Here is a 144179-nt window from a genome sequence, read left to right as displayed (position 1 = left end):
TGAAAATGGCAAAGGATCATGGTAGTGGATTTGGGCCTTAATGTAGGTGGAGTTGTGGGTGTGTTTTTTTTTTCTTTCTTGATTGATTTGGACATTGCTTGTTTGATTCTTTTTCTCTGGATTTAAACGTGGGTTTTGTTGTGCATGATGGAGACCTTCAGTTGACTGGGAATGGCACGAACAGGGGCAATCGGGAGGTACTCCGAGTCTGTCTCACTCACAATGTGCTGTGTTGCAGTGTTTGCGTACGGGTTGGTCACGACGGGCTGTTTTCAATGGTAGTCACTGTTTCCCGTATGTCTCGTTCTTCCGGATTGTGCTCCGTATGAGTCGTTTTCCTTTTGCACGCATTGCATCGTACTCATACGTTCGTACGGAGTGTATATGTGTTGTTCGGGTCCAGTCCGGGTCTGTGTCGGTCGGTACGTTTCGCGTTCCTTTTACGGGCGGGTCACTGTTTACCCTGCGGATTGCACTACATGAGACTCGTTTGGAAATCACACTCATGGCATAGTACTCGTACGGTCGTACAGAGTGTGTACGTGTGGGTCGGACTCCAGTCCCGGTCCGTGTCAGTCGGTACGTTTTATATCCCGGATCGGAATCGGGCCCATAGCGTTAAAGAGAAACCTTCTTATTGCAATCAGCATATGGACACCTGTTGATTCATTTATAACGTTTACAATATGTAATCTGAAATTGCCAATACCAATCATACTCATTGCAGGATCTGTGTGAGCCATTTGAAAAAAACGGTTCACTGATAGAATATCGATGCCCAAAATATCCCCATACACAAATATCGATGCAAAAATATCGACATCCTACATTTAAAATTGTAAGTACAAAAATATCGAAACAAAAATATCAATGTAAAAAATATAGATGTACAAAATATCGATTTTTTTATTGAAATAAAAATTAGTGTTAAATATATTAAATAATCAAAATTAACTTAAAAAAATATTTATATTTAATATATATTTACAAATATAATAACATAAATGTAATGTTAAAAATATTTAAACATACATATATAAAATGTAATATGTATATATATATATATTTCCTTTAAAACAATTAATAAACTATTAATTTTAATTTATTTTATAAATATATAAAAATTTACAAATAAATATATATATGTTTACATACACTTATAACGTAAAATCTAATTAAAAACATGTTATAAATTAAAACATTACAATATTTAATAGTCTTTAAAATTAAATTTTGAACTCCATTGAGTACAGCAGTAGGGAAAGTGTTGGATAGCGGAGGGGTAACAATTACTATTTCCACACCAGTGGGTGCAACATTAGGGAAAGTGTTGGATAGCGGCGGGGTAAAACTTACTATTCTCACTCCAGTGAGTACAACAGCAGAGAAAGGGTTGGATAGCGGAGGGTTAAACCTTAATATTCCATATAAAGGAAATCAATATTAATAAATACAAAAGATTTATACATTTATTATAATTAAATTACTTCCCACCCTAGTCCCCTATAAACCCACAACCCGCTCCTACAAACATGACACAATTAACATAATTGCCAATTAAAAATAATAATAATTAACAGCCAATTAATTAATAATTGATAATAAATTAATTCCCAATTAACACTGTAAAATCTAAATTAAATAAATACTAATACATAAAAAAATTATAATTAATTTATCATAATTAAATTACTTCCCACCCTATTCCCCTATAAACCCACAACCCGCTCCTAAAAAAAGTCACAATTAACATAATTGCCAATTAATTAATTAAAAATAATTAAAGAACAATAATAATTAATAATAAATTAATTCCCACAATTAACATTATAAAATCTAAATTAAATAAATACTATTACATAAAAAATAATCATTAATGAATTATAATTAAATTACTTCCCACCCTATTCCCCTATAAACCCACATCCTGCTACAGAACTAAAAAACGCAAAATTTAATTAAGATAAAATTTATAACTACTAAAAATGTAACATATTAAAAAATGAAACAAATTCTTATACAAAAAATAGGTCACATACTTTTAAAATACATACTAAAATACATAATACTAATAAAAACATCGATATTTAAAACAACAATATATTTGCAAATGATGTTAACATCTTTGATATTTCCAAAAATGATTTTCTCACCTGCAAGTTAATATTCTTGATATTCTTCCTGTCGATATTTCTGTATCACGATATTTAAAAGTCGATATTGTCTATATCAACATTTTAAACTCGATATTCTGTCTGTGTACTATCCACAACTGGCATTAACTCAGTGCATGATGACAGAATATTCACATACCTTTCAATACAATATTTCACATGTCGCCATATGGATGTAAAATGGTATTAACCTTGTCATTTGCTCTCAGTAAAATGCACGTTCAATTCCCCAATGTAAATGTACCATAATTTGTCATAGGAATGCCATCCTCCACATATAACGGGTTGATTGTACCCAGTATCGACATCTAATAGATTAAAGAACACTCTTAAATCCAAATTCACAAAGACACCACAGTTACCACATGTCAATTGTAAACTATTCCTACTTGTTAATTATGTTTGATTGATATCATATTGATTATTAATATCAAGTGACATGCATCTCTCGTTGCTGTCAGTAAATGCATCTTAATATATAAATGCTAAAATCCATTCTTTCTTCCGCAAAAATCACAAATTGCAGTACAAACTAGTTTTAAGGTAAATTTTGAATCATTAAAACAAAATCACAAAGATATGGCCAGAAAGAACCCAAAACCTAACATGTGGATCACCCACAAATTTCTGAAGTAAAAAGCAGCAATGAAAATGACGCATAGAAATCTACCTTGCATTGCTATCTCATATTATTAAAGCAATATATTAAAAACGAAACCTGAAAGCAGTGGTAACAACCAACAATGGAATAGCAAACCACACTGTAACAACGCGTTCATAGTTGAAGATCATAATAGAGCAATTGACACGGCATGAAAATCTTTCCCAAGGCCTCCAGGACGAAACTGGCAATTAAATAAATTTCACTTGTCTAGTCAGTACTGCAAGCCATAATAAACAACTGTAGAGACACGCCCGACCTGTATTTAAATTAATCTTTCCAAATGCTGTGTATAAGAAATGGAGGTCTCTAGTTGACAGGTTTGTACCCTGTCCAAGTAGGGACCCTTCCTTCTAGTTAGGGTAAGGGGATAAAACTTCTAAAATAACCCCTGCTCACCCCCTTGGTAGCTTGGCAGAAGCAGTCAGGTTTATCTCAGAGGCAATGTGTAAAGCATTTGCACATAACACACAGTAATACAGTGAAAAGACTACAAAGGGACACCACACCAGTTAGTTTTAGAAAAATAGCCAATATTTATGTGTGTAAAAGAAGGTAAAAACAATAAAAATACAACATACATTAATACAGATATGAATATTGCTAGAACGGGTTGGGGCAGTGCATCAAGTAACTTATGAGCAGTGCCCCAGGCCATGTTGCAGCCAGCCAGTGAGTTGGGTTTTATGATCTGCAACTACTGTGCATGCATTCAAAGTGCCGCTGCTGACCACATTCCTCTAAATGCTCCACCGGCCGAAGGACCTGCTCCTCCACTCATCCATCCAGACCACCCGGGAGCTTCATTCCAGCTTCCACTTTCTTCTCCTTCTGCATTTTCTCATCTCTTCCCGCCTGTCGCTTTGTGCCTTTTCTCGCCGTGTCCCCGCAGCTGCCAGTCCCCCGCAGCCTCACCCTCCTCTTGCACAGCTCTCCCCTTTCCCACCTCCCAGTGGTCCAGCCTACCCCCTCATGCCACTCCATGGTCACTTCAGCTTGACCGCATGGTGGACACACACAGTGGGTGCGCCGCAGGTGCGCCAAAGGCACCTGGAGCGCTCCCAGCACCATGGGCCATGGCCCTAGGACCATCCCCCACTACCTGCCAGCACCCTCCATGCCCTCAACATCGGACACCACACCGCCTGCCGCCAGACATCTCCGAAGGACACCTAGGGTCCCTTCTCCTGAGACACTGCTGCTGCACCTTCGCCTGCCACCCCACAATAGCCCCACCTACTGCACAACCAACACATTCCAGACTCGACTCTCTTAGCTGTATCCTGCTCATCACACACTCCCTCCACAAACACACCTTGGAGATCTAGGACCTACTCGACCCTGACATCGCCTTCCTCACGGCAACCTGGATGAATTCCATTTCTGCCCCGTTCATCGTCACGGCCATCCCGGTCGGCTACAAGAGCATTCACAAGGACAGCATCAACAAACTGGGTGGAGGCATTGCCATCGTACACAAAAGCACCCAACATGTAGCACCTTCACTTCCAGGTCCAGACTAACCAGAACACCACCCTCCGTGGGACCCTCATCTACAGACCTCCCAGACCCCGTCCACCCTTCAGCAACTCTATCCTCGACTTCAACGCACCCCACGCTCTCGCCTCCTCTGACTACAGCCTCCTTAGCGATCTCAACTCTCATCTGGACAACCCCAATGACAAGAGCACATCGTCCCTGCTGGATAATCTCACTGCCGTCGGACTCAGACAACAGGTTACCTCTCCAAACCACCCAGTAGCACACACGCTCAACCCAGTGGTCTCCGCCAGCGATAACGTCTCCTTCAGCCACACCTTCGTGCTACCTTGGACCACTCACCACTGCATCCACTTCTCCTTCACCAAACCCACTGTACACCACCACACCCACTGCTACCCTCGCAGAAGCTGTAACAAGGTCACTGAAGAACAGGTCACCGCCTCCCTCAGCAACATCCCACCTCTGACTTCTGCGGAAGCTAATACCTCAGCTCACAAACTCCACCAATGGACCTCCAACTGTGCCAACACACTGGCTCTTTTCAGGAAAGTTCCAGGCAAATCACACTCCAAAAAAGCCAGCTGGTTCTCCCCTGCCCTGCATGAGTCCAGACACTCCTGTAGATGGCTCAAAAATAGATGGAGAAGCAGCAAGACCATGTAAGACTGCTCAGCCTTCAAAACTGATGTCACCTCACATCATCATTTCATCAGAACAACAAAGAAAAAGGGCTTAAAAGGAAGGATCAATGCCAACGCGCACAATAGCAAGGAACTTTTCACTGTAGTCAAAGATTTCGCCAAACCCAGCACAGGGACAGCAGGCATCCGACCCTCCCAAGATCTCTGGAACAACCTACACTCACAATCATCACACCCAACGACACCAGACCCTGATCAGTTGGACTCCCCTGACCACTGACGACACTCTCATGATCATAAAGAGCATCCACTCAGGCTCACCATCGGACCCCTGCCCGCACCACATTTTCAACAGAGCCGGCAACTCCATCACCCCTGAATTCCACCGCACCATCAACTGCTCCATCAACTCCGCCACATTCCCAGAAGACTGGAAACACACAGAGATCAACCCCTTGCTGAAGAAACCCTCTGCTGACCCGAAGGACCTCAAGAACTTCAGACCCATCTCTCTGCTCCCCTTTCCAGCCAAGGGCATCGAGAAGGCAATCAATGCCCAAATTTCCAAGGTCATCGAGGGGAACCACATCCTGGACCACCCGCAATCCGGCTTCCGAAGCAATCACAGGAGACCGCCCTAATCGCTGCCACAGATGACGTCTGCATTCTCCTCTAACGAGGCGAAACTGCAGCCCTCATCCTCCTGGACCTCTCGGTCGCCTTTGATACCATCTCCCACCGCACCCTATGCATAAGACTCCACGATGCCGGCATCTGTGAAAATGCCCTGGAATGGATCCGTTCCTTCTACACCGGCCGCACACAGATAGTCAGGCTACCACCGTTCCTCTCTGAACCCACAGAAATCAGCTGCGGAGTGTCTCAGGGCCCCTTCCTGTGCCCCACTCTCTTCAACATCTGTATGACCCCCCTTGCAGCCATTGTCAGGAAGCACAGACTCAACATTGTCTCCTATGTCTACGACACCCAGCTGATCCTCTTCCTCACCAATGAACCCAAAGTCGCCGAGAGAAACTTCCACAATGTGATGAAGGCTGTCACCACCTGGATGAAGGACAGCTGCCTCAAGCTAAACTGAGAGAAGGTCGAAGTACTCATCTTGGGCTCCACCCCCTACACTTGGGAGAACTCCTGGTGGGCTGCAGATCTTTGATCTCCGCCCACACCCACAGACCACGCAAGAAGCTCAGCATCAATTTGGACTTCTCACTCCCCATGAACCACCAGATCAATACTGTCTCATCATATTGCTTCCACATGCTATGCGTTAAAGATCTTTAAGTGGATCCCCAGCTAGTCCAGAAAGTCAGTCACCCACGCAGTCATCAGCAGCAGACTCGACTATGGCATCACCCAAAAACTCCTCAAGAAACTGCAAAGCATCCAGAACACCGCCGCCAGACTCATTCGCAACATCGCCCGCTGCAGCCACATCACCATCCACCTGAGGAACCTCCACTGGCTCCCAGTCAACAAAAGGATCACCTTCAAGCTCCTCATGCACGCCTACAAAGCCCCAAATGACATGGGACCTGCATATCTCAACCACCGCCTCTCATTCCACGCACCCACCAGAGACCTCTGCTCCACTTAACTGGCCCTAACTGCCATCCCAAGTGTCTGCAAGACCACAGCCGGGGAAAGATCCTTCTCCTATCTCGCAGCATAGACCTGAAACACCCTGCTTCTCCCCATAAGGCAATCACCATCACTGCCTCAATTCAGGAAGGACCTCAAGACCTGGCTCTTCAGCTGAACCACAGTGCCTCGTGACAGATATGCAGCCATCCACCTCCCCTACCCCCCCAGTGCCTTGAAACCCTAATGTGTGAGTATTTCTACTTTACAAGCCAATTGATTGATTGGAGCGGTCTTGTCGGGGATACCAAGGGAACGATGTGAAGGGATGCAGTGCGAAGTGCGCTGCTGTCAGTTCACGGTGCAAGCAGCTACTCATTGGCAGCCTCAGGTGGTATTGTCGGTAAGACCAGGGTGGTGGTGCAAAGCGTGGTGATGATCTCTGTGGTGCCATCAGGTCACCGTTGACGTCGTCATAGTGGTTTTTCTTCTGTTGCAGCACAAAACACACAATTCCCAGTACTGGTAGTGGATGATCTTGACGTCTTTGCTGGTCCTGAGACTTCTTGAACAGGTGGCAAGCTCTAATTCAAGCCCTTAAAGAAACTCAGGATAAGTTGTAGAAAGTATAGTCCAGTCCTTTCACTACCCAAGACAGAAACAGCAACTGTAGGCCAACCTAACAAAGCAACACACAGCAAAGGTAAAGTGCTACTCCTGTCAGCAATTCCAGCTCTTCTTCTTGGCAGGTTCCCTAGTCCAAAAGAATTCTAAAGTTCTGGGGAGAGGGCCCCAATATTTGTAATACGTTTTGCTTTGAAGTCATTGGCAGAAAGTCCCTCTTGCTCAGGAAAAGCCAGTTCTGTCCTCCCAGGTCCAGCTACGCTACACAGGGTGGAGACAGCATTATGGAGAGCAGCCAAAGCCTATTCTGTCAGTGACAACTCCTCCCACCACTGTAGCTCAGGATGGACTATCAGCACAGGCAGGGCACACCTCAGATCCCTTTGTGTGAGTGTCTGGAGTGAATGCAAAAAACAGTCCCTGTCAAACTAAAACCAGATGTTGATTTCACTGGCAGGCAGAGGCACAGGATGGCTAGCAACAAAATGCCTACTTTCAGTGGCATTTTCAAACTCACAATTTAAAAGCCACCTTTACTAAAAGATGTTATTAAATTCTGAGCTCATGGAACCTAAACTTCAAATCTCTAGCTGTTTTCAATTGAAAGTTACACCTGTAAAATGTTACAAGGCAGCTCCAATGATAGTCTATTAGAGAGCTAGTCCTTGCAATAGGGAAAACTGAAATACACAGTATCTCACTATTAGGATATGTAAAACACACCAATACATGGCCTACCTTTAACATACACTGCACCCTGCCCATGGGGGTAACTTGGGCCAACCTTAGGGGTGACTTACATGTAAGAAAAGGGAAGGTTAGGGCCAAGCATGTAGGTGCACTTGCCAGGTCGACATGGTAGTTAAAATCTGCGTCAGCAGACACTGCAGTGGCAGGCCAGAGACACTTTTGAAAGGCTACTTGTGTGGGTGGCACAATCAGTGCTGCAGACCCACTAGTAGTATTTGATTTACCAGCCCTGGGCATATGCAGTGCCCTTACTAGGGACTTACCAGTAAATCAAATATGTCAATAATGAAGAACCAATCAAAACACAATTTACAGTAGGAGCATTTGCATGTTATCACTGAATAGCAGTGAAAAAGTGCGCAGAGACACTAACCCAGCAAAAATGAAGTCCAGCATACCATCAAAAACAGGAGGTCTAAAAGCAAAAAGACAGGAGAAACATGGCAAAGGATGCCATGTCTAACACCGTGTCTCGCATCATAAAGTGTTTCTCACCCCGAGCAGTATGGTAAGGGAAAACCATCATTTTGTAACAACTTAACATACTAAGTTGCCACCGCAATGTTTGAGAATTGAAATCCTCCCCTAGACAACCCAAACATAACCAGCAACGGTACCGCTTGTCATGTTGGTACTGCAAGTCACAATATCCCCCACTGTAAATGCACAGAACTCCATTTTAAAAGATTTTACTAAAATCCATGTCTCACAACCATAACAGGTGTTTCATATCCCAACCGGCAAAGAAAATCCACCAGTGCTTAGTATCCACTTTCTATACTAATCTGAGGTTCTGCTAAATAAAAGCACATGTGTGCACGTAATCATATAGAATAATGAGGTTTGCGGCTCCATTGCAGTAGCCATCTTGGAATAATGGTTGTACCAAGAAAGTGAAAATACAAGACCTGTAAAGGTTTCAGAACACAAGCCTGCACTTTGATAGCAATCGTAAAACTCTAAAAACGTCTCAGTATACATCCCAAGTATTCACAAGTTAAATTCAATTCAAAATCCTAACCACACAAGCAGGCATGAGAACAGGAGATAAAACCATCCAAACTCCTCACACAAAGTGTAACGACTAGAATGCAGTGGTTATTTTAAAGTTGTCATGTACCATCAATGAAAATGCAATGTGGATCTGAAAATAATAATAATTTAAATACGATCAAATTTTTTTCACAAATTGCAAAAAACTGGGCACCAAACTCTACTATATTAAAAAATATTTTTTAAAAATCCCTATCTAAATATATCAAAAACCGATAACATCCCGGAACACCATATCACAGGCATGGCTGCCTACGAACAACATTGTAAGCAAAATACAACTACCAATGGCAATGAAAGGCACAATAGTACCTCAAAGTCCAAACGGTCCATGCTGTGAGGGGATCACAAGTCAAACTGAAACTGCTGGGTAATTATCTCCGGTCACCATGAAAAAGCCGAAAATTATACCTATAGTTATTGCAAAGCACAAAATACAGTTATAAACCACTCATTACTGATATCATATATTTCTAGTACAATGTGTTTCATAACCAAACATTTGCAGAGCAAGATCAATTCACAACGCTAATACATAAAGCAAAATCATCTAAAAAGAGAAAATTGGAGTGGGTGCGAGAGACAGCTATTATCACCACAACTACATGAATAAGTACATCGAAATCATCAGAGTAGGGGCCCCGTTAGCATCTTCTTATATTTTATGTTTTGTGTCACTACTAATAACCAATAGCACCTTATCCAAAGATTTATATGCTATCCTCTAAGATTCTTAAAATATTCAGGAAGTTTGTGATTTGGAAGTGACAACAAAGCGTGCAACTTGGATCCAACTGAAAATGCATCTTGATGGATAAAAAAAAAGGAAAAGAAACAAAAAAATATTTTAGCACAAGAAAGGATGGAACTCATAATCGTGTTATGCTCCAATTCTTCAGCTCATAGCCAGCAAATCCATTTTGCCTCTGCCTGTCTGAGAACCAATTCTCTATCACTACCCTGAATATTGGCTGGTTTGTGATCAATCCCATGGAACCATAGCTTCAATTTAATTGGATGTTTAACTTTATAGTGTTCAGACATGGGGGTACCTATTGTCACCATTTTACAGTGCCTTGGAGTGTTCCTGAATGCGAGTCGTGAGAGTTCGGAGCTTGCTCCCCACATATATTACATTGCACTCACAGCCAATGACATTGCTGGAGCAGAGTTTTCTTTTAGAAAATTCATGGGCTTTTGAAGCTCTGGCATGTCTATGCGTTTTATTAATTTATTAATAATTAACAATTAACTATTTGTCTTGTGCAAGTGTGATTCTATTAATCAATTCGTTTGTTCTAACATAAGGGAGAGTTATACGAGGGTTAGCTTATTTGTGCTGTTCCTGTTTAATAATAACGTGCAGGTTTTCATGTTTAAACGTTGCTGTGTGCTATTTATTTTGAGCACAAAACGCTGTCTGAATTAATGCTTTTTATGTTGCAAAGCTAGATAAATACATACACATAAGGGTATTAGTGGGGTTAACACTGTTTAATCATTATGCTGTAGTAACGTTTATTTTGTCTCTTTAATTAAGATGGTCTATTGTGGCCTATGAAGGCCTTAGCTGAGCTGACAGTATTTCGAAGCCTGGCTGTGGCATATTCTGTGATGTGGCAAGAGAGACCCCTGCTGGAAAAAGGTCGAAGACAACTGACCGTGGTCCTTGTTGTATTTTTCCATGAGGACATCAGCAGTTTGGAGGATCTCCAAAAGAAATGGAACGTCCTTGGCAAACAAAGGAGCTTCAGAAATGAACAATGAACTGTGGCCTGGCTGCCGAGGGAAGTTGTACAAGTTGGATACTTTGATAGTTTCTTGGTTCCTGTTCCGTAGTTCACGTCTTGTGACTTTTCCTGAAGCGAAGATTTTCAGATGTAGCAATGTTACATCCCTTCCTTCTCGCTCTGCTCAGTGATACAGTTTATTTTGCCAACTTTATGTGTGTTTCCATTGTATTTTTCATTATAAGAATTGTTAGCTTAGGGAGGGTTTTGCCACTTGCCATTTTACCTTTGCTGCGTGAACTTGCGTTGCTGAGGATCGATGCTGAGGGACTTCGTCCTGAGAGACTTTACCGAGAGACTTGTCCTGACCCGTTCTGACACTTAGTTAGAATAGGTAACTATGAGAAATGATTTATTCTGATTGATTTACTTTGACTAATTTTAGATAAAGCAATATAACTTTTAAACATGGTGTTGAATATTCTTTCTTGTCAATTATTGTGTATATTTTGATCATTATTGTATAGATTGTATGCAGTATGTTTAAGGACAACCACTATAATCAGGTCCTATCGTCCTAGATATAGATGCAGGGTGTTTAGGTGTTTTCTTTCCACAGGTTTATTGCTGGTAGAGTATTTGAGCGTATGTTAGTGAAATGGGCCCTAGCGTATGATGAATGTATGTGCGTGTAACTGTGTGATTACTCTATCCGTGGTAGTGGGCATATTTTAGATACCCTGATCTCTATCAATTTCTCTGGTAGCAGAGGATGGTTATAGATGGTTGTCTTGATCTTGATAAGATAAGATTGCTTGTATATTAGCTTATTGATTATTGATTTATTTTTGATGATATTGGTATATGTACTAATACTATATGTTGGAGTCGTCATGTTGAGTTATATGTAGTGCTTCTGGAATTTGGAAGCTGTTGTAGCAGTTCTGTAGTAGGGCAGAGGGAAGTATATGCTGCTCTCGGGAAAGACGGGATTGTAAGGAATTACGTGTGACAATTGAAGTTGCGCGTTCACATTGTCTGGGTTCGGAATCAGTGACATCGTCGTATGTTACTATTAGAATATATTTCTGGTATATAAGGAGTGTGTATCATAGTGAAGGTTATCTGTGAAACTCTGGTCTTAAGTCCCAGGGATCCGTAAGGATTGCCGTTAAAGCTTATTGCGGGAGGAGTAATAGGTATTCTCTGAGCTTGTTTGAGGAACTGGGCAGAGGTAAGCTGCTTAGTTGTTGTGAGTTATAATTCTGTAATAGGACAGATTGTGCGCTGTTCTCGGGAAGCAGGATTCTGTGTGCATGTACTATATTTTTCTTGTATGAATGTGCGTGAATGCATATACATTTATTAATTGTAAGACTCTTTGGATAAGTCCTAGAGGAAACAGTTATGAGATGTATGTAAGTTTGTTGATTCTTGAGAAATAGACTCTTTTTACTATTCTGTGGTTAGCGAAGCAGACAATGGAGATGTTTTTATGTTGTAACTAATAGATTTTGTAGAAATTTTTTGACACGAAGTCTACTAAGAGTTTTTGTAAAGGAGGGGTAGACGAGTGACAGAGACAGGAGACAGAGACTGCAGCGGCTGTTGACGTCAGAAGGTCCGCGCTCTGATTGGATAGTGGACCAGAATAGGGTTTGCGCTGGGATTGGTGCATTAGTGTGAGTCGCGCAGGGATTGGAAGAGCTGTTTAGTGACGTAGACGCTCCAGGATTGGTGCGTTAGTGTGAGTCGCGCTGCTTTTGATTGAGAAACCTCGTATTGTATATTTATAATACGGAGAGAATAGAGAGTTTAGTAAGCGATAAAATGTATTATCAAGAGGAGAAAAAGAAGAAAACCTTCTTTGGAAAAGTTAAGAAGTGGTTTAGCAAGGATAAAGAGATTAAAACGAGAGAGGGTGAGTTGCTACCTCCAGCGAAAACACCTGCATCCTTCATGGTTGCGAAATATGGATTACATACCTGTATATGGTTGCAGAATTGGGTTAGGTATACAAAAGAAGATGGTGTTCTAGCATTTCCAGAACATGGTTCATTTAATTTGGCCGTGTTGAGAAATTTACGGGAAAAGATGTTATGCTTAGACCCGAAGCCAAGACCTACGCAGTTCGAGGCTTTAGTGGAATGGGAAGAGGAAGTTCATGACCGAGAAAAGCAAAGATCTGGAGGGTATTACAGATACATGTTTGGGAGGAGACATGATCGTGAAACACATCATGATCGGATGAAAAGATGGCGAGATGTTAATATGACGGAGGGATTATATCCAATGAGAACAGTTGAAGTTTCTGCTCCTTCTGTAGAAAGGGTTCCTGAGTCAGATATGAGAAGATATGGAGAGTATGAGGATGAGGTCTTAAATGACATGATTTATAAGAGACCACCTCCATATAGACCAGAACCAGATGAGAGTACACCAGTTGTTTCTCCGATAAGAGATATAGTTGAGAAACAAAAAATGACACCTGAATCAAGAAGTAATAGTTCTTTCGGGGAGAGAGAGAATCGAAGTAGTGAGGAAAATGCCAGAAAATTAGCAAAAACGACAACAGAACTGACTGAGAAAATTAGGGAGTTAACGAAGAATCTGGAAGCTGTTACGGTGCCTGTAACAATAGGTCCAGTTATGCCTGTGTTTGACAAACAGAGAGCAGGTGAGAATGGACTAGTGATTCCATATGTTGGGAATAACCTAACGAATTCAGTTGGTCCTTCAGGAGATTCAAATAAAAGAGCAGAAAGAAGTGACCTGAGACAAACAAGACATGACACATGTAGTGAACTATTGGATGTTAGTGAACCTAGTTGTTCAGGGATGCCAATTTTAGAACCGCAGAAAAAGTGGTTCCAGTGAGAAAAACTGCTGAAATAACAGTTGATGATTTGAATGATTGGATGAAGGTTCTTCAGAAAAAGGATAAGGATTCACAAGTTATTGATGTGGTTAAGTTACGTATAGAATTAGAAGAGCTTGTGACAGGAACAGTTCCAACAGAAATTCTGAAGAGTCATCATTATGGTGAATTAATGTTTATGTGCAAGAGCATAACATGGAGAGCAAGAAATACTCATGATAGACTAAGAGCGATAGCAAATGAGCAAGGAGTTGACATTGATAAAGTAAAGGTTTTGCAGAAAACTTACAGGATGGATTTCACAGAGAAAGACATTGAAAATTTGAATACTTCTGGTAGAACAGGACAGATTAAAGAAATGGTGGCATTATTGCGAAGATGGGGTGATGTAGAAAAGTGGAAGGATAGGTGGTTTAAGAAAAGAGAGGAATCTGAAGATAGAACAACTTATTCAGCATTTCCAGTGAGAGAAAAGGAGAAACCAGTGGAGCATTATCCTATGAGAGAAATACCTGGAGGAGGATATGTACATGTTCCATGGACCAGACAGGATATTTTATCATTTACGAATGACTTCCCTCGATTGAGAGAAAAGCCCGTCGAGTGGTATAGGCAGGTAGATAGGTTTGTGAAATTGTCAAAAGTGCTGTGGGTTGACCTGAATAGTCTGTTTGATATAATTGTTCCAGCAGACTTGTGGACTGAGTGTAAAATAGTTGTGAGTTGGCCTACTGAGGAATATCCAAGAGATCCGAGAACAGGGGCACCAGATCCAGAAGTGATGAGGAAGTATGATCAGGTGATGGTATACCTGAAGAGTAAAGTTCCTCCAAAAGAGACAGACTGGGTTAAGATAGATCGAACACAACAGGAAGCAAAAGAATCAGTTCATGCTTTTTACGAAAGGCTGATACTGGCTTTTAAACAATTCAGTGGAGATGAACACCTGGGTGACAAGGATTTGAGTCATTTTGTATACAGATTTGTATATGGTTTAAGACCTGAAATTGGTGAGAGAATTCGTGAACACAGAGTGGATTGGCAGAGTAAAAAAGTAGATGAGATTCTGAGACATGCAAAATACTTCAGTGATGAAATTGAAGCAAAACAAAGAAAGCTGAAAGAGAAAGCAATGTGGGCACAGGTGAAAGTTGCAGAAAGACAGGAAGCACAGTTAGTGGAACAGGCAAATAATCCAGGAAATAATGCAGGAAATAGACCCAGATATGCAGGAAAAGGGAAAGGAAGTCTTGAGGAAGCGAAAAAAAAGTTCCCTTGTCACAACTGTGGCCAGCTGGGACATTGGAGATCTGAATGTCCTAATCCACCATTAGTGAATAATGAGGGTAAATCCTTAAATCAACAGGTGCAGAACCAGAATGAAGGGAATAATCAACAGCAACAACAGAAAGTTGTGAGACAGCAGAGTCAGGAGCCAAAACCACCCTTGCCGCAGAATAGAGGGGTACAAAAGTACAATCAGGACTCGGGATTCTTCAATGATGAGCAGGTAAACAAACCAAGACGTTCTAACAAAGTACAGCAGTACTTGTTAAAAAGTGAAGGGAGTGAGTCTGAGGGTGATTATTGACGGTGCCGAAGAGAGGAGGAAGAGTGCATACTTGGTGCAACTCTAGAAATAGACCAGGCAGGACCATTTGTAGATGGGAAAATAAATGAGGAGAGTGTTACTTTTTTGGTAGACACAGGTGCGACAAGATCAACTGTCAGGTCAACAGATGTTAAAAATCTTCCTCTCTCGGATGAAGCAATCCAAGTAGTTGGTGTAGCCAATACACAAATCAGAACACGTCTTACTGAACCAGTAAGAGTACAGATAGGGAAATTTTCAGACATGCACAGATTTATTGTCTGTGACACGAGTCCAGTGAACCTGTTAGGTAGGGACTTATTGTGTAAAATGAACTGCACAATTTTTTGTACACCAGATGGAATAGCTTTTGAGACACCAGATGATGATGTTTTGTACCGAATGACTCTAGAAAATAGAGAAAGTGAGTTAATTGGTGCATTTGCTGTGTTTAATCCGGAGGATTTGCCTCAAGAGCTGAGAGACACAGTGAAAAGAGCAGTTTGGGATTTTACAGGAGAGGATGTGGGATTGATGAATAATGTGGATCCAGTAAAAATTGCAGTGAAAGAGGGAATTACATATCCTAACATTCCTCAGTACAAGATGACACCAGAAATAATTGAAGGGATAACTCCTATAATTGAGAAAATGATTCAGCAAGGAGTCCTAAGAGAACTGCTGAGTAGTCCGTGTAATTCACCGATAATGGGACTGAAAAAGCCCAATGGCAAATTTAGGATCGTACAGGATCTGAGAAAAGTTAATCAAATTGTGGTGGCATGTTGTCCTATTGTGCCAAATCCATCAGTGATTCTGTATCAAATTCCACATGATGCTGAGTGATATACAGTGATGGATTTGTGTCATGCGTTCTTTTCAATTCCATTGCATCATGACAGCCAGCCGATTTTTGCATTTAGGTTTGGCCAGCGTATTTTAGCATGGTGTCGAATCCCACAGGGGTATACGGAGAGTCCTTCGATATTCAATCAGTTATTGAAGAAATCGTTGGAAAGTTTGATTATGCCCGAAAACTCAGTGTTAGTGCAGTACATTGATGACCTACTGGTGGCATCAAAGACACGTGAAGCTTGTGAAGTGGATACCATAGCTTTACTGAATCATCTGGCAGATGGAGGGTTAAAGGTATCTCCAGCCAAATTGCAATTTTGCAAGAAAGAGGTTCATTATCTTGGACACAATATTGAAAAAGGTCTGAGAAAAGTGACTACTGACAGGATCAGAATAATCAGAGAAATGAAAGCTCCAAAGACCCAGAGAGAAGTGAGAATGTTCCTGGGTATGGTGGGATATTGTCGTCAGTGGATAATTAATTTTTCCCTGATAGCAAAGCCACTGATTAAGCTGACGAAAAGTGAAATGACAGATCCATTAGATCTGGATGCAGAACAATTGGCAGCATTTGAAGAGCTCAAAAGTAAAATGTGTGAGGCTCCAGCTTTGGGTATGCCTGACTATGAGAAAGAATTTGAGCTGTACTGCAGTGAGAGAAATGGATGTGCACTTTCAGTGTTAATCCAGAAACATGGACAATTGAGAAGGCCTATTGCGTACTTCTCATCAACACTTGACCCTGTAGCTGTGGGTTTACCAGGTTGTCTGAAATCTGTGGCTGCAACATGCAGGAGTCTGGAACAGAGTGAGGGAATTATAATGGGATATCCTGTAAGGGTATTCGTACCTCACAATGTGGCAATTCTTTTGACAAGAAGCAGAACTCAGTACATGTCACATAGTCGGTTGACTAAGTACGAAAAAGTGATACTGGGTGCATCAAATGTGACTCTTGAGAGATGTGTGAATGTGAATCCAGCGACACTCTTGCCGGATATTGAAAATGTGGGTATAAAGATGGAAGATGATCATGATTGTTTGGATGTGCTTGAGTACTGTACAAAACCGAGACCAGACATAAGGGATATTCCCTTACCTGAGAATGACCATGTGTTGTTTGTAGATGGATCATGCTTGAGGAATGATGATGGTGTGTTATGTGCAGCATATGCGGTGTGCAAAGTTTCAGAGGTCATGGAAGCATCACCATTGAAAGGAGTGAAATCTGCGCAAGTTGCTGAATTAATAGCATTGACAAAAGCTTGTGAGATTGGGAAAGATTTGAGGACGACTGTGTTGACTGATAGTCAGTATGGATTTGGAGTGGTACATGATTTTGGCCAACTTTGGCTACAAAGAGGTTTCTTGACATCGAGTGGAACTCCAATAAAGAATGCTGAAATGATTGGAAAATTGCTTGAGGCGATACAGCTGCCTAAGGAGTTGGCAGTTGTAAAATGTGCTGCCCATGGTCCAGGGGAGGATTTTATAATGGTTGGAAACCGTTATGCGAACGATGTTGCGCAGTATTGTGCCAAGACCAATCAGTCTATTAACAGGGAAAGAGAGAGGGAAATGTCTTTTCTTTCTGTGATGTTTACTAATGTCCTAGAGACCTGGGATGAAGTGAAACAGTTACAAGATGAGGCAGGAGATGAAGAGAAACAAGATTGGATTAAGGCAGGATGTGCTCCAAGAGAAACAGACCATGTTTGGGTCTACAGAGATGGCAGACCAGTGATGCCTAACTCTATCTTGTCGTCAATGGCAAGGATGTATCATGGCCAGGGACATTTGGGGAGAGACGCGATGGTTAGGTCGTTTAAACAGACCTGGTACAATGCAAAGTTCAGGACAATTGCAGAGAGCATCTGTCAGAGGTGTTTAATTTGTCAGCAATTTAACACTGGGAAAAAGACAGTGGTGAGTCTGGGAACAATAGGCAGAGAAGGAGGTCCTTTTACAAGAATGCAGATTGATTTCATTGAAATGCCCCAAGTGAACAGACTGAGGTATGTTTTGGTGGTAGTCTGTTTGTTTTCAAGGTGGGTGGAAGCTTACCCGACTAGAAGAAATGATGGATTAACAGTGGCAAAATTACTGTTGAGAGAGTTGATTCCTAGGTACGGATTTCCAGTTACAGTTGAGTCTGACAGAGGTAGACACTTTCAAAATGAACTCATAGGTTTAATTTGTGAAGCATTGAAAATACAGCAGAAGCTACATTGTGCATACCGACCAGAGGCTTCTGGTGTGGTTGAGCAGATCAATGGCACAATCAAGAATAGAATTGGAAAGATGTGTTTAGCCACTGGCATGAAATGGCCAGATGTGTTACCTCTAGTTCTGATGACAATGAGATCTACTCCAGATAGAACTACTGGTTTGAGCCCGCATGAAATAATCATGGGACGTGCTATGCGCCATGCATTCGTGCCTGTGAATAAGTTGGTGTCAATAACTGATGACATGATTTTGGATTACTGTAAAGGCCTGGCTGACGCAGTTCATTCTGTGTTTCACCAGGTTGGAGAAGAAGCTACCACACTTGAGAAGAAGCAAGCCCATGATCTGAGTCCAGGAGATTGGGTGAGGATAAAAGTTCACAGGAGAAGAAATTGCTTGATTCCAAGGTGGGGAAGGCCAAGACAAGTTATTCTGACTACGACGACTGCAGTAAAGTGTGCTGGAGTGAAGCACTGGGTACATGCAAGTCATACTCTGAGAGTTCCAAACCCAAAAGAAGGAACTGGTAAAGAGTATTTTGAAGAGTCAGATTCCAGTGATGATGAAGATACTGAAGATACGGAATCAGTGAGAAAAGAAGCACAGAGAGCTTCAAGAGAATCACTGCGAGTATCAGAGAAAAGATCAGATTCTGTTAAAGAGCCTGAAGTTTCAAGTAGCAGTGGAGGGAAAAGAAAAGAAAAAAGAAATCACACAGAGATTACTCCTGAATCAGAAGAGGAGGAGATTGAAGAACCACTTGAGATTATTCTTGAAGAAACAGGGTCAGAAGAAGATAGAGAGGGACAGATTGCGGAAGACCCCCGAGGAGGTGTAGGGAACATTGATGAGGAGCTAGGTGAAGGGACAAGTAGACAGCAAGAAGATTGCGTGTCGGAGACCCGAGGAGGGACAGAAGTAGGGAAGTCTCAAACAGTGGTGAAAAAATCTGTGGAGAAGAAGAAAACTGCTGGAAAACGGAAACAAGAGGCACTTGAAACAGATGATGAGGATGAACAAACAGAGGGTCGAGTTCTGAGAAAGAGAACCTCGATTGGAGAGAAGAGTGTTAAAGAATTGAGGCCGAAAAAGGTTGTGAAAGGAGATCGTTGGCCTAACAACCGAGTTAAAAGAGTGAGATACAGAGTAATAAGAGCAAATTCATCGAAAGCTGAACAAGTAAATGAGATATCAAGTCAAACTTCAAAGGCTGAAGAAGAAGAATCAAAGAAATCAAAAGAACCAGTAGAAATAAGAAGAGTTAAAAGACCCAACCAAAAGTACAGATCACCGGAATGGTCTTATGTGACACTGTCTGAAGAAGGAAAAGAAGAAACAGTGACTCGAGATAATCCGGAAGTGGTCTTGAGAAAAGTGGTTGAGGAAGATACTGGTGAAATTCTGAAAGTACTCTTGACTGACATTGGAGAAGAGTCAAGTACTGAAGATTCCGACGTTGGAGATCTGATACAATTTGATGTTGAAGAAATTGAAGTGAAAAATGACAAGTATCCAAACTGAGTGAAAGAAGGATTCACTTGGATTAAGTGAACGAGGAGATCATTTGGATAAATTAAAAGCTGAAGAATTGTTGGAGAATTGAAGAAGTTCAAACAGTAGTGGAGTAGTAGAGGCTAAACTAAAATGGCTAACATAGAGGATAATAGAAATAGATGTGCCTTCTTTAAGAGGTGGTGTAGAATGTGCTGCTGTTGTACTGGATTATTAATGCTTCTATGGGGTGTTTTAGTTTTATTAGTTACTTTTAGAGTAGAATTTGGAATGAATATAGAGAATGTGACAAATGTAGAGAAGAATTCACAAAAAGAAATTCCAATTAGAAGTAGTAGTTACATACACAAAGATAGGTCAATTAATAATTTTTCTAGTAATGTTTTTTCTAAACTGTTATATGAATATGTGAAGACAATGGAAGTAAGGGATTGCTATGTCTGAATGCAATTACCTGCATCTGTCTCAGAGGGTGTTACTTATCACCATTTACCAGCTACATATGGTATTTCCTGTAGTATTTTAAGTAGTGTTTTTTATTTGTTAGGGAAAGTAGATTATAAGATGTCTAACAGAGATAGTATTTTTGGGCACTTGCCAATGAACAAAGAGCTGAATCCAGCTAAAGAAGCTAACACTTTTGGTGAGATTTTTATTGAAGAAAAAGGATTAACATTAGATTACATTTTTAAGAATAATTTAACTTGCAGTTTGAAAGAAGAGGAGAGAGCTTTCCTGGATATGGTAGAAGAAAGGAGAGTGAACATGCATGAGAAAGGGGGAAAATATGAAGTGAGTGAGACAATTTGGGACATTGAGATGGGAAAAGAGTTGAAGAATGGGGCTAGTCCAACTTTAGCTCTAGATGCGCCGCAGAAGGGTAAACTTTGCATTACCAGAAGGAAATCCCAATATGATACATATTTTGTGGGAACTAGTGAGTGCCATGATACATACTTCATTGCGACAGGTTGGGGTTTCAGAGGTGGAGAAGATACGATTTTTCCAGGAGTGTACTATGTTTGTGGGAACAAGGCTTATTACAAGTTGCCTGACCATTGGTATGGCACGTGTTATGTGGGCCTGGTTTTTCCTAAGATTTTTCATACAGATAAAATAAGAGATGTAGAAGATATTAACTTATTAACACGTTTTAAGAGAGAAACTTGGTCTGAAATTGTGGGTGATATTTTTGGGGTTTTGATTCCAGCAGTGGGAATTTCTTTAAATGCTTATGGAATTCGGAAACTGTCCACAGTGGTTGATCGCTTATCGACAAATACCGCAGGAGGGTTTCTTTTGGTAAATACGGAATTAAGTGCCGTACGTGCCATGTCTATGCAAAATCGACTTGCCCTTGATATTCTATTGGCCAAGGAGGGTGGAGTTTGTGGAATTTTGAAAGTTCAACATTGTTGCACTTACATTCCTGACGAAAGTAAAGACCTGAAGGTCTATATCAAAAATATTACTGATTTACATGAAGAATTAGTACCACTTGAAGCTGGGAGTTTGTGGACTAAAATAGCTAATAAAATGATAGCTGTTAAAGATTTTATTGCAAAAATAGGTAGTACTATTATAGGTAGAATATTGTTTCCCTTGTCTTGTATAATTGTGGCTTTGTTAATAATAAGATTGGTGTGTGTGTGTTGTAAAAACAGGGGAGGGAGAAAGAAATTGATTAAGGAAAAGAAAAATAAGAAGTTGAAAAGAGAACCTCAAGAAATTGAACTAGAAGAATTGAGGGAGAGTGTTTACTTAGAGACAAAGAGAGATGATGAAAGAGTGACTAGTGTTTAATGTTGTGTAAGGGGAAAAGACATTTCTGATTTTCCTAAAATGGGACTAAATTTTCACTAATTTTTTTTTTGGGTTTATTTGGTGATAAAATCACCAAAGGGGGGATTGCTGGAGCAGAGTTTTCTTTTAGAAAATTCATGGGCTTTTGAAGCTCTGGCATGTCTATGCGTTTTATTAATTTATTAATAATTAACAATTAACTATTTGTCTTGTGCAAGTGTGATTCTATTAATCAATTCGTTTGTTCTAACATAAGGGAGAGTTATACGAGGGTTAGCTTATTTGTGCTGTTCCTGTTTAATAATAACGTGCAGGTTTTCATGTTTAAACGTTGCTGTGTGCTATTTATTTTGAGCACAAAACGCTGTCTGAATTAATGCTTTTTATGTTGCAAAGCTAGATAAATACATACACATAAGGGTATTAGTGGGGTTAACACTGTTTAATCATTATGCTGTAGTAACGTTTATTTTGTCTCTTTAATTAAGATGGTCTATTGTGGCCTATGAAGGCCTTAGCCGAGCTGACAGTATTTCGAAGCCTGGCTGTGGCATATTCTGTGATGTGGCAAGAGAGACCCCTGCTAGAAAAAGGTCGAAGACAACTGACCGTGGTCCTTGTTGTATTTTTCCACGAGGACATCAGCAGTTTGGAGGATCTCCAAAAGAAATGGAACGTCCTTGGCAAACAAAGGAGCTTCAGAAATGAACAATGAACTGTGGCCTGGCTGCCGAGGGAAGTTGTACAAGTTGGATACTTTGATAGTTTCTTGGTTCCTGTTCCGTAGTTCACGTCTTGTGACTTTTCCTGAAGCGAAGATTTTCAGATGTAGCAATGTTACATCCCTTCCTTCTCGCTCTGCTCAGTGATACAGTTTATTTTGCCAACTTTATGTGTGTTTCCATTGTATTTTTCATTATAAGAATTGTTAGCTTAGGGAGGGTTTTGCCACTTGCCATTTTACCTTTGCTGCGTGAACTTGCGTTGCTGAGGATCGATGCTGAGGGACTTCGTCCTGAGAGACTTTACCGAGAGACTTGTCCTGACCCGTTCTGACACTTAGTTAGAATAGGTAACTATGAGAAATGATTTATTCTGATTGATTTACTTTGACTAATTTTAGATAAAGCAATATAACTTTTAAACATGGTGTTGAATATTCTTTCTTGTCAATTATTGTGTATATTTTTATCATTATTGTATAGATTGTATGGAGCATGTTTAAGGACAACCACTATAATCAGGTCCTATCGTCCTAGATATAGATGCAGGGTGTTTAGGTGTTTTCTTTCCACAGGTTTATTGCTGGTAGAGTATTTGAGCGTATGTTAGTGAAATGGGCCCTAGCGTATGATGAATGTATGTGCGTGTAACTGTGTGATTACTCTATCCGTGGTAGTGGGCATATTTTAGATACCCTGATCTCTATCAACATATTTTACAAACTATGTGTTGCAATCAATAAAAAGTGTTACGCCATATTCATGGGGAGTATTGTAGCTAAAACATTTCATCTTGTTCCTACCAAACTCAAATATCTTGCATCTATTACAAGTAAAGAAAGAGTTTTAAAGACAACCATGTATTTTCTAATTGAACAAGCAACAGATAACTAGGGCACAGTAATTCCTTCAAACCTCTCCCCTTCCTGAAAACAACTCTAGGGTTCTTAAAAATATCATTTTTCAGACCCGGGATATCCAATAGAAGATGCCAATGTTTCCTAAGAATCTTATACATTTTGTCATTGTGCATCGTATATTTGGTAATGAATGCTGCACCCCCTTGTATAGAGTTTGCACTGGCTTCCTTCTTTCTTAGAGTATCCTGTCTAGTGGTCCTCTGTATTCTCATCTCAGCTTCTTTCCAGGTCCAACCATCATAACCTCTATCTAGAAATCTATTCTTGGCATCTTCCATAGTTGCCTCAAGCCTGCTCTTCTGGTTACTATTCCGTCTAATGCAGACCATTTCCCCAATGGAATATTTTTAATGATGGATTTATTATGAGCGCTGGAAGCATGCAGAAGGCTATTGCGCGCAGTCTTTTTCCAGAACATCTTTATCTGTATGACCCCATAATTCACATAAAATTGCAAATCCCAAAAATAATTTTTCTCTTTGTTGTAATGCATTGTTAATTGGATATTAAAAGGATTATCATTTAGATATCTATGATATTCATGCAGTTATTCCTCTGAACCAGTCCATAGGCAAATTATACTGTGAATGTATCGCCCCAGAAGACATTATGTTCTGTCCATGGGAGATTCATCGACCCCAGGCCTGCTACCACTCATACCAGTTCATGAATAGGTCAATATCAGAGGGAGCAAACCTGGTGCCCATTTGCTGTTCCCTGCAGTTGGTGATATCAAAGGCCGTCATACATGAAATAGTTTTTGGGCAATATTATGCCTGTCATCTCTAATATCATCTGTTTTTGTTCATAGTGGTTAGCTTTCATGGCGTCCAAAAATGTTTTGACACCAATGTGACCAAAGTCCTCGCGAATACATGTATAAAAATATGTTTTATCAAAGGTTACTAACTTAGCTCGTCTGACCAAGGCATATTGTGGAACTTGTTCAAGATGTCCTTATCATCCTGAATATAGGAAAGGAGATTGCTGACAAAATTCCGAAGCTGCATATCTACATATTCAAAAAGCCCTCCTGTAGGGGACCCCACTCCTAATATAATAGGTCTCCCAGATGGGAACACCGGTTTTTATGAACCCTAGGCAATATGTATATGCAGGGTAATCTCGCATATTTCACTTGTAGATATTTTAACTCATCTTCAGATAACATACATCTACCTTTCCAATCATTCAATTTCCTGTTAATGAATCCAGTTAAGTCTTTCAAAGGACTAAATTCCACTCTTTCATAACATTACCAATCAGTTCAGTTCAGTTCAGTTCATAAAGCTTTATTCGGAGCTTAAAAACAAAGTCCATAAAAGCACAAGCATACATAAAAAACTACATCAATATAGCAATCAGATATATAAATACATTAAAAACAATTTAAAATGACAGATTAGGCCTCGCTTTGATAGCCCGCAAAAGGAAAGTGGCAGTAAAAAAACATACATCAGGTGGCATGTTAAATAGCAGATTCATAGTATCTTTTACAGTCCTGACTCCGTGTTTCTTAAAAATAGGTTTTAAAAAAGCTGACCGGAGGTTTCCATAAAATGAGCAGAACAATAAGAAGTGTACAGTACTTTGTGCGGTAATATTGTCACATGGGCAAGGACCTGTTGGGTGTTTCTTAATGCTTGGAAAGGCGACCAGATGATGAACAATACCAAAACGGAGCCTTGTCAAAACAAATCGATGGGAGGATCTAGAAACAAAACTCAAATATGGTTGAAACCCTATCGTTTCACTAAAACTTCCATAAAAACGACAGGTTGTTAAGTTATCACTGGTCCTCCCACGCTGCTCATTTCTGTGATTCATAAAAGTAGATTTCAGCTCATTTTTGGTGAAACAAGAGGCCGCAAGATGATCCTCTAATATATTTAGATCAAATATTTTTGAAAAACTTTCAGAAACAAATTTTACCCATGGGATCGATAGATGCTTATCGGTGGAGAGACAATCTTCAATAATGGCTCTGTTTAGAGATGTCTCTTCCTTTATCCATATTGCACGCCAAAGCATAAGCGGTCTAAGGGCTACATGATCTGAGAGGTGTTGGATCCCAAACTCCCTATGCACCAGATCGGTGGAAGCCGAAGTAGGTAGGCTTAAAAGTCTTTTGAGAAAGGTGTTTTCTTCCACTTGAAGACTGCTACACGGTGCATGCCCCCAGATACCGGCACCATAGAGAGTAATAGAAAGACACCTCATTTGATAGATCTTTAACATGTCCAAGAGCCGTTTATCCCCTAGTTTAGAAGCGAACTGAAATACCCCATGGGCACTTTTCGCCATTCTACCCTTTACATAATTAATTTCGTTGGACCAACTACCGGATTTAGTAAAGGTGATACCTAGGTAGTTGAAGGTGTCCACTGTTAAAACCTTTTGTCCTTCAATGAAAAAGGAATGTGGCTTTTTACAACTGTTGCCGCACTCCATGACAAAGGTTTTTGTTTTGTTAATCTTCAGCTTCCTGTCCTTAATGAACAGAGAGAATCTGTCCATTAGACGTTGTAAACCGATGGGAGTCCTAGATAAAATAACGGCATCGTCTGCATAAAGTAGAACAGGGATATGAAAATCAGGGGTTTTAGGGGTATCGGCCGCTACGGTCTTTAAGACCGAATCGACCTCATTAATAAAAAGTGTAAAAAGCAAGGGAGCGAGTACACATCCCTGCCTGATACCACGTCTAATGGGGAACTTAGGGGTACATTCCCCAGCAGAGCCGTAACGTACGCTCGATCTGAGGTTGGCATAAAGCCGGGCCAAGAAGTGAACAATGCCCTCTGGTGCACCCATTTCCAGGAGTTTCTCCCATAAGATCTTATGGTTCACCATATCGAAGGCACTGCTCAGATCTGCAAAGCAGAGATAAAGAGATCCCTTCTTTGCCCTCGTGTATTTCCCTATTAGAAGTTCAAGATTGAGACACTGTTCTATCGTTCCCCGTCCCTTCCTAAAACCATATTGAGAATTGGCCAGGATATTATTAGAATCAGCCCATTCTTCAAGTCTAACCAAGAGCACCCTACTCATGATTTTTACTGAGGAATCAAGAAGGGAGATAGGGCGGTAGTTCTTAGCATCACTTCTATCCCCCTTCTTATATATTGGGACTATGAGAGATTCCTCCCATGAGGGTGGGACACCGAGACAGACTGCTGCATTAAACACAGTCGTTAGTAACGGGCCCCAGATCTCAGGTTCTTTTTTATAGACATCAATGGGCACCCCGTCCGGCCCCTGGGCCTTGCCTCCCTTACTGGCAGAGATACTGTTCTCAACCTCGATAATGGAAATATCTAAGGGAATGGCAGACCAGTCGTCTCGGACTACATCCAAGTTTATGTTAGACTCAAAAATCATTGAAAAATGGGAGACCCAACTTCCCATGCTGACGTTAGCAGTCAACTCTGGCATTTCCTCGTTTTTAAGAAATGGACTGTTAACAGTAGCCCAAAATAGGGAAGAGTCTGAGGTTTCAGCAGCTTGTTCTAACTTATCCCATGCCTCTAGCCTTAATTCGGCCTTCCTATTATTAATTGCAGACCGATAGCTGGCTCTAAATTCCCTTACCAAATTTATGTCTCTAGGTTTAGCAGCAAGCGCCTCCTTAAGACCCTTAAGTGCATTGGTACTAGCATGATCGAACCATCCTCTAGACCTGCATGATTTTTCCTTTAAATACGCTGTAAATTTGGCATCGATGGCAGTGTTAATATTGGTAAACTTGGGGATAATAACATCCGATACTTCATTGTTCTCTAGAATAACAATAATAGCTAACATTACCAATCATTTAGTTGTTGTTTTATTTCATGAGAATAATCCTGTTTATTCATAATAATTACATTTCCGCCTTTGTCGGCTGTCCGAAGCACTATGCTATTATCTTTTTGCAACCTCCAAATGGCCTGTTTCTTGTCCAAAGACAGATTATACCCATGTTGCATGTGTGATTTCGTGAGCAAATGTAACTGATATAATTCTTGAATGACCATTTCATTAAAGATGTCTATGTTATGATGAAACAATGCAGGAGGAACAAACTTGGATCGTGGCTTAAGGCCACTCTCAATGTTGACATTCTCCACAATATCCAATTCATACAGCAGCATCTCCATATTGATAATTTCATCACTTTCTAAAGACAACAATAGCTGCAAATATTGTACAACCGACACAGTTTGCAACAAAGGTAAATTCTTTGCAACAACAGGGGTGAACCTGTTAGGGCGTTGGTTGGAAAATTCTTTTAATTTCAAAGAATGGTGCGTGGTTCGCAAAGTAGCACTACGTGAAGCTACGCAAAGTGCACTTCGCACTACGCGAGCTACGCGTAGCACTTCGCGAACTGCGTAGTACCCTGTTCGCACTGTGCAAGATGTCGTTTTCAATCATTGCACAGTGCGGACAAGCAACCGGCACTGTGCAATCATTGAAAACGGCATCTTGCACAGTGCGAGCTGTAGTTTTCTGCCGCTCGAGTAGATTTTTACTCGAGCGGCAGCTTTCTCAACGCGGACTGGTAGTTTCACATCGCGAGCGGTCGCGAGCATACGCGACCACTCGCAATGAGAAACCTGACCTCCTCGCGTTGAGAATCTCGCCGGGAGGTTTATTTTCCACGTTCGCGATTGCCAACTTGATGTTGCTGATCGCGAACGAGGAAAAAGTCTCGCCGGGATGTCATTTTGCTTGCTCGCGGTCGCCAACTTGACATTGAGGACCGCGAGCAAGCAAAAAATGACCGCTGCACTACGCAACACTATGCTACGCGTGTTCGCACTGTGCTACGTGCAATTCGTGTAGTGCGAAGTAGCGCAAACTTCGCAAACTACGCGAGCGTAGCGTAGTGCTTTGCCCAGGCTTAATTTAAACAAATCTACATGTACATCAGGGCGTCTGTCTCGAACACCGGGGCTCACGGTTCGATCCTGGCACCAATGGCAGGTTAGCCCAGCACCATGTGACTCTGGGCAATACCTTGCTTAATCTTCACGACGGCCCCCAGAGCCTTGACACCCTTAGGGTTAATTGTTCGCGCTTTACAAATACCGGTATTTCATCAATTATATCACCCATCTATGAAGGGCAAAAACCCTTACTCGGGACATTTTTCTCATGCTCATCCAGGCTTCAGTCTGAGATATTGATGATTTCAAGCCCCTTTCTTTTATAAATGATCACATTCATGTCATGTATCATTCTTTGTAAGCCTCCCTCCCTCAGTGGCCTATAGATATGTTTTCCTCTTTCTATGCAAAATGCCGCCTAGTTAGGAAGAGGAACAAATGAGGAGAAATAATTATATTTCTCCTCGTCACACCTCACGCTCATCGTTACATCTCAATATCTTTTTCATTTCGTCTGTTTCCATCTGTAATTTTGCAACCTTAATGTCAGCATATTTTATTAATGTATCCATCATAGTAAAAGAGGCATTTTGTAAATTATTTTCCCCATCATTGGGGAGAGGATGTAGCCTTATGGCTAGAGCGGTCACCCTCGTAGCTGGAGAACCGGGTTCGAGTCTCAGCAACGACGCTCAACATCCTGTGATTCTGGGCAAATCACTTAATCTCCCCGTGCCTACTTAAAATGAATGTGTCCTTCTGTAACGAAACTGGTGCACTTGTAAAGCGCTCTGATACCCAAAGTCTCGGGTCTAGTTTGCGCTATGTAAAACTATTTAAAAATTTATTTTTTAAGTAAATTAAAAAGATCTTCATTCAGATAATCGAATGTTAGGAAAGTCAAGATACATAAACCTTTAGGGATTTGATACATTAACCTTTAGGATTTTTTTTTTAGGTATTGCTGTAAAGTGGTCCCATGCCAATTCTTGTTTCTTCAAATGTTCCAACTTCTGGAATTTACCTTCTAACCCTTCCTTCTGGTTGTCCTTGTTGACCATTGTTGGTTTTGACCCCATAGCAAAAAGATCTTGCACCAATTCTTCGCTTTTGCCCTTGATCTTAGACATATTCCTTTATCAATAACACAATATTGGTCTAAAACTCATGGAAAGGGAGTGTGATAATGCCCACAAAATATGTTACAAACTAAAAACAACAGAAGGAAAATCTATATTGCACTTCCCACAATGTTCCACACAATTGAGTCCGGTGCACTCATTCCCTAGTACCAACCGTTGAATGGTACTACTGCAAGGCAGATAAATATAACAAAAACAAATGAGAAAGATAATATTGGTGAGCAAAAGACAAGATTATTACCATTTTACATCCGTATGGTGATATTCAAAGTAGTCAGAGCCTGGAACAGGGTAGAAGCGGAGACCTTATCTAGGGTACTCTCCACCTCACTTACTCCCATTCCCAGGAATACGGAGGAGGCGGCTCTGTCCTATACAAACTGGCTTGCCCAGGCCTGCGTAAAGCTGCCGCCGCCCAAACTAGCGGTTTTTAATAGAACTACGCCCTCAGCCCCATGGTACACTACCGAATTGAAATCTCAAAAATGTGTATGCAAGAGATCAGAACGCAATTGGAGGAAGACATATATGGAAGGAGAAAAACAGGCATATCTGGCAAACTTGGCCAAATACAAACGTATGCTAAGGGAAGCCAAACAAAAGCACTTTGCCGCCCAGTTTACAGCAGCAAAAAATCCTACGAAAGAGATTTTCGCCACTATTAATAAAATGTCTCTAGTAGAACCAGCCTCAGTACCGGCCAGCACTGAGTTATGTGAAAAGCTAGCTCTGTTCTTTCGGAACAAAGTGAATACTATCTTCACCAGTCTCAGTGGCCCGATTCAGAGGAACCAGGAGGGCGGGACTAAGCCCAGTGAATCTCCGCCACCAATTGTCCTTAAGGAGTTTAGACATCTCACCTTTCAGGACACCTTGGAGTTGATAGTTAAAGTCAAATCCGGATCCCCTCTCGACCCCTGCCCGCTTAAAATCACCAGTACCGATTGCCAATCATCTTACAGCAATTTTCAACGGTATGTTTGATGAAGGGGTATTTCCAGGAGTCTGGAAAAAGGCGTCTATCCTCCCCTTGCTGAAAAAACCTAGTTTGGACCCTTCCGATCCTAATAATTTCCGACCCATTTCGCGTCTCCCATTTCCGGCTAAACTAGTTGAAAGGGCGCTAAACCATCAACTCACAACCTTTGGGAGGAACACTTCACTTCTGGATCGTTCGCAGCACGGGTTTCGGGAGGGACATAGCACCTAATTCACGTTGATCGCGGCTACGGATCAGATCAGGTTCACGGTGGATTGTGGTGGAAAAGCAGCATTGATCCTTTTGGACCTATCCGCTGCTTTCGACACGGTCCATGATGGCTTGTTATTGGACCAACTCAGGAAAAGTGGAATTCAGCATAAGGCATGGGACCTATTATACTCCTTTCTTTCCGATCGGAACCAAATAGTTTCTTTGGAAAACTTTGCTTCTCAACCTTTTTCACTGCCCTGTGGGGTCCCACAGGGATCCTCGCTGAGTCCCACATTGTTCAATATTTATGTTTCCTCCCTAGCGCCCATTATCAGAAACCACGGCTTTAGCGTAACCTCCTATGCGGATGATACGCAAATTGTTGTGTCTCTTTTACCCAGCCATGAACCTGGGGTGGACCTGAATTTTCAGTCCTGTATGTCAGAAGTGGCTCGATGGATGGCAAACAATTGCCTCAGGTTAAATTCTAACAAAACCGAGGTGATGCTATTTGGGAATAACCCTAATTTTTGGACCCCAGCATGGTGGCCGCAGGAACTGGGGGCACTTCCCACTCCGGTAAATCAAGTTAGGAACCTTGGAATGGTATTGGATGCCAAACTATCCATGACATTACAGGTAAAGACGGTAGCCTCCAAAACTAATTACATTCTCAGAATGTTGAGGAAGATTTTGTTCCTTCTTCCTCAGGAGCATCGACAGACTGTTGTAGTGGCCCTGATAACATCAAGATTAGATTACTGCAACAGTCTATACCTCAACATTCAGGAAGGGCTGCTGCACAGACTACAGCTGCTGCAGAATGCCGCAGCCAGACTCCTAACTGGCCTCCCTAAATCTGCTCATATATCTAAGGCCATTCGAGACCTACACTGGCTTCCTATTAAGTGTAGGGTCCAGTTTAAGTCACTTTGTTTGGTCTTTAAGGCCCTACACAGAGGAGGCTCAGACTTCCTGATTAACAGGTTTAGAAGGTATAACCCTGCCCGACACCTCCGATCGTCTGATGCTAATCTGATCAAGGTCCCCCTAACAAAGAAAGTCAACTGGGGCGGCCGTAGTTTCTCATACGGTGCGGCAAGGTTGTGGAACGGTCTGCCTTCTCACATGCGTTGCATGGAAAATTTATTTCAATTTAGGAAAGCACTGAAGACTTGGCTGTTTGTCAAATAATTCTGGAGCTAGGTTTATGGAGTAATGGACAGCGCCAGGACACCTCTTGTGGTAATCGCGCGCTATACAAATTACGTTAACATAACATAAGAAATATTGGATCCTGTTAGACCTGACATCTTTGGTGTGGTCTTCCCTCAAACTTTTCACCTTCACTTTGCTTGTTTTGCTGACTTTGTTTTGGTTGGCCTTATGACTCTGTGCACTTTACAACTGCTAACCAGTGCTAAAGTGCTGGTACCCTCTCCCGTGACATGGTACCATTGACTTACACCCAATTGGCACATTTAATTACTGGCAAGTCTATAGTGATTTGTAATTCCTGTACCCAGGCCTGCAAATTAAAAGCTACTAGTGTCCCTGCAGTACTCATTGTGCCACCCACTAAAGTAGCCTTTTGAAACATGCCTCAGACCTGCCATTGCAGCCTGTAGCGCAGTTTTAAACTACCATTTCGACCTGGAGAAATAAGCATTTTTGCCAGGTTTAAATGCTCTTTTTCAATATATATAAGTCATACACGTGCCTAAAGGGTAACAATTTGACAGAAATATGTTAACCACTTACCAATCATTCAGTTGAAGGTCTTCCGCCACTATTAGTTTTATTCCTATCCATAGGGGACACAGAAAAGTTGCTCTTTTGTCCACCTAGAGATGGTTTTATCCACAACTGCTTCATATTTGAACCCTGCACCACCCACTCACACCTTCAGCTCATAGAGGGACCCCCTAGGCCATCCTCCAAAGTACTTTTTTCTTTATGGGGGAAGTTGTAGGCTCCCCACCTTAAGCTTCTGCAAGTAGTGTAAAGAGGAACTCTATGATGACGCATGCCACCTAAGGGTGGCTGAGGGTTTCCATCCTGAACACAGGCATGCTTCAAGAGGAACAGAGACACTAATATTCTATGTAGAGGCACCCTATCCATTAACCATGTGCACCTTTTGTGATTTGTAAAATAATTAGATTAGAGCTATAAATATGCTTCTAAACCCTGTACCTTAAATCCAAGCACACTAATCTGGAGGAAACATAAGGAAGAAGAAACAATATTTTTTGTGACTTCCCTAAACAACAAAACTCAAGCTGAATAATCTTCAACCATTCTTTCGCGTTGCTGCCTTGTATAACAAAGTTACATCGTGTTGGCCCCATCACATAGAGATAAAAATGACTCATTCTCTCATTCTCACTGTTCGTTCCTTGAATGACAATAGAGCTTGTGGTTGTGAATGTATTTATCAGTTTTTATATGTGTACAATAATATGGGCTGTTTCCCTTTCGGTGAGGTTATTATTAGTTATTATAGGTTTAAACCTAAACCAGAATAGCCAATTCATAATAAAAGACGAGTTGGGTATCACCCTCAGAATGCTCCTTTTAGGTCGAGCATTCTGGAGCTCTTGTATATACTTTAGTATATACTTTAGTATATATACTTTAGTATATACTTTAGTATATACTTAAATGTGTATGTACTTTGCGGGCTCTGGAGATCAGCCCTAGGACTTGTCTGCTTCTGCTCAGGGACTTTATTTTCTGTTCAACTGCATCTATTTAACTGTCTTGATAAAAAATGACCATCAGAGGTCAGTAAAACACCAAAATTGCTTTTTGCTGAGGGACTTTCTTTTTCTTATTTTTCTGGCAACTGCGTCTATTTAACTTTCCTGATAGAAAACGACCAGCAGAGGTTAGTAAAATACCAGAATCAATTTAGCATTCTCTAGATTCTTGTCCATAGAAATTTTCTTCCGCAAGCACCTGTAGACAGTAATATTTTTTTCAAATCTTGTATTTTCAGTGATATGACCACCGAAGGCCCTGCTTTTATATTAAAAACAGAGCTTTGGACCAACCATTTCCTGCTGAAAGGCAAAATGTATCTCCGCGTGTTCCCATACCTGGCGTGTCATGCAGTTTGGTGCTTACTTTCCCTCCATGTTAAAGAACAGTAGATGTTTCAGCACCCAGGCCAATGTGCTGCATAGCTGAATTCATATAAGGTCCCAAAGGTGAGACCGAATGCTTTGCAAATGCTTGTTTGAGTAGTTGAAGCTATGATGGCAGTATATATTAGTTGGATAGAATAGGAAGGAGGGAGACCAGAACTACTGATACCGAACTACCCACTAGGATTAATTGCAAATTTCAAAGGAAAACAGGACGCCTATTCAAGGACAATATAATAATTTCACAACATAGCCATGGGCCATATGTACGAAGGCATTTTATATTTCCTAACCTTGCAAATTCCAATTTCAGGCAGTTAGGAAGTGCAAAATGCCATTCCGGTATCTATGACAGACATTTGCGGTGGTGCAAAATGCAATTTCTACCTACAAGAAATTGCATTTTGGAAACCGCGAAATCAGTGGCGGCTGGTGAACTTTGGTGAACTTTGAAAGTGGTGAGGTGTAAATACCTTCTTCAAACCTAGGGAGCACAACCTACTTCAAGGATACTCTGCTGCAAACATTTTGTAGAACATTAGAACAAAATGTTTACTTTGGAGCCCAATCGCCACATTAATTAGCTTGAAATATAGAGGTTTTGAAAGGACACTGATGACATATTTGAGTATTCTTGTGATGTGCCAGTATGCCTTGGCATTTCTGGGCATATAAGGACTTACCGGCTGCATTTGGTTGTACTAAGTGCATCAGGCTACCATTTTGCCCTTTATCATTCACTTCACTAAGTTAGTTATAGCTGGACCAACTCGGCCCTTCAGCTGTCTGGTGATGTATCAATGGCTGTTGTACATGAGTCAGAAGACATCCCTTTTAGCACTGCATTGGTACATAGTAGAGGTGGACAAGGCAACAAATTAACAAGGAGTGTTGGCTTAGGTCTCAGAACTCATGCACGAGCCAAACTGTGAAAATATGTGTTGTGTAAATCACACAACAAATTGCATAAAGTATGATAGAGTCTCTTAAAAGTTAAAAAAGTGTATTTCATAACACATTGAAGATTTAACATTAATAGGGCTCATTGTAACACTGCACTATTAAAAGTGATAATTTTGTACAACTGGTAGCCTGAACACACATATTTATTTAAAAGTGATTTCTTTCATACATGGGTCTATATTTATTGTTTGCTCTCTTTAATCCTTGTCTAGGGACCACTGTCTTTAGAAATAATTGATTACCCAAGGTCCCTGACCAACCTTATTTGGGTTCCCTTGTTCTTCATGACACACAGCCTAGAATTTGAAAGCATAAACGAACTATCACTTACCACGTGCATTAGAAAAACAAATAACCTGGGGAATTTACCCGAAGTGAGAGCACGTGATTTCAAGCTTCAGCTCAAATGAAGTGATTGCTATTTCGAATTTTATTGCAGCCGAAATAGTCCCGTGGGTACTTAAATGCAATTTTTTCAAAAGTGTGCTTAAAGCCAAACGTTTATGTATTCAGGAAATATGCATAGAATGTGTACAAGATATCTGGAGACATTTTTCGAGATCACATGCTGATTCCAGACTTCCAAATCAGAAGACTGGATGCAACTGTGGGCTGACCCTTGCTTACACGGCTGTATCCTGGCATTTGACAGGGCATGGGGTGACTGTGTCAAAAACACGTCACCGCCGAGCAGGATGCTATCTTTAGACATGCTGCACTACACTGGGCATGCACAGCATATCTAATGGTTTGTGAATGTGAGTTGGGAGTTGAAATGAAGAGTGCCCCTCCCTCACATGCGCAGTCCTTCTGGACTCCTGCTCTGTCCTGCACTGTGCGTTGACATGAGCACTCTCACCTGTGTAAAGCACAGGTCCAGAAAAGTAAACAGACGAATTGTGAAAGCTGTTGATTCGCCTGGTTACATTCCTGTTGCCCAAACTGAAGTGAGCAGTTTATTTTCGTGTTGATGCTAGCGGAGCGCCGCTCCTGTGCCCCCTATGGACCAGCCGCCTGTGTGCAAAATAGGAAATTGCAAATAGGAATTTTCAAATTGCAAACCACTAACCACATGTACAAAGGATTTCCTAATCACGACTTATTGCAAAATGACAATTTAGGAAATGTAGTTACCATTGATTGAGATCAGGTGGTAACCAGGTGCAAACTATAAAAAGGCACCAAAAAGGCAGCAGGCCCTTTCACAATGGCGGCTTTGTATGTTCTGGCGGGGAGGATGAAGAGTTTCGCTGGGAGCCAGAGAAGGAGAGGATATTTAGGGTGAGGGCACCCTTTTTTAACAGTCTTAGGAGGGGATTTATGAGAGGTACAGACTCAGTAGTCAGGTAATTCTTGATTTAATTGATGATTTACAACTTCAGCTACAGACCTCAGCACTCAGAAGCCATGCAATCCAACCATATGTGCAGGTATTGTGTTGCCTACACCTCTTAGCTTCTGGCAATTACCAGGGAATCATGGTAGTGGCGGGGGAGGTGTCACAAAGTGCCTTTTTGAGATTCTTTAACAGGTTCATAATTTTTAGTACTGTTATCCAATATATATCTTTCCCCAATACCCCCCAATTATTGCTACAAACCAAATTGATGCTCTACCTGGTAGCACAATTCCCCAATGTCATTGGCTGTGTTGATGGCACACATATTGGCATATGTCTCCCCTCTGCAACTGAATTCATATATAGGAACAGGAAAAGCTCATATTCACTCAATGTGCAGGTAACGTATGATGCCTTCTGTATCATAACAGACCTTTTGGCCAGATTCCCAGGCACCGCCCACAACTTATTCATGTTATGCCACAGTGGAATACAAAGCAGACTATCACAGGGTGAATTTGGTGATGGTTTTATTTTACTAGGTAAGGGACTCGCAGACTCAACTAATGCAGTGGCCAGGATGGTCTGTGTAATGTGGCCTAATGGTTTTCCTTCTCATGCTCTTAAGGTAACAGCTTGTCCAGATCTTTGTTTTTGGCTCTCTGGTACTGTGAAGGAGGCCTTCCAAACTGTTGGCCTGTAGGGGAGACACGTTGATCTGTCAGTTCCGGCTCCTTTTCTGAAAATGTCACCTTCCTATTTCTGCTTCCTGAATCCTTGTCCTAATCTTCTTTGGAGATGGTGTTCTCCAGGAATGGTGTAATACAGTTACATTAGTGATGAGGAGCACTCCTTACTTCCAGCACCTTCCTAGGCTTCTGGGTAGTGGCCACACCTTGTATTTGTAAACTTCCGGGTTTGACATCATCATTCTGCATCCAGAATGTGACTATTCCTGTTTTGCAATTTCCTATTAGGAAATCCCAATTTTGCGATTTCCAAAATTGTGATTTCTTAATTGCCATTGTGAGACAGTAGGAATCACTATTAGTGGAATCGGTAGTTATATACATAATATTTTGTGATTCCCAAATAGCAATTTCTATTGATTCGCAATCTGTAAATCACAAATCCAACGTTTCGTACACATGGCCCCATGTGATTGAGCTTTCTTTTCTTTCTTGTGTTCTTCAGCTGGACATGAAATCAAAGAGATCCAGATAAATATGTATGATACCTGAAGTTAGCATCAGGAGCCATGAATACTATGACTTTGATTAGAAGTAGCCTGATTGTTTACAATTTAGACACAAACACTTGTTTGTGCAAGGATCGCAATCACAAGTGGTGAAGAGTTTAACACACATGGTAATTATCAGGTGCAATATACTCTGCAGGGGCTGAGTTGCATTACATTTTCTTTACAGAGCCATGCAAGGCAATATAAGTCGGCCCTTGCATGGCTTAGTAAATACCAGCTAACAATTTATTTCATGCCTGAGCCTAAAAAGTTGCACAACCAATAAGCAAATTATAAGTAAATCTGTGCCAATATTTTTCATATGACATAGGACATAGTGATTATTCCTTTGCCAAGTTTCTGTTAAATTGTTAATTTGACACTTTGAATAAAACTTTTTCTGGCATTTCCCCCTCCACTTTTAGCCTTCTCCATCTTAAAGTGTGTTAAGTATTTCAGTTTGTTTTGGGATATATTTACATGAGAAAAGATATTCTCTTTGGAACGGTTTTAAACATTATTCCTCATGCATTTGAATAAGGTTGAAAGTATCTGTGGGCATCAAATCCACTCTTGGATTTTATGTTCATGGAGAGGCCATGTTTGTTATTGGGCTGGCAATGGTTTCACATGAATGAAACTGATCTGACCATGTTTGGGAATGTTCACTTGACAAGTGCTAATGATGGCATTATATATGCATTTTTTGAAAGCTAAGGTAACCTTGCCAATGAATGGGATGTATAGAGTGGCAACAGTGGGACATATAAAAAATAAGTTAGTAGGAGAGGTTTGGTAGCATGTACTAGAAGTCATAATTGGATAAGAAGATATTTAAACTTCAAGCTGTGTAGATAGTTGCTTGTATAGGGGGTGTCATGGGAAGTAGGGTTATCAAGATCCAAGAGTTTGGACATTCTAGAGCACTGAAGTAATTTAAGTTAATGTTTAAAGTCAGAAAGGGATGAGTGTACCTGAGTTGCCCTGAGTGTACATTTCACCAAGAAAAGACCAAGATACTCTAAAGATCTGATCCTAGCAGAAGTGCAGGTTGTGTGAGTGCATTTAAGGGGGGGGGGGGGCTGGTGGATTACAGAGATTGTGATGGAAAGCGGCATGTGACCAGTATTGAGAGGTAGGATGGAGGTGTACCAAAGACTGCTTTTAACACAGAATTATTGATTTGTACTGCACTTACGACAGACGACAATGTAGCAATGAGGCAGGTTTGTGTCTTAACAGGTTGTAAAGTGTCTGTGTGGCAAAATGTGTAATCCTATAAAGGAGAAGAAAGACATATTGGGAAGTCCACCACAGTAAGTAGCTGCAGTAGTCCAGCTTACAAAAGAACAGTAAATTGATCAACAAATTAAACTAAGGAAGAATTTGACAGATTTTCTTCACATTGAGTAGCTGGAATCTGGCTCGTGTAGAGATGGTGGTGACAAACGATTCAAGCCTCATATAAAGGTTAAAGTGCATTCAAGGTGTTGGGACAGAAATGTCCCCTGCATGGAGCATAGTCATGTTCCCGTGTCCTCAGTGCCCAACTATGTGTATCTGATAATCTGTTTTTTTTTTTTTTGCCACCAGGGTCATGCTTATATAGTGGGTGCACAGAGGCCTAGTCCTGTCCCTTAATATAAGTGAGATCCTGGACCTGTCCTGGGCCTGGGTTGGAGAAGGGTGAACACCAAGTGTGCTCTCATTTGCCTGGCAGTGGAAAACCTTCTCTAACGTGGGTTTAGAATGTACAATGGTGGTGGCAGCATACAATGGTTTGTGAATCAGTAGTTATGATGAGACTTTTTTTATCTATGTGACTGGAGAGGAGCTCTACTGAACCACTCACGTGAAGATCTGTTTCTATGTGTTAAACCAGATCCTAGCACTAACATCCCATGTGTATTTTATGTATGTGGCATGTATGGCACATGCATTGTTTGTATGAGTGAATCATAGTGGTGAGGTTGTTTTCACAGAGAGTGGAAGAGTATTGCTGGCATTCCTGAAGCTGAAAGAACGGATCCAGGCAATGGCATAGGGAAAGAGGATTATACCATGTATTATGTGAATATATATGCACCCATGTGTGTGCTGCTATTTTTATTTTTATTTGAAGTGATTAGTCAGACGTGAAAAATGGTGCAAAAGGACCAGAGCTCCTTCTCTCAATTTGTGGGAAGGGCAATGTTTTAAAAAAATTGTAAAATACCGCTCACACACTGAAACCTGATTCAGTGTCATGCTTCATCATTGGGGTCTTTCCGCCCCTCTACGGGACGGGGCGTGCTACAACTTACGTAGACGCAGGAGCACTTTATTCAGTGATTGGTGAGTATGTGTAGTGCGTGGGATTGTGAAAAGAAAATGTGTGATGGTTAAAAATTCTCTGGCTAGTGGAATGAAAATACTTTATTGTCTTCCCTGGCTGAGAATAGTAAAAGTGGGGAGGTGTAGATGGTGTACTATAATGAGTCACCTCCTACAAGGTCGACATGTTTCAGAAGCCAACCCATTGGCTTTCTTCCTCAGGACCAAAAAAACGATCCATGTTACACCTCAATGGGTGATAGAATAAATGCACATATGCCTGATAGTCACAAACACTGTCCTTTGTTCCCTGTTATGGGAGTAGAAAAATATATCACTTGTATATCTTAAGAACCTGAAAAGAAAAGTATTTTGGATAAATCATGGCTTTCATCATTTATCTTTATCTATTCACATCACCAACACGTGGAAAGTTTTAAGCTTTTTTGTGATACATTTCTCTTGTGCAACTCTGTTGAGGGTAATGGTACCATTTGGTAAATACCCTCTACTCATAAATCATCTGAAAGAACACTCCTTGTGATTTCTAGTGCCCAGTATCACATTTACTCAACATTCTATCATACTTATGTATCTGCTAGCAAGATACATCTTATGTTACAATACATTCATACAAAAAGGAAGTATATGTACACTCTGATTGTGCCTCAAAAGGTTACAGATTAATGATCACAGCAAAAGAGCACTTGCATTTGTACTCCCATGACAGGCCTTGGAAAAAATGGGAGATGTTTGGCAAAAGTCTGTGCACTCGTTTTTTTTAAACTGTGATCTCACGGTGTGTCTTTTTTTTATTTTAAAAAAAAATATATGGTATTCATGCTCTCAAAAGGACGTGCCATAATACATTCTTTAGAATTTTATCGTTATCGCTCCATGAGCTCACACGAGCGGTGTAAGGAGCCTTCAAATAGACACTGTGGGTATTTTAAAAGAACAGAAGGAAAAACAAGGTTTTAACGCCAGGGTGGTTTTTAAACAAACAAGCGTGGTCTCTTTGGCTTTTTTAAGGACATGCCATTGTCCTACTTACATGCTGGAAGGAGCGCGATCACCAAAGGAAGTACCTTCTCGTGTTCCAGTTCCAAGTTCTATTTGTTTAAGGGTGGGAGTGCTCCACAGAGCACCCAGACAACTGCTGTGGAACAGAGCTGGTGTCTGCCTGACTGCGAGGAAGAATCTGTCCACTGCCCTGAAATGCCTGGATCCAATCTGCCTGCCTGGGCCAAAAAGAAGACTGTCAACACTGCAGGATGGGTGATTACACAGGGTGAGCCAGAAGCAGCTGACTCCTGAGTGTGAGGATCTGTTCACCCAGTGAAATAAAGGAGAATGATCTGTGTGCTCCAGAGACAGGGTGATATCTTTGCCGATAAACAGCCTGCACTGCAACCCCATCATGAAGTTGTGCTCAAGTGGACTGTGCCACTGCGACATCGTGAATTAGTGCATGAGAAGACTAAACCACGGTGACATCATGAAGGTGTGCTCAAGCAGACTGTCATTGTAATGTCAAGAAGCTGTGCCCAAGCAGACTGTGCCACTGTGACATCTTAAAGCTGTGGTCAGGGGGGTTGTGCCACTGTGACATTGAACTGTACCTGAGCAGACTGTGCTGCAATTCCAACAACATGTGCCTTAGTGGGGTTGTGCTGCTGGAAGAAAAGTGACTAAGGATGGTCCATGACCCTGGAGCTCATGGCCCACAGCCTCAATTCACCTGAAGCTCAGAAACCGGCATGTGACCAGCCAAAGGCCTGCAGTGAGTCTGAAGCCTGCACGCCAGGTCAGATGTGGCCTCCATTGCTGCCTACTACGATTGTGATCTGAGTGCACTTTCAGCACTTTCCGACAGTGCATCTCTATCCAAAAGAGGGAGGGACAGCTAGAGGCATGCTGAGAAACCCTAACAGTTGTGCCTGAGGAGCAGACAGCATTTGGCAGTGATGAGATAAGAACTATGAGGGACTATTAGTATAACTGAGCACATAAACTAAAAATAGGAATAACACTGCATCTGTGCTTGATACTTGCCCAAGAGAGACCTCAAACCTAGAAGAAGGGGACAGAGAGGGGAGGAGGGAAGGGGGGAATTACCTATCTCCAACGCAGGTACGCTGCACCAGTGAAGCATTAACTGTTACATGTGGAGTGTAGAACTGAGTTTTCTGTTGAATAACGTATGCTCTTTCCACAAAGATAAGCACTGGGTTGTATAATCTGTTATTGTGCAGTGGGTGATTGTAGGGTTCTGAGCTTTTTGACCCCACACTATCTCCCTGAGAAGCCTTCTCACCATCACTGCAACTGAGAGTCAAATGCTGAAGAGTTTGTACTTTGCCCAACTTGCAGAGCCATCAAAGGATGAACCATGGGTTATCAGAGGTAAACGAGCCCAGCCACCACGGTGAGCCCTACGTAGCCCCTTTCTACCCCTTGGCTCCCCGACTGGAGTCTGACACAAAGTGCCTTGCTGTTGGGAGAGGGATGAAACTGTTGGGAGGGAATGTCATAGAATTAGGAAGGGTAGTGGGGACCAATGTGGCATGCCAGTAAGTGGATGTCACGTGGTCCAGGTGGTCATTCTCGTTTTTCCCTATGTTAGCATGAGCCTGTGCCAGACTGTCTTCTACTTTGTGCACGTTACTATGCAAAACTATTTTTGCTTTGTGCCAACTTTCACACAGAATATACTTTTTATTTTGCTTTCTGCTTTTTCCTGGAATTTAGTCTGCACACTGCAGACAAGGTCGAACAACAATGCCCCTTGATATTATGTTCTGGTCAGGCCCCAGCACCTAGACATAACATGCAGATGCAGCTGTCGTTTAGGAACATGTACTTTGGTCATATAGTTATACATAGGTGGGTAACACACAGTTGGAGAGGGATCTTTCCAGAGAAGGGAGCGTGACAGCATCTATGATGTAGATCTTTCATCTATAGACTGAGGGATGGGGTCTGCTGCGACCACCCAGACATCTTCTGATATATAATCATTGTGCTTTTATAGAAAGGGAGGGAGGTTAGGTTAGGTTACGCCGTCATATACAATGACAGCACCATTTATGATTTACGGACTACTTGCTTTGCTAATTGCATTTGTCTTAGGCATTTGTCTACTTGTTCTGGCACGTATACTGCATACCAGGACACAATAGTTAAAATAAACATTTTAAACTTTCCTCGTGTCTGTGTCAGATCTTATTGTGGACCGGTATGTGAGTGTAAGCGAAAGGGTGTGTCCTGTAAATGCGATTCCTGAGAGGGTCGGGAGTGTTGTGTTCTGGGGTGTCTAATCACTTGTTCCTCTGTGAGTGAGTAGGAGGGTGAGTACGACACTATAGCTAGTCGGTTCCTAGGCTCATGGGTACTCAGGTGGTAGGATGACTCAGTCCCTGCCTGCTAAGGTTCCATGATCCTAAGCATAGTTCTGTTTCACCTGCAGAATCCCTGCAACATGGGCAACATTTAAGCTCCATATGTGAAGTGAAGAACAAAGTCAAAGAACTGCCCATTCATTGAAGACAATGCTGCACATTCTAATTCTTCCCCAATAAGACATGCATACACACAGATATGCCACCCCAAGTCCTGCCTCTTTAAATGATGATTGGCCAGAGCCCTTTAAAATTGGTTCTGACAGGTGCATGAATGGCACAGGATGGTTTCCATTAGGAGGAGACTGCAGCCTGTTTTCATGTAGTAGGTGGATTATTGTGTTATGACTATATATGTGGGTCCAAGCATGTAACCTCTGGTCAATAAGCAACATCACTGAGAGTATTTCTTGAGTGGCACTTGTCTCCTTTGCTCTGTATCCTTTGGTTTTCTCTTCAGAGATAATTCACTTGTTCTTCTAAACTAAGGGTAAAAACAAATATACAAAAATGTATAAAAATAGACTAGAAAAGTATCTCGTACCTTTTTCTAATACAGGAGGAGCATCATTGCTGACCAAGCTTTTTAAAAGTTCAGTTCAGTTGTGTTCTTTAGTCTTGCCCCTACATTGAAGGCCCTGCCACAATATGATGTGAGTTGGGTTTGGCAAACAGGCCGAACCCCCCTTACTGATGAAAGTCCACTGGTCGAACCGATATGTATCCTGCAGACTGTGGGCTGTACAGAATGGCACTCCCTGGCAGCTTGCCATCTTTCTCTATAAAGAAAATGTACATGATCTCAAGAAAAAGTAAGAGTACCACCTGCAAATTACCCATCCTGACTCCTCTTAAAGCATCACTCATTTGATTAAGACTTGCCCTCAAACAGGGGTTCCACCCCACTTCTTTCTATTGCTTCATTGTGGGACCCAAGACAAGATACGCAACAGAATAATTACTAGTACAACTACACACATCTATCACAGTCATCACAATGTCCAAATATCTGCATAAGGTCCATGGAGATAAAGTGATTAGTGCAGGATCCCGCAGTGTAGTCTGTAGGAGAATGTGGTAATGGAATCCAGGATTCCTGAAGCTAACTGGTGCCAACTTGATCACTTAAGTCAGGTCTCTACTGAGTAGCACTACCACATTTGAATACCAAGAGAATTTTGGAGTGTGTTCTTACTTTTAAGCAAATATCTATACTGTGTAGTCCTATCTGCATCTCCGTTAGCCAGGACATTTACTAATGTGGTGATAAAGTTGGAATCTTTTGTCGTAGTCTTCTTCGCGCTGGCTTAAGCCTCATCATCCTTGGATAGGAAGGGATATAGCTAGGGCTGGGTAGAGTGACCTGCAGAAGGATGCTGTAAACAGCATAGCCAGGCTTCTCTGGTTTGTTATTCAAGGTAATGCTCACCTATGCCTGATAGATCTCAAATGAGGGTTGTCTGACCTTACAACGGATGCATTTACATATATATATATATATACATATATATATATCCAAAAACCACAGAAATCCTCCACACTTCTGCACTCATGTTCGGCGAACAGAGAACCACGAACCACTGGAAATGTTGCCACCAATCTTTATTGCTCCTCAGAATGACGCATTTCTGACACCACTTGTCCTTGATCACATATCAGAGAATGCAGTTCACCATCTTTTTTAAATATGCAGTGTAATGAACATCATCAATTGCTTTATTTCGATAACTTGTATCATAAAAGCGTTATGCAACATTTGTACAAAAGGTAAAAAATGGAGGTAGTGCAAATAATCAATTGGTACATGATTGAACTGGGAAATGTGCTTACACAGTACATTTAGACTTGATGGTGCTCCACAAAGCATTAGTTATCTAAAAAGCTGTACAATAAAAGTTTCTACAGGTTCTTTTATAAAATTGTGCATAATTTAAATGCTGATAGTTTAAAAGATAAACACTTAACAGTGCAACCTGACGGGCTTTTGTAAAGTGCCAGTGCATTTACATTATAAATGGGCTTTTTTGGGTTGAGGTGACTTCTCAATGTGACCTAGAGTATAAACATTAAGGTACCCCTCACAAGGCATTTTGCCTGACTATCCATGCATGGCTTAAAACTTAGCCAACCCACAAGCAAAAAGAGCTCTTGAATTGGATTTCAAAATGCGCAGAGCGACCCGATGATTGCGGGTGCCCATGTGTCTGCAGATCGGTTTCAGCCATTTAGACCTCGCAGTGTTATAGGCTGGGCAGGCACACATGACATGGGCAACACACTCCAGCGAGGCTCTGCAGCAAGGGAAACCTTCTGTTGTGTGTTTGGGTGAACGCCACTTTGTTGTTTGTGCGTGGACTGGTAGTGTGCCGAGCCTAAAATGGATATACAATGCCCTATCTCATGGAACCTGGATTATATCCAGGTAAGGCTCGAGGCTTCTGATCTGCTTGTGATTAAGGAATTCTTCCATTAGCCTCCCCGCGTTGGACTTGCTAAGTTCCTGGCTGTCTGTCCAATCCCAGTATATGCGTTTGAGATCTATCTTGCTTGGTGGGTTTTGGCTATCCCATGATTCTTTGAGGCCCAATAATGTCATGGTTTTCCTAACGTTTTATATCCATTTAACCCTGTGATCCACATCTAGGTTCATCACCTCGGTCAGTGCTGCGGCATATTTGGTAAGCTATGGGGTGCGCCTTAGGCGTGCCCAAAAGAGCAATGGGCACAGCTTGGCAATATCTCTAAATGGCCGCCTGCCCATGTCATACATTAAAGGTGTTAGTGGTATGTTGCGGGGGAGCATCACCAAGTCCCTCAGAAAATTGTGCTCGGATCCATTGACGTCATCTACATTGTCAAACACCCATAGCTCTGCTCCATACAGGGCTGAGCTAACTGCATTAGCGTCATAGAGTATGAGTACCTATAAAAATATATATATATATAGGACCGAAATTGGCCCTGGGAGGGGGGCTGGCAGGCCTCCTCCTCCATTTCTAAATGGCCGGGCCCTAGGAAATTGAGTCCTTAGCCAAAATCGGCCTGGGGAGGGGGGCAGCGTGGACCCCCGCCACAAGTTTAAAAAATGGTGGATCAGGCCAGGGAGGAGGGTTTCGTGCCCCTCCCCTATTACAAATAAAAAAAAGGCCAGACCCCGGTAATGGGGTCCCTGGGGCCAAAATCAGCCAGGGGAGGGGGCCATGAGGCCCCCACTGCACAAAGGCCTGGCCCTGGAGGATAGGGTCCCAGGGGTCAAAATCGGCCTGGGGAAGGGAGGCCATGCAGCCATCCCCTCCCACAATATATATATTTTTTTTTAAAGCTGTCCCCGGGGGAAGTGCCAGAGGACCTGCCCCTTGTTCAACCACTCTGCAAAGAGGTCTCCTGGTGCACAATTCTTTGGAGGATGAAGTCCCCTTGGTTAGTGAGGGTCCTTGGGGGTCAGCAACCCCTCCTGTTGGCTCCAGAGAATGCCACACAGCAGGATTCCTGAGAGACCGGTGGAGGCCACACACCCTTTCTCCACCACTCTGCAAATGTACCTCCTGGTGCACTTCTGGTTGGGGGATGAAACTCTCTTGGATGCTGAGGGTCCTAAGGGGCCAAGAACTCCTCCTGTTACCTCCAGTAAGTCTCACACAGTAGTATTGCTGACAGCTTGTCGAAGGCCCTGCCCCCTTTCTCCATCACTCTGCAAATGAGCCTTCTGGTGCACTTCTGGTTGGGGTATGAAATCCTCTTGGATGCTGAGGATCCTAAGTGGCCTAGAACTCCTCCTGTTACCTCCAGTATGCCCCACACAGCTGGATTGCTGAGAGCTGGTTGGAGGCCCTGCCCCCTTTCTCCACCACTCCACAAACGCAGCTAGCATTTAAAAAAACATAGAAATACTCTTAATAAACCAAAGATTACAGGGACGTCATAGTTAGAAAATAGAATTTAAAAACCTTAGAAATTCACGTAAAAAAACAAAGGTTACAGGGACATTATAATTAGGAAAAATAATTTATAAAACCTTAGAAATTCACTGGGAAAAATAAAGGTTACAGGGACGTTACAGTTAGGCTCAGATTTCAGTTGTTCAAAGCCATAGAAATCCAGCTGTAAAAGTTACCTGAGCTAACTACAACTTACGCCCTCCTAATGCACGGCTTATAGTCTCATATATAACATCACTCATGACATGGTCAGTGACATCACTGATGAGATCACTGGTCACTTCTCAAATGACATCATTGATGACATCATCAAGTGAGTGTGAGTGTCTTCTAAGAGTTTATGAGTGTTAAACATATATACAAACCTACTACAAAAGTTAGATTAGTGTACTAATTGTACTACTAATGAGTGATACTATTTCTAAAATATTTGATCTGAGTGACTGTGTCTCTGTATCAGTGTATGAGTGACTGTATCGTTGTGTGAGTGTGTGCATGAGTGGGTATATGGGTTAGTGAGTGGGTTTCTGACTAGCTCTGCGGTTGCATGGGTATGTGAGTGGATTTGTGGGTGTGTGAGTGAGTGTGTGAGTAGCTGTGTGGGTGTTTCAGTGGGTGTGTCAGTGGCTGTATGGGTAAGGGAGTAGACTGTATGAGTGGCTATATGGGTGGGTGAGTGGGTGTGTGAGTGACTGTGTGGGTGGGTGAGTGAGTGGGTGTATGAGTGAGTGACTGGGTATATAAGTGGGTGTATGGGTAAGGGAGTAGCAGTTTAGGTGGGTGTTTGGTTAAGGGAGTTGGTGAGTGAGTATCTGTATTAGAGAGTGAGTATCTGTGTAAATAGCTGTATGGGTGAGTGAACAGATATGAGAGTGCTTGTAAGGATGGGTGAATGTGTATGTAAGTGGCTGTGTAGGTGTGTGATTATGAAACACACTCACTGGATGATGTCATGAGTGATGTCCTTTGACATGTCATCAGTGATGTCACTGACCATGTCTTGAGTGATGTAATATGTGATGTCATAAGCATTGTATTGCAGGGCGTAAGTTACAGTTTGCTCATGGAACTATAACTGCTGAATTTTAATCGTTTTGTATGTTTTTTTAATGTTATTTCCTAACTAATACATCCCAAAACGTATTTCTTAACTATAACCTGTAACCTTTGAGAGTAAGTGTGTGAGTGAGTGTATGAGTGTCTCAGTAGGTCTGTGAGTCGGTGGCTAGGTATTTTTTAGGGCTTAGGGTGGGTATGGGTTTTTGGGTGCAAAGGATTTTCTAGGGTTAAGGGTGGGTATGGGTTTTTGGGTGGTAAGGGATTTTTAGGGTTTAGGGCGGGTATGGGTTTTTGGTGGAAATGGATTTATTAGGGTTTAGGGTGGGTGTGGGTTTTTGAGTGGTCAGGGATTTTTTTAGGGTTAAGGGTGGGTATATGTTTTTGGGTGTCAAGGGAATTTTTAGGGTCTAGGGTGGGTATGTTTTTTGGGTGGGAAGGTATTTTTTAGAATTTAGGGTGGGTACAGTGGCGTAGCTAGGGGGGGGGCGGTGGGGGGCGGTCCGCTCCAGGTGGCACTATTTTGGGGGCGTACAAAGGCATTCAGATAAGGCTCGGCTTGCTTTCGTGGACGTTCGGGGACGGGCAGAAAAGGAATAGGACTCGGGCAATGTCCTCTTCTTTTTTGTGCTGGCAGCTGTCCCCCTCCTCTTACTATTATTACTCTCTTCCTGCCTTTCTCCTCACTTACTGAAAACCGTAACTTGAAGAAACGGTTCACAACCTCTTTCCTTCTTTCATTTAGTTTCTTCCCTGTGAAAAGGATCCAAAAAAGAAAAACACTCTTGTGGGAAATGCCCTTTTTTCTGACATTTTTCTATTCCAAAGTGCATCGGGATGGAGAGAAATAGAAGGTTTTAAATATGAAAAATAAATACATAACTAAATAAAGCAAGACAGAGCGGTTGCAAAGTGGCCAGATTGGTTTTATTCACATCCAAACACACTAGCCTCACTTTACAGACTTTACAGTGAAGCCTACTTTTGTTTTCTCGTCTTTCTTTGAACAGCATTGTTGTCCCCAGGTGGGGAAGTGCACCATTCCTGGAGTTACTGCAATTCCTGGTTGATGGATGGATTGGAAAACAAAATGTGTACCATGGCTCTGTTTATGGATGTGGTCTTTTTAAACCATACTGCTTACGTTGATTAAGGATATAAGCAATGCACATTGAAACGGTTCCCTTCAGGCCCCTGTAGTCATGTCCTTAACTTTTCAGGTAAAACCACTCGCTGATTTCTGAATAGTGAGTGAGAGATCGTTAAGGTAACCATGTTATTTCTGCTTACATTTCACATGCTTTACTTAATCTTGCATTCCCTATGAGTGTTTGCTTTTCTTTTTAGGCAGCATATTAGTCTTATCAAGTGCATAATTTGAATTGAGCCACATCCAAGTGTTTATAGCGGGCACAATTAGGTTGTAGCTGAAGGCAGTGCGAGTTTCTCTCAGTGGGGCAGTATGGTGTTCATTGGGGGAGAGGATGTGGCACTATGGCCAGAGCTGTCGAACTTGGAACTGGGGAACTGGGTTCAGCCTTCATGACCAGTCTACCAGATCACTCTACTGAGGGAGCATATTCCCATGCTAGACCTTACAAGGCCCCACTAGACCTTAGAAGGCTTGATGTCTTAGCACAAGCAGGTGTACCCTAGTGGTGTCAATTGTGAGTTAACCTTGAAGGCCTGTCCACCACAATCCATACTAAAGTTCATCTCCAGTCTTGCGGGCAGGCCTACGAAGCAGCACACCCTAGAGCAACAGTGATCCAGTCACTGTGACTCTGTCACTGAGGTCACATGAACCTTGAGCAGGTTAGGGCGGTGCAAACGGTGTGACCGCACTGGGTACCTATTTCGGGTGGGTGAGTAGTGTTTGCAAGTATATTACGGTTTAAAAAAAACTTGCTGACACCTTCCTGGCCTCCAGCAATTTTCAGAAACAATAAAAATGTCATGATAAGTTCGGTGATTAATGTTCTTCCTAGAGAGAGATCCGAGTTTTGTCTAGTGGAAGGGTTGACTCCTGGAAAGGTAGCACAGAGGGTTAATATGCCTGCTGCAAAGAACATGTACCATGCAGATCACAAAGTGCACTGCTTTAATGGGGGGACCATGATGAATGGTCATTTAATGTCAGCTGTAGATGATGGATCCCTGTACAGTGTCATGTATGTGCATGTTTGCATTGTGCTGAGGGGATTACCAGGTAATTGTTCACGCAGCTCTCTGATGGATGTCACATGCTGTTTTTCTGAGTCCCCAGATATATCATGCAGTCTGTGTGTTCTCTTTTGTACTGCCAGTCACTGCCAGTCTTAGGGATGCAAGAGAATTTTGGGGGTTTAGGGTGGTATGGGTGTTACGATATTTTTTAGGGTGGGTATGGGTTTTTAAATGGCAATGACATTTTTAGGGTTTACAGAGGGTATGGGTTTTTGGTTGGTAAGGCAATTTATAGGGTTTAGGAAGGGTATGGGCTATTGGGTGGCAAGGGATTTGTTAGGGTTTCGGATGGCAAGGGATTTTGTATGGTTTAGAGTGGGTATGAGTTTTTGGTTGGCAAGTGAAAATGTATTGTTTAGGGTGGGAATAGCCATGAAAACCATAACGGAGAGGAAACTTGTAATATGCTTGGCTGGACCACGGCTATCCCGCCAAGCATATTACTGCCTCCTGACTGTCGCGACACCGCCAGGGAACAGTAGTTCCCTTACGGCTGCGGAGGGGCAATTGCAGTCCAACCGCCTTGATTATAATAGGGAGACCGCCACAGCTGCGCCTCCATGAGTCTGGCGGTCTGTGGGCTGCCAGACTCGTAATCAGCCCCTTAGTCAGAAGACAAACTCTTTGACCAGGATGAACTGCTCCGTGTATCCGACCTCAATTCCATCATTGTTGAGGTGAAATTGTGCCTAGGTCCGAGTCGATTGCGGATATTTAACTGCGGGACATACGTGATGCACTCTGTGAAAGGGTGTTTATTCTGCAGTGAAATCTCTGTGCTATTTCCTGCTTTCCCCTTTCCCTGTATTTTGCTGCTCCTCTGTACTGTGTAGAAGAGCGGCATATGTGTTTTTTCCCTTGGCCCTTCTTTTTGTTACAGGGGAGCCATCCCATGTCCCCGCTTCTCTATTCATTTACAGGTGTACCTCCCCATCCAATAGCTTTGCTTCTGTTCTTTTTGTCCGGGGGCAGTTTCTCTCTCCTCGTACCCCCACTGTCTACCATGGTATTTAACCTCCTGCAGTTTTTGTTTACACAGTGCAGTGCAGGAGGCAAAATGGCCTTAGGCAGACAGAGCAGGGGCACGAAAGCTGAATACCGCCCTGGTCTACCGCAAACAGTTGTTTTTCAATGTCAGTTCTCTTTACTATTAACTACCCACTTTCTGACAGTCAAGATCTCTATACTATTTGGATCTCATTTATGACCTTGGTGGTTAACCTGAGAATCCGGCATGGATCCAGCACGCCTGGGACTACGTTGGACATCACCTGGATAAAACATTTTATTATAGTTAAATGGTAACATTTTGTTAGTTTCTCTACTTTAGAATTGTTGGTAGTGCTTGAACTTAACATACTATGCTCTAGGTATTGCCTGATGCTAGTACCAGATTGTGACTCATATTTGCCAAACTTTCAGACAACGCAGCAAGACACTTTGCTGCGTTGCATGAAAGGTGGAGGGCAGGAATGCCCCTTATTTAACACAATATGGAGCATTCCTGTTCACTCCTTTTGCTAGTGTGCAATGTGCTGCCTTGCACCAACGCAGACATCCTTATGGTGTGGTACAAGGGTGCCTTCATTGTAGGCAGGATTGTTTTGGTCATGGAGGAGCCACCTTCTTGCACAAAAACAATCCTCAGGGCATTTTCCTCATTGGAAGTGTGAATAAAGCACACTTAGAAAGAGGAAACAACGAGGAGAACTAAAGATATTTCTCCTCATTGTGCCTCCTCAGGGAAGGTGAACCATTCCCAGGTTTACCAGTCTTGGTAAATCTGGGAAGGTGCCAAAATCCATGGGTGGATGTGTGGGACCACCCACGCTCCACCAATGGAATGCCTTTCTATGGTAGAGTAGCGCAAACTAGTGACTTGCACTGCCTTGTGTTACTCCAGATTTACCAAGCAACGCAGGGCCACGCAATGTGGCCTTGCATAGCTTCGTAAATCTGATTTAGGGATTGCGTTGCCCTTGCGACACCCTGTGTGAGGCAAGGGCAACACATTCCCTTGATAATTCTTGCCCTATGTTTATTAAGTTTGTAGGATTCACCCCCTCCCAAATAAATAACCCAATTTCCGACAGCCCAAAACAAGGAGATGTAGGTGATTGGTAGAGGGTCACACAATATGGTCAAGAGGAGAATCCGAGAATAAAATCTTGGACTCATGAAATCAGCCAGTGACAAACTTAGCACATAGACCACATTTCCACTGAGCAGCACTACAACATATGATGATGAGCCGTGTTTCCTTAAAGAGCAAATTCAGCAATTGCTGTCCGTGGTTGTCATTACCTATAAAACACTGCCATCTGGTGGAAGTTTTATGAGTTGTACATTGAACAGCAAAATGTTAAGGGGCAGATTTATGTTCGACTTGCGCCACTTTTACGCCGCCGTTGCGTCACTTTTGTGACGCAGCAGCGGCGTAAACCCTGCGCCATGTTGCGCCCTATTTACATCGTGACGCATCTATGGAGATGCGTCACGGTGTAAAGCCCTGCGCCACATGAAACTTGTGTTAGGTTTCATGTGGGCGTTTCTATGCAGGGGGGGCGTTCCGTCGCAGGAACGCCCCTGAAAAGTGACTCAGTGAAATTGACAAGATTTCACGGAGTCACTTTTCCAACGCTGATGCGTCAAAACCCTGCACCTGCTTGAAGCAGGCGTCAGGCTTGACGCACCACGTTATAGATAGGGCAAGTTGGAAGAGTCCTGGAGTTGCGTCGCGTCCGCGACACAACTTCAGAACAGCGCCAACTTTACGTCCCAGATGCGACACGCATCTGTTTATTCCTGCGCCATGATGCGCCGTATTGTAAATGCGGCGCATCATGGTGGCGCAAGGGTAAACTTGCGTGCTGCATCTTTCCTGGTGCATCTCTGCTGATTTGCAGAGATGCGCCAGGCAACATAAATCTGCCCCTAAGTCTTTTCCATTTCTTAATAGAAAAGCCTTTACGTATTGTTGTTCAATGTACAACTCATAACATTTCCACCAGATGGCAGTGTGATAATGACAACCAATGGTGTTGTATATTAACCATATTTGTAATAACAATGCAACGTATTCGTTTTTGTGTTTCGAGTCTTGTGGATTTTTTCCATACACTGGTATGATTACAATTGAGCTATATAAAATATTAGCTGTCAGGAATAAACTTAAATCTATATCCATCGTCACATCATTTATACCTCTGCTTTGGCCAAAAACGTTATGGCCCAGATTGACTAAGTACTTGTGCTCTCCATGTCACACAAGTTGACGAAAGGCAACGCAAGCACTTAAGTGACTTTTACAAAGCAACAAAAATGTATATTTGTCTGGCCTTGTGTCAATTTTAACCTGCAAAGTAACACAACGCAGTGCCTTGCGCTGACTTGCATTACTCTGTCAGAGACGCATATATAGGTGAAGAATGGGCATTGCCGTGCATCCACCCATGTATCGGATGTACACCCAGATCTACTAAAGTCAGTAAAGCTGGGTTTGTGCCAAAATGCTGGGCCTCCCCGATCGTGGCATAATGAGGAGAAATATCTTTATTTCTCCTCGTAACTTCCCTTTTACATGTTTCCCACATTCTGCAACACACGTACAAAGAGGGATAAACATCTAAGGATTGTTTTTGTGTTGGAACATATAACTTCCTTCACAAAAACAATCCTGCCCACAGCGCAGGCACCCTTGCAGCATGGCACAAGGGTTCCTGAGTTGGTGATAGACAGCCACAAGTGTGCCGGTGCTGGGAGAGAGCTGAACAGCACCATATCTTTGTAAACATGGCGCAGTACAGCTCGCTCTCCTTCTTGTCTTGCTGCGTTGCATGAAAGATTAGTAAATTTGGGCCTATATTTGCAAGATCTTTATGGGTACGCAGGACAGTCAATAATTGCAAGAAAGTCTGTCTCATTATTCAATAGTCTCTGTTTATCATGACACGGTTGTAACTTCACTTCTTAAGTGTTTGGGGAGATGCACTTTTTCTCAGTTCCCACTGCTGGAAGCACGAGCCGGGGGCAGCAGAGAGAGGCCATTCACAAGGATTCACAGAATTTCTAGGGGCATAGCTTCAGGAAGGGTGTTACACCCCTCCCCCCCTAATAAATGCATTATGTAGTAAATGGTTGGGTACAGGTGCTTTAAGTCAGGTATGGTGAGGTGTTTGTTGGTTTCACTTGGGAAATTTGCATACACATGCAGGCAATAACACGCACACAGACACTCATCTCTGTTTTAAAGGTCTTAAAAAGTGAATATTTTACAAAATATTGAGTTTTAAGTACGCCTCAAAAGCTGCGCTCCTCTCACTTCCTACTGCTTCTTAAGTCCCTTCCTACAGCTCCTCCCTTGCTTCTCATATAATGTATTTTAACCAGAGTGATTGTTTGGAATTATGAAGCCCCCCCCCCCCTCCTCAATCTTACTGACCAAGCTACACCCCTGAGAATTGTTTCTGCCCTGATATCAATGAGACAGGATTTTCTATGACGATCCTTATTAAAAGCTGCAAAGGCCGAGCAGTTGAGTAGCCAGTGTGTCAGGAAGGAAATAGCCTCCCTGGCTGCTATTTGAATTATAAAATACAGAAATATTTCAATGTAGGGTTCAGTTGGCCCTTTAGACCCTGTTGCAAATGCACAAACTGCACCAGTAGAAGGTCTGGCCTTGAAGCCGAGATGGAGGCCTGCAAGGCGCTACAGCCCTTGTGCAATGCACTCTCAAAGCGCTGGTATTTCAACACTGTTATTCAAATGTAGGAGGAGTAGTGTCCTGCTGGACACATTCTAGTGTTTAGGAGTGGTATGTATTGCACTTTACACCCACCGATCACAAGGGTCACCGGTCAGGTGACTCTGCTAATAAAAGGGGCCGGGCGCACATGTCCTGAGCCAGTTGCGAGTACCCTACCAAGGAGTCTGTGTGCTTTATTCACAAGTATGTGGGCCTAGAGCCCACTACTTTACAAGAGGCAGCAACAGTACCAAAAAAATGACAATCTGGAACATGGACCACATAGCGTGCATGTACCAGTGTCAGCCCTCCCTGATGAAGGGATTACAACTTCACTTTTTCCTGCCTACAATAGCCCCTAATAAAATGAAAGCCAATGAAGAAAGTAAATGCACCCACTTTTAAAAAAAAGCCTTTAGTTTCCTGTTTCCACATGTTGAAATGCGTGGCGAGCCTGCTTGTGTGGCAGTGCAGTGCACGCCTTCAGTAATGAGTTTTCTGTCCATACACTCACTCAGAGAAAATGCACAGATGCCAAGGGGCTCCATGTTAGGTGTGACACCTTCCGCCGTTCCTGTGTTTATCCTACAGGATTCTGCATGTGGTGACTTTTAAACCCACATTTACACTGATAAAACTAAACGTTTAATCCCAGAATGCAAAGTGTGTCCCTGCATAGTAAATGAAAATAGTAAAATGTCTGCTCTCCCTCCCATGCACAGAGCAGAGCCAATGGCTTGATTTATTGTCTGTGCTAACACTGGCAGAGGACACTTCCCACTAGTCCAACAGCATGCACAACCACCAGAAACAAGTTATCAAGCATGTGGGTGCAATGACGCGCAACCCTGAGTTCTGCCAGTGTCAGCTTTAGGGCGATGCGACCAGTGTCACCTCATCAGGCAACAAACTTGGGGGGGGTGCTTTATGCATGACAGGCTGAGGCTAGGTCAGATCAGCCTGCAGAGATCTTTGTGTTTAATGCACTTGATGGAAAGATCTGTGATTCATCTAGTCACCGTTTTCACTCATGATAAAATAGCCTAAAAAAAGCAGTGGCCGGACTAACCAAGTTAGGCAATAGGCAAGTGACACCATGGCGCAAGACATCGCATGTGGCATCATAGGAAGTGGCATCACAACCCATGACCTCACCGGAAGTGACGTCACCGGAAGGGACATCAGATATTTACACCTCAGATATATGTTTAGCAGTTCTATCATTGGTATATTTGAGCGCATTGCGTGATTTTACAAGTGAGATTTTGAGTCTGGGTTGTGCCCAAAAGAGTGACGCAACCCCCACACAAAATTTGGGCCTCAACTTATATATTTGTTTTATTCTCCCACAAATAAATTGTCAGCAAGGAGAAACATGGTAGTAAATCTTTTCCACTTTATCGGCTCTGCATTTTGAAATATATTATGCACCTGCTGCAGAGATCTTTGTGTGCCCAGTGAATCTCTGAATAACAATAATGGTAAGATAGCTCTGCAGGTCAAAGCATTTGTTGGAGGGATCTGTGTTTTGTCCAGTCCCAGTTTTGAGTCAAAATAGCATAGAGGGTTAATATGTCTGCACATCATGTAGCATGGAGATGACAGATTTTTATTTTACGTAGATGGGTAAGTGGGTTACTGCTTTTAACACAAAGATACTTTTGTTACTTTAAGTTCATAAATTGTAATTCTTCTGATATAACATAGTGAGCTATGAAGGGCATGTGACTCCTACACCTAGTAATCATCATTGTCTCATGTAGCACATCCTGTACATTGATTTACACACATATGATTTATTGTCAATGTACAATGTTTACATGTGAAGTAAAGAGCTTTGACACCTTGCATTGGGATGAGTAGCGCTATAAAAGAAAGAAAACAAGATAGTGGCATTTAAATCATTATTTGTGTAAATAGTATGACAGACCAACACATCTGACATTGTTACAGTGTATGAATATCACTTATAAACTGGGACTGAACAAACTCAATGGTATGCCTCTTTTAAGTACCTGTGAAGTGATAAGATGTATACCTTTGTTGCTCAAATATGAATTTACCTTGAAAAACAAAGACAAAAGGCGTTTGGCAAAACAGGAACAGTTGGTTTAAACACACATTACAGCAGGGAGTGTACCATAAAGAAACGGGTCTGAGGATTGACTCAAAGTAAAATTGTTTTGAATGTCTTTGTATTCTTTTCTTGGAGCCTTATAAAACAATTCATAGGTCCTATTTCGGAAGTGGAATGTGGGGCTTGTTGGGAAGCCATAAATTACTCCCACCTGACAACAAATGCAGGTGGGTCTCGACCTTGCGTCAACACAAAGAAGGCCAGTGGGTAACATGTCCAGATGACCTGCATGGGAAGCGCGTGATCACTGCGTGTGTAGTGTGCGTTGTGTCCTGATTGTCAGAGTGTTCCTAACTTCATATGGCATCTAACTCTACGGTGTTTTTGGAACGCGCGACCCTCCAGCCATTTGTATTTTATTGGGGCCAATCTCCTAGAACCATTGTGGTGTTGCTACCTATCTGTGGGACTAATCTGGGTTTTTCCTATCTGCATTTTTGTCCTGTCAGTTATGTGTCACCCCACCTGTGATCTGTCAATCAGTAGCCTCAGGCAGAGGGTGTGGGACCTGCCTGGCCACGTATTTCTGACTGTTGATGGATAGGTCATATTTGGGGGATTTCAACAACAGTTATTCAATTTAGTTTTTGTACATACGTGTTAGACCTGTCAGCCCTTTGGGTGGTCCCTCCTCATCATTATTTATTTTGTCCCACTTTTGCCTCAAACCCTGTTATAATTTTTCCTTTTTGGGAACCACCAGACTTTTTAGTGTTGATGCAGGGTCAGGGAGCCATTTTCCCTACCCCTGGAACTTCTGTCTGAGGGCCTGAGACACAAAATGGTGGCCACCCATTGTCACCTGTGACATCACCAGAACATACTAGAGGTTTCTAGAACCTTCTGCAACATTCTAGAACCCTGGGATAGAGGGAGGCAGTTTAGAATGTTGGGAAGCCATCTCAGGTTGACAGTTGGCAGTTGGCAGTTGGCACTTGACTGGAGAGGAGAGAGGACAGAGATTCAGAAGGAGGAAGGAGTGAGGTAGCAGGGGTGGAAACCAGTGCTTGGAGTGGGGTCCAGAAACCCACCCTTGATGCTAGTCCCTACTGACCAAGCCCAGCCTAGAGCCCTGTGTGGGACCAAGACCAGAAAAAACATCTTAAGGACCTAAATATTGTGAAGAGGCCTTAAAGAAGAGGACCAGCAAGTTCCTGACCTGTACAGCAGTGTTCTCCTGGAGTCCTGACGTCGAGAAGCCTGGAGACCTGGAGCCCGAGGTGGAGAAGCGGCGCTGACTGAAAGCAGACGTCGTACCCGGAGCCGCCAGAGGTCGATAGAGGGCGCCGACGGAGGACGTGGAGAGTCACCGGAGATCGAGTAGGAAGTCACCTGAGGTCGAGGTGAGGCGTCGACGGGGGAGTGAAGTCCGCCCTCCGGAGTCGCCGGAAACCAAGGTGAAGCGCGCAGGAGGTCGGGAGTGGAGATCGCACTCCGGAGTCGCCTGAGGTCGAGGTGAAGCGTGCAGGAGGTCGGGAGTGGAGATCGCACTCCGGAGTCGCCGGAACCCGAGGTGGAGCCGACGGAGGTCGGGAGTGGAGGTCGCACTCCGGAGTCACCCGGAAGCGGGGAGACCGTGACCCTGTGACGCCGGAACACGACATCGAGCCAAGGCCGCCCAGCGACATCGATCCGGAGCCGCCTCACGGCACCGACCCGGCGTCAAGTAAAGCAGATCGACGCGACATCGAACCGAGGCCGCCCAGCGACATCGAATCGGAACCGCCAGACGGCATCGACACGGCGTCAAGTGGAACAGATCGACGCGACATCGAACCGGAGCCGTCCAGCGACGTCGACCCAGCGCCGAGCGGAGCCGATCATCGTGAAAAGGGCAGTAAGTGGTAGAAAGGGCATCTGAGGCCCTGTGGAGCCCTAAAAGACCATTCTAGGGGCTAGAGGGGTGTTAGAACCAGCCTGGGAGAGCCAGGGGTGAACTGAGACTGGTGTAGTGACCTCTGTGAGGGGTTGTGTATTGTGGGGGAGCCAGATCCATAGGTTACCCTTATTCTACCTCAGTTCAGGCCCAGCCTTGACCAATCTAGGTGGGACACCCCCCCATGTCATCCAAATGACCACAAGCTGTACTTGGGCATAGTAAAACCAGACTACCTCATAAATGTGATCTGATTTGCAATTGTTATTGATTGCTTATATTATTTATGGAAGGTGTTGTATTTATTGTCTGACAGTATTTATTTGCCCTCTGTATTTATTGCACCTATATTTATTCCTTGCTTATTTATGACCTGATCCTATTTATTGAAACCCCACTGTGGTATTATTTATTTGACCTGCTCTTGTGAGGAAAATATTATTGTATTGTATTTATTTTATGAAACCTGCAACTAAGAGAAAAAGATAAAGACAAACTACTTTCTTTCATAATTTTTACGGTGTAGTGTCGTTTTTGGAACGGATGAACGCATGGTTATTGTGAGGGTGTGACGTACGCTTAACACGGTACCTGACCCCCGACCGCTCGAGCCAAGCTACCACCGTGTTGGGAACCTGGTGACTGCTAACCCGGTTGCCCGGTTTCCAACATAAAATTGGTGTTCAGCGGTGGGATTGAGCTGTGCTTGCGTCTACTCGACAATAACTGTGGGTAGTCCATAGGCCTACCCCGGGAGTTTTCTCCAAGCGGACTTCCTAATTTTGAGTTTTGTTTTTTCCAAATTTACTTCTGGTGGTGGGAGGAGGTATTACAAAAGGTACCCCCCTGCATAGATTCTGTAAGCAACTGTCTTCTATCCTGAGTGGGCAAAATGGAGTTTGTATTAGAGGATGTGGAAACCTATACTGTGGCCCAACTCAGAGAGTTTTGTGAGCGAGAGGGGGTGTTTTGTCCCCAAGGTGCAAAGAAGGGTGAACTCCAGACCAGCTTGAGGGCTTGGGGGGAGGCACGGCGAGAAAGTAAGGTTGAGAAGGAGGACAGGGATGGAGAGCCTGACAGCGAGGGGGCTGGTTTGTACCAACCTGAGGTGGGGGACCTAGTAGCGGGGCCCAGAACACTTTCAAGGAAGGGCAGCAGTGTCTCTAGCCACGGCTTATTAGAAGCAGAATTCACTGACCGGAGGGAGAAAAGACAGCTCACATAGGAATTGGCGAAGCTGGAGAAAGAAAAGGAGGAACGGAGGATGGCTCACGAGTTGAGGCTCAGGGAGATAGATCTCCAGATCCTACGGGTCGGGGCACACCCTGTTCCTAATGGTGGCAGCGAAGAAAGAGAAATCACCAGGGAATCCAAACCCTATTTGCCAAAAGACATAGTAGCTAGCTATAGTGCGGGTGATGATATCGCCAAGTGGCTAGCAGCCTATGAGGTCTCTTTAAGAGTCCATGGGGTTCCAGAGAAATATTGGGGAGGGGGATTGTATAGATACATGCCTCCAGCTGGTAGGGATACATTATTGGCCCTGGAGCAGGATGAGTAGACCCACTACCCCACCATGAAAGTGGCGCTTGTGAGGAAGTTTGGACTAACACCCGAGAAGTACCGACAGAAGTTCCGGGGTAGCCACAAACTGGGCACACAGAATTGGGTGGATTTCCTGGACTATGCAAAGAAGGCATTAGAGGGTTGGATACAGGGCAGTGAGGTGAGGGACTACGAGGGGTTGTTTGATTTGATGTTGAAGGAACACCTGCTCGAAAAATGTTTCCCTGAACTGCGTCAACACCTGGTGGATAGCAAGCTGACCAATCCCCGGAAGCTTGCTGAGGAGGCGGACATTTGGGCTAGTACCCGGGTGTCCACAAGGGGGACTGGAGGGGACTCTCAAAAGACCGGACAGGGCGCCCCCCAGAAGAAAGAGGGAGGGGAAAAGAAAACGGAGTTCTCTAAAGGCCCCCAAAATAGTTTCCAAGGGAAGGGAACGGGATTCACCCCTAGGGCTAACCCCCCCAGAAACCCTAATCCTGGCCAGAGTCAGCAGCCAAGGGTTGTCCATTGCTTTGAGTGCGGTGGTGTCGGACACTATAAGGGAGATGTGAAGTGCCCGAAAAGACCACCCCCTCCCATCGGAGGAAAGACCCCCGGAGTAGCTAGTGTAGTGCTCGGGGAGGAGATGCCTTTAGATAAGGGGAGGGAGTGGGTGGGCGTCACTTTAGTGTCCCTGGGAGAACGGGAGATGGTTCCTAAGATCCAGGTGCCCGCAAATACCACAAAGTATGGGCAGTGGGTCACCATCAACGGCCAAAGAGGGGAGGCTCTGCGAGACACAGGAGCCAGTATGACTATGGTACGTAGCCAGCTGGTGTCTCCAGAGCAGGTGATTCCCCATGTACTCCACCCTGCCGCGATGGCTGACGGCAGAATGGGCCACTATCCGGTGGCCGAGGTTCCATTTGAATGGGAAGGGGTTGCAGGGTTACTTCGAGTTGCCGTAAGCCCTGCCGTGCCAGTCGATTGTCTGCTGGGGAATGACATGGAGCATAATGCTTGGAAGGAGGTGGAATACCGGACTCATGCTGAGATGCTGGGTACACCTGACTGGGCCTGTGTCAGCACAAGGTCTGCGACTACCCGGAGGGGGAGTTCGTTTAGGCGGGAGCCTGGAACAAAGGCACCGCCGGCTGCCAATCAAGGGAAGAACCGAAGGCAGGAGGAGCCTGCCTCGGCATCCGCACCCCGTGTGACGGATAGGCCACCGGAGGTGGTGGACCAGGAGTCCACGGAGGGGGATGTTACCGAACTGGAGAACCTACCCATCCCGGCCGAGTGGCACGTGGAGGGAGGGCCGACCAGGGAGGAATTCTGCAAGGGCCAGAGGGAGTGTCCTACCCTTGAGGGACTGAGGCGACAGGCCGAAGCCCAGGCAGCAGGGAACGTTGAGGGGAACTACAACATTTACTGGGAGGATGGCCTCCTCTACAGTGAACCCAAGGCACCCATGCACGGATCCTCACTGGCCTTGGTTGTCCCTCAACGTTATCGAGCCTTCCTCCTGGAATTGGCTCATGAGATCCCCTTGGCAGGACACCTGGGGCAAGACAAGACCTTTGCCCGTCTTGTCCCACACTTTTATTGGCCTCAGATGAAAGTGTCGTCCGACACCTACTGCCGGACGTGTGTGTCTTGTCAAGCCAGTGGGAAAACAGGGGTGAAGCTGAAAGCTCCCCTGGAACCACTTCCTGTCGTTAGCACCCCCTTTGAAAGGGTGGGCATCGACTTTGTGGGTCCGCTAGATCCGCCTACTACAGCTGGTCACAGGTTTATCCTGGTTCTGGTGGATCATGCCACACGGTACCCAGAGGCTATACCTCTGAGGACCATTACTGCACCTGTTGTGGCCAGGGCCCTGATGGGAATCTTTACCCGAGTGGGTTTTCCCAAGGAAGTAGTGTCCGACAGGGGGACCAACTTCATGTCAGCATACATGCGGGCGATGTGGAAGGAGTGTGGAGTGACCTACCGGTTCACCACTCCTTTTCACCCCCAGACCAATGGTCTGGTGGAGAGGTTCAATAAGACCTTGAAAGGCATGATCAGAAGTCTGCCTGAAAGCCTGCGGAGGAAATGGGACATCCTCCTACCCTGTCTATTGTTTTCCTACAGGGAAGTGCCACAGAAGGGAGTTGGCTTCAGCCCCTTCGAGCTTTTGTATGGGCACCCTGTGCGTGGACCTCTCAGCCTGGTGAGAGACGGATGGGAAAGAACTCCCAGAAAGCTTCCCCAGGACGTGGTGAGCTACATGCTGGCCTTCCGGAGCCAAATGGCTAAGTTGTGGAAGCAAGCTTCTGACAACTTGGAAGCCAGCCAAGCAGTGATGAAGGCGTGGTATGACCACAATGCGCACACAGTGGAGTTGGAGCCTGGCCAGAAGGTGTGGGTGATCGAACCAGGAGAGCTTAGCGCCCTCCAGGATCGCTGGTCAGGACCCTTTGAGGTGTTGGAGAAGAAGGGTAAGGCTACCTACTTGGTGGACCTGAAGACCCCTCGTCAGCCCCTACGGGTGCTGCATGCCAACCGTCTCAAACCCCACCATGAGAGACCCGAAGTCCTATTGTTAATGGTGACTGACGGAGCAGAGGACGTGGAAAGCGAGCCTCTCCCCGACTTATTTGCGTCTCAAGAAAAGGATGGGTTGGTGGAGGGAGTGATTCTCTCCCCGTCCCTAACTCCTGAACAGCAGGAGGACTGCCGCCAGGTCCTGGGGCAGTACTCTTCGTTGTTCTCCCTTGTTCCGGGTAGGACTCACCTGTGCATCCATGACGTGGACACAGGAGACAGCCCACCTGTGAAGTCAAAGATCTACCGGATGACAGACAAGGTGAAGGCCAGCATTCACAGCGAAGTCACTAAGATGCTGGAGCTAGGAGTAATTGAACCTTCCAGCAGCCCCTGGTCCAGTCCGGTGGTATTAGTACCAAAAGCTGCACCACCGGGGGCCCAACCGGAACTGAGGTTCTGTGTGGACTACCGGGGACTGAACTCAGTAACCAAGACTGATGCTCATCCGATCCCGAGGGCGGATGAACTGATTGACCGGCTGGGAGCTGCCCAATATCTGAGTACCTTTGACCTTACTTCTGGGTACTGGCAGATCTCTCTGACTGATGGAGCTAAGGAAAGGTCAGCCTTCTCCACGCCCAAGGGCCACTACCAGTTCTGCGTGATGCCCTTTGGGCTCAAGAACGCACCTGCCACGTTTCAGCGTCTGGTGAACCAGATCCTCGCCGGAATGGAGAGTTTCTCTGCTGCTTATCTGGACGACATTGCCGTCTTCAGTAACAGCTGGGAGGATCACTTGCGTCACCTGCAAGCTGTACTCCAGGCCCTGAAACACGCTGGTTTAACGATCAAGGCCAGTAAATGCCAGATCGGGCAGGGGTCGGTAGTGTACCTTGGACACTTGGTGGGTAGGGGAGCGGTGCAACCCCTCCAGGCAAAAATCGAGGCAATCATGGCCTGGGAACCCCCCAATACTCAGACTGAGGTCCAAGCTTTTCTGGGCCTCACAGGATATTACCGCCGCTTTTTGAAGGGGTACGGTACCATTGTGGCCCCCCTCACGGAGCTTACGTCCAAGAAACAACCTCGACGGGTAGTCTGGACGGAGGCTTGCCAGCAGGCCTTTGTGAAACTGACGCAAGCCATGTGCGAGGCCCCGGTCTTAGAGGCCCCAGATTTTTCCAAGGAGTTCATTGTCCAGACAGATGCATCGGAACATGGCATTGGGGCAGTGTTATCGCAACTCAATGAAGAAGGTCTGGATCAACCCGTGGTCTTCCTATCCCGGAGACTACTTCCCAGGGAACAGAAGTGGAGTGCAATAGAGCGTGAAGTCTTTGCAGTGGTATGGGCTCTGAAGAAGTTGCGGCCATACCTGTTTGGCTCGCACTTCCTAGTTCAGACCGACCACCGACCCCTTCGTTGGCTGATGCAGATGAAGGGGGAGAATCCCAAGTTGCTAAGGTGGTCTATCTTCCTACAGGGAATGGACTTTCAGGTGGAACATCGGCCTGGAGTGGACCACGCCAATGCAGACGGTCTCTCAAGGTATTTCCGCCTTAGTGATGAGAACTCCCAAGGGGTTGGGTAGCTATCCCCACTTTCAGCTGGGGGGGGACGCGTGTAAGACCTGTCAGCCCTTTGGGTGGTCCCTCCTCATCATTATTTATTTTGTCCCACTTTTGCCTCAAACCCTGTTATAATTTTTCCTTTTTGGGAACCACCAGACTTTTTAGTGTTGATGCAGGGTCAGGGAGCCATTTTCCCTACCCCTGGAACTTCTGTCTGAGGGCCTGAGACACAAAATGGTGGCCACCCATTGTCACCTGTGACATCACCAGAACATACTAGAGGTTTCTAGAACCTTCTGCAACATTCTAGAACCCTGGGATAGAGGGAGGCAGTTTAGAATGTTGGGAAGCCATCTCAGGTTGACAGTTGGCAGTTGGCACTTGACTGGAGAGGAGAGAGGACAGAGATTCAGAAGGAGGAAGGAGTGAGGTAGCAGGGGTGGAAACCAGTGCTTGGAGTGGGGTCCAGAAACCCACCCTTGATGCTAGTCCCTACTGACCAAGCCCAGCCTAGAGCCCTGTGTGGGACCAAGACCAGAAAAACCATCTTAAGGACCTAAATATTGTGAAGAGGCCTTAAAGAAGAAGACCAGCAAGTTCCTGACCTGTACAGCAGTGTTCTCCTGGAGTCCTGACGTCGAGAAGCCTGGAGACCTGGAGCCCGAGGTGGAGAAGCGGCGCTGACTGAAAGCAGACGTCGTACCCGGAGCCGCCAGAGGTCGATAGAGGGCGCCGACGGAGGACGTGGAGAGTCACCGGAGGTCGAGTAGGAAGTCACCTGAGGTCGAGGTGAGGCGTCGACGGGGGAGTGAAGTCCGCCCTCCGGAGTCGCCGGAAACCAAGGTGAAGCGCGCAGGAGGTCGGGAGTGGAGATCGCACTCCGGAGTCGCCTGAGGTCGAGGTGAAGCGCGCAGGAGGTCGGGAGTGGAGATCGCACTCCGGAGTCGCCGGAACCCGAGGTGGAGCCAACGGAGGTCGGGAGTGGAGGTCGCACTCCGGAGACACCCGGAAGCGGGGAGACCGTGACCCTGTGACGCCGGAACACGACATCGAGCCAAGGCCGCCCAGCGACATCGATCCGGAGCCGCCTCACGGCACCGACCCGGCGTCAAGTAAAGCAGATCGACGCGACATCGAACCGAGGCCGCCCAGCGACATCGAATCGGAACCGCCAGACGGCATCGACACGGCGTCAAGTGGAACAGATCGACGCGACATCGAACCGGAGCCGTCCAGCGACGTCGACCCGGCGCCGAGCGGAGCCGATCATCGTGAAAAGGGCAGTAAGTGGTAGAAAGGGCATCTGAGGCCCTGTGGAGCCCTAAAAGACCATTCTAGGGGCTAGAGGGGTGTTAGAACCAGCCTGGGAGAGCCAGGGGTGAACTGAGACTGGTGTAGTGACCTCTGAGAGGGGTTGTGTATTGTGGGGGAGCCAGATCCATAGGTTACCCTTATTCTACCTCAGTTCAGGCCCAGCCTTGACCAATCTAGGTGGGACACCCCCCCATGTCATCCAAATGACCACAAGCTGTACTTGGGCATAGTAAAACCAGACTACCTCATAAATGTGATCTGATTTGCAATTGTTATTGATTGCTTATATTATTTATGGAAGGTGTTGTATTTATTGTCTGACAGTATTTATTTGCCCTCTGTATTTATTGCACCTATATTTATTCCTTGCTTATTTATGACCTGATCCTATTTATTGAAACCCCACTGTGGTATTATTTATTTGACCTGCTCTTGTGAGGAAAATATTATTGTATTGTATTTATTTTATGAAACCTGCAACTAAGAGAAAAAGATAAAGACAAACTACTTTCTTTCATAATTTTTACAGTGTAGTGTCGTTTTTGGAACGGATGAACGCATGGTTATTGCGAGGGTGTGACGTACGCTTAACACGGTGCCTGACCCCCGACCGCTCGAGCCAAGCTACCACCGTGTTGGGAACCTGGTGACTGCTAACCCGGTTGCCCGGTTTCCAACAATACCCATATCATTGTGTACATTAACATCAATATTAACATTACCCCCTCTAGTTGAATTTTTAACTACATCATTTACCACATACTTCATGACAGTCACATTGTTGGGAGATTGTCATGTTTCAGTTAAGCTATTACTACTTCCCTAGCTACTTGCATTCTACCCAATTTGAGGACTGCATTATTACAGCAGGAAACTCCTACGTGCAGGAAACCACATAAACAGTACACAAATGAGACTAGGCAGCAACAAGGTGCACAGTCCTGTCACCCACTGGGGTATCCAGGAAAACCAGCCAGAGTACCAGTCCTGCTTGGGGTACCTCCCTTATGCATGTCCTTTTGTAAGCGATGCAGTGCTTGGATGGCAAGAGTCAGAGTCCCATTGTTCATGTTGTTGCCTGGGATAAACGTGCAACAGGACGCACAGATCTTGGCACACACACTTGCCTCCATTGCAGTCATCAAGTCCAACACATACCAGGGTTGCATCACCCTGAGGCAGATGGCTCTTAGTTCTTCCCTAATTGCAATAAGGTCGAGCTCAGTATTGCTCATCGTCTTCATTAACTCCCATCTGGTTATTTTCAACCAGCGGGTGTTTGCTTTTGTCTGCACTGTGAAGAAGGGTATGGACCCTCTTGCATTGACTGTGTCTGAAAACAAATTCTTACGGCATGTCCTTGAACTTAGCCCAGCCAAAATAATCAGCAGTTCTTTATTCTCAAGCCTATGCAATAGCGTTGTTTTCTTCTGTAGCCTATGTTAGTACAACTCTGACAGATCCTCTCCAGCAATGACCAGGGTAGGGATGCATTTGGTGACCAGGGAGCACAGGCCTCGCCATTTGGGGACATTCTGGGTGAAGGCAATTTCACTGCCCTGCCAGTAGGTATCCATCAGCGTGGAGGTGCCCCATTGCATGTCTGCTACGTGCAGTATTGAGCTACAGTTCTCATTAGTGCTGAGTGGAATTGTTCCTTTTCCCCTGAAACACAAGCAATACAGTGTAAGTTTCCATACAATTAGGGTTAGTCCATTCCCTTCCAACCACATGTACCTATCTATCCTAGTTCCTCATATTTCCTGACAGGGGTTATCTATGCTGGTATTAAACCCTCCCCTACAAGACTTATTTACCTTCATATCATTGAGGTGGATGGCCCAACGACGGAACTCCATGTCTGGGGGCACTTGTTATTAAAGAAGACTGCACCAGACGCACTAAGGCCCCCCTTGAGATGACAGACGGAAGCTGGGTGGACATGTTTGTGCACTGGTACTGTGGATTTGCCACCTCCTAGAATCTTTTTTTCTGAAAGGCTTGTGGCCAAACATTGTCCTCCCCTAGAGGGCCTCGCCTGTGCATTCTATCTAGCTCTGTTTGAACCTCGCTAGGATCAGTGAAGAGGTATAGTGTTGTTGGACTTGTCTTGTAACTGGTCACATTTACTACTATTCCATGGTGTTCTACTCTGTTGGGTTGTATCCTTCCTTTATAAGTATGGGTGGAGATGGCATTTAGCTTTTTCGGGGGCTATCTCTTGGGACAAGTAATGTCTGTCTGTGCCTACTGCATGTGGTATCATGGAACAGATGAAGCATGACCCAGACGGTGTCTGGGCGCCCACGGCAGTCATTTGCTGATACCATGTGTTGTGTAAGAATGTGCTGTGTAGTGCGTGTGGAATAGTAGTGTTGTACTTAGTGTAATTACAGGTGACATGGGAGAGGTCTCTATGCAAGCGCTGTGCAAATGTCAGGGTGGACTTCATTGGACTAGGCAGACCTTTGGAAACATGTGGATGCGGCCACACCCACAGTAAACAGAGGGTATACAATTGTACAACAATACATGACTTGTGGAACATTGCAGGTTTTCAGGATGGATCCAGGAAAGTTGTCTGTGGTCCTCCGGTGATTGGGAGATTTCATTACTCTGGAAATGTTTGAAAGAGATTGGTGTACAACAGTTTGATACAAGTTCAAAGTCTTGGACTTGCACGCTTGGGTCTTTGTTAGGATTATGGAAGTGGCTGTCGGAGAGATGGTAGGCCGCTGTAAGGTTTGTGCACTTTTGTGGCTCGATTGCAGACCTGTTGGATAAGAGCTGTTGTTTGTTGGTTATGTTTTAGAAAACATTTGCATCCTTGTACCATCATCAGTCATTCTTGGGGATTCCTCTGCCTTTCTTTTCTTTAGGGGTGTGCTTTTACATTCATATGTCTTATTTTTGGTGGGCACTCAAAGGGGGCCCCAAACAGAGTGTCTACTCCCTGGAGATGAAGGGTGTTTATTCATGGGTCCCATTAATTTTTGCTTACGGATTATCAGTTCTCTCCCTCACTATTCTAGGAAAGGATATATTTTGTTAGGGGTTTTGTTCCGTGAGCCTACAGATGATCTGGGTTTCTTTAACATTTTATTCGTCTTGCTGGTTATCTAATATCCTGCCTTCCTTAGTGAGGTAGTGTGGGGTTTGCCTTTTGACCTACACATGCGCAGGGTGAAGAATAAAGAGAGGGAGTGCTGCAATTAGGTGTTGTGGGCAATCGCAGCGTGCTCTGGGGTCCTGTGTATACCCCTCTAGTCCCAACACGTGACATGCAGTAGGACCTTCCCTAACAATGCCAGATGTCTTGACTACACCCTTTTTCTAGAGGGTTCTTTTTGGGCTAGTTTTGGTCTTCTTTTTTGCAGGCATCTTGGGCGTTTTCATAGGTTCTGATGTGATTTGGACATTTCCATTGTGGTTTACCGGTGGAGTTCGGAGAGCTGTCCAGCGTCCCCATTTGTTTCTGATGTGGAGGTGTCCACAATTAGGCTTATTTGCTCCCCTAGACAGCCTGTGTAAGGCCTTGTGTGTTGTCAGCTTGATTGATTGGTCGGATGTGGCATTGAGCCTACAACTGAGTACTTTGCACTGAGCAGTGATGGATTTTTGGGAACTTTCCTCTTCCCTGACACTCCCCTTCCCTTCAACAACATTCTACCCAAGAGTTTTGAGCCTGTTGCCCTCGGAGACTTTCTTCCGGCGACATGCTGCCTTCAATGTTTTGGAGGGACATGCCCGACAAGCAGGCTTTGGATGATTGGAGAACCTTGAGTGAAAGAAGGAGGCAGAATGTTGCTCAATTGAGAGTCTGGTGCAAGGACAAAACTCATTGAATTTCGCCCAATGTGGGTAATAGACTTGGATGATTAATTGTTCTGGTGGACTCCCTTCTGACCTGGCGCCATGCGGTGGTTTATGCATGCTATGGACGTTATGGGGTCTTCATCATCCCAAGTGCAAGGAAGACCTGGCTCCCTACACTGGAACATTGCCTCGTTTTGCAACTGAAAAGGGGCCTCCATTGGCATGAAAGTGATTGGCTGTGGTTAGAACCACATGCCATAAAGGAATTTGTGTCTCAGGCCAGCAGCCCGAGAATGGTGTCCTTTCAATCTAGTAATCAGGACCTGTCCCAATTGGACTTGTGTGAGGTGACTTGGGTGCCTACTTTTATGCACTGGATGGGGAGCCACCCTGATCCCTCATCAGACTGCAATCCCCCAGGTGTGGGGCTAGCCAACCCCTTCCCTGGGGAACAGCAGAAGAGTGGAGCCTAGGCTCCTGCGAGCACCGAAATGGCGGACTCTAGTGCGGATTCCTGATCAACACACCATATGGGGTTTGAATCTACTGCGTAGGTGGGTTTTGCGATTGTGTAAAGGCATTGCCTCCCCAGACCGTTACCCTTCCCTGTTGCGGTCTTTGTTCGGCTGGGTTCCCTGTCTATTGCTGCTGTTGCCACATGTTTGACCAACCACCTGTTCCCTGCTGTGATGGTGCAGTGGCCGCTTGGCCTCCCTGCAGCTGAACGTATGGTGCATTTGGGTATCCTTGGGCTTATTTTTTAGGAGAAGGATTCAGCTGAGACTGACCTAGATTTACTGATCCCTGCTCGTGATAAGCATTTAAGTGGCATTAGTCGGCCCTATGGCCCATTAAGTGGCAATAATAACATTTTCTGAAGTCCGGCTGTTGCCAACCTCCCTGACCTCTGCTGTTATAACTGGGTGGTTGAAACCCTCTGGGGTTTTGCGGTGGAGCTCCCTTCAAGACTGGTGCCATTGGAGGAGCCTAGCGCGCAACCAAGATGGCCGCGTAGGTGCGAGGCTCCCGAGGACCTCCGCGACCTCCTACATATATCCTGACAATATCCTGTCCTAGATGAGGGGACTGTGTTGGTGAGCCCGAGCTGAGGTGGCACCCGCTTTCCGCTTCCAAATTGGACCTCGGACTCCGGCGGTAGCACCGATTCGAGATTTCCGGCCTTCTCCACGCCGGACCCCGGATTGGAGTTGTGGGGTGATCCGGAGGCAAAGTCAACAACAGCGGCGGGCTGGGCGCGGCGGCTCGCGTACCCCGCACTTTCACTTTCGCTTTTGCACCCTCCTTGCTGTTTCGGCGAGGTTGGGTTGCGGGGCACTGTGAGGTAGTGTGGCCCCGTTGGGGTGCCCTGCCGGCCCGCCGGCTGTGACTTGCCCCGTGGCCCTGTGGTGACCCCCCCCCCGGATCCCGTGAACCGGCTTGCCCGCCCTTTACGATGTGCCTGGCACGGCCGTGGGACTGGAACCATGTCCACAAAGCAAGATGGAGATCGGGCAAAGGTGAAATCGACCCGACGTGGCGCAGTCCCCCAGTCTAACAGCATGGACCGCTACACCCTCCAGAAGGGATCTCCCGAGGTGCCGCGTAGGTCCCCTGAGGGCCCGACTGATGCTCCTGCTCAGCCCGCGGACCTTGTCGTACTTTAATATTCGGGACCGCGTAGGGGACAGGGCCCTACCCCTGTCTATCTTGGTATTAGCGAACCGCAAATGGTAAATGCGGCATGTACGAGTGCTTTATATATCGTTCTAGCTATGAATGCACTGTGTACACGTTATTCTGCTCCACTACGCGGGTTCCATTTTGGAAGCAGTGGCCATCTTGTCATTGCCCTCACATAGGCTATAATGGAGTAAATACGGGCCTCACAGTACATGGGCTTTCCCTCTGACTTCTCTGTGACCTGGGCAGCTGGCTCTGCTGCCCCGGGTCAAACCGGTCTCACGAGCTCCCCTTCCTCCGTCCACCTGTGATTAGCATCAGGGCTTGACCCGTCATAAACCCTTTCATTCTACACAGTCCCCCGGCTAATCTCTTCCACACCTGCTTGTTCCTGCTTTATGACTTGTTTCCCAAAACAGGAGATGCTCATGTTTATTGGGGGGTCTCTTTACATCAAACGTGGGATCTGAATCTTACTGTGTAAATCATTGTGGGCTGGCCGAACTGGAATGTGGGATGGTCATCATGACTCTGCTTTTTCGTTTGTAATGTATACCTTTATATGGCCATATCGTAAACCAAGGAATGTGTGCCTGGAGCATGATATTTTGTACTTAAGGAGAAGTCCGTTCCTATGATTTTCAGCAGTCTCCTGAGAACATACACAGTGTTGTACTTCTAGGATACCTGTCATTGGTCTGCAGCCAATAAACAAATCTTTGACTTCACCCAGAAGACTCTGTGTTTCTGTAGGTCCGGAACAGGGTGAACCCAGAAGTCATAGGGTGTGTGCCCCTGCACCGCTGGGTCTAAAATACCCAGTACTTCAGTTTGGCGCCCAACTCGGGACGATTTCAGCGGTACCAGTCCAAGCCAGAGGTTCGTGAGGAGCTTCGTGTGGAAATTCCGGAGGAAGGCCGCCACTTCATCGACCCCTGCATGTCGACGTGGTCCGAAAGTCTTTTCTGCGAGGTTCTCCGCGTCCCGACGGCTACGAAGGACTGCTGCTCTGATTAATCGACCTGTTTTGGACCCTTGACGAGTTTTGAGAGAGCGAAACAATCGAGAGAGTCTTCTGGTGACGCCATCGATCAGCAATATTCAGTTAAGTATAAGTGGAGCGTCTCCTATTTGTTTTTGGTATCCTTCGGGATCGTTTGACTTGGTAAATTGGTACTTTGGAGTTTGCAAACGCCAAAACCAGAGGACTCGTGTATTCACGAGGCTATCGTAATCGATAATCCTTTGACGTTTGGATCTAGACTAGTGAGCGAAGATGCCTGGTTCTGGACTATTTGGTAGAATATTCTGTTTGGGTTGTGGAAAAGATTTCCAGCTAGAGGAATCATGTCCGGTTCCTCCGATTGGAACTCCAACTTATGAGCTCTATGTAAAACATGGCGTAGGCCCCATTGCATATAACGAAGTGTGGATCCACTACACCAGGAAAGATGGTGTTTTAAAATGGCCCCAAAATGGTAGTTTTGATACCGATATTTTAGATAATTTAGAAATTAAATTGTTTAAGAAGAAAGCCCGGCCGGCGATGTTTGACTCTTTCCGCTTATGGCGAAAGGAAGCCAAACAGAAGGAAATTAAGTTAGCGAAAAAGAATAAGAGAGAGAGAGGTATGTCAGTAATGCAAGCAGCTGTACAATTTAAAGACAATGAAGAGGAGCAGATGAGTGAGCAATTGCACAGGCAGCGTAAGTTAGGGATTGACAAATGTTACCCAGCTTTGCCACATTCTAAGCAGAATGAGTCCGAAGAAAAGGAGAAAGATCCCCTGATGTCACATTTGTTGAGTTCGCCACCCCCGTATGCTCAAACTGCCACGGCGCCTCCCCAGCTTGTAAATATGCCGCCTCCAGTGCATGTACTGCAAGCCTTGCCGCAACCGCCAGTTGCTTTGCAGCCAGTTCTTCTCCCTGTAGCGCAGCCCTCTCAAGCGCCGCCAGTTGTGCTTCCAACTGCCCCCGCACTTCCTGCGATTGTGCCTAATCCAGTAACTGTCTCCCCTAACACTCTTCCTTCCACCACTCCAGTACCTGTCTCTACATCCTCTTTTCTTCCCTCTGTTTTTCCCCCTGTTCTCGCCTCAGCTTCTCCTTCAGCGCGACAGCGCTTAGCTAATGTGGTTACTACATTAATGTCTCCTCTCTTTGGGTCATCTGGTGCGACTCCTGGTTTACAGCGAAAGCAGTTGCGCAGCCAATTGCCTAACCCCGATGAGAAAAAGGTAATAGATCACATGGCGCGTAGATGGATCGTTTTCCCTTCACTGTATGATGTGGAATCAGTTGTCAACACTTTCCATCAATGGGATGCCCCGAAACAGAGATATGTGTTTGAGAAAATGTGCGAAATTCTCTGTGAAGAATTGGAGGATAGTGGTAGAAATCCGAACCCGCAGGAGTTGTGTAGAGTGAGGTTCGATTTTGGAACTGGTATAATTGTGGACCGCGAAGTAGATAAAGCAGTTGCGGTTGTATTGTCCTTAAGGAATGACGATTGCCAACAGTCCTTGTTTGAACAAGAGGTCCTTGTGGGAAAAAAGGCAAAAGCGCGACAATACCCTATGAGAGAAGTTCCCCCGGTATGGAAGGAAGCGGTTGCAGCTGTCGGTGGTAACCCCGCTGTGGCAGCGCATTTCCAGCGTGTTTGGGTGCATGTTCCATGGAAGCGCTCTGAGGTGTTAGCGCTTAAGCAGTCCTTGCCTGATCCCCGTAAAAACCCAGCAGGTTATTATAAAGAGTTGTCACAGACGGCAGGGTCATGCATTATGAATCTGGCCGACATAGACATGTTGTTCGGTAATGTTGTTCCACAGCCTCTATGGGGATCAATTCGTAATGTAGATCACAATGCAGAACTAGGGGATACATGGGCTAACATTGTTGCTGCTGATGCTAGACAAACTGGTGGTGCGAAACCAGAACCTTTAGTAGCTGAATTGCCTGGTAGAATCATTACGTATATGAAGACAATAATGCCTGCGATGCGCGTAAATTGGGACAAGTTATCTGCATGCAAGCAGAAGAAAGATGAGACAGTGTCAGACTTCTTTACTAGGTTTGAAGAAACGTTTATTGATCACAGTGGGCAAGATATGAGTACTGAGGGTGGCCAACGGCTGTTTGTGGATAAGTTTGTGCAGAATTTACTTCCTGACCTGTGTAAAAAGTTAAAAGATTCAGAAAGTTCTTGGGCTGTTTCTTCTTCAGCGCAAATACTGGCTACTGCACAGTATTATGAAAACAGAGATAAAGACGAGAAAGATAGAACAGAAAAGAAAACGAAGGAACTAAAGACAAAGGTCCTTTTACAGCAGGCCTATCCGCCACGTGGAGGTCAGAATAATTATAGACAACCCCAAGGTGTCTATCACCAACCCCAACAGTTTCAGAACAATCAGCAAATGAATGGGTATTACCAACCACGTGTCCCTGTAGGTCCCAACCAATGTTCATACTGTAAAGAGGAAGGTCATTTTAAATACAGTTGCCCTAAATTAATGCAGCGGAACGGTAATGCGTATGGCGCAAGAGGTAGGGGTGGTCAGCAAGCTCCTAGAGGCCGAGGGCGTGGAAGTGTTCCCCAGAACGCGCGTCCTCTGCCGCCTCAAAGTACCATCAATAGCTTTGATCAGCAAGCTAACGCGACTAGTAATACGGCACAGTATTATAATAATGATTATTATGCAGAAGACGGTGATGCAGAAAGTAATGATTACTAGGACAGCCGTAGACAGAGAGAGGGAGTTGTTTCAGTGCCAGTGGATCAGAGTGGACCGTATGTTGAGGTGACTACAGCAAATGTAACGGAGCCTTTTCTGCTAGACACTGGTGCTGCAAAGAGTTCAATCATGCATTCAAAACTCCCTGGCGCACCTTTGTCTGGCGATATAAATGTTTCAGTAGGTTTTTCTGGCGCCCCGGTTAGGAACCCGATTTCTAGTCCCATGTCACTTTCTGTTGGACCTTGCGAGCTGAAAGCACCCCTGATTCTGACAACAGGTTGTGGTGAGAATTTGCTGGGATTAGATTTGTTGAAAAGATTGCACGCTACACTGTACTGTTCTCCTTCAGGAGTACAACTTACATTAGGCAAGAAAGTGGTTTCCCCAATGTATTTGTCTAAAAACACGATGCCACCTGAATTGTCATCCCTTCCGGATGCCCTTTGGGCTACTGGTCCCAATGATGTGGGCCTCTTGGAGATACCGCCATATGTGGTGACTTTAAAGGCTAATGTCAGACTGCCACGTATTCCCCAGTACAAGATCTCTAATGAAGGGCAGAAAGCATTGTTAGACATTGTCAGCGACTTGATTAATAAGGGTGTGATTGAAGAGACAAGAGGCAACGTTTGCAATAGTCCGATTTTACCTGTCTTAAAATGAACGGATCCCTCGCAGCCACCTGTTTACAGGTTTGTGATTGATCTCAGAGAGGTTAATAAGATTGTTGTGCCACAGTTTCCGGTTGTCCCCGATATAACTGCCTTGTTAACGATGATTCCAGCCTCTGCTGCATGGTTTTCAGTGATTGATTTAAAGAATGCTTTCTTTAGTATCCCAATTGCAGAAGAGAGCAGAGATATTTTTGGTTTTAGTCTGGGAGGCCGAAGCTTCCGCTTCAAACGCGCTCCCCAGGGCTACTGTGAGAGTCCATCCATATACAGTCAGGCTTTGAAAACGCAGCTTGATGCACTTGTTTTACCTAGTGGCGCTATCCTGATTCAGTACGTGGACGATTTACTGATCGCCGCGGATACTGAGAAGATTTGTAAAGAAGCCACATTGTCACTATTGCGCCATTTATCCGCATTCCATCACAAAGTGTCTCTCTCTAAGCTGCAATATTGTCGACAAGAAGTGACCTACTTAGGTCATCTCTTATCGAAGGAGGGAAGGAAACTGACCCCAGAAAGAATTCAAGCCATTGCACAGTTGAGTGTGCCGAAAACACAGAGAGAAGTACGTGCTTTCTTGGGCATTACCTCATACTGTAGGCATTGGATCCCTAGTTTTTCCTTTTTGGCAAAACCTTTGTTAGCCTTAACATGCAAAGACACACCGAATCCTATCCCATGGTCTGAAGAGTGCGAGAAAAGTTTTGTGGAATTGCGTAATGCATTATGTTCAGCACCTGTGTTGGGTACCCCCGACTACAGTAAGCCTTTTACATTGTATGTTCACGAGAAAGATGGATGTGCGTTGTCAGTGTTAACACAGCCCTTTGGCGACAGACCGCGCCCATGCGCATATTTTTCATCTACCTTGGACCCTGTAGCGAGGGCATTGCCAAGCTGTCTGAGAGCGACAGCTGCTGCAGCGATGTCTATCCGACAATCTGCTGGTTTGGTAATGGACAACACATTGATTGTCATGGTTCCACATGCTGTAGACACATTATTAAATAGAACTAAGACACAACACTTGACTAGTGCACGATTATCGGGCTACGAACTTACACTGTTAGCTAATCACATACACATAAAAAGATGCAATACGCTGAATCCAGCCACATTGTTGCCAATTCCAGCAGACTCAGATGAGATTGAGCAACATGACTGTCTGTTCAGAACAGAAGAAGAGACGAAAGGGAGAGTAGATCTAAAAGATACTCCCCTGACTGAGTGTGATGGCACTTTATGGGTAGATGGGTCATGTTTTAAGCTCCCTAATGGTGACACGACTGCTGCATATGCTATCACGACTTTGCACACGGTCGTGGAAACTGTACGAGTGCCACATAATTCGGCCCAAGCAGCAGAATTAATCGCCCTCACGAGAGCATGTGTGTTGTCTGAAGGAATGAGAGTGAATATATACACAGATAGCCAGTACGCCTTTGGCGTGGCTCATAATTTTGGGCGACTGTGGAAAGAGCGTGGGTTCCTGACGTCGCATGGAGCTAAAATTCAGAATGGCAAGTTGGTGAATGATCTCCTTGAGTCACTGACCCTACCGTTGCAAGTTGCGATCATGAAATGCAGTGCGCACAGGAAAGTCACAGATGATGTTGGACGTGGGAATGCGTTTGCTGATGAGACCGCGAAAGAGACAGCACAGAATGTGAAGACTAGAATGTATGTTGCAGGCCCCGCAAGATGGATTAATGATGTGGGAATGTGTGAAAACACAATAGAGAGTGTGAAGTTGCTTCAAGCTGAAGCCACAGAGGAAGAGTTAAGCAAGTGGAGAGAAAGTATGGGTAAGTTGGATGAGAATGGTTGTTGGATTGATCTGACAGAACATAGGCGATGGTTGTTGCCTGATGCATATGTGCTTCCAGTGGTTACTATGGCACATGGAATGGCACATATCAGTACGAAAGGTATATGCAAGTTGTTGGCTCCAGTATGGCAGAATGCTGGGATTCCCAAGTGTGCAGAGAATGTGGTCAAGAATTGCATAGTATGCTTGAAGTACAACCCTGGTAGGGGAACCCCAACTCCGGCTGGTCACTTTGCACCCCCATCATGTCCATTTGAAGTCTTGCAGCTGGACTTTATTCACATGGAAAGATGCAACAACCTGAAATATGTATTGGTGGTTGTTTGTGCTTTCTCAAAATGGATTGAGGCTTATCCTCTGAAAGATAACACTGCCCTATCCACAGCCAAAGCCCTTGTGAAGGAGTTTTTCCCTAGGTTTGGGATGCCAAGAATGGTGTGGTGTGATAACGGAAGTGAGTTTGTGGGTAAAGTGATGAAGAATGTATGTGAAGGGCTAGGGATAAAGCAGAAGTTCCACGCTGCAAATCACCCCCAATCAGCTGGATTAGTAGAACGCTACAATGGAGCATTAAAGCTCAAGCTGGCCAAAATCCAGGCGAGCACCGGTCTTAAATGGCCTGACGCTCTGCCCTTAGCACTTCTGTCCACCAGAATGACCATACACTCACGAGTGGGACTTAGCCCTTATGAGGTCGTCTCTGGCCGCCCGGCTAATGTATGGGGCGTGCCAAGACCGGCGAAATTTAGCGAAATAGAACATCCAGTACTGCTCGATTACCTGTATGATTTGACTGTTAAACTGCGTGTTTTGCACCAACAGGTACATGATACTCTTCCCCAAGCCTCTGAACCTCCTGGACACCCTATCAACCCTGGTACGTGGGTGCTAGTCCGAAATTTTCAGCGCAAGAGCAACGACGAGCCTCGCTGGATCGGCCCTCATCTTGTTCTTCTTTCAACAAGATCAGCAGTGCGAGTGAAAGGGAAGAAACACTGGATTCATGGTACCCACTGCAAAGTAGTCCCCTTGCCTCTGCCATATGACCAGTGGGTCAAGGAGGGTATCGCCGACTCAGAGACAGACATTGTACCTCGCTTTGTACCATTCAGCGACGCACGCATAAGAGGCACAGTTTCAGACCAAGAGAGTGACAATATTCTGCAGGAAGCTGTGCCGCCATCAAGTCGACTGGACACCACTGAGCCTGAACTTTTGTTTCAAGACCAAACAGCACCTGGCCGTCTCCGCTATAATTTGAGACCTAGGCCCATGGACAAATAAAGATTTCCTCATTATTTCCCTTTTGACATTTTTGCTCTCCCATCTGAAGGACTTTCTTGATTTTTGTTTTTCGAACCACCATCCGGGTTCTGCCGCAGGGTCGCGGTGCCAAGACTTTGGGGTACAGGCCGAAGACGCTAGGTCGACGGTTCTGGTTGGTCTAGGGCGTTTCCCTGGACTGACAGGCGTACTCCTTAGCAGAAGAAACTCATCCACCGCGAGCGGCCCGAGTAGAGGATGGAGTTTTTTAAGATGGAGAGACCAATTGAGGAAATGAACTCTAACGCAAGGATGTGTAGAATTGTAAAAAGTAAATGTTTTGTCTTTTTGTGCCTTTTTACACTGTGTAGCATAATAATGTTTATTGTAGGATTTGTGTTTTTCTCCGCTCAAAAGCCCATTGAACCCACTCAACAGCCTATACTTCCTTCTACTGCCTCCTCTCACTCTTTTCACCCTTTGCCTGAGCACGAACAGACCAGACGATCCGAGTTCGTAAATAACTCGTTTATCCAACTCTTGCACCAGCACCAACTGGTAATGAATACGACCAATTGCTGGGTGTGTGGGTTAATGCCACATACCATTAACAAGGGTATTCCCTACCTGGTGCTGCCGTACAGTTACAATGGATCGTCATGGGCATTCCAAACCATGTTTCTCTATGCTCTAGATACATACTCCCCTCGCCAACCGCGTTCCATCAGACCTATCACCAATAATAAGGCTTTGATGAAAGGAGTTGCCGATATGAGTAGGGATATCAATGCATACTCCTCTATTCCCAAAGAAGAGTTGAGACCTTACGTAGGATGGAACGCGACGGGGTATAGTATTAGTCTGGGTGAAAGACAGCGAAAAATCTCATCTCCAATCTGGGTTGTACCCCACATGGGTCGGTTCTGCTTACAGGGTAATGGTCAGAACCCTAGAGCTCAACTGGGAAGAAGTGACTGTACTGAAACGTACACTTTCCCGTCACAGTTTTCCCCAGCGTTTTTGGCTGCCAAGGGCACCTATTTCATCTGTCATGACCGAGCATATACATGGCTGCCCCCTGATTTCTCGGGCACATGTTATATTGCGAACTTGCTACCGCCGACATTTACTGCTGCCTCTGACTATCACAAGACCAGAGTTGTGAGAGGTGTGATTAGTAAGGAGGATACTGCCGGTCAGGAAGCAGGAGACTTCTTCTTGGGTTTCCTGCCATTTTGGGGACCTATGGTCAATAGTAGGAACCTGAGACAGCTGACACGTGTGGTTGAATCCACTGTCAATGTAACGGCTGGTGCCCTTAGTAATCTGACAGCTGAGCTCCAAGCGGATCGCCTTATGACTCTGCAGAACCGCATGGTTCTAGACGTAATTCTTGCAGACCGCGGTGGGGTATGCAAGGTCATCCAATCCAGTTGCTGCATTTTCATACCAGATAATGCTCCAACAGTGTATCAAGCCATCTCCAAGCTCCATAAAATATCTGAAGCCATACACGTGGAAAAGGGAGATTGGTCACTGGTGGGGTGGTTCTGGGAATTGATATCTGCCTGGGGTTGGAAATGGAGTAAATACGGGCCTCACAGTACATGGGCTTTCCCTCTGACTTCTCTGTGACCTGGGCAGCTGGCTCTGCTGCCCCGGGTCAAACCGGTCTCACGAGCTCCCCTTCCTCCGTCCACCTGTGATTAGCATCAGGGCTTGACCCGTCATAAACCCTTTCATTCTACACAGTCCCCCGGCTAATCTCTTCCACACCTGCTTGTTCCTGCTTTATGACTTGTTTCCCAAAACAGGAGATGCTCATGTTTATTGGGGGGTCTCTTTACATCAAACGTGGGATCTGAATCTTACTGTGTAAATCATTGTGGGCTGGCCGAACTGGAATGTGGGATGGTCATCATGACTCTGCTTTTTCGTTTGTAATGTATACCTTTATATGGCCATATCGTAAACCAAGGAATGTGTGCCTGGAGCATGATATTTTGTACTTAAGGAGAAGTCCGTTCCTATGATTTTCAGCAGTCTCCTGAGAACATACACGGTGTTGTACTTCTAGGATACCTGTCATTGGTCTGCAGCCAATAAACGAATCTTTGACTTCACCCAGAAGACTCTGTGTTTCTGTAGGTCCGGAACAGGGTGAACCCAGAAGTCATAGGGTGTGTGCCCCTGCACCGCTGGGTCTAAAATACCCAGTACTTCAACCTGACCCTGCGAGACGTGATGGGCGCCATCGCTGAGATGAAGGCCTCGGTGGACCAGCGCTTTGATACCCTGGCGCAGAAAATTGACTCGGTCCTTGTGGATGTTGGCCTGGTAAGGGCCGATTTATCCAAGACTAATGACCGGGTTGATTCGTTGGCCCACACCACATCGGGCCTCACGACGGATGTGGCAGCCCTCCAAAAGGAGGTGCGCCGGCTTGGCCAGGCGAGCGCGCTGATGGATCGTCGCCTGGAGGATTCTGAGGGTCGGGCCCGGAGGAACAATGTCCGTATTCTCGGGGTGCCTGAGGGACGGGAGGAGGCGGCGGCGGATCTATTCGTGGAGGACTTGATTCTCGCCCACCTCCAGCCCCGGGGACTGAGTAAATTTTTCGCGGTGGAGCGGGCCCACAGGGTTCCTGGGGGAAGGCCCAAGGCCGGAGTCCCCCCGAGGCCTCTCATCGCCCGGATTTTCAACTTCCGAGACAGAGACGCTTTCCTGCAATCCTCCAGACTACAGGGGCCGGTCAGACTCGACAATATGGATATAAATTTTTATCCTGACTTCACCCCAGCGGTCCAAAAGCAGAGACTAAGCTTTCTCGGAGTCAAACGTCGTCTACGGGACCTAAATCTTAAGCACGCTATGCTTTTCCCGGCTAAGCTGCGGGTGGAGTTGGATGGCCGCACGCACTTCTTTGATCGCCCCGAAGCAGCCGGGGACTGGCTAGATACTTTGCCTGGGGATCGGGATCGGGGGGGAGGGGGGGGAGCGGTGGGGGGAGAGGGCCCGCCGGATCAGGACTGAGGGACTAATATTATGCCTCGCTCTGGACAAAATTGATGTCACTTTTGACTGTTCGCCTGTTCGAGTAAGTCTCCTCCTGTGGAGGTCGTGTGGGGTCTCTTGGGGGTTCTCCCTCCTCCTCTGGGGGTTTAGTTAGTTTCACCATCTATGGGGCGACAGGCACACTGCACTTTGGGGGGGCTGTTTGGGTTCATGCAGGGGTGCAGGGAGGGGGGAGTTTTGTTGGGGGGGGGAGTAGGGGTGGGGTGTTGTTGTTCGTTTTTACCACAAGGCAAACCCTTTTCTGTATTGTTTTTAAGGTGCTCTCCGGGGTACGATTGATGGCTCCTGTGTGTTATGGGGGGTAGGGAGTTGACTTTGTTGTCTTGGAACGTTAATGGACTGGGGGATAGGATCAAACGAGGTGTGGTCCTGCAGTATTTGAAACGAATCTCACCCGATGTAGTCTTCCTGCAGGAGACACACCTTATTGGAAACTCTTTTTGTGCCATGAATCGGCGTGGCTATCGTTTGGTGGCCCACTCGGGCTTCACGTCGGGCTCACGGGGTGTGGGCATTATGGTGAAGAACTCGCTCCCGTTGGAAATTGATGAGGTGCGCCATGATGATGGGGGGCGCTATGCTGTTTTAGTGGGGAGAATGGAAGGCAAAATGGTGGCTTTTGTATCGGTATACGTCCCACCGGGGTTGCAGGCGACCACTTTTTCAGACCTGGGGCGCCTCCTCCTGGGCCTTCCGGGGGGACTCCTAGTGGTTGGGGGGGACTTCAATGCGGTGGTTTCTGGGACTCTGGATCGTCACCCCCCTAGGGACCTCCCCCGGGCCCAGGCGTGGCTATCTGGCCTCTTGGATACACTGGGATTGGTGGACTGCTGGCGCTTAAAACATCCCACGCAGCAGCAGTACACTTTCCACTCGGGGGCACATGGTAGCCTTTCACGGCTTGATCATGTCCTTGTCCCGGCGGCCTATGCTGGGAGTGTGGGGGAGGTGCGCCATCTGGCGCGGGGTATTTCAGATCACTCCCCGCTCCTGTTCCATTTTGATGTCCTTCCGAGGGGTGAGGGCAGGGTAGTTCCCATCAATGCCTGGTACCTGCGCGACCCCACCATTCGCGCTGCTGTGATTAAATCCCTGCAACGATACTTTGATGAGAATGTGGGGTCCGTCCCTTCGGCTATCTCCTTGTGGGAAGCCTTCAAGACAGTTCTCAGAGGAGAGGCCCTGTCCCTCATTTCCCATGCCCGGAGGCGTGAGCGGGAGGAGGTTACCCGGGTGGAGGCCGAAATTGCTGAATTGGAGGGTGATTTAGAGGGCGGAGTGACGGATGCTGCACTGCATGTCCTACAACTTAAGCAGGCGGCCTACAGGGCCCTCGTTACGGAGGCGGCCAGGGGCCTCAGTAGGGAGCAGCAGGGGCGACTGTATGATGTGGGTGATAAGGCGGGCAAACTGATAGCGTGGTTGGATAAAAAGGAGAGAGTGAATCGTGTGGTCCCGCTGATTGAGAGGACGGATGGTGTGAGTGTCACCGAGCCAGAAGAAATTGTCTCCTGTTTCGCGGATTATTTCCGCGAGGTGTATTCTACGGTCTCTGCTTGCTCGGAGGAGGACTCCCATTCCCTGCTTAGGGATATCGCGCTGCCTTCCCTCTCGGAGGAGGACAGGGTGTCGCTGGATGCCGCTCCTACATCCGACGAAATTGCCCTCGCCATACGTTCGGTTGCCTCCGGCAAGGCCATGGGCCCAAATGGCATCCCTATCGAGTTATATAAGTTGCGACCAGATGTACTGGCGCCCCACCTCCGCGCGATGTTCCTGGCGGCCCACTCGCTGGGCTCCCTCCCGCCGGACCAGCGTCTGGCTACTATCGTGGTGATCCACAAGGAGGGGAGGCCTCGGGACCGGGTCACATCCTATCGGCCTATCTCGCTTTTGAATGCGGAGCCCAAAATTCTCGCCAAGGTGTTGGCCAATCGGCTGGTCGGCGTGGTGGGTGACCTGGTCCACCAAGACCAGTCCGGCTTTATCCCCCATCGCAACACAGCCCTTAATCTGCGGCGCTTGCACGGGGTGCTCGCACGTGTCCCATTCGTGCGGGAGCCGGCCATTTTGGCGTCCTTAGACGCCACTATGGCGTTTGACACGCTTGAGTGGCCATACATTTGGGCGATGCTGGCTAAGTTTGGATTCGGCCCGGGCTTCATCAGTTGGGTCAAATTGTTGTATTCGGGCCCATTGGCGCAGGTGGTGGTGAATGGAAGAGTTTCGGCCCCATTCGAGCTGGGCCGGGGCACGCGACAGGGCTGCCCCTTGTCGCCGCTCCTGTTTGCGCTGGCCTTGGAGCCCCTGGCGGAGTGGCTGCGGTGGCACCCCTCCATCCGTGGTCTCCGTTGGACCCCCGAGTATGAGGACCGTGTGTCCCTATACGCTGACGACATCCTTTTGTACCTAGCCTCCCCACATAAGTCACTCATAGTCCTGGTTGATGTTTTACGTTCATTCGGCCGGAACTCAGGCCTTGTCATCAACTGGGCTAAATCATGCATGTATGTGCTCTCTGGGGAGGCTCCTGTCCTTCCGCGGGGTTGTCCGATTCAGATTGCCTCTCAGGGGTTTCGATACCTGGGTGTCTACATTACTCTGGACCCAGAGGCTCGCTACGAGCGGAACTTGCTTCCCCCTCTCCAGCGCTTGAAGGAGGACGTCGTGCGCTGGCGGCGCCTGCCGCTTTCGCCGCTCGGCCGGGCGGCGTTGTTTAAGATGATGTCGTTGCCACGTTTCTTATACGCTCTCCAGAACACTATGGACCCAGTCCCGGCGCGCTACTTCCGTGAGGTGGAGAGTTTACAGCGCCGCCTGTTCTGGGACGGGAGGCCGCGCATTGCCCTGGCGAAGTTGACGCTCCCATGGTATGACGGGGGGATTGCCCTCCCGGACATTAAACGGTATTACTGGGCCTCCCAGCTAGCTGCAATTAACCATGGCCTCTATGGGCCCGCCTTGAACCCGGCGTTTGAGATGGACAAGATGCTACTGCCCGGTGGCGACTACAATCGAGCGCTCTACTCTGGCGCGCCCGACGCTCGCTTGACGGGACCTACGCGTGTCATGGTCAGCGTATGGCATGCGGCTAATGCAGCTATGGGGTGGAAGGACCGTTTGACCCGGGCGTCACCGCTGTATGCGTCTGAGAAGTTGGGCTCTCTCTGGACCTCGAAGGGCTTCGCGAAATGGGACATGATAGGCATCAGTAAAGTGGGGGATCTCTGGTCGAGGGGAGGATTTAAAACATTCGAGATGCTGCAGACGGAGTTTCAGTTGCAGGGCAGTGAATACTTTCGATACCTGCAGATCCGTCATGCACTGGGCTCCGTCTTCCCAGACGTCGCCTCCATCCCGGAGTCTTCCCCCCTGGAGGATAGAGTGCTAGATGGCCACGTCCCAGACAGTACGATCTCCCTTATTTATAAAAAACTGATTAATGATCGATCGGGCTTGCTGATTGGCCTTCGCGAGGCTTGGGTTGCCGACGGTCTGGAATTGGACGATGAGGACTGGATCTCCGCGGTGGCCTCTCCGAAGGAGGTGGCTATACCGGCTCGCCTTCGCTTCGTCCAGCTCAAGATACTCCACCGGGTCTACATAACGGGCCCAAGGCTTCAACGCATGGGCTACACTGTGGATGGATTGTTTAAGCGTGGTTGTGGTGCCGTGGCGACCTTTTTGCATATTTTATGGGAATGCCCGAAGGTGGAGCGATTCTGGCGCGGTGTGCACGAGGTCCTGCGAGTGGTTACGCGTGTTGCGCTGCTGCCGGAAGCGAGGAGATGCCTGTTGAATGTGTGGGAACCAACTGACTACTCGGCTCCGCAAACGTGGTGGGTGACTCTGGGATATATGATTGCTAAGCGTGACATTGCGCAACTGTGGGGATCCCAGAACCCCCCGACGGTGTCGGCCTGGAAAGAGCACATGGACTGGTGCATGTTTCGAGAAAAGGTGGTGTATGTGGCGAGGGGTAAGCCTGCGACATGGGTGAAAGTGTGGGGCCCCTGGAACGCCTACCGTGGGAGTATTTGCGCGCCACCATTGCTGCCTGCTGCCTCACCAGCCCCGTCCCCTTAGCTGACCCCTTCTCCTAGCCCCGGGCACAGGGTTCCCCCAGTCCTCGCTCTGTTTCCCTTCCCCTCTTTGGACTCTTCTAATAGTTGGGGTTCCCCATTGGGGAGCACGTGCTGCTACTTTCGACTGTAGGGTAGCCTTGTGGGTGTTGTTTTCTTGTTGTTTGTATAAAATGAAACCGCACTGTGACGTATTATGGCCGTGGCCCATGATGTTGATGACTCCTGCTTATGCTCCTTTGTAATGCCAAAGGTTCTATGAACGTATGCCATGTGTTTCTGCCATTCCTAGCGGCCGGCCGGAAGGTTGTGGGCCCATAATTGTATATTCTTGAGATTTGTAATAAACGGTTTCAAAAAAAAAAAAAAAAAAAGACTGGTGCCATTTAGACACTAGCTGCCAACACTGCCCCTTCGAGGGCAGTCTTTTTCAATTTGTGTAGGACTAATTTGGCGGTGTCTCTCTGGGCTTGCTCTTGCTTTTCCATGTCTTTTTCCTGTCTCTTGTTAATATTGATGTCAATGTGCACAATGATACGTGAATGTACAAAAAAAAAATCGAATCACTGTTGTCGAAATCTCCCTATATGACCTCTCCATCAACCCCAAGTCAGAAATACACGGTCAGGCAGGCCCTGAGTCCTAGGCCTGAAGCTACTGATATACAGGTCACAGGTTCGGTGGCACATTGCCAGCAGGACAAACCCAGATTATCCCCACAGGTAGGCAGCGACACCACAATAGTACTAGGAGATTGGTCTCATAAAATGCACATAGCGCGCTTTCCCAAAACACCATGAAGCTAGATACCACATGAAGTTAGGAACACTCAGCCAATTAGGACATAGCACACACTACACACGCAGTGATCATGCGCTCCCCATTCCGGGCATCTGGACATGTTACCCACTTGCCCTCATTGTATCCATGCAAGGTCAGGATCCACCTGCATTTTTCATCAGGTATGAGTAATTTATGGCTTCTTGACAAGACCAAAATTCCACTCCCGTACAAGGATCTATGAATTGTTTTATGATGCTTAAAGAAATGTAGGAAAAGACATTCAAAACAACTGTACTTTGAGTTAGTCCTCAGACCCGTTTCTGTATGCTGCACTGCCAACCATAGTGTTTGATTAAACCAACTGTTTCTGTTTTGCCAAATGCCTCTTGTCTTTGTTTTTTCAAAGTAAATTCATATTCGAGCAACATTCTTTTTATAATAGTGTAATATGCAGGCCTGTTTTTCCTGTCAGGGTTTGCTGTCTAACGCTTCTACGCTGTCCAATTCACTTTGTATTTCGGTGGGCATGCCCTTTTTTGTAGAAAAATGCAACCTGGGGCCCAATATCAGTCCAAGGCTGGCTTGTCTCTTGTCCCCACTGTTCCCTCATTCTGTCTTGAAAGTCCTTTATGGTCTCCCTAGGCTTCATGCTTTCTGCCATCAATCCTGATATAGCACATTCCATATTCTATGGTTGCTAAAAAGGGTTAATTTGGGTATTAATACTTTTTTGTTAGTATGACACACCTAAATGACATCCCAAATCATTGTGTTACGTGTGGAATTCTGTGTTTATGGGGTGGATTTACTAACACTTTGTGTCTGGTTTGCATCACAAAAATGATGCAAACCTGGTGAAAAGTGTTATTTTGCAATTTACTTTCTGGCGCAAATCCTAAATTGCATAGGAAAGTAGTCCTGGAGTAACACAAACTAGCACTATACACTGTTATCCTTCAGGATGGTGTACTCTGGGTGGTACATGGACATTTCCATGCACCCACCCATAGATTTTGTTGTTAATTCCTATTTACTAACTTTGCTAGAAATGGATTTGTATCAAAAATTTACGTCGCCTCCTCAAGGCAGGCGTAAAGTTGAGAAAAAGATTTATTTTCTCCAAACCTTTCTAACTTTCCATGTGTGCTGCACTATACAGCACACATACAAGGTGGTAAAGTGGCTAAAGGATGTAGCCTTACGGTTTGAGCAGTGGACCTAGAAGCTGGGGAACCGGGTTCAAGTCTCAGCAACGACACTCAACATCCTATGATTCTGGGCAAATCACTTAATCTCCCTGTGCCTAACAAAAAAAAAAAATGCCTGTGTCCTCATGTAACCAAACTGGTGCTCATATAAAGCGCTCTGATACCTGATATCTCGGGTCTAGTTTGTGCTCTATAAAACTCTGGGGGGGGGCAAAAAAAGTGTTAAACTTTGTCCAAGCATAGACGTTGGTGCTGGATGGGTACCCTTACAGTTTAAAACCTATGCCTGACATAATGCATGCACCCTTGCATTATAGTGCAAGGGTGTGTGCATTGCCGCAAGCCAGCCTAAGATATGCCGACGCTAGAGGTGAGAGCGACAGCACCATATCTTAGCAGATATGGTGCCATTGTGCGCTCTTCTTTTCACGCAACTCAGCATTAGCAACTGTGGTTACTGTGCTGCATGCATGCTTAGTAAATCTGACCCTTCGTTTCTCCATACCAAGCACTCATTGCATATTATGCCTACCAGTATGGATGGCATGTGACTCCTACAATCTGTAGTCCTCATTGTCTTAAGTAACACTTCCTGTACATTGATTTACGCACTTGTATGACACATTAAAAGATCTTGATGGACCCCAGACATAAAAACAGTCTAAGTTATTATCCACTAGTACACAGTGACTAAAAGAGGGAGCAAGCGTGCATCCTTAGTATGGCACTTAAAATGAGGGAAAGGGATAAAGCACATGTTAGCTGCAACCTAACTTTGGGCATCTGGCAGATCGGGAAGTTGTTCTGGTGTTTGGAAACCTAGTAGAAAATGTCTTTTTACCCAGCCGCTGGTCAAATTGTACAAAATCTGTGCCATTTACCGAGCGACCTCCAAAATAGTACATAATCCCTGCTGTTTAGCCGGCCATAGACAAAATAGTACAGATGATGTACAATTTGACCAGCAGCCAGAAGGTGTGAAGGAAATATTTATATAGCCAGCCATAAAGAAAAAAGGTTATACAGGCAATGGTACTGTGGTGGCCATCTTGTAAAGGGCATGCACCATGTGTGAAGCATTTGTAAGCAAGTGCTTTTACAAGTGCACAATAGTTTGTAAAAAGGTAAGTGCAGGAATTATGCTAAACTGTTTAAAGATGAAAAAAGTAAATTCGATTTTGAATAAAAACGTGTTATTTTAATATTCAACTAACACATGTAAATTCATATTCGAGCAACATTATTTTTATAATAGTGTAATATGCAGGCCTGTTTTTCCTGTCAGGGTTTGGTGTCTAACCCTACTACGCTGTCCAATTCACTTTGTATCTCGGTGGGCAGGCCCTTTTTAAGGATGTTGTAGAAAAATACAACCTAGGGCCCCATATCAGTCCAAGGCTGGCTTGTCTCTTGTCCCCATTGTTCCCTCATTCTGTCTAGAAAGTCCTTTATGGTCTCCCTAGTCTTCATGCTTTCTGCCATCAATCCTGATGTAGCACATTCCATATTCTATGGTTGCTAAAAAGGGTTAATTTGGGGATTAATACTTTTTTGTTAGTATGACACACCTACATGACATCCCAAATCATTGTGTTATGTGTGGAATTCTGTGTTTATGGGGTGGATTTACTAACACTTTGTGTCTGGTTTGCATCACAAAAATGATGCAAACCTGGTGAAAAGTGTTATTTTGCAATTTACTTTCTGGCGCAAATCCTAAATTGCATAGGAAAATAGTCCTGAAGTAACACAAACTAGCACTATGCACTGCTATCCTTCAGGATGGTGTACTCTGAGTGGTACGTGGACATTTCCATGCACCCACCCATAGATTTTGTTGTTAATTCCTATATACTAACATTGCTAGAAATGGATTTGTATCAAAATTTTACGTCGCCTCCTCGAGGCAGGTGTAAAGTTGAAAAAAAGATTTATTTTCTCCAAACCTTTCTAACTTTCCATGTGTGCTGCACTATACAGCACACATACAAGGTGGTAAAGTGGTTAAAGGATGTAGCCTTACGGTTAGAGCAGTGGACCTAGAAGCTGGGGAACCGGGTTCAAGTCTCGGCAACGACGCTCAGCATCCTTTTATTCTGGACAAATCACTTAATCTCCCTGTGCCTAACAAAAAAAAAAAATGCCTGTGTCCTCATGTAACGAAACTGGTGCTCATATAAAGCGCTCTGATACCTGATATCTCGGGTCTAGTTTGTGCTATATAAAACTCTGGGGGGAGGCAAAAAAAAGTGTTAAACTTTGTCCAAGCATAGACGTTGGTGCTGGATGGGTACCCTTACAGTTTAAAACCTATGCCTGACATAATGCATGCACCCTTGCATTATAGTGCAAGGGTGTGTGCATTGCCGCAAGGCAGCCTAAGATATGCCAGCGCTAGAGGTGAGAGCGACAGCACCATATCTTAGCAGATATGGTGCTATTGTGCGCTCTTCTTTTCACGCAACTCAGCATTAGCAACTGTGATTACTTAGTAAATCTGACCCTTCGTTTCTCCATACCAAGCACTCATTGCATATTATGCCTACCAGTATGGATGGCATGTGACTCCTACAATCTGTAGTCCTCATTGTCTTAAGTAACACTTCCTGTACATTGATTTGCACACTTGTATGACACATTAAAAGATCTTGATGGACCCCAGACATAAAAACAGTCTAAGTTATTATCCACTAGTACACAGTGACTAAAAGAGGGAGCAAGCGTGCATCCTTAGTATGGCACTTAAAATGAGGGAAAGGGATAAAGCACAAGTTAGCTGCAACCTAACTTTGGGCATCTGGCAGATCGGGAAGTTGTTCTGGTGTGTGGAAACCTAGTAGGAAATGTCTTTTCACCCAGCCGCTGGTCAAATAGTACAAAATCTCTGCCATTTACCCAGCGACCACCAAAATAATACATAATCTTTGCTGTTTAGCCGGCCATAGACAAAATAGTACAGATGATGTACAATTTGACCAGCAGCTAGAAGGTGTGAAGGAAATCTTTATATAGCCAGCCATAAAGAAAAAAGGATATACAGGCAATGGTACTGTGGAGGCCATCTTGTAATGGGCATCCACCATGTGTGAAGCATTTGTAAGCAAGTGCACAATAGTTTGTAAAAAGGTAAGTGCATAAATTATGCTAAACTGTTTAAAGATGAAAAAAGTAAATTCAATTTTGAATAAAAACGTGTTATTTTAATATTCAACTAAGACATGTAGATATCAAACAGAAACTTCAGGATACGGCACACAGATTGTGCTTTAGTCAGGGAGTATTTGGCTGTCATCAAAGAATACTGAATATGGTTTTGAAGTATGTTACATAAACGTTTTATTTACTAATGAGAACACATTGTTTTTTAATGTTCATGATGCTCCTTTAGATGTTTTTTGACGGCTGGGATCTTTTTTCTGCTTTTTATGAAAGGACTTGTGCTAGATTTAGACTTCTGTTTAAGGGGGATTGTGCTTGCTTAGTATTTCAAATCTGAAGCAGTCAACAAGCATCAGCAAACAGAGGGAGGGACATGTACAGTAGATAATTGTTGGTTGGGGGCACAATGCTTTGGGAACACTTGCAGGAGGTAAATAGTAAGTCACTGGAATGGGATTTAGGAAAGAGGAGTATTATGCAGTGCGGCTGGTTAGGCTTCACTGTGTAATGCCTCACAATACCCCAAAATAGGTCATTTTGATTCACGCTAATAAATCCCAAGCTTAGTCCTGGTAGTGTTGCACAAAGCAGTCAGGCTTTACTAGAGCAACATGTGTTAAGCATTTCAGAGTAACAACATGAACGATAAGTAATTGACTTTACTTGAAAGAAATCAGACACCAATTTATAAAACTAAAACTGAATTTTATATTATTTTAGACACCAAAACGGAGACAATCGAATGAGTATAACCAAAGTTATGGATTTTAGTAGGAAAAATAAATCAATGCACTTCAATACTGCAGAACTTTTAACACAGCGGTCAATGGTAAAAAACACTGGTGACGATTGGTCACTTGCAGGGCACATTTTGTGGAACCAACCGAGGGGTAAGGTGATGTGGGTCCCAGGACCAGTCCATGACAGTCAGTTGAACTTAACCTGGCTTGTAGGGCCCAGGTGCAGAGTTGCTCTGGCTGTCCCTGGTGCAAAAACCAGAGCACGGGGGCTGGTTTTACTACTCAGACGGTTCTGGTGAGGAAACGGATGCAAAAGGTTGACAATGGGGCCACTTAGGTGGTCAGTTAAAGGTGTTGCGGAGTTCACTCAAGGTGCTGTGTCAAGTGAAAGTAGTGGTAGCCGGACTGGTCACCAACAAGCCTTGGCAACAATAAGGTCAACATGAAGATCCTTCGACATCCGGAGGTCTGTAGAAAAATGGTAGCCACCTAAAACTTGCTGGAGTTCAGGACTACGTTTCCCACAATGCACTGTACCATCTAATTTTGGGCGATTTCTCAGAGGGCCCAATGGCCAGCAATTCCTTGGTTCCAGGATGTTGCTTTCACCTACAAGCTTCAGGGGACCACTGCCACTAGTCCAAAGGAATCTGGAGTTGCTCATGGCTCTCAAAGGGGTCCCTCTGTCTGGGGAAGCCGGTCTTTAGTTCAGGACAAGTCGTAGTCATGCAGTTGCAGGGTGGTTGCCACTGTAGGAGAGTAGGATCTGCTTCACATGTTTACCCCCACTTTTTGCTGGTGTTTCACTGTTTTTCGACTTTAGTCTGGCTGGTACCCTGCTATTCAGGGCCCCAGCCTATCTGCCTCCTCTCTATATTGATTGCATGTACTTTAGGCACACTTCAGATTGGATTCTGGGGTACCCTTGTGAGTCTCTAGTATATGGTATATTATGTACCCAGGGCATAGGTACCCCAGAGGCCTACCAGGGGCTGAAGCATGTATTATGCCACCCCTGGAAAGCCATGCAAAATGACACCACAGGTCTGCTACAGCAGCCTGGGTTAGGCGGTGCATGCGCCCCTTAGCGAGGTATAGGTTTACTATACCTCACCTATCACTACACATAGCAACCCTATCGGTCACCTCTATGGCAGGCCTTATCAATCCTGAAGGCAGGGTGCTTAGTTATATGTGAGAGGGTGCCCAGGCATGAGCTAAGCCCCTCTAAAGCCTTCGAAATCTCTTCTCCGGGGTTGTCAGTGGTGCAGCCTGACCATATACTCTTAAGTGCATTATAACCCAATGGCAAATGCTAACTTTGGACTGGCTGCACGGAAACATGTTGAGTTTGGTGTCAAACACCTTGGAATCATACCCCCACACCAGTAACTGGTGTGGGAGTATGATCCCACTCTTCTAGAGAGAGAGACATGACAGTACTGGTACACCCGGTAGAAACTTAATAGAGCCCTGGCATCACAAAATGGATGCTGCAGCCACAGATGCGGGTCTGGCCTCCTGCTGCTGACCGAAACTCCGGCAGGGGAGGCCTGGACAATAGGTTTCCTGTCATAGGGAGGTGTAACCACCTCCTAAAGAGGCTTATGTGTATTGGGGCTGGGTGGGAGCACTCTCTGAGTGCTTTGAAGTACTGCACTGGGGCAGATTTGGTGTCCCTGTGCATAGTCCAGCTCAAACCGGTTCAGGGGCTTCCAGATCCTGCTCTGGCATGAAATTGGACAAAGGAATTGGGTGTAGCCACCCCTCTTTCCAAACCCTCCCATAGGTGGGAACCCAGAGCTAGTCCAACCCCTTCCTTAGGTATAAGTAAGGAACCTCTATAACCAGAACTTTGAATATCCCTAGACAAAACTCTGAAGCTGAATCCTGGAACTTTGACGCTCTACTCAAGACTATAGGACTGAAGAAATCTCCCTTGGGGTCAAGGAGTGACTCCCCTGCCTGGCAGGCACCACCTAAGCATTTTGCCAGTCTGCATTTCCGAAGCTCCCGCTGGACTCCGAAGTATTTGCAGCCCAGGAAGAGGATTTCCAGACATCTCAGAGGCTGACCCGAGTCCCCAGCAAAGCTGAGACCCACAGCCCTCATGAGTAGCGTGGAACCAGAACTCCTGGTCACCGTGCACTTTTGCAAGTGCATTGACTTCTCAATGTCTTTTGAAGTCGTGCTTGGGCTCACTTGTAGCACCTACCACGAGCACAGAATCCACTGAAGATTGTCAGCCTAGCCATTTTGTGTTTCATCTTGAGGTCCCTTCGCGATCCCTGGTCCGTCGACTGGTGGGTCTCTGAGGTGGTAACTTTGATTTTCCTGGGGCTTCTCTAGTTGCTCCAGATGTGTCCCGACTCCCTACCAAGTGGTGAGTCCTTCAGACCTTGCTGGTCTGCACAGAAGCATCTTTCTCTTTTCTGCGTGGGTTGCTGTTGCCAAGGCTTGTTGTGTCCAATCTGGGCACCGATGCTGCAGCACTCGACATCCTTTGTGGGACAGCTAGAATCCAGCTCCTGGTCATCCTTGACACCTCCTGGTCCTCGTGGCTGAAGAGTCAAGCTTCACCTTCTTAACCTGAAATCACCCAACATCGGTGGGCATCCGCCTATCGCCTTCCTGGTCACTGGCAAGTGACCCAGACTCTGTCCCCTCTGCTTTCAGGTTCTTCTCATCTTTGATCCAGGCTTGGATCTCTTTGGACACTTCGCATCTTCCCGGCAGCAGCACTTCTTCGCCAGCTCCAATTGAAATCGACGACGCGACCCGACACCATTTGACACCTATGCACCCGGCTTCCCTGGGTGAGGTAACAGGAGTACTCCGGTGCTCCCATGGGTGTTGACCCTAGAACTTCCTAAGTCCCAAAGGGTTTGGTCCTGACTCATTTCTAAGTGTCCCCAATCTTTAAAAATCTAACCACGACTTTCCCCATAGAAGCTAACGGGAGCTCACGGCTGTGTTCTCACACTGCGCACGGCCCCCGTGGGTCCCCTGTGTCACTACCTTGAGTGGTTCCTTGGGGTCCCAGCGATTCTACAGGCTCTAGGCCTTGTGTCTAGTTAAGTCGTGGTTCTTATACCACTATTTTAGTGTATGGCTTGGCTCGCCCCTAGGGCCTGATGTGTATTTGTGCTGATTACTGTGATATTTGAAGTGTAACTTATGTGTTTTGACCTCTAGTCTCATAAAGAGACTAGGAGGGTGTATTTAGAAATAAATACATATATTTTATACATATACCTGGTGTGGTTGTCTATCATTTAGACACTCAAGAGATTATAGACTGGTAAAACAAGCTGCTTTACATTCCTTCAAGACATAGCCTGAAGGCTGCTCTCCATAGCTACCTCTAGGATAGCTTTCAATAAAGGTTGTCTTTAACTTATAACCAATAAGGGGTTGTTTGGACTGGTACAGGGTGCCCACTATAACTAGTGGACAGCATATACCAGGCCAACTTCTCACAGCCACAGGTTCAAAGTATCACGCCTTTCTTTTGTGCAGGTCCTGAAGTTGCAGACTTAGGTCTCTTCTTTGTCCTCTGTTGCAATTTGAATCAAAACTGAGGCTCTTGTGCCAGGGGTGCCCCTTACATCCTATATTTAGGAGCATAAGGGGTGTGGGTGCAAGTAGCCAATGGGCCACTAGCCCCAGCATCTAATCCACCTCTAAGGCGACCACATTCGGGGGGGGGGGGTGCTGCTTTTTCAACCCAGCAGTCTCTATTCTGCCACTTTTAAAAATGACCGCAACCTTAGCCCACCTTAGGGGTGTGTTTAGCCTTCTTGGGGGTGTACACCTCCTGACTACATAATTTTCCCAGCTGCGCAGGTGCAAATGTGCCTGGGGCAGGGGGGTGACTGTTTCCTCCTTTGGGAGGCAGCATGGATGCATATCAGAGGCAGTATAAGCTTTTAAGCTCACCGCATTGATGTGCCACTTCACTAACCATCCTTTCTGGAAGGAAGGTCTCACCTCCTTTTCACCCAGGCCTTTGTTTCTGGCTCCTGGAAGTGTTCACACTTCCTGGCAGGGGGTCAGATTCCTGTCTTGGTGGCAGCAGCTGCGGGCTGTCAGACAGGGCACAGGAAAGGCTGGGCAACTAGTTGGGCAACCTCTAAGGTAGCCACCTGGGTGCCTATCACATCAACCCTGACATGGAACCATGTAAGGGGGGATGAGACAAATTGTTTGATACCAAACATAACATATTTCAGTCGGACCATTATGGAGTTGGCCACCTCGGGGGTGCCAGCCCATGCTATCCTATGGCCCCCTGATCGCTGACAGTAGTTTTTAATGGAAAGGGGCTACAATAGGGACATATAAGTTTGCACTTATACGTCCACAACTTTAATATAATGCACCCAGCCTCCTCGGCTCAGGAGGCCTACATTAGGGGTTACTGGCATATATTAAAAATAATGCTTTGACCTTCCCACACATGATGAGGCCAAAGTTGAGTTAGAGCAGTTCACACCGCCCATGTAGTCTGCAATGGCAGGACTGCAGTCATCTGTTTATTTGGGTCCCTCAGGGTGGCATATTCAGTGCTTAGGTACTGGGGACCCCTTTAATTCCCATGCCCTGAGCACCACAGGTACACTTGCCAGGCACTTATAAGTGGTTTAAAGTCCTTACCAATTGGTCTTACCAATTCACATGTATCAGTTTTAGGGAGACAGCAATGGCACTGGGGCTTGGCTAGGAAGCTCCAGTGCACTTTCAGTCATAATCATCAGCATTGGGGCAAAAAGTGTGGGGGAGTGACCATACAAAAAGGGCACTTTCCTACATGGGGCTTCCGTGGAATGGAGAAGTGAAAGCAGGAGACAGGTAAGTAAAGCATCTGGGTAATTCACAAGAGCATTTCACTCTGCTGCCTGTGAATAAACACACTTTTTCATACTAGTCACCCAACAGTGCAGGTTTAGGGCATTGATTCTTAACCCCTTCGATGCTGCGCAGATTCCGCCGCTGTGCTGGCGGAATTTTGCGCGGGCGTGGTCATGACGGAATGGTTCCGTCATGAGCACAGCTCAACCGTGGGTCATGACGGAACCATTCCGTCATGAGCACCGAAGGGGTTAATGGCCCTGGCTGTCTATGTAGTGCACTAATAAGAAGTACACTGTGTAAAGAGTCCAGTGGGTTCCCAATTGGCTTACAGAGGCTAAAGTAGACAATACTAACGCTCTCTTTTGTGGTAGTGTGGGTGAGCCGTTAGGCTTATCAGGGGGTAGTGCTAAGCATTTGTTGTACACACAGAGGCAATACACGAGACACACACTCAGAGAATAAATCCAAGACCAAATTAGAAAAATAACACTTCTTTTTTCATATTTTGTAAAACCAAGAACTTTGTTCAAAAGTAAGTACTGTTTTTGTTAGCAATTGTTACAGGTGTTTAAATATTTCAAACCTGTGTGCTTTTGCACAATGCAATCCTATGGAAGGAAAAATCATAAATGCCTAACAGTAGGTACAGTCAGTTTCAGGGGTTCAACTTCTAGGTTTCGAGTTGAAGTAGGCCAAGCTCCAAAGTACTACCAGCAGTTCTTCGGGAAGTGCTTGGGTGTCACCGGTAGCAGGGTGCTGGTGAGGTTTTAGCTGGGCGCACTATGGCGAAGAGGAGCCACCTGAAAACAGGCTGCAGACGGTGACTTGGGAACAAGACTGCGAGCTTTGAAATGGGGGCTCGGGTCATAAGGGGTCTTGAATCAAGGGGCACAGCTGGGCATCTCAGGTGTAGAGTGGTTAGGTCGACTGGGCTGGATTCGTAAGCGTGCTCCTCGCAGTTAGGGACCAATAGCTGGCAGGGGCAAAATCAGGACAGCTGGGCCACTCACAAAGTGGTTTACAGTGATGCGTATGTCCATTGATGGCTGCTTGTTCATGGTGCAGTGAGAATCTGGATTGGACTTTCGCTGTCGGTGTTTGGTGCAGGGTGTACGGTGTACGGTTGGTGCTGCATGGGTCCGGTTGGTCCTGGTGTCTTCATGCTCAGTGGGGAGACAGATCTGACCTTCCAGAGCACAAGTACCTTCTCCTGGTCGTCTGCGGCATCAATCAAGCCAGGGAGCTGCAAGACATTGGACCAGACTCTTCTTTTCGGTGCCTGCGAATTGCAGGGGGAGTCGCTCCTCTACTCGAAGGAAGACTGTAGGCAATGTTTGAAGTACTTGCAGGCTAACTAAGGCTTTGGTAGGTCTCCAGCTTTCAGAACAAGTCACTCTGTCACAATTGTCGAGAAAGTTGCGAGCAGGCAGGGGTTGGCACCAAAAAGTCCACAGCTCTTCTGCTGCTCTAGCCAGGCAGTGACTCTTCTTAATTCTTCTTCTCTTAATCCGTCAAATCTGAGTTCTTGGGTTCAGGGGTGCCACCTAAATACTTAGGGGCATTAATGGGAGTGACCGGTAGTAGCCAATGGGCTGACTACCCATAGGGTGTCTACATCCTCTATATGACCACTTCCTGTGGGAAGTGGACATAACCCTAACCCTAGAAGGTTAATTCTGTCCAAAACAAGATGGAGGAGTCTGAAATGGTGGGGTTCACATCAGCTAGTCCACCTTAGGGGTGGTGCTGGCTCGGTGTGGGTACACCTCCTAATCTTACTAATTTCCCCCCCTGTCTTGCTACCAGAAAGTAGGATCTGGACAGGGGATGGGCATCTCCACTATCTGGAAATGGTATCAGTGTGGATTTATTAAGATGAGATGTTTGGTACCAAACATCCTGGGTTACAGTGAATCCATCATGTAGCTGAGGAACTCGTAATCAAGAGTGTCCAGCCCATGTACTTATTATGGCTTCCCTGTGCACTTGTAATATCTAAGAATGAACTTAGATATCACAGGGACACTTCCACTCATGCAGATGTGCTCACACATGGGTATAGTGCACCCTGCTTTAGGGCTGTCATGCCTGCTGTAGGGGTGACTTACTACCACATGCAGAGCTTCGCAGGCATGGCACAGAAGGATGTGTGCCATGACTACTCTTCATTTTTCTCTGCAGCAAGACACTCAGGCTGCAATGGCAGTTTGTATGAGCTTGATGAGGGGTCCCTTAGGGCGGCACAATTCATACTGTTACGATGATGTTAAGCAGTGTTTTAATTGGGCAAGATCCTATCTTTTGGGCCCTCATTTCTGTATTGACAGTGCTGTCTCAGCCAAAGAAATCTGGAACCCCCTCCCCCCAAAAAATAAATCTGTGCAACAGGCTTGGAGGCTGTACCTGACTCAAGTCATTGTGGAGGGGCACTTGGGAAGGAAGCAGTAGAAAGGTAAAAAGTAGTACAATAAGGGCCAAGAGGTAGACCACTAGGAAGGCTAGGATGACCAGAGCCACAAGGACCACAATATGAAGAACCAGGCCCAGGCCCAGGGGAAACACTATCTCTGTGAACCGGAGTTACCGCTGTTGAGGGGTGAATTAGACCCTCCCGTGGTGGCCTATACCAGTTCAAACACTGCTTGTCTAAAAATAATGAACACAGGTGTGAAACGAAGGTCTTACGTTGAAGTGGCACTTTTATTCATCAAGTCATTAACACAGCATAAAATATATATTCATCAAATCATTAGTTTAAAGAGAATAATGAAATCACAAGTTCAGTCAGTCAGAAATAGCAACACAAAAATACGTATTCATAAACATGCAAGTGCCTAGAAGGCAAACATGAAATGTGAAAACTAACCATGCAAGAATTACAATTCTTAAAATACATTAAATGCAATGAAAGGGTGAAATTTCATGGTCCTGGGGCATTGGACCAAGGTAGCTTAATTTGCGGGGGTCTTCTGCAAAATTATGATAAAATAGACGTGTAAACGATAGAAATTAAATGCTAGGAATGCACATGTTAAGTTAGGAGGAAAAAACATCATTGCTTTGCAATTGCAATAATGTTTTAGAATAAGGGCAAGGCAGAGGAGAGAGAAAGAGACAATTTCAAAGTACAAAAAGCAATTAGAGCTTCAGCCAAAGATTCTTAGATAGATGGCTGAAGGAGACCACACAGGCGTCAGTGACCCAAGGGGTCAATACAGCGGGGTAGTCCGTCGAATGGACTGAGGAGCAGATCTTTATACTCTTTCCATGATGAACTATTGACCACAAAATGACAACATTATCAGGTGCCTTTGACCTATAGGACATGACGCATTTCGGTCACTTCTCGGAAATATTTAAGAAAACAGAAGTGATACCCACGCTACAAAAAGTTTCCTAAAAGGTCACTTGATGTTTGACCATGAATCATAATGAAATTGAACATCTATTGAACAGGATTTGCGTCACTTCAGGGAAACTTTTATAATAAAGTGGAACATTTAGGAAGATATAGGTCATATTCTCACGCCATGTTGCATTTCTTAGTTACATTAAAGCTAGCAACAGATACAATAATATGAAAGATGACAGATGGCAAGTGGCCCCCACCATCAGGTATTGCGTGATGTCTCTTTTAGCTCGGGAAGTTCCCGATTCTTCCGGTATCTACGTGGGTGTAAGAGAAGAAGAGCACATCGAAGGAGTGGGGGGCCCGGGGAGCTGGACCTCGCTCAGGAGATGTCTTGTGAGAGAGACACTTTTGGGCCTAGCAAGAAAAAGAACAGCTGGGACCGTTTGGTCAACATAACAGATACCTTTTATGCTAGCTGGTGGGGGCTTATCAGGGTCTCATGCCTCAGGTGTGGGCAGAATTGTCCTGCGGTACTATATGATAAAAAATAGACCCTGCCTCACCAATGCCAGAGGGACCAGGAACAAGAAGACTATGAGTAACAGGACAATGAAAAACAGCACTAGGGGTGACAGGATGACAGGATGAGAAGGCTCAGGAGGGATAGGAGGATTTGGAATAGGGGGATCTGGACCCAGTGGACATAAGCCTGAAGGAACAGAAGGGCCAGAGGAAGTCAGGTACAGAAGGTCCTGACTTTAACAACAAGAAGGGCAAATAGGGCCTGTGTCCACCAACCAGGTCCAAAGGGATGAGGACAACCAGGGCCAGAAGTAGCTAACCCAAGTAGACAGGCTAAAGAGGACTAGTACCAGGAGACCAATGGAAAGAAGGACCAGAGTTAAGAAGGCCATGACCACAGACATCAGATCAAGGAGGGCCAAGGGGCCAGAAGCAAAAAGACAAGGTCCAAGAAGACAACAACCAGAAAGGACCATGGCTAGCAGGACCAGGATTCCCTAGATCAGAATGACCAGGGGTTTATAAAGGATGCAAAAGTCTAGGTACGGTGGGACCAGGATCAGAAGGTCCAGGAGTGTCAAACCCAGGGGGATCCTACACCAGGATGACAACAACTACATGGACCATGGTGACCCACAACATAAGAACTAGGAGGACCATTGCCAGATGATTGAGCGGCCCATGGTCAGATGGACAAGATCAAGTTGAATAGGCCGACCAGGAGGACTAGTAGGAGTAAGATGGGCCAGGAGGACCGGGGACTAGGAGGGTGAGAAAAACCAAGGCCGGTCGGTCAGACAAAGGAGTACCAGAACTAAGACCAAGACTTCATTGACCAAGGTGGCCAGGATTGGAAGGATTAGGAACAGGCAAACAAGAGGACTAGATAAACCTGAGGAGCCAGACCAGGAAGACTGATGGACGGGAATTAGTGTGAGGAGGATGAAAAGGTCCATGACCGGTAGCCAGTGAAACAGGAGACACAAGATCCCACTGACTAGGGTCAGGAGACCTTGTGAATGATGACCAGTCAAACCAGGACCTTGAATTATGGGGCCAGGAAGTTCTTAGACAAGCATTACCAGGAAGTCAAGGAACTTCAAAACTAGGAAAGGCTAGGATAATCTGTGACAGGACAAGTTATTGCAGAGTCATGCAGGCAAGGAGCAGGAGGACGAAGGCCAGAAAGATCAGGATCAGATTGAAGAGGACTACGAAAATCAGGACCTGAAAGGCAATGGCCAGTATGATCAGGATACTAAGATAAGCAGGCTTGGTATTACGAAACGCGATGGGGCAGTACCAAGGACACTCAGAAGACCGGAGCAAGAGGACTAGGTAAACTAAAAGTATCACGACCAGGAGGACAAGAAACAGGACTAAGAGGGTCATGAAGATCAGCACCTAAGGGACCAGGGTGCGAATTAACAAGCCAAGTGGGGCAGAGCAATCATTACAAGTAGCAGGATCAGGGTGAGGAGGATCTGAGGTAAGAAGGCCAACCAGCATCTAGAAGATCACGTGGATTGATCAGTGGTAGGCAGGAGGACCAGGACCAAAATTACCAGGATCAATTACTGCAGTACCAGTAGCACTAAAAGGAGAACAAGGACAGCTTAAACCAGAAAGACAAAGACGGCATGCTAGGACACGGGAAGCAAGATGGACCAGGACCTGCAGTACCAGGGCTTAAGAGGTTGAAGGTGAGGAGAACCAGGACAAGTTGAGTAGGGCCAAGAGGACCACAAAGGAGCAGGGCCAGATGGGCCAAGACTGCGGAAACCCATAAGGGCCATGATGGCCAAAAGGCAATGTTTATGATAACAAACACAACAGGACAAGAAGGACCAGGATGGCCACATCCAATGAGACAAAGACAAACATAGCAGGTGGGTCAGGTCTGGGAGAACCCAAACTATAAGGAACAGGACTAAAAGGATCAGGGAAAATGGGCACAGAATATCAAGAAGGACATGGTCTATTAAAAACAAGAATAGCATGACCTTGGACCAGGAAACAAAGGACTAAGTGGACTAGGAATATCTGGGCAAAGAGGACCAGGACCATGAGTACCAGGACTGGTTGGGCCAGGATGAGGAGGAAAAGGAGGATCAGGACCAAATCAGGATAATCACAGCCTGGAAATCCAGGCCACAGAGCTAGGAACAGGGTAGCCAGGAAGGTGAGCAACAGGATGTCCAGGACCAGGAGGATCAGATAAAGGAGGGCCATTATGAGTTTGTGCAGAAGTATGAGGCCAGGGTCCAGGAAGACAAGATCCAGACCAATAGGACCGGGCCAGAATAAGCAATGAAAATGAAGGGGCTCAATATCAAAAATACGAGGAGGATCAGATCTAAGAGTCTCAGGGCCAGATCGAGGAGGATTAGAAGGATCAACACCAATAGGACCAGTAACAGGCCTAGTAGTGCTGGAGGGACCATAACCATATGGCCTGGGCTCAGTGTACCAAATGGAGCAGAAACACCTGAACCTGGGGGTAGCTGGGTGAGGAAGATCAGGAGGACCAGAACAACCAGGAAGAGCAAGGGAACTGGGCCTGGATGTCCAGGAGGACCAGTACCAAAATGGGAAAGTTTAAAAGGTCCCAAAAAGAGAGAACCAGGACCAGGAGAGCCCAGACCATTGGGTGCAGTACCAGAAGGACTATGAGGACAAGGCACAGGGCCAGGAGGACCAAGGATGATCCAAAGCAGGAAGACAAGATCTATGAGGTCAAGGCCTAAGAGGGCAAGGACGCAAGAAGCCAGGTAGACCGAGGGGACCAGCATGATCAGGAACTGATGTTCTTGGAATCAGATGAGCAGGATGAGATCTATCCGAAGTACCAGGTTACATGTATGAGGGTCAAGAGCATCAGGAGAAAAAGAAAAAGCTAGATAAAGGGGATCTGAAAGAACCAGGATGGCCAGAAGGACCAGAACAAAGAGGATTAGGCATACAAAGACCCAAACAAGGAGGACCAGAAACAAAACGATCAAGTCTAGTGGTCACAGAACCAGGAAGACAGCACGGAATTTGAGGACCAGGAATAGGAAGGCCACTGCTAGGCAAACCAGACTGAGAGTGAGGAAGACTGGGAGAACAGGTCTGCAAGAATAAAGAGGAGAAGGCCAGGCAACCATAGCCAACAGGACAAGAGCTAAGAGGACCAGGGCAGTGAGGACTAGTGGTGCCACAACCAAGGGGGGAGTGGAAGCACTATTCACAAAGGCCCAGAGATTCAGGACCTGGTATACCAGGACAAGCAGGACCAATATTGAGGAGGAAAAGGAGGACCAGGACAAGGAAGACCAGGATGACAGGAGCCACGGTGACCAAGCTGGGTGGCTAAGAACAGCTGAGAATAGGATGACCTGAACAAAGAGGATCAGGTTAAAGTGGACAAGTTACTCCAAGATGACAACTAGCAGGAGTACTAAGGTCCAGAGTATAATGGCATGTGGAGGAGAATCCCAAGAACTAGTCAGGTCAAGAGTAGGTGGACGCATGCCATTAAAACCACGGACCAGATGGGCGAGGATTAGGTGGACTAGAAGGATCAGAATAAGCAGGACCAGGAACAGCCCTAAGAGGACCAGAGAGGTCAGAACCCAGGGACCAGGACCCGAAGTTCCAAGTGGACCATGAGTAATAGGAACTTGGGTATTAGGACTAGACTAGCAAGGATCAGGAGAACCAGGACAACCAAAGCCACAAGGACCAAGAGGACCTAATAATGAGGACCAGGACTAGTGGAGAAAGTACCAGGTGCACCACACGGACATGGACCAGGGCAAGGAAAATCAGGATGACCCAAACCAGGAAGACTAGGAGTGCAGCCTTAGGAGAACCAGGACAACCAGGCAAGGTGGATAAGGATCCAGTAGACCAGCAGAGTCAAGATGAGGACCAGTAGTAACAGAATCAGGAGGCTGAGGAAGAGCTAATACAAGGATGAACCAGGATGAGTGGTCTAAGCTCCACAAAGGAACACCAGTGTCAGGAAGGACTACAACCAGGGCTCCCAGATTCAGGAAAACAGTAACAGGGTGACCAGAACTAGTTAGACCAGGGCCAGAATGATGATCAAGAGAAACAAATCCACCGGGGGCGTGGCTTGCAGCCCAAGATGGTGGTCGCATAAGCGACGTGCTCCGGGCCCAGGGCACCTAATCCGCTCAAAATCCAATATTCCCTACACCATCTGAGTACTGGCAGTGACCTGGGAGCATAGCTGTCTACAGGTGCAATACGTAGTCGGTTGATCCGAAAGGTTGAAATGATTGTGAACCCGACTTTCAGACTGCAGTGGATTCCAGAGAGGCGATGGGTATGGGAGTGGCCTATAACACAGCGGCCTTTCCTGGGACTTGACCCGGCCGTGGGAGCCCTGAAGCAGCAAGAGTGCAAACGCAAGGCCCCAGATCTGGGCCCACCAGTGTGTGCCTGGTCTTGACGTCCTGAGAAGCCCCACTTGGTCTGCTGGTACCTACATCACCTGCTGTAGATCGGGGCACCCCTAGCACTGCTGAACCATCGAGGGAGACATCGGCTGCACAGTGCGGTCAGGCCAGCTTGCCGTTTGTGGGCTGTCTTTTTTTCCCCAGTTTGCCTCGATCCTTCTGCCTGCGGCGATACTGTCTCCAGGGGGTGCTGCCCAACACCAGCCGGGTACTGAACTAGTGGAGTTTGCCTGAGTTGCCCCCCCACAATGCACGCTACTCCTGGATAGCAGGCGACTATACGTTCCTACCACAGCAGACCCCGGGAGCTGTGTCTGAAATGAGGATCTGCAGGGGTCATTTTGTTTTGATCTGAATCGATTGGGGCCTAGGTCAGACTGTGTTACCCCTGTGGGGGTTGAGACATCAGCAGAGGCCCGGGACACCAAGTGCGACGATCCTGCGGAGGACTCCGGGGCGCCCTCCCTCTTCCTACTTACCCCTTCTGCAAAGTAAAGAGTTGCTGGCTGGCGGGCACCACGGACTATCAGAACCGGCCCCTCCGTCGATGATCACCGTGTGGGCTGGAGGCCCTTGTTAAGTCGGACACACCGGTGGCAGCATCGCATGGTGTGATGTGTGCCCCCATCTCGGACTCTGAAGCCCATGTGAACCCAGCTGAAGGGAATTTGCTGATGACCACAAAGTTTGGGCTCCGGCTGGGACATCTCCTACACAGCTGGAAGAAACAGAGGTATTATCTCAGGGCAGTGACGGTACCACGGGGCAGACGCTGGATTGTTTCTTTACCCCCTTAAGCAGGAGAACTCTACAACTACAGCTGGGCTCTGGCATAAATACCCTCATCTCTGTGAGTTGTAAGAACCCTCTTTTTATATCAGGTGCTCCGTCTGGGGTTGAGCGGGGCGAGTCGCCGTATCCCCTCTGTGGCCGGTTGGGACGCTGTGCAGAGTGATGCCAGTGGCATTGTCGAATACAGGTGGGACCACTTGGGGAAGGGACGGAGTAATGTTCTTCAAGCAAGACAACAAGCCTTTATGATGCATATAACAAAGATGGCACTAAAAAGAAAGTAAAGAAGCTGGGCATGGACAATTTAGACGAACTGTAACGCCTGGCCCATCGGCTAACACAGAGTAACACGGAGTAACACTGCTAAGGCATTCAACAATAGGGGTATCCCTGCTGTATGTTTCAGGCGTAGGACACTGATGGGCCCCCACAGGGACCCACATCACCATGAGCTTAGTTGCAAACTATTACCTTAGAAGGGTCCACTGATCCTTTATCATTGCAAAGGGCACTGGCCTTACTTGAACATAAGCTGGGCAAGTTGTAGACGGAGTGTTCGGATTGAGCTGTTGTATAGTCATATACCACATAACCACCCTGATCGCGTGCAACCATGGGCACAGGAAAGTCTAGAACAACCTCAAGGTCCAGGAGGGCTGGGTCGCGCTTGCCGCCTTCGGAGAACTCATCTGGACGTTCACATCAGGTGGAAGATGGAGCCATATCTAATCCTCCAGTGGATAAACTGGACATGATCCTGCAAGAGATAAGGGATTCGCGATCCATGATTGAAAATCAATTTGGCACAATCTCAATGGAACTCAATTTACTTAAGGTCGATCATAGAAAGTTGCCCGATAAGGTTAAGGCCACAGAACAATCTTTAGAAACGGTAGTACCACAGGTGAAAAATCACGAGGAACAGTTAAACCAAATGCGTCAGCAAATCGAATCCTAACAGGCCCGTGCAGATGATGCAGGAGGTAGGGCTCGGCGTAATAACCTTCGAATCGTAGGCCTCCCAGAAAGAACAGAGAGCCATAACCTAACAGCCTACATAGAGGAATGGTTGAAAACTAGTGTGACCCCTATAGGTCTATCCGCACACTTTACTGTTGAACGAGCCCACTGAGTCCCCACCCACTTACCAATACCTGGCGCAAACCCCCGCCCAATATTGGCTAGGATTCTGAACTGTAGAGATCGTGACCATCTAGTGCAGGCGGCAAGAGACAGTGGCCCGCTCCAAGTGGATAACGCTAATATTCTCCATATTCCCAGACTATACGCTGGCTGTGCAGCGTAAATGCTTTTCATTCATGAAAGATAAAGCTCGGGTCTGAGCGACGGGCCTCACGTTTACATTGCTTTTCCCAGCCAAATTGAAAATCATATATAACCAGCGTTCTTTATTCTTCGACACGCCGGACAGTGCATGGGATTGGCTAGACAGGAACTTCCCAGATACATTGTCTGCCAAACGTTTGGACCCAACGCAGTCGAAATCACAGCGTGCCCCCCTGAGGAGCATGAGGGGTCCAGTCCCACACCACGGCAGCAGGTGATGAAGGGTAGACAGGAGGCCCGCCAATCTGCCATGGCTCTCCGTGTCCCCAGTCCACCAATAAGCACAAGTCCTTCCGATGAGGTGAATTCAGACTCTGACTCAGGAGGAAGTGTTGCACTGTTCCCATCGGAGAATACGCAGCTCAGCAATGATATCTTGGGTGACCCGATTGTACAAAACAGAGAAGGTAACCTCCATATATTTGTACTACGAAGTGCAGGCATTGCACATAGGCCACATACTTGATCCCAATGTCATGTTAGTCAGTACATGCAATACTATAATATATTGTTTGGAACAAACTAAAGGGATGGTTTGGTAAGTCCCATGGCCCGGCCTGTCCTGGGCACTCCCATGTATTCAGTATTGTATTAGTTACGAATTATTACGAAGCCTCCCCCGCAGGCAACAGCAACTGTTTAAAGTGTACTATGTTGACTTTTGTTACACAGTTTGGTCGAGCTAAGGTTGATCGTTGGACCCAGTATTGGGATAAAGTTGTATTGTTTATATTGTCGCTGCACAGTCCGATGATGATCTAGGGGGCGGGGGGTGGGTTGGGGAGGTTTTTTATAAATGTGCCCTGATGATGTTGATTACCAACTCCTATACTATCATATCCTGGAATGTTCAGGGAATGGTATCGATTCACAAATGGCATAGAATAGCCGCACAGCTGCATCGCCATAAAGCCATAATAGTGTATCTCCAAGAGACGCATCTAATGCCATCAGAAGCTATAAAGTTACAGAGGCGCTAGAGGGGTCAATTTTATGCAACGGCGTATTCCACTTACTCCAGGGGGGCTGTAATCTGGATGCGGATGGGAATCCCCTTCTCCTTCAGTGAGAGTAATTAAGATGAACGGGGGGCCTTGGATGGTAAACAGGTGGTGTTGGGTTCCATTTACGCTCCAAATGTGGACCAAGAAGCTTTTTTATCTCGGGTATCCCGGGCGCTCTCAGACTGGTCGCAATACCCGTGGACATTAGGTGGGGACTCTTTTCAATGTTTGGAGGTTCCAGCATGTTAACATGGGGAATATTCTTTTTACTCCCACCCGCATAATTTACACACCCGTTTAGACCACTTCCTTTGTACACCTGACTTATTCCCGACCATTAAACAGTGTACCTTTCTGGGCAAAAATATATCGGATCATAATCCCATGGAATTAATGCTGAATTGGGTCCGTTGCCCAGCACCCATCCCAACGAGCTAGTTGCAACCTTTACAGTTGGAAGATCAGGTGTTCCGCACCACATTAGCCACAGCTATCACCACATACTTTGTGGAAAATGAAGGCATTGCCACAACCAGATCCTTAGAATGGGAGGCTTTTAAAGTAACAATACGGATAATCTCCATGGGGTCCTTAGTGGGATTCAGGAATGTTAGACCTGGCACCATTGGCGTGGGTCTCCCTTCCATTTTTTGCTGTTGCCTCTTATGTTTTTGATGATTTTAGATGCTTTGGGCACTGTGCCACTGCTATTCAGTGCCACAGTGCAAGTGCTCCCTATGTTAAATTGATGTATTGATCAGTGACTCCATGATTGGCTTATTTGGTTTACTTGTCAGACCCTAGTACAGTGCACTGCGTGTGCCCAGGGCTTGTAAATCCAATGCTGCTGGCGGGCTTGCAGCACTGATTGTGCCACCCACCGGAGCAGCTTGTAAAGTGTGTCTCAAGCCAGCCATTGCAGAGGCTGTTTGCAGTCTGGTACTGCCATGTTGACTCGGGAAGTGCACCAACTTGCCAGTCCCCAAACCTTCCCTTTTCCACATGTCAGACACCCCTAAGGTAGACCCAAGGGCAGGGTGCATTGTAGGTAAAAGGTAGGACATGCCTTAAGGTGTGTGTGGCATGTCCTAATAGTGAATTACAACCATTTTCGTTTTTCACTATTGCAAGGCTACCTGCTCCCATAGGTCAGAATGGGCAGTTTGATTATAACACCTTATAATCCTAACTGACCCAGGGAACATGGTAGAAAATCGAATTTAGTACGCGCAAACTCAGAATGATAAAATACATCTTTTAGTGAATTTGGTTTTAACATTCTGTGTTTGAAAATACCAGTTTTAGAAAGTAGATATTTTTTTACCTAACCATCCAAGCCTGCCTCTGCTAGGTTGTGTAATCCATGTCTGGTTTCTGAGTGACAGGGGCTGGGGGGGCTCCAGGAGACAGGGTGAGTCAGCACAAGGCTGAATAGACCTATCTGCATGAGGAGTGGTGAGAGGAGTAGCACCTGGGCCTCAATAGGGCTGTGCCTGCCTTCCACAATGCTGGCTCCACCTCCTGTGGTGTGTCTGAGGACCCTTGCCCACACTGACAAAGGAAGAAGGTGTACACTGGCAGAATGCACCCAGAACTGGTTTGAACTAGGTACAGACACTCTCTGCCTTCAGAGACAAAGGATTTTGGTGTATAAAAAGGGGGACCCAGACCCCAGAACTTTAGATCACTTCTGGGAATCAAGACAAACCTTTGCTGAGGAGAAGAACCAGGAAGCTGAAGGAGGAGACTACCCCTGTGCTGTGTGTTTGGGGGTTGGCCTGCAGTGGTTGCTTCATTGCCAAAGAAAGGAGAAGGGGACTGAGTGTGCTTTTCATCAACTTGAAGAAGAATCTCCAAGGGCTTGAACTTGAGCTTGCCTCCTGCCTGAAGTTTCAGGGATGCAAGACTTCACCAACCAGCTCCCCCCTGAATTCCCTTGCTGGGAATTGAAGTGCCTGCTATTGTGCTGGGCCTTCTGAGAGACTGTGTGTCACTGGGAGCTGGAAGCACGACTCAACGACAAGAAGCGTGTCGCCGCCGCAGCAGTTGCTGCCGCATCGCCAAGGAAGCGTGCCGCCGCTTCCACTGTCGCTGACCGCATCACCGAAGCGCGTCGCATCACCGGAGAAGCGTGCCGCCGCTGCAGAGGTCACCATCGCATCACCAGAGAAGCGTGTCACAGGGCCTGTCGTGGCTCAGAAGATTGTCAAGTTCGCCGCACGGCCGTCGGGCATGCACGTACCACATCAACGTTGTTGCATCATAACCAAGACGCCATTTTGTCACATTGCACCGGAGAGAAGTATCGCATCGAGGCACCATCTTTTTTTTTTTTTTTTTGGTCCTCATTTTTCGCCCTTGGTTACCATATAGAGGCGCAAGAAGAGAGACGTACTGTCGCACAGAAACTGGTAGAGTCGCAAACCTGTTTGTAGAATATCGCGTCTCAGTATTGTCTCATTACTTCCATTGCACCTCCCCAAGACAACCAATGAGAAAGAAGGGGTTATATTGCTGCAGTCAAATACCCATTGCTATTATCTAGAACGCCCTGATGGATATACAGCACATAGAGTTCCCCAAGCAGCTTAATCATTGGACCATGGGGGGGGGGGGGAAGAAATAAAAAAAGCATCGACCGATGTACCAATTACGCCCAGTTCAACAGAAGCCAAAAACTTCTCTTGTTGGGATTACCATCTCTTATTAAATCAACTTTAGAGGTTTGTAGAACTGAAGTGCGCCAGTCCAGCAAGGTAGGTGGAGTCGGGTCCTTCCATTTTCTACAAATTTCTCTTCTTGCCAACAATATGCAGTAGAAGAGAAGATTTTTCGCCGGACCCCGAACCTCAGGTGAGACTCCAAAAATTACGAGAGGAGAGGTTATCAGGACTTCAAAACCCAAAGCAGTTGAAAGTGATAGACTTATCGCATTCCAATAGGGGGACAGAAGGGAACACTCAAAGAACATATGTATATCTGAGGCAGCTAACAGCCCACATTTAGGGCATGCCACTAACGAGTCCTTAGAAAATTTTGAAAGTCTCTGTGGCGAATAGTAGGCCCTATGTAGGGTAAAAAGATGGTTCCTTCGAAGCCAAGCAGGTTTCACTATATCCCACATGATCTTAAAAGATGTAAACCACAGATTCTCGATGTTCTGGTCAGTAATGGTGGAAGCCCACAACAACTCTGGCACTTGGATTTCGCCATCCATCTCTTCTAGTAGTAGTTCATACCGTAGTGAAACCTCCTTTCTGGCTGGTGGCTTATCCAATAACTGCGTCACTAGATTACTATCTCCTCCTAACACGCATCTACCCCTAGCGGAGATCTGTGAGTGTGCCCAACTTGCAATCTGAAGGAACTTAAACCTAGAGAATCCCGGCCCTATTTTAGATAGCAGAGCCACCCATGGAAGCAAACAACCTTCAACAAATAAATCCCCCCAGACCTCCAAACCTGCCTCTCTCAATGGTATTGCAAGACTATCCAAAAGCCAATCTGGGCTACCCGGTGAGTTCCACAGTGGTGACCTACTTGTAAAATAACCAATCTTTAAAGGACACCTAAGTTTACCCCATGTTCTTGCCATGTCTCGCAACACCTTCAATTTCACTTTTTTTTTTAAATTTCGGATCTCCAAATTTAAACAAAAAACCCTGCTGGGTCACACCCTCTCCACTAAGTAATGCTGCAAACATACATCCAATTCCAGAATTTGTGGGCATTTTTAGCAGCATCCTGACATGGGAGAGTTGAAATGCCCATGCATATAATTGTATATCAGGCACCGCTAAGCCCCCCTTCTCTCTACGCCGCGAGGCGCCATCTTGTAGCATAGTACTGGAGAGCAGTAAGGAACTGACGCATCCACTCCCCTGAGTGTAAGGAACCGACGCATCACCTTCCCTGCAACCCTTTTGTTTATTTTGCATTACGCATCCAAGGTACTTTGAGAACTGAGCTATATCCTACCATTTTAAAGTCTATTTTTGAGTACAGTAGTGTGGATTTTTGTGGTTTGGTCTTGTGGTAAGTCTATATAAAAATACTTATTTTTATAATACAACCTCTGTGGTGTCCATCCGTAGTGTTGTCACTACATTACTGTATGTGTTCACAAATGCTTTACATACTGTCTCTGAGATAAGCCTGCCTGCTCGTGCCAAGCTACCAAGGGGGTGAGCAGGGGTTATTTTAGCAGTGTAGCCCCTTACCCTGACTAGATGCAAGGGTCCCTATTTGGTCAAAGGTACCTACCTCTGCCAACTAGAGACCCCCAAACCTAACAAGGAAGGAGATAGTTAGGGACATAACTGAATTAGAAGATACTTTGCAGGCACTGGAAGTGGCAGCCCAGGCAGATGCGAACAAAACAGAAAATCTACAAGAAGCCAGGATAAAATACGTGGAATTGTTAGAATGATTACGGATAATCGACTTGAACGCATGCACACACCACAAGCACGCCAAAGCAGACAGGGTTAGCACATTATTAGCACGTTTGCTCAAACCCCAAACAACCCCCACTCCCATACTACCGATATATAATGCCCAGCGTACATTGATCATTTCTTAAGCTGAAATAAATAAAACCTTTCAGGAACATTACACAAATCTTTATACTGCTCCATCCCTTGACGTGGCAGAAGCAACTGCTGGCTTCCTGAGAGATATCAAACTCCCCACTATTTCAAATGCAACCACCAAGGCATTGGCAGCTCTGATTACCACAGCAGAAATCCGTGCGGCGATAATGGCATTAGCCCATAATAAGTCACAGGGTTCAGATGGGCTTCCTATTGAATTTTACTCAACTTTTGCAGCTTCATTGGTTCCCAAATTGTTACAACTTTATACCACCTCATTTATTGATGGCTCGCTACCTCCTACTACTGGAGAAGGATTAGTCACGTCCCTGTTGAAACCTGATAAGGCCCGACCGATCTTATGTCCTATAGGCCCCTATCAATCCTTAATACCGAATGCAAAATACTTAGTAAAATCTTGGCATCACGGCTGCTCCCCTTACTCCCTAAATTAATACACACGGATCAATGTGGGTTTATACCCAAACGCAGTACCTCACTAAATAGTCGTCGGCTACATGCTTTGATGCATGCAGCTTCGGCGTGAGAGCCGACAGCAGAATGTTTATCACTGGACGTACGCCAAACTTTTGATACCCTGAATTGGCCTTATATGCGATGCGGACTGGCCTAATTTGGGTTACCCCCAGAATACTGCAAGTGGGTACAATTGCTCTACACCAACCCTACAGCCCGCGCCAAGACGGAGACAACTATCTCGCCCACATATCATGTATATCGTGGAACACGTCAGGGATGCCCCCTGTCACCCTTGTTGTTCGTATTAGCATTAGAGCCCCTTTGCATAGCATCTGTGTCATATTATGGTTTCATACGGTATCCCAATGGGTGAGACGACCTATTCCGTATCACTCTACGGAGACGACATGCTGCTGTATTTTAAAGATTTGAACAAGGATATGCAACCTATAGCTGCCGTGTTTTCACGGTTTGGGGAAATATCCGACTTGTATCTTAATGCCTCCAAATCGGTGGCGTACTCCTTTTACGATACTTATATTAGACGCTATGTGGAATTTGGCCAGATGCAGTTTAAATTGGAACCCACAACCTTCAAATATCTAGGAATACAGATTTACAGAACCAGTGTAGACACGATAGATGGTGATATGGTTAGAACCATTAATTTGCTACGTTTTCAAATTTAGTTCTGGAATACCTTGCCATTAATGGTGGCTGGCCGGTTGGCTGTGTCTAAAATGGTCATGCTGCCCAGACTCCTATATCACTTCGCAAACCTCCCTGTTATCTTCCCGGTATGGATTTTTAAAACACTAGATACCTTACTATCATCTTTACTTTGAGGGATGGGTCGGCATTGGATAGCATTGGCCAAGATGCAACTTCCAAGCACCACAGGAGGTATGGGTGCTCCGGATTTTGAGGCCTATTTCATAGTACGGCAACTACAATGGCTGGCATATTGGTTGGCGGGCCATAATTTATTTGAAATAGGATATTCTCCTGATCTTTTGCGGCACGGAACTCTACAAGCACTGTTATGTCCTGGTGTTGACAAGATGCAAGATCCCCCCTTTCTCCTGCATATAGCAATACATTATTGGAAGCAGGTGCTAAAATATGCAAAAGTACCTATCCCATATGCCCCAAATATCCCCCTCTGTTTCCTACCCACCCGTCGTGAAATATTGTCTAATGCTTGGCTAAGGAGTTGGATACAGACCGGTACGGAGACGGTCGGAGACCTATTTTTAGATGGTAACCTAATGTCTCATAACAAATTTGTGCACACTAATGCAGTACCAGCAACCTTGTTCTTCACATAAGCAGCGATTACACAATTCATTCGGAGGTATTGGTGGGTGGATCGGAGGGAACCTCCTACCTTTCATTTGTTGAAGACCATTCACATAATGTGACATAGATGCCACCTTGTTAGGTAGCTATACCGAGGGCTAAGGGAACTCCTGAGTACTCCACTGTTGCCTCTTTGGCAAAGTGGGAAGCGGTGTTAGTAAGAGAATTAGAGGATAGAGAATAGGCGTTGGTTCTGGAACACCCAAGGCGGGTTTCCCACAATTTCCGGCTGAAAACAATACAGCTATTTATATTACACAGGGTTTACCTCACTCCGATGGCAATACAGAAAACGTACCCCACGGCCTCTTCTGACTGTCCAAGATGTTCTAATCACAGTGCTGACTTTATTCACATGTTATGGACCTGTCCTACATTGAGAAAGTTTTGGTTGGAGGTCACACGGACCCTCTCCCTGCTTACTGAGCGCTCCCCCTGGGCTACTTTAGAGACCTATCTTCTGGGCCTGTTCCCTCTCCCCAAAAAGGCGATGTTGCAGCGCTGTTTTGCGAGGCTAGCCCTGATGTTTGCTAAAAGATTGATCACACAGCACTGGAAATCACGCACAGCACCACGAGAAGGCAAATGAAGGGAGGAAGTTCTTCGATGGGCTGTGGCTGAGGGAGAAGCGCTTCGACGTGAGGAATACTGAGGGTTGAGGGAAAAAACGAACTCTCTGGAATGGGCTCAACTGGTAGAACAATTCAAAGCGGAAACGGAAGAGGTGTTGGTCGGTCCCCAGGATGCATTGAATGACCATAAAGATAATGCCTGATTCCCACTAATACGGTGGCTCTGAAGTATATATTTGTATCCTCTCCCCCGTTCCCCCCATCTTTCCCCCTGTCTCCCCTCATCCTTCCCTCCGGTATCAGACGTAGCTACCCCCGTGGCACTATACACCAGCACAGGGGTGCTTAAATCACAGCTGTAACATTTTTTTAGGGGGGGGGGGCTGTTTGTAGGGTGCGATGCATTGAGGGAGGGATCTTGCGGGTGGGTACAAACTTATAGAAAAACACTCTTATGTCTGTAGATTTAAACAGTTGTCTTGTAAATGTATAACTACCTTGGATGTGAATTATAATTCTATACTGATAATTTTGAAAATGCTGTGTGTGTACTGAACTAAGAATATATATATACATTATGAAATAAAAAAACTTTAAAAATGTTCAAATATGTACAATATGCATATGAATCCGAACAACTTAATAAAAGTGTGTAAAAAAAAAGAGAACCAAAACAACCCAGAAAAGGATACTTGGACAGGGACTGGAAGGAGGACCAATGCCTAAAGGCACAGAAAGACTTGGAAGTGAAGGAAGAAGGCCAGAACAGGAGGACGCCTATGTGAGTTTAGGTCACATGTATTAGGAAAATAATAATAATAATGGTTCTTTTTTATGCTTCTTATAATATCAACCCCTAGAAACCTCCACTTCTTCAGCCCACGAATAGAACTGGTAAGCATTTGCAAACAAATCAAAGGCAATAAAATGTCTCTGTTTATTCAGTGTCTTATTTCGTACAATATTTGTAATAAAGTCAATTAATAAAAATCTTTGTCTCTTTTCTTCTGTGTCTTTGATGCATATATGTCTTTCTCCGACTTAATGGGAAAATTCCTTCATACTCTAATGACATTCAGTTCAATTTACTATAGTCCATTACCATTCTTCTGGCTTCTCAAAAGAATACTTACTCTGTTGCCCCAACAAAGTCCTGGCCATTGAAGAAAGGACTTTATATCATCTGCCCTACTTACAGTAAAAACCTGGCTGTGAGGGACAGGAAAAAAAATAATGTCTCGCCACTCTAGAAGAAAGCTCCCAGCATGTGGGACCATTATTTATTTTGTTTTTCAAAAACAAACTCCTGCTTTGGAAGTTTGTTTTTCAAAAACAAACACTTTTTCGAACGTTTGCTAGCGGGCCATCATGTCTGATGTAACTGTCCTTTAAATATTTTGTGCATAGACAGGAATCGCAATGACAGCAGTTTCTGTCAATGTAGAGAGCTGTGCAAAGGGCCAGCGGACAACTCTAAATTAAGTGGGCGGAGGTCTCTCAGGATGTCTGAGGAATTGTCCTCCACCATCCTGACTGAGTCAACTCTCTACTCTGTACTCACAATTCTAAATCAGGCTCATAGTTTTTCTTACTTCTGTCATGAGATTGAAATGAAGCCTCTAAATTATACTCTGTTGGTCACTTCATAAGGGGCCCGATGCAATTGTTTTCTCTGAATATCACCTTAAATATTAGATGGCTCTTTGTTACTGAGATACAACATTTTCATTTCTGGTTTTTGCTTTTACAAATCATTGGTTTGAGGTGTTTTAGTCTGATTTGTTTAATTGAACTGAACCAGAATTAATAATTCCAGACTGCACTGATTTGCTGCAGAGAAAGAGGTGTTCTTACAACATGGAGCCTTTTGGTGATCCTATTATCTGGTCCTTGTACATTCCCGTGGCTTTAAGAGCATGAGTGAGTATAGCGTTTTAGAAGAGTAAACATCTTTTACTGATCTTGCAAAGATTCTACTCAACTTTATCATTAGTCACATGTGCAGGTAAATGTAAAGGAGTAGGAGCATCTGTGGAGCATGAGACCGCTCAATAAAGGCCTCCCAAGTTGCTATGTCTTGGCCCACGATATAATGGAATTGAATTTTTTGCCATGTTGGTCAAAATAACTTGGAAATAATCAAACATTTGGGACCTTTAGTCCTATAATTTAGTGCCTGTATCTAAGCCAGTTTTAGTACTAAGGGACTCATGTCGCAAAATCACACGGTTTGTGACCACAAAAGTACTTACCATGCACATAACCCTTTTTGTGATATGGAAATATCTTTAGACTAGTAAAAGGACTTTTGCGATAATTTCTAAATTGCAAATAGTAAAGGACCTTATGATAGTTTATGACTGCAATTGCTGTCGCAAATCATTGATGAGCTAACGACCCCCGAGTTGGGGTGGTAACTAATGTGCAAAGGGGAAGGGGTCCCTTTTGGATACGATGTTGGCAGCCTCATGGAGGGGAGATGTTTTCTAAAAACTGCTGGCCAAATGGTGCAGAATCACTACTATTTAGACAGCAACCAGGTAAATAGTGACATTTTTCTCATATTTGCATAGACGCCAGCCTCACAGTGCAGGAGCTCTACTAGTGGCCGGGTAAATAGTGACTATTTTTTGCTATTTGCACGGTTGCCAGTTAGACAGTGCAAAATTTCTACTATTTAGTCTGCAACGTGGTAAATATTTCAGTTTTCCTGCAATTTGGACAGATGACAGATGTCCAGTGCAGAATTCCAACTATTTCATCAGTAGCCAGGTATATAGGCTCTACTCGAACCTGACATTTGACGGGTGCACGGTCATTCCCCCACGCATTGGAAACCTCTGACATGGTTGCCTCTCTCGAGTCTCCTGTCTCCATGACAGCAAGCACTCTTACAGTACTCCGCATATGATTGGCCATACAGTAACATTATGGAGCCTCCACAACTCCGATTGGCTGATAGCAAATACGTCATCACGTTCCTGTGATGACACACCTCCTGATGCCTTGCCATTCGAGTGCGAGGATTCCCTTTGTTTCTTTAAAAACGTGCCGGTTTCCCTTTCCATCACCATTGGGGTCCGGTTATCAAGGGATCGTTTAGGTGCCAAGCGGGTGCCTAGCTGAGCGGGCGTGAGTCCTACGACCAGGGAAACGAGATAAGTACCGGGGGTTTTCTGTTGTTCCTAATTTAACTATTCCCTTTCCCCTCTCTATATCTCCTATCCCTAGGGTGTGCCATTGTAGCTACCACCCCCCTTTCCGAGACTCATGGTGTAGTTATTGATTACACCTCATGTGAGATATTATCTTTCCTTTAATCTTTTGATTATCCAGTGCCCAACAACACTGTGTCTCAAGTTTATCACGCATAGTGTTTTACCACACAGGTTCTTGCTTAATGTTAGTGACCGTGCTGGGCTTGCCATACCTTTTAATGTTCGATAGTTATTGCATTTTTATAGAGATCGAATTGTCGTGTTGAGTGCACTTTCTGTCCTCACAGTAGCTCAGATAGCCAGTGTTACCGATTAAGTGCACCACGTAGAGCACAAGTATCTGTACGTCCAACGATGACAAACTCATATAATTATGTCTAATCACTATATGTTTGTCTCTTTTCTTGTTTGTCTGTGTATGTTCCCTCTCAACCAGAATAAACTCGGTTCCTCTCCAATGCGAGAGACAGCAGAACAATACTAATTTTATATTTTTCATTTTTTCACATCTACAACCTCTGGTTAGGGTGGGCCTTAGTGCGCCCATACCGCTGAGGTTTTCACGTCCTTTCTGGTCCTGCCGAATGCCTGTTTAAATACAACACATAGGCAGAAACATGTTGACCATATCTTAGGGCGACTTGGCTGCACAATCTATTCAGCTTTTACGTCCCACACTCTGTTTTTATACATGTCTGATTGGCTTCTAATAAATTTTTATTTTTTGACACAACCAAGACATTTTTAAATCACTTTCACTACTCACTGTACACACACCACCAGCTCCGCAGTAATTCTGGCGTCGAAGCACACCGGGTGGCATTCGGCCTCTCCCGGTGGGGCCCGATGATGAAGCAGGTCACCAACCAGGTTGGTGAGTGAGGGCTTTATTAAGAAACCTAGTTGGATTCTACAGTTGTGCTCTATCAATAAACTCAAGGCACTCTCTTTCGTTGATTTGATTATACTTACCTTGGGGGACTGAGAGTGGCCTTTATTTTTCTTCCCTCCCTCTCTTGTTGTTTTCAGCCAGGTAAATAGTGCCATTATGTTGCTATTAACACCACTGCCAGCCAAACAGTTCAAAATCTCTACTATTTAGCCAGGAGCCGGGTAAATAATGATGTCTTTTTTGCTATTTGCAATGCTGCCAGCTGATCAGTGCAGAATCTCTACTACTTAGGCAACAGCCAGGTAAATAGTGAGGATTTTCAGTTATTTCCATGGCCATCGGCTAAACAGGGCAAGACCTCTATTATTTAGCTAGCGGGCAGGTAAATAGTGATGTTTTTCTGCTATTGTCAAGGCTTCCCGCCAAATAGTAATTAATTTCTAAGGCTTAGCTAGTGGCCAAATAAATAGCAGAAACTATTCACTATTTACCCGACGGCCTGGTAAATAGGCGCTACCAACCTAGTAACTGACGGGATTTCGCAAAAGATGGCCTTTCAGAGGTGTGTACAGGAAAGTTTTTCCTGGGCATGAACAGAGAATGCTCTAATATGTGAAAAAAACAATGACTCCTTCAAACCAATTGTGTATAGCTGGAATGAAACATTTAAAACGTAGACAAAATCTATTGTTGGTAAAACATTGTTTGCTTACGGCATTTAGAAACTTCAGAAGTGCAGGTGGAAACCCTATATTAAAAAAGTTATTTGAACCACACTGGTTGAGTTATATTGCAAGGAAATGAGAAAAGCGCTTAGAAGAAAGACACTTTTGAATGTAAATCAGTGAGCTGTGCCCCTTTCTGCTACCCACCACCTCTAAGCTACACAGGTGGAAGAGTTAAGCATCACGGCAGGACGTGAGCCCTTGATATTAGCGTAAATAAGCATCATATGAAAACCCCTCAAACTATCCTCGTCTAAAGTAAATACATTTCCTCTGAATTTGTATGAAGTGAGCCATTAAAATCCCAGTAACAAGAAAGATTCTGTGTCAGGACCAGAGGCTTCAGATTATTCTTCTCCCACTTTACTGCAAAAACACACCAGCCTATGAAATTACAATAAACCTTTCAGTAAACCACAAAAAAACTTAATTTCCCGTGAACAGCCCCACGATACCACCATACCATCAACCAATCATGGCCTGAGACCGGCTGTCCCCAATGTCCTTCCTATTTCTTTGCTGCTCCAGCAGCCATGAGATAAGTGTTGCCTTTTCTGTTTGCGACTTATGTGCGTATGGATACTGTTGTTATTGCTTTATATACATGGTGTTTAAAGGGCGCAATTTTATTTGGCGCTCCACTTTTGCTTAGGTATTGTTTGGGCTCAATCGTTGTTGCAGCAGATAAGCACTCCGAGGCTCTCTTTGTTTGCCGACATGATCTCCTTATTGCAGCATTGTTTTTCTTTTAACCAATTTAGATTGTATTAAGAGACCGTAGTCACTTTGAAATGCGGGATAGAGTGGGATCGAGGAGATTGAGAACACACCAGCGCTTCTTGTAGCAACCGCAGACCTCTTTTTATTGTGGGTTCCCGATCGTGCATGTTACATCAATCGCTACTCGTCGATACAGTTTCACAAGTTCAGCGCGGGTCCAAGATCTCCTCTTACACCCTTCTGGGGCTGAAGTAAACTTCCAGAGCTGGGCTCTTGGGGCTTCAGGCTGCTCCCCCCATATGGGAGTGATCCTGAGGGAGGTGGCATGGTGAGCAAAAGAATGATGGATTTAACCCAGATCTCTGGACTGGGGGTAAATGTTTAGATTTGTTCTGCATTCCGTCCATCAATTGTGTGTCTTTTGCTTTCAGGTTTTCTCTAACCAGGTGAGGTAGGCGAGGTTGGTAGTGACCCAGATAGGTCAAAGTGTATTGGGATAGGTGAAGGGTCCCATGTCCTATCTCTGAGTCAAGGAAGTGGGAGTGGGCTGAGGCCCAAGGTGCCCGAAACCCCATCCCAGGGCCTGGTTGGTTCCATGAGGGAACACCAGGAGGAGGCCTAGTCTATACCAAGAGTTCATCCCCTGAGGGGGTCCCAAAGTGTCAGGTGAACTGGGGGGGCTGCTGTAACCAGTATCCCCCCAGTTCTGGTGTCTGGCAGCACCACATCTGTTGGGAGGGTGCACGACTCCAGAGCAAGGGGTGAGGGAGACAGTCCCCAGAGGAAGGACCAGTGGGTATGGGGTTGACAGCTCTGAGGTCAGAGCAGCCCAGGATTTACCCTGGTGAGTCCACATCTGGCCTGGGAGGTCTTCACGCACAGTCAGGTGGACAGGAGGAGGGAGACCTGCATCAAGCAGACTGTTGAACAACTGAAGAGGAGTTTGTTGTCCTGGGGGGGGGGGTGTACTCCTCCAGAAGTTCTGGATTGCCAGGCACAGGTCCAGCCTCAGGGTACAGACCCCGGGTTGGAGGGTCAGGTGCAGGGTGTCTCCCCTGACCTGGAGGATGGGGCAACTGCTAGCAGTGTCCCTACCATTTTGCCTTCTGGGGTACTGAGGTTCTGTAGCGATCCGAACCCGTGAATTCGGTATCGTAGTACTGACACGATTTTGGTACCAATGAACCGCAAATGATCCATTGTATACATGACAGTGTTTTCGCTGCGCAACTAGCATGAATTCACTGGGAAATAGGGCATTCTGTCACTAAAGTCATGGCACCCATTTTAGTTACGGCATCCATTTTGTTTCTTGCCCTCACATAGTCAATGAACGGACGATGACCTCGGCAGAGTCACCTTGTTAGGGACACGTAAGCTCGAGCCCCGAGAAAGGCTGACGCTACATGACTAGGCAGAATCAAGCTGCCTCCCTTGCCTAAGGCCAGTCCTGCTATACTGGTTCTCGTGTCCGTTGTCCTGACTGAAAGGCCGAAGACGATTGCCCTGCCCGTTTATGATCCATAAACACCTCTTATCCTACATTTCAATCCTTTGCACCTGGCTCTGCTCTTTTCCTTCTGGGCTTTTACAATGGGGAGGTTACGATTTTTATGACGGGGAGGATCAAGTAGAGAATGAAGAACTGACAAGAGAGCCTGATCGAATACCGAAAACCTACAACTAATCATTGTTTGATATTTATTTATTATCTGTTTGGGATACCGGGTTGGGCATGAGAAATATTCGTGTAATGTTGCCCCAAGACATTTTTCTTGTATTTAAGAAACGACCCACTTAATGCAATTCGAACAGTCTCCTAGATTCTGCCTCTGTGTGGTTCCTATGATTTCTGTGTCCCTGCAGTAAATAAACCTTGGTCTTTGACGCCGCCATCGAGAAGCCTGTGTCTCTGTTTATTTGTGCACCGGGACAGGGGGAACTCAGGGGTCTTCGGGTGTTGTTTCCCTGACACCTCTGGACTCTTAAAAGTCCAGAACCTCAAATTGGCGCCCAACGTGGGGCGACGTCATCCGGTACCGGTCCAAAGCCTGAAAAGTTCGAGAAGTTTCGTGTGAAGATTCCGGAGGGAGGTACCCCGCTTCATCGATCCCTGCATGTCGTAAAAGTGGCCCGACGATCTCTTCCACGAGGGTTCCCGTTCCCAGACGGCTACAGAGGACCGCTGCCTTGACTGTCGCCCTGTCTTGGACCCGAGGTGCAGACCTTAGTACGGCGAGACGTAGACGGGTTCTCCTTGGTGACGTCTTCCACATTTCAGTTAAGTATTAAGTGGGTTGTGCTCAGTTTGGTTATTTGGATATGTTTGTTTTGGATTTGTAGATTATCATTGGTTGCTCTTGTTAAGATAATCTTTGTATTTGGTATTGGTTCTCTGCGCATTTTGGTTGGAATTTATCTTTGTAGTCATGACTAAGGGTAACAATTGTTTTTTGTCCTGGTTACGTTGCAACGGGGATTCACGGTTGGAGGATTCGTGTTCGGTTCCTCCGATTGGGACTCCTACATATGAGCTCTATTGTAAACATGGTGTGGGTCCTATTACGTATAATGAAGTATGGGTCCGTTATACCAATAAAGATGGTGTCCTTAGTTGGCCACCGCATGGTAGTTTCGAAACGGAAATTCTAGATAATTTAGAAATGAAGTTATTCAAGAAAAAAGCCCGGCCGGCGATGTTTGATTCTTTTCGCGTATGGCGCAAAGAAGCCAAACAGAGAGAAATTAGGAAAACAAAGAAAGAACAGAAAGAGAAAGGGTTGACCTTAATGGAGTCTGCTAGGCAGCTGCATGTCAACGAGACCGAGAAAGCAATGGAGATGGCGAATAGAAAATATAACTTGGCAATTGATAAATGTTACCCTGTATTGCCATCTTGTCCTGCTAAGCCGATAGAGGACCCTGAAAAGGATCCTCTGTTGTCTTACCTGTTGAGTTCACCTCCACCGTATGCACAGGGTATCACAGCACCACAGTTACTACCTGTTGTACAGCCAGCTGCTGGTCAGCCTGGGATAGGTGCTCCACTTCCTTTGAATCCAGCTCCTGTCTTTCCCGTGATCAATGATCCTACGGCACCCCCTCTTCCTGGGTCGCCTATTCCGCCTTTGCCTATCGTTTCGCAAACTGTTTTACCTACTACTCCTACCCTTACTATATCATCTGCTTCAGCTGCCCTGTCCCCAAGCCCTGTCATTCTGACTCCGCTTTCCGTTCGTCGGAAAATAACCGACTCTGTAACTAATATCTTAACTCCTCTCTACAGGTCCTTAATTGGGACCCCCGTTTCTGACTCTATACAGAGACGTAGCCAGCTTCCTGGTCCCGAGGAACGAGAGACGTTAGATTTGACAGCTCTTAGGTGGATGTCGAAAGCTGCGAAGTATGATGCACGAAGAATGTTAGACACATTTATGCAGTGGAATGAACCAACTCAACGTTATGTTTTTGACGTGATGTGTTCTCTTGTGCGTGAGGAATGGGAAGATGATGACTTAGATACGGTCCCCTCTGATTTAATAAATATTCAGCAGAAATTCGCCGCAGGAATGGTGATAGGTTCAGAAGTAGGGAGAGCGCATGGTTTACGGTGATCGACTTGAAAAATGCATTTTTCAGCATTCCCATAGCAGAAGAAAGTAGAGACATTTTTGGTTTCTCCTTAGGAGGACGCAGTTTCAGATTCAAACGCGCTCCACAAGGTTATTGTGAAAGCCCTTCAATTTATAGCCAAGCATTAAAAAGTCAATTAGACGCCCTTGTACTTCCTCATGGTGTTGCTCTGATCCAATACGTAGACGATCTTTTACTAGCCGCTGACGACAAGGAAACTTGCAAAGCAGCTACTATTTCTTTATTGCGTCATTTGTCAGACTTACATCACAAGGTGTCACCTTCTAAACTGCAATATTGTTGCCAAGAAGTGACCTACTTAGGTCATCTTTTGTCAAAGGAGGGAAGAAGGTTGACCCCAGAGAGAATCAAAGCAATTTCACAGATGACTGTACCAAGCACACAAAGAGAAGTGCGTGCGTTTTTGGGTATTACGTCATACTGTAGGCAATGGATCCCAAATTTTTCTCTCATGGCGAAACCATTGGTAGCCCTGACTGGAAAAGGTGTTCCGAGCCCTTTGTCATGGTCTGATGAATGTCAACAGAGCTTCTCCGACTTACGTGATGCGCTGTGTTCAGCTCCTGTGTTGGGTACTCCTGACTACAGTAAGCCGTTTACACTATATGTCCATGAAAGAGATGGTTGTGCATTAAGTGTATTAACACAACAATTTGGCGACAAACAGCGGCCTTGTGCGTACTTTTCATCCACATTAGATCCGGTAGCCAGAGCATTGCCAAGTTGTTTAAGAGCCACGGCAGCAGCCGCAGTGTCTATTCGACAGTCTGCTGGACTAGTCATGAACAACATGTTAGTAGTCATGGTTCCACATGCTGTGGATACACTCATGAATCGAACGAAAACTCAGCACCTCACCAGTGCTAGATTATCAGGCTAGGAGCTGACGCTTTTGGCAAGTCACATCCAGATCAAGCGATGTAACATATTGAATCCAGCAACACTGTTGCCGACTACTCAGGAGTCGAGTGATTCAGAGCCCCATGATTGTTGTTTCAGAACTGAGGAAGACACAAAAGGTAGAATTGATTTAAAAGATACTCCGTTATCAGACCCAGACGGCACGTTATATGTCGATGGGTCCTGTTTTAAACTACAGAATGGTGATGTGACGGCCGCGTATGCAGTTACGACCTTGAGTACGATTGTTGAGACTGCAAGAGTAAGTCAGAATTCTGCCCAGGCTGCAGAATTAATTGCATTAACAAGAGCGTGTGTTTTAGCTGAGGGAAAGAGAGTGAATGTGTTTACTGATAGCCAGTACGCCTTCGGCGTCGCACACAATTTTGGGCGTCTCTGGAGAGAAAGAGGTTTTCTCACATCCCATGGAACTAAGATCCAACATGGACAGTTAGTCAACGATCTATTAGAATCCCTGACCCTACCGAATGAAGTTGCGATTGTGAAGTGCAGTGCACATCGAAAGATTACGGATGATGTTGGCCGTGGGAATGCGTTTGCTGATGAGGTCGCTAAAGAAACGGCCAAGAACATGACGAGCCAAATGTACGTTGCAACGTCTGCAAGATGGATTGCTGAATCAGGAATGTGTGAGAATACGATTGAAAGTGTGAAAACAATCCAGAATGAAGCAACTGAAAATGAGAAGAATGAATGGAAGGAGAAAACGGGTAAAATGGATTCAAGTGGATGTTGGGTCGATTTGTCTGAGCAGCAACGTTGGATGTTACCTGATGCATATGTACTTGCGGTAGTCACGATGGCGCATGGAGCGGCGCACATCAGTTCGAAAGGGATCTGTAAAATGTTAGCTCCAGTATGGAAGAATGATGGAATTACTAAGTGTGCGGAAAGAGTGGTGAAAAACTGCATGGTATGCCTGATGCATAATCCTGGCAAGGGAACCCCAACCCCAACTGGTCATTTTGCTCCCCCTTCTTGTCCCTTTGAAGTGATTCAATTGGATTATATCCACATGGACAGGTGTAACAATCTTAAGTATGTCCTAGTGGTAGTATGTGCCTTTTCAAGATGGATTGAGGCATACCCATTAAAGGATAACACTGCCATGTCCACTGCCAAAATCCTCCTCAAAGAATACTTCCCTAGGTATGGTATGCCACGGATTGTTTGGTCAGACAACGGAAGTGAGTTTGTAGGGAAAGTTATGAAGAGTGTGTGTGTAGGTCTAGGAATTGTACAAAAATTCCACAGTGCGAATCATCCACAGTCAGCAGGTTTGGTGGAAGGGTACAATGGCACCCTGAAGCTGAAGCTTGCGAAAATTCAAGCTTCCACTGGTCTCTCTTGGCCAGACGCACTGCCTCTAGCTTTACTGTCCACCAGAGCGACTGTACACTCTCGAGTAGGGCTTAGCCCATATGAGATTGTGTTCGGCCGCCCTGCTAATGTTTGGGGAGTCCCTAGGCCAAAGGAATTCAAACAGATAGAATACCCAATGTTGATTGATTACCTTCATGATCTGACTGCTAAACTGAGCCTTATTCATCAACAGGTATTCGAATCCTTGCCTAAACTGCCGGAGAGTCCAGGTCATACGTTGAAACCCGGCGACCAGGTTGTAGTTCGGAACTTTGAACGTACTCGAAACCTTCAGCCAAGATTCGTGGGCCCGTTCCAGGTCCTCCTCGTAACCAGAACTGCAGTACGCCTAGCTGGCAGGAAAAATTGGGTGCACGCCAGCCACACGAAGCGTGTCCCTCTTCCACTCCCCTATGACAACTGGGTTAGACAGGGAATTGGTGTATCCGAGACAGAACCTGTTCCTAGGCACATCCCTTTCAGTGATGCAGAGTACCTAACGGACCATCCACGAACTAAAACGCAGAACTTTGACACCTCAGCAGAAACCGCTCCTTTGAATCCTGAACCGAGTATTGTACAAAGTGAACACTTGTCACCTGTGGAATCGAACATTTCTGCACCTGTGGACCAGCTATTTCAAGACCAAACAAGACCTGGAAAGTACAGATATAATCTACGTTCTCATGTGATGAACTGATGACATTGCATTATTACATTTCTGTTTGATAACTGTAAAACTGTTTTGATCGTATTGCATCCCGTACAGTCAGGAAGTTTGCTTTTATTTTTGCTATCCTCTTACCTTGCCGTCTGGGTTACCGTAGGGTCGTAACGTGTGCCTTGTTTTAATTTACAGGGAATCAGACATTAGGTCGGTTTCTTCTGTTTGTCTTGGGAACTCCCAGGATAAACAGAGGTAAGTTTTTAACAGGTACAAACCATCCGTTGCGAACGGTTGTAGAAGATGGAGCTTCCTGAATTACGACGGGTTAAAGTCATAAATGTGCACAAGACAAAATTATATGACATATTGTATAGTAAATGTTTCCTAATGCAATGTGCCCTGACACTTCTGATTGTTTTTATAACTCTGGTAGGCGGAATTATTTTTGGTATTCAATTGATCTTTGCACCTGTTATGTCTACAGTATCTCCCCATATTTCTGTTTCCCCGACTATTGGTTCTATTCATTCTTTTCATCCTTTTCCTGCCCACGAGCAAGCTCGACGCTCTGAGTTTATAAATAACACTTTCATTCAGCTCTTGCACCAACATCAACTAGTGGTTAACACAACAAACTGCTGGGTATGTGGCCTGATACCACATACCATGGACAAGGGCATCCCTTATTTGGTTCTGCCTTTCAGTTATAATGGATCATTCTGGGCATTTCAGACCATGTTCGCCTATGCTCTAGAGACCTACCCTCCACGACCTCCGCGTTCCACCCGGTATAACTCTGCTAATAGAGCCTTGGTAAAAGGAATCACTGATATGGTGAGAGATTTCAATAATACTCCGTACATTCCCAAGGATGAGTTGCGAGTTTACATGGGGTGGAATATTACAGAATACGGCATTACTCTGGGTGAGAACAAACGTAAGAGCTCAACTCCGATCTGGGTCGTACCCCACCAAGGTCAGGTCTGTTTGCAAGGAAATGGGAGGAATCCGAAAGCTCGACTAGGGAAGAGTGACTGTATTGAAACATACGTGTTCCCGTCACAATCTTCCCCTGCATTCTTAGCCGCTAAGGGTACCTATTTTGTTTGTCAAGACAGAGCATATACATGGCTGCCCGCTGACTTCTCAGGCTCATGTTATATCGCTCAACTGTTACCTCCGACATACACTGCTGCACCGGACTATCACAAAACGAGAGTTGTGAGAGGTGTATTCAGTAAAGAGGATACTGCTGGCCAAGAAGCAGGAGACTTTTTCAAAGGTTACCTCCCGTTCTGGGGGCCTATGGTCAACAGTAGAAACCTGCATCAACTAACACGAGTAGTTGAATCCACCATTATCGAAACTACAGGTGCCCTTAGTAACCTGACAGCTGAGCTTCAAGCGGATCGCCTCATGACTTTACAGAACCGTATGGTTCTTGATGTGTTACTTGCAGATCGAGGTGGGGTATGCAAGATGATCCAATCAAGTTGCTGCGTTTTTATCCCAGATAATGCGCCAACAGTATACAAGGCCATCTCTAAGTTACACAAAATCTCTGACTCCATTCACGTAGAGGAAGGTGACTGGTCACTAATGGGATGGTTCTGGAATCTGTTATCTGCATGGGGGTGGAAGGTTCTAATGGTCATTGGTGTTACGTTAGTATTTTTATTTTCGTGCTGTCTCATTATTCAGTGTGGCCCTGCCTTATGTAGCGTTTGTGTTTCATCATGCGTAAGAAGACCACCTGTTTTTAGAGATACGCCACGGGATAGAGTAATGCTCCAACAACACATCAGTGACCTGATGAACATAGAGATGGACTCTGACATAGAGTGAGTTATTGCCTATGTAAGGGCAAAAGGACGGTCTGAGGTTCTGTAGCGATCCGAACCCGTGAATTCGGTATCGTAGTACTGACACGATTTTGGTACCAATGAACCGCAACTAGCATGAATTCACTGGGAAATAGGGCATTCTGTCACTAAAGTCATGGCACCCATTTTAGTTACGGCATCCATTTTGTTTCTTGCCCTCACATAGTCAATGAACGGACGATGACCTCGGCAGAGTCACCTTGTTAGGGACACGTAAGCTCGAGCCCCGAGAAAGGCTGACGCTACATGACTAGGCAGAATCAAGCTGCCTCCCTTGCCTAAGGCCAGTCCTGCTATACTGGTTCTCGTGTCCGTTGTCCTGACTGAAAGGCCGAAGACGATTGCCCTGCCCGTTTATGATCCATAAACACCTCTTATCCTACATTTCAATCCTTTGCACCTGGCTCTGCTCTTTTCCTTCTGGGCTTTTACAATGGGGAGGTTACGATTTTTATGACGGGGAGGATCAAGTAGAGCATGAAGAACTGACAAGAGAGCCTGATCGAATACCGAAAACCTACAACTAATCATTGTTTGATATTTATTTATTATCTGTTTGGGATACCGGGTTGGGCATGAGAAATATTTGTGTAATGTTGCCCCAAGACATTTTTCTTGTATTTAAGAAACGACCCACTTAATGCAATTCGAAAAGTCTCCTAGATTCTGCCTCTGTGTGGTTCCTATGATTTCTGTGTCCCTGCAGTAAATAAACCTTGGTCTTTGACGCCGCCATCGAGAAGCCCGTGTCTCTGTTTATTTGTGCACCGGGACAGGGGGAACTCAGGGGTCTTCGGGTGTTGTTTCCCTGACACCTCTGGACTCTTAAAAGTCCAGAACCTCAGTACCGCTCCAGGTGGGAGGGTACAGACCCCCAGGGGGTGGGCAGGGGAGGGAAGCCTCACCTGTGACCCCTGCCCAGCCTAAGGGTACAGACTCTGAGCTGAGTAACCAGTTGTATGATAGCACCCCTGAACTGGTGGGAGAATTATGCAGGATGGCTGGCCCAGTCACCCTGACAATTCTAGAGTCTGGGGGTACCTCTCAACAGAGGAGGGTATGGAACCCCAGTGGGGAAGACAAGGTGTGGGACAGCCCACCCCGGTGTTCTGGCCAGTCGCGGGGTACAAGGCGTGGAACCAGAACATGCCCCCACTGTTGTGGGCCAGGTCTATGTTCTATTACCCCAGGCAGGGAGGTCCATCAAGTGATTGATTAGTCTTCCCTGGCTTTAGGCTGGGTGGGGTTGTGTTAGACGTGGTTTTTTCCGCGGGGTTACCCCCAGACTTTTTGCTTTTTGGCCTCCTATTTTTTACCCTGTTTTTGTTGGTTTTAGAACTCTGGGCACTTTACCACTGCTATTCAGTGCTAAAGTACATATGCTCTCCTTGTAAATTGTATTATGGATTGGTGTTTCCATTACTGGCATATTTGATCTACTGGTAAGTCCCTAGTAATGTGCACTGAGATTGCCAGGGCCTGTAAATCAAATGCTGCTAGTGGGCCTGCAGCACTGATCGTGCCACCCACACAAGCAGCCTTTCATAAGGTTCTCTAACCTGCCATTGCAGTGTCAGCAAGCAGTGCTTACTGCCATGTATACGTGGCAAGTGCACCCACTTGCCAAGCCCTAACCTTCCCTTGTATTGCATGTAGGTCACCCCTAAGGTAGGCCCAAAGTACCTCTATGGGAGGGTGCACAGTATGTGAATGGTAGGACATGTCCTTGTGTGTGTGACATGTCCTGATAGTGAAATACAGTGTATTTCGTTTTTCACTATTGAAAGGCTATCAGCCCCTTAGGATAGAATGGGAGTTTACTTATAACATCTTATAAGTATAACTTCCCACTGGGACAAGATAGGAAGATGGAGTTTAGTATGCCTGAACTCAGAATATAAGAATGTATCTTTTATTAAAGATGATTTTTATATTATGTGTTTGAAAATACCACTTTCAGAAAGTGGATATGTTCTTGCTTAGCCATCCTGTGTGCCTCTACTGATTTGTGATTTGACTCTCTGGCTTTGGAGTGACAGGGGCTGGGGATGTGAATTCTCTTCAAACAGCCACTGAGTGGGGGTTGAGGTGTGTCCTGCCTTTCCTGGATAAGTCAGGGCTGGGCTGAATAGACCTGGGTAGCATTTAGAGTAGTGGGAGGAGATTTCCTTGCACCTGAATGGACCTGGTATGCCTTGAACAGTGCTGTCTCCGCCTGCTGCCGAGAAGCTGTGCCAAAGAGGATCAAACTGTTTTGGACTAAACACAGACACTCTCTGCACAAGAGAACAAAGCGAAATGCAGTATAAATATTGGGGCCCAGACCCCAGAACTTTAGAACTCTTTTGGGAACAAGAAGACTGCCAAGAAGAAGAGCTGGAGAAGCTATGAGGAGGAACTACCACTTTGCTGTGGGCTTTACTGTGTGGCCTGCAGTGACTGCTTCTGCCTTGGGCAGTGAAAGGACTGGACTGAACTTTCTGCAACTTCTTTGTGTGAGTTTCCCCAAGGGCTTGAGGTAGAGCTTGCCCCCTGTTTAAGAAGTCTCAGGAACAGCAAAGACTTCAACTTCATCTGCTACTAGCACTGGGAACTGTGTGATTTATGCTGCAACAGAAGAAAATGCAACCCAATGCTATCAATGACGCCACTGCCGACTCCGTGTCCTGAAGGCACCTCAGAGGGCACCACCGTACTTCACACTGCAACACTGGTCTCACCGACAAAGCCCCCCAATGCCGCCACCAAGCCACTGCTTGCACCGTGACCTGAGGGGACTGCACTCCGCACTGCCTCGCTTCACACCGCTGCCATGGTAGCACCAACAACGTCGCTCCATGCTGACATGGTGCTGCTGGTTGCACCGCGGCTCAAGGGCACAGCTCGTAAGTTACACGACGCTCCGCAGCCTTGGCTTACCGACACCAGCGCCATCGACTCTAGTTCGTCAGCCGACAACAGAGCTTCAGCAACGACGATACAGCTGCTTGCACAGTGACCTGCCAGCACCACGATGAGCACCACATGGCTTCACACCACAGCCCTGGTCTCACCGATGCCGCTGGATGACCGTCACTGAGCCGCTGCCTGCACCACGAGCTGAGGGCACGGCACGACACATGCTGCACTTCGCACCACAGCCCCGATGCCTGCCAACGCCGGCACTCCTGATTTCAACCGCGAGGAGTTCAATCTGCAATGCATGTGACTTCAAGGGCCCGACAACTCCTGCATAGACCTCCGGAACCGACGCCTGCAGATGCTGGCTCTTCGGGGCTCAACGAAAGGTCCCCAACACCCTGCATTTCTAAAGGCACTGTTTTGCGGGTCTTCCCGACGCAGTAGCTGGCCCGCGACACCGTGGTTAGCCAGAACTGTTTGGATTTGTTGTCACGACACCGTGATAGCCCCGGACTGAGCTGTCGACTTTAAGGAACTGTTTTTCAAGTCTATTTTTGAGTATTGATATTTCTGAGAACTGTATGGTGGATTTTTATCATTTTTGGTCTTGTTTGCACAGATAAAATATTGGTTATTTTTTTTAAACTGGTGTGGTGTCCTTTTGTAGTGTTTTCACTGTGTTTCTGTTTGTTATGTGCAAGTGATTTACACACTGCCTCTGAGATAAGGCTGACTGCTCACGCCAAGCTACCCAGGGGGTGAGCAGGGGTTATTTCAGTAGTCTATCCCCTTTGTCTGACTAGAAAGAAGGGTCCCTATTTGGTGAAACCATTGCCAACTAGAGACCCTCATTTCTAAGATGTCTTCAAATGGATTACCTCATACCTTACTGGAAGAACCAAGAGAATCCGTCTCCCAATGATCACCTCTGAACCAAAGAAGATCATCTGCGGTGTCCCCCAAGGATCATCCCTAAGCCCCATCCTCTTCAACACGTACATGACCTCCTGGGCAACACCGTCAGATCATGCAGACTCAACATCAATTCCTATGTCGACAACACCCAGCTCATCCTCTCACTGTCAGAAGACAACTCCACCTCCAGTGCCAATTTCCACAGATATGTGATGAATGTCGCACACTGGATGAAGGGCAACTGTCTCAAGCTCAGCACGGACACGATGGAGGTCCTCATCTTTGGGGACAACACCTCGCCATGGAACAAGGCATGCTGGCCTTCTGAACTCTGACCACCCCCCACACTGGCAGACCAAGCCCGCAACTTTGGCATTATCTTGGACAGCAAGTTATCTATGAAGAAATAGGTAAACGCAGTTTCATCTGCCTGCTTCCACATCCTACGCATGGTCTGCAACATCTTCAGTAGGCCTTGGTGGAGTGGAGTTTTTTTCTTGCTCACTCTCACCAACGGTAAGTTGGGGAGCACGAACGAGAAAATTCCAACACCCGACCTATTCCCAGAGAGATTTCTCAACGCGGGCAGTCACAGATGGTCACTACCACTTGAGTTGAGAAACCTCCTGTTTGCATTGAGGAAATTACTGCTTGAGTAGAACTTCTACTCAATCGGCAGAAAGAAGCAGCGCCCTTTTGTGCTGCACATAATGCCATTGGTGCTGATTTTGCAGGGCAGGACAAACACCTGGTGCTAAAAATCAGCGTGAATGGCGCGAGGTAACGCACTCTGCCGCTCGCAGAACTCAGCGTAGTTTAACTGAGTTTATTTGTCACTTAGTGGAGTTCCGCACTGTCCAAGTCTAATCTTCAGGTGGCTCCCAGTCAACACCAGAAGGGCCGTCATTCAGGCCCTCGCAACCAGCTGACTGGATTACGGAAACACACTCTACGTAGGAATCACCGGATGCCTCGTAAAGAGACTACAGACAATACAAAGCTAATTGGAAAGACTCATCCTTGACCTCCCCAGACCGACCCACATCACACCGCACCTCAAGAAGCTACACTGACCCTTGATCCAGAAGAGATGTCAGTTCAGGATAGTGTCCCATGCATACAAGGTCCTGCACAATGAAGGACCAGCATACATCAGCAAACACATGACCTTCCACCAACTGACCAGGCAGCTACGATCTGCCTCCCTCTTTGTCGAAGACACACGCTGGATTCATCAAAGCAAGAGAAAAGAGTGTGTCCAGAAGGACTAGTTTGCACACTTTAAAGAGAATGCCCTAGACCATCAATTCGAGGGTTCTTATTGCTTTATTTAGCTTTTTTTAAATTATTTAGGTTAGCGAAGCAAATAAATATTTTTTGATGTCTTAGAAAAGAAACCTTCCATTTACAGAACACCACATTTACAAAAACACATTTATACACAATGTTATATTCCACTTAAAAACGAAAAAATTCAAAGACAAAAATGACAAGTGAAACACACTTAGACAATCGTGTGAAATAACATTAACATTGAAAGTACAACACCAGTCCTAGTTTTTACATAAGGCACCAAGCGGACGTTAGATTCTTAACTAGACGTTGTTAATTGTCCTGCCTAGGCCAAGAGACCGAGGGTTATGTATTCAAACCAATGTTGCCTACACAAGAGGAAAGAATTATTACTACATTCCTTAAGGCACAATATATACACAATCCCCCGGGCTCACAAGGGCCAACACGTTTCGAATCCACCCAATTCACGGATTCTCCTCAGGACTTGGACACGGTTGATATCTTAAAAGCGGCGCGATGTGCGTCCGCCCTGTGTGTAGAGGAATAGTGGAAACCTCTTCTAAGTGCCTGACGGTTCAATTTGCCATGAGATGTGACGAAAAATCTTTAGTTAGAAATCCCAGTTGCCACAGAGACTTTACAAAGTTGTACTGACGGCTTGACCGTAGTCAGTAATTGGCGCCTCACTGCCAGGGGAATCAATTTCACTCCATGAGGCTGCTCAGGCGACGCCCATCCCGATTCCACACTTCTTTAAACTTAGTCTGGATTAAATTGTTTTAGAACATTCTCCACACACCCGATGTCTGCTACAATTCAGCAAACCATTCCTCAAAGCAACAGCGGAGGACACTCCTTCTCTCACCTAGCGGCAAAATCTTGGAGCGACCGTCCGTTGCACCTCAGGACCACCCCATTGATCCAGGAATTCAAGAAAGGACTCAAGACCTGGCTGTTCCAATGAACAGATCACTACGAAGCAGCTAGCAACTCTAGCGCCTTGAGACCCTCACGGGTGATTTGCTGTACTTTATAAATCATTGATTGATTGGTCTAGGAAACCCCTTTTGCATTGTATAGAAAAATTGATATAGTGCTTGATACCCCAGTTGCCTACATGGGTAGCATGCAACACTGTGGCAGGGGTCTCCAACTTTTCTGTAATAAGAGCTACTTGTGTTCAAAGAAAATCATCCCGAGCTACTAATAATATTAGTGCTGTAATAGTGACCACTTCAGAAAAAATTATGTTAGTGGCCATCTTAAGTAACATTACCAGCAGGGAGCATCTTAGTGTATCTGGTATAGTTGCCAACAAAAATGCAAACTAGGCTCTGCCCCTTTGAAATGTTATTACATAGTTAATTGATAAGCACCATAGTGCAATGCTTGTGACACCAAGGTAAGTATAATAATAGTAATGTCTCACCAATGCCACACCATTTAGCACTCAAACATCAGCTTTAAAATAAGTTTTGATATTCTTTCTTTCTTTAAACAACAGTTTATGAGTTCCGAAAGTACACTACTTTTCATCTCAAAAGTATACTTTTCAATTTTCATAAAAATATATTAATTCAACGAAGGAAAAGCTTCCACTTTAGTAGACTGGACAGCACCCCGGAGAGCTACTTACAGGGGCAGTAAGAGCTCCCAGTAGCTCACGAGCGACTCGTCGCAGAAGCCTGGTGTAGGGTGTGTGGTTGGAAGGATGCTGGCCGTGTTTTCATCCTATGTGGGAAGTGTTTCTAATGTGTGCGTGATGACCACCGGGCTGTGGTTATCGCGTTATGGGACACAGCACGTAGCAGTGCGGTGGACAATGAAGTGTGAGCGACTTTTAAAAAAGAAACTGAATTTTATGTCATACCGTAAAGTAAAGGACCTTATGATAGTTTATGACTGCAATTGCTGTCGCAAATCATTGATGAGCTAACGACCTAGTTGGATTCTACAGTTGTGCTCTATCAATAAACTCAAGGCACTCTCTTTCGTTGATTTGATTATACTTACCTTGGGGGACTGAGAGTGGCCTTTATTTTTCTTCCCTCCCTCTCTTGTTGTTTTCAGCCAGGTAAATAGACCTCTATTATTTAGCTAGCGGGCAGGTAAATAGTGATGTTTTTCTGCTATTGTCAAGGCTTCCCGCCAAATAGTAATTAATTTCTAAGGCTTAGCTAGTGGCCAAATAAATAGCAGAAACAATTCACTATTTACCCGACGGCCCGGTAAATAGGCGCTACCAACCTAGTAACTGACGGGATTTCGCAAAAGATGGCCTTTCAGAGGTGTGTACAGGAAAGTTTTTCCTGGGCATGAACAGAGAATGCTCTAATATGTGAAAAAAACAATGACTCCTTCAAACCATTTGTGTATAGTTGGAATGAAACATTTAAAACGTAGACAAAATCTATTGTTGGTAAAACATTGTTTGCTTACGGCATTTAGAAACTTCAGAAGTGCAGGTGGAAACCCTATATTAAAAAAGGTATTTGAACCACACTGGTTGAGTTATATTGCAAGGAAATGAGAAAAGCGCTTAGAAGAAAGACACTTTTGAATGTAAATCAGTGAGCTGTGCCCCTTTCTGCTACCCACCACCTCTAGGCTACACAGGTGGAAGAGTTAAGCATCACGGCAGGACGTGAGCCCTTGATATTAGCGTAAATAAGCATCATATGAAAACCCCTCAAACTATCCTCGTCTAAAGTAAATACATTTCCTCTGAATTTGTATGAAGTGAGCCATTAAAATCCCAGTAACAAGAAAGATTCTGTGTCAGGACCAGAGGCTTCAGATTATTCTTCTCCCACTTTACTGCGAAAAACACACCAGCCTATGAAATTACAATAAACCTTTCAGTAAACCACAAAAAAACTTAATTTCCCGTGAACAGCCCCACGATACCACCATACCATCAACCAATCATGGCCTGAGACCGGCTGTCCCCAATGTCCTTCCTATTTCTTTGCTGCTCCAGCAGCCATGAGATAAGTGTTGCCTTTTCTGTTTGCGACTTATGTGTGTATGGATACTGTTGTTATTGCTTTATATACATGGTGTTTAAAGGGCGCAATTTTATTTGGCGCTCCGCTTTTGCTTAGGTATTGTTTGGGCTCAATCGTTGTTGCAGCAGATAAGCACTCCGAGGCTCTCTTTGTTTGCCGACATGATCTCCTTATTGCAGCATTGTTTTTCTTTTAACCAATTTAGATTGTATTAAGAGACCGTAGTCACTTTGAAATGCCGGATAGAGTGGGATCGAGGAGATTGAGGACACACCAGCGCTTCTTGTAGCAACCGCAGACCTCTTTTTATTGTGGGTTCCCGATCGTGCATGTTACATCAATCGCTACTCGTCGATACAGTTTCACAAGTTCAGCGCGGGTCCAAGATCTCCTCTTACACCCTTCTGGGGCTGAAGTAAACTTCCAGAGCTGGGCTCTTGGTGCTTCAGGCTGCTCCCCCCATATGGGAGTGATCCTGAGGGAGGTGGCATGGTGAGCAAAAGGATGATGGATTTAACACAGATCTCTGGACTGGGGGTGAATGTTTAGATTTGTTCTGCATTTCGTCCATCAATTGTGTGTCTTTTGCTTTCAGGTTTTCTTCAACCAGGTGAGGTAGGCGAGGTTGGTAGTGACCCAGATAGGTCAAAGTGTTTTGGGATAGGTGAAGGGTCCCATGTCCTATCTCTGAGTAAAGGGAGTGGGAGTGGGAGTGGGCTGAGGCCCAAGGTGCCCGAAACCCCATCCCAGGGCCTGGTTGGTTACATGATGGAACTCCAGGAGGGGGCCTAGTCTATACCAAGAGGTCATCCCCTGAGGGGGGTCCCAAAGTGTCAGGTGAACTAGGGGGGGGGCTGCTGTAACCAGTATTCCCCCAGTTCTGGTGTCTGGCAGCACCACATCTGTTGGGAGGGTGCATGACTACAGAGCAAGGGGTGAGGGAGACAGTCCCCAGAGTAAGGACCAGTGGGTATGGGGTTGCCAGCTCTGAGGTCGGAGCAGCCCAGGATTTACCCTGGTGAGTCCACATCTGGCCTGGGAGGTCTTCACGCACAGTCAGGTGGACAGGAGGAGGGAGACCTGCATCAGGCAGACTGTTGAACAACTCAAGAAGAGTTTGTTGTCCTGGGGGGGGGGGGTGTACTCCTCCAGAAGTTCTGGATTGCCAGGCTCAGGTCCAGCCTCAGGGTACAGACCCCGGGTTGGAGGGTCAGGTGCAGGGTGTCTCCCCTGACCTGGAGGATGGGGCAACTGCTAGCAGTGTCCCTACCATTTTGCCTTCTGGGGTACCGCTCCAGGTGGGAGGGTACAGTCCCCAGGGGGTGGGCAGGGGGAGGGAAGCCTCACCTGTGACCCCTGCCCAGCCTAAGGGTACAGACTCTGAGCTGAGTAACCAGTTGTATGATAGCACCCCTGAACTGGTGGGAGAATTATGCAGGATGGCTACCCAGTCATCCTGACAATTCTAGAGTCTGGGGGTACCTCTCAACAGAGGAGGGTATGGAACCCCAGTGGGGAAGACAAGGTGTGGGACAGCCCACCCCGGTGTTCTGGCCAGTCGCAGGTTACAAGGCGTGGAACCAGAACATGCCCCCACTGTTGTGGGCCAGGTCTATGTTTTATTACCCCAAGCAGGGAGGTCCATCAAGTGATTGATTAGTCTTCCCTGACTTTAGGCTGGGAGGGGTTGTGTTAGACGTGGTTTTTTCAGCGAGTTTACCCCCAGAATTTTTGCTTTTTGGCCTCCTATTTTTGACCCTGTTTTGTTGGTTTTAGAACTCTGGGCACTTTACCACTGCTATTCAATGCTAAAGTACATATGCTCTCCTTGTAAATTGTATTATGGATTGGTGTTTCCATTACTGGCATATTTGATCTACTGGTAAGTCCCTAGTAATGTGCACTGAGAGTGCCAGGGCCTGTAAATCAAATGCTGCTAGTGGGCCTGCAGCACTGATCGTGCCACCCACACAAGCAGCCTTTCATAAGGTTCTCTGACCTGCCATTGCAGTGTCAGCAAGCAGTGCTTACTGCCATGTATACGTGGCAAGTGCACCCACTTGCCAAGCCCTAACCTTCCCTTGTATTGCATGTAGGTCACCCCACGATGAGCACCACATGGCTTCGCACCACAGCCCTGGTCTCACCGATGCCGCTGGATGACCGTCACTGAGCCGCTGCCTGCACCCCGACCTGAGGGCACGGCATGAAGGGCAACTATATCAAGCTCAACACGGACATGATGGAGGTCCTCATCTTTGGGGACAACACCTCGCCATGGAACAACGCATGCTGGAATGCTGAACTCTGCCCACCCCCCACCCTGACAGACCAAGCCCGCAACTTTGGCATTATCTTGGACAGCAAGTTATCTATGAAGAAATAGGTAAACGCAGTTTCATCTGCCTGCTTCCACATCCTACGCATGGTCCGCAACATCTTCAGTAGGCCTTGGTGGAGTGGAGTTTTTTTCTTGCTCGCTCTCGCCAACGGTAAGTTGGGGAGCACGAGCGAGAAAAATGCAACACCCGACCTATTCCCAAAGAGATTTCTCTACGCGGGCAGTCACGGATGGTCACTACCACTTGAGTTGAGAAACCTTCTGTTTGCATTGAGGAAGTTACTGCTTGAGTAGAACTTCTACTCAATCGGCAGAAAGAGGCAGCGCCCTTTTGCGCTGCACATAATGCCATTGGTGCTGATTTTGCAGGGCAGGACAAACACCTGGTGCTAAAAATCAGCGTGAATGGCGCGAGGTAACGCACTCTGCTGCTCGCAGAACTTCGCATAGTTTAACTGAGTTTTTTTGTCACTTCGTGGAGTTCCGCACTGTCCAAGTCTAATCTTCAGGTGGCTCCCAGTCAACACCAGAAGGGCCGTCATTCAGGCCCTCGCCACCAGCTGACTGGATTACGGAAACACACTCTACGTAGGAATCACCGGACGCCTCGGAAAAAGACTACAGACAATACAAAGCTAATTGGAAAGACTCATCCTTGACCTCCCCAGACCGACCCACATCACACCGCACCTCAAGAAGCTACACTGGCTCTTGATCCAGAAGAGATGCCAGATCAGGATAGTGTCCCACGCATACAAAGTCCTGCACAATGAAGGCCCAGCATACATCAACAAACACATGACTTTCCACCAACTGACCAGGCAGCTACGATCTGCCTCCCTCTTTGTCGAAGACACCCTCTGGATTCCTCAAAGCAAGAGAAAAGAGTGTGTCCAGAAGGACTTGTTTGCACACTTTAAAGAGAATACCCTAGACCATCAATTTGAGGGTTCTTATTGCTTTATTTAGCTTATTTTAAATTATTTATGTTAGCGAAGCAAATAAATATTTTTTGATGTCTTAGAAAAGAAACCTTCCATTTACAGAACACCACATTTACAAAAACACATTTATACACAATGTTATATTCCACTTAAAAATGAAAAAATTCAAAGACAAAAATGACAAGTGAAACAAACTTAGACAATCGTGTGAAATAACATTAACATTGAAAGTACAACACCAGTCCTAGTTTTTAAATAAGGCACCAAGCAGACGTTAGATTCTTAACTAGACGTTGTTAATTGTCCTGCCTATGCCAAGAGACCTGGGGTTATGTCTTCAAAGCAATGTTGCCTACACAAGAGGAAATAATTATTACTACATTCTTTAAGGCACAATATATACACAATCCCCCGGGCTCACAAGAGCCAACGCGTTTCGAATCCACACAATTCACGGATTCTCCTCAGGACTTGGACAAGGTTGATATCTTAAAAGCGGCGCGATGTGCGTCCGCCCTGTGTGTAGAGGAAAAGTTGAAACCTCTTCTAAGTGCCTGACGGTTCAATTTGCCATGAGATGTGACAAAAAATCTTTAGTTAGAAATCCCAGTTGCCACAGAGACTTTACAAAGTTGTACTGACGGCTTGACTGAAGTCAGTAATTGGCGCAGGGGAATTAATTTCACTCCATGAGGCTGCTCAGGCGACGCCCATCCCGATTCCATACTTCTTTAAACTTAGTCTGGATTAAATTGTTTCAGAACATTCTCCACACACCCGATGTCTGCTACAATTCAGCAAACCATTCCTCAAAGCAACAGCGGAGGATGCTCCTTCTCTCACCTAGCGGCAAAAGCTTGGAGCGACCGTCCGTTGCACCTCAGGACCACCTAGCAGCTAGCAACTCTAGCGCCTTGAGACCCTCACGGGTGATTTGCTGTACTTTATAAATCCATGATTGATTGGTCTAGGAAAACTCTTTAGCATTGTATAGAGAAATGGATATAGTGCTTGATACCCCAGTTGCCTACACGGGTAGCATGCTGCACCGTGCAGGGCAGGGGTCTCCAACTTTTCTGTAATAAGAGCTACTTGTGTTCAAAGAAAATCATCCCGAGCTACTAATAATATTAGTGCTGTAATAGTGACCACTTCAGAAAAAATGATGTTAGTGGCCATCCTAAGTAACATTACCAGCAGCGAGCACCTCAGTGTATCTGGCATAGTTGCCAACAAAAATGCAAACTAGGCTCTGCCCCTTTGAAATGTCTTTGCATAGTTAATTGATAAGCACCATAGTGCAATGCTTGTGACACCAAGGTAAGTATAATAATAGTAATGTCTCACCAATGGCACACCATTTAGCACTCAAATATCAGCTTCAAAATAAGTTTTGAGGTTCTTTCTTTCTTTAAACAACAGTTTATGAGTTCCGAAAGTGCGCTAATTTTTATCTCAAACGTATACTTTTCAATTTTCATAAAAATATATTAATTCAACCAAGGAAAAGATTCCACTTTAGTAGACTGGACAGCACCCCGGAGAGCTACTTACAGGGGCCGGAAGAGCTCCCAGTAGCTCGCGGGCGCCTCGTTGCAGAAGCCTGGTGTAGGGTGTGTGGTTGGGAGGATGCTGGCCGTGTTTTCATCCTATGTGGGAAGTGTTTCTATTGTGTGCGTGATGACCACCGGGCTGTGGTTATCGCGTTATGGGACACAGCACGTAGCAGTGCGGTGGACAATGAAGTGTGAGCGACTTTTAAACAAGCATTTGCAATGCAATAGGTCTCGCATTTACAAGATTTTGACCTATTGACATAGTAAATGACAATGCCTTTTATTTATGTTTTGTTTTTACAAACCATACATAAAAGGCATTGTCATTTACAATGCCAATAACTTAAACTCGCGTAAATGCGAGACCTATAGGATTGCAAAGGCTTGTTAAGTCTCGGAAGCAAGAAAATACATCTTTCAGCCTTTAACTTGCAGGATACAAGGACACGTTAGCAGCAGGCACAGACTGCAACCCAATGAGCTATCGTACTCCGATGTATCAAATTAGACCACTTCCTCAAGCTGTCCTATGTGTAGAATTAAGTCAGTGATTGCTGTTCTGCCTGTGCTTAGGTAAACGCAAGTCTGCTTTTGAGCTACAGCGAGAACCAGAATGTGAATTTTAAAGAAAATAGAAAAGACACGGGTGAGGAATGCAGGATATGAGCTAACTCTGAACCATGCAGCAGTACGCAGCGCAGCCTCTCTCAAGGTTTAACAATCATCGTTAAATGTGATCTGCATTAGCAACACTGACGGTATGACATCATTGTCAGATAGAGCTTCAGCAGTGCTTAATTTGTTATAAAAATAAGTGTCAGGGCCCTTGTCAGGAGGCCACTACAGCTTTGACCACCCTTTGCTCCTGCCAGCGCAGCCAATAATAGTACCAACACAAATACTAACTGTCACACTCCTGAACGTGTGACAAGTCAGACTTTTGATAAACATAAAACAAGAATAATAACTGCTGCCTAAGCTATTCGTATAGCTTTGGTGGCAGGTATTAATAATTGTATTGTATATTGAATCCTTAAACAACTGCTGTTGTGCTCATCAATAAATTAGACAAACAGTCCCACCATGTTCCAGGCTGTCATAAGTGCCGGTGTTGACAATAAAGTGCCAGTGCCAGCACTGGAAATCACTGGCTCAAATTAGGCTCCCTGCTGCAATAGATGTATACACAGGTGATCAAAGTTTGTGTCCATGTCCTTTCCCAGAGGTGTTTTACCAGGTATGTACCTAAAACATTACAAGAGGTAACTTCCAAAGCCAATTTCCAAGAACTAGGGTGATGGGAATGGCTTGTAAGCCGAATGCAAGCTTTGATGGAGAAAGATGCTTTACTAGTTAACCTGCAGACAGAATTCCAACAAGCATTTGCAATGCAATAGGTCTTGCATTTGCAAGAGTTGGACCTATTGGCGTTGTGAATGACAATGTCTTTTACCAATGCAGTTTAGCACTGAAGCACTTATAAAAACAGCCATTTTTGGTGCAAGATAGCAGGGCTAAGCACCAATGGAAGTTGTGAGTGGGAGCTTCAGAAACTCCAATACCTGCATTTTGAAAGTGGTATGAGGGGGGCAGAGCGCCGAAAATTTCGGGACCTATGCACTGTGCCTAGGAGAATGAATGTGGGTGCGTGCCCTGCTGACCTCATTGACATCACTCATGAGCAGGCACCATAAACAGAGACCCATGAGGATGGGCATACATCAAGAAGGGATGGTGATAATCCCAGGCACCTGGGCAATGTGTGCTATAAGTATATAGGTGCTACTAACAGTAACACTTTTTTGTTATTACAGAACATTTTAACATTTTCAAAGCAAACACTTCCGCATTTGATTAGAGGAGACATTAATGTGCTACCCGAAGGTGCTCTGTTATTTCTGCCAGTATAAAGGGAATCATATTTGCGATGGAGTGGTGCTACCAGCAGGGAGTGTTTTCTATGGCCATGAAATCTGCAGATCAAACAAAATA

This window comes from Triturus cristatus, chromosome 8 (assembly GCF_964204655.1).
Source record: "Triturus cristatus chromosome 8, aTriCri1.1, whole genome shotgun sequence".
NCBI classification, from domain to species: domain Eukaryota; kingdom Metazoa; phylum Chordata; class Amphibia; order Caudata; family Salamandridae; genus Triturus; species Triturus cristatus.
This window is presented reverse-complemented; position numbering follows the sequence as displayed.